At 42.2% G+C, this 143,598-nt stretch overlaps 2 protein-coding genes and 1 long non-coding RNA gene across 6 annotated transcripts; 2 read left to right on the top strand and 1 right to left on the bottom strand.

Annotated features, from left to right (window-relative positions):
* Positions 1-32,535: 32,535 nt before the first annotated feature.
* Positions 32,536-83,712, top strand: TAF1B (TATA-box binding protein associated factor, RNA polymerase I subunit B). The gene is made up of 15 exons (XM_061351747.1): positions 32,536-32,709; positions 33,528-33,626; positions 34,107-34,194; positions 36,038-36,135; positions 36,428-36,523; positions 37,149-37,281; positions 41,469-41,625; positions 48,682-48,781; positions 70,378-70,525; positions 72,652-72,829; positions 73,093-73,139; positions 75,899-75,989; positions 76,407-76,477; positions 78,614-78,839; positions 83,050-83,712. Exons 1-15 carry the CDS (start codon positions 32,692-32,694, stop codon positions 83,243-83,245), a joined length of 1,746 nt encoding a protein of 581 aa, XP_061207731.1. The 5' UTR covers positions 32,536-32,691; the 3' UTR covers positions 83,246-83,712.
* Positions 83,713-86,670: 2,958 nt separating this feature from the next.
* Positions 86,671-91,231, bottom strand: LOC133211383 (uncharacterized). 2 transcript variants are annotated; one of them, XR_009725194.1, is made up of 4 exons: positions 91,164-91,231; positions 90,268-90,575; positions 88,766-88,919; positions 86,671-87,335 (listed from the first exon to the last, which is right to left on the bottom strand). It is a non-coding gene; the product is annotated as an uncharacterized LOC133211383 (long non-coding RNA). The 2 variants fall into 2 exon arrangements; XR_009725195.1 differs by lacking the exon at positions 90,268-90,575.
* Positions 91,232-91,481: 250 nt separating this feature from the next.
* Positions 91,482-132,399, top strand: GRHL1 (grainyhead like transcription factor 1). Of its 3 annotated transcripts, XR_009725199.1 has the most exons (17): positions 92,074-92,247; positions 95,350-95,536; positions 98,370-98,440; positions 99,977-100,367; positions 101,157-101,233; positions 102,039-102,195; positions 102,703-102,814; positions 103,782-103,876; positions 116,898-117,056; positions 122,014-122,101; positions 124,286-124,425; positions 125,825-125,862; positions 125,963-126,051; positions 127,871-127,956; positions 129,680-129,744; positions 130,618-130,838; positions 131,535-132,399. XR_009725199.1 is itself a non-coding variant. In XM_061351746.1 (16 exons), the coding sequence occupies exons 1-16, from the start codon at positions 91,613-91,615 to the stop codon at positions 130,730-130,732; spliced, it is 1,890 nt and encodes a 629-aa protein (XP_061207730.1). In that variant the 5' UTR covers positions 91,482-91,612; the 3' UTR covers positions 130,733-132,399. The 3 variants fall into 3 exon arrangements, 2 of the variants coding, with proteins under 2 accessions (XP_061207730.1, XP_061207729.1); XM_061351746.1 differs by lacking the exon at positions 92,074-92,247 and adding an exon at positions 91,482-91,632 and having other exon boundaries at positions 130,618-132,399; XM_061351745.1 differs by having other exon boundaries at positions 130,618-132,399.
* Positions 132,400-143,598: the final 11,199 nt, after the last annotated feature.

Raw genomic sequence — 143,598 nt, 5'->3', positions numbered from 1 at the left:
GTTAAACTGTGAATGCACTGAAGAGATGCAGTAAGAGAAAAATTTATTTGAGTTGTGTCTTGAGAACTAACATACTCTTGTATGCCCCTTCTCCTAGGACATGGACTACTGGCTGGAGATCATGGGCATCTTCCTGCGTGAGATCTGTGGCTCACAGTGCATCAGCAAACTGGAATATTTCAGCTTCATTAACCCGTTTTACTGTGAATAGTAATTTCCTTGTTGGAAAGGCAGCCTGTCTCAACCATCCAGTCTTCTCAAGTTTGGGCACCACCTGGTGCAGAAATACAAGAAGGAAAAAAAGTCTGAATGAATGGGAAAAGCTTATGGGTATGTGGAGTTTTGGCACAGAAAATCATCTTCATTCAAGCAGAACACTTTTCCCTTCTTTAACAGTGTGTGAACTTCCACAGCCTCATTTCTAATGAGGTAGTGGTTTTTGCTTTTTAGCTCGCATAGGGGAGCAGGTCCCCAGAGTGGACATAGACACCTGGCAAGGCCCAGCTTCTGACCTATTGTTTTGTTGAAATATGATTCTGTCAGATGTACCAGGGATAGGAAGGTGACATGGGGGGGGACAGTGTTATCTGCAAGCGCTGCCCATTTGGGAGCATCCTTCTGGCAAGGGGAAACTGCCCGGAGGGAAAATCAGCCACCATCCTGCCAGATCAGGCATCTCAGGTTTAGTTTTTTAACTGCTAAAAATGTTCTTGATGCAGCAGGAGACACAAACTGAGTTCTTCTTCAAGCCAAGGAGAGGAAATGGAGAAGATATGGCCAAATTCCTGCAGGAGGGATTATGACAAATTAAAACGTGTAATTTATCCAAGTGGTGCACATGAAGACCGTACAGTAGGAATGGCTCTCAGCAAGAGGTGAGTGAAGGTAGAGGTGCCTCAAAGCTCTCTAAAGAATGTGGGAGGTATTGCCCTTCATCTGCAGCAGGACAGGAATAATGTGGAGGATGTTGTTACGATTTCAGTAAGAGCAGCCTGACATCAGATTGGACACCTTGCAACCAAGGTCAAAGACATCACAACATAGGGGATAGAAAATCTTCATGTTTTGCCTGTGCTACAGTGTCATCAGATACCGGTTTTATAATAGCTTGAGACAATTTGCATTTACTCTGTTTATAACAGTCATAAATAGATTGCTAACAAATATTTATAATACTACACTATTACACTATTTTATTATGCATTATCATAAATAATAATTCATAAATACTGCAATTAATATTTCAAAATGTTTACCAATGAGTTAACCTTTTTTACGGAATGAATGGAAGAAGGTTGAGCTATTACATGGAAAATGGTGCATGTTTTGGGGTGGGAACACTTTTTGGTTTGTTTTGCTTCATCTCTAAACAGTGTAAGAAAAATGTGAAAGGTGAAATTGTTCAGTGGGAAGGGAATCTCTGCATTCAGAGAGACTGTAGTGCTTAGGCATGGTTTGCATAATAGCCAGAGGGAAGAGAGGGACAGTTATAGGGATTTCCAAATGGTGCTGGTCAGAGAGGAAGGAAATTGGACATCACCATCACTGCTGAAGGAGACAGGTGACTTTCAAACAGGCTGAGGACACCAAACCCAATTTCTACAACTTTTATCTGTAGTGGTGGTATTTTGCAAGCAAACCCATTTATTTGATTAATGATAACGGCACTTTCTTTTATCCCCAGGATGCTGTGAGGATAAGTATATTCCAATTCAAAGCTCTACACTGAACCCTGAGCCCCACTGGGATATATTCCTGTTTCACCCTGGGACTAGCACCTGTGTGGCCACACTGACAGCTGGATTAAGAAACCAATACAGCTGAAAGTGAAAACTGAGTTTGACTAGACTATGGCTTTAGCAGCTGTGGCCAGGAACAAAAGGCCAAGGAACTAATGGAAATTTTAAATTACAAATTATAGTTTTTCTTGTCAATTTGCATAGGATTATCTGATAACTTCACAGCAAATCATTAGGGCCCTGAGAAAGGTATTTAAATGGAATATAACATTGAGATGAGGAGAAAAGTGCACTTAGAAATACACACTGGTCAGGCTCCCTAAGAATATTCTTTGTTTCTTTTTCCTCTCTGATTGTACATTATCAAATACTCCATAATCCCACTGTTCTTACAGTGCACAACAATATACATTCATAACAAGCAGCACTTACAGTTCTTGATATCTTCAAAAGTCTCTACAAACCTTAGCTAATTAATCTGTTTCAACACCCCTGTGGGCTAAGCATAATTATTTTGAAGAAGCTGAAACAGAGGTTAAATGAGTTACTGCAGGCCACAGAAAGCAGGGGACAATGAAGGGTTGAGAGCGCTACCTGTGGCACACTCTGACCCCATGCCTTTCCTCTTCATGCCCTTACATGCCATGGATTCTCAAATACATGTAAAAGTACAAAAAATTGAGCAAAATTCATAGCATCATTAAGGTTTTTATATAGCACTTACTTGAAACGACCTGCTGTTACGCATAGTTTTGCCTTCTGGGAGTAAGGTGACCTTAGAGTCACATAAAAAAACCTAATGTGACAATAAAACCATTCCACTGCTTGACAGCACCAGCAATATTGCACATGGGAATCAGGATGTTAAGCCTCAGAGTTCAAATCAAACCCAAAATCTGGCACCCTGGTTTGGATTTGGTGTTTGGGTTTACAGCACTAGGTAAGGTTGGGGCCTATTTCCAAAGCTTGCCACAGGGGAGTTTTTCACTGTGCCTCTTTCTGGAAGCCTCTTCATTGCCTTTACAGATATGTATCTGTTGTTTTTGATGAAAAGTTGGGGTTTAATGCTTTTTAGCCCAAACTTCTTGATTAATGTAGGTACACAAGTTCAATATCATAGCCTATACCACAGGCATTTTTGTTTTGGTGAATTGCTGGTTTTAAAAGAAAATGATATAAAATTTATTATCCATATCTTTTGAACAGAATGTTTGGAATTTCCAATCTGAATGATTTTGTCCCTTCATACTTACGTTTAAATAAACATGTCAAAGGACTGCTCTGCATCAACATTTGTCACAACCATGGATGTATTTTAGAGGAATATTTCTGAACTGCCAGAAGCAAACCTCCCTTTGTATGAGGCAGGTCTGTCTTGGTGACCTCAGCAATCCAGGAGAGATCAACAGGGCATGGCTCCAGTATATTTTCATGCCCATGCTTACATGTCATCCACTAATCTGATATTCCAGGGTGCTTCATGCCTTGCCATCAGTAACAGTCAAGGGTGCTCAGTTTCTGCAGAAATTATTTTTGCAGAAACATATACGACCAAAGCATAATTAGCAGATGAGTCATTAATTCTCCTTATTCTGTGGCAGAACCAGAGCTGTTCCATTGGAGGTAGCAGGTAGCTCCTACTGGCTGCTAGCAATTTAAAACATATTCATCACACTCACTTCTCTCCCTCATGGAAGCATGAAGGAAAGCAGGACAAGGATGCTGGATGCAGTGGTAAGCACTGGAAGACTTTCATTGCACAAAACACCGAAATACAGACATTTCAGTTATGCTGACTTCAGCAGGCGGTGAAAAAAAGCATGGCCCTATATATTCAACATCAGCAAAATGCCAATTAATTAAGATAACCAGGCCTAAGGGAAAAAATAAACAGGTTTCTTCAACTTATTACATGTATAAACCCCTAATGCCTTTTCATTGTAACTGTGGTCTCACACCAGGCTTACAGTGTTGTAATCCTGTGGGTTTTAATGGAGCTGGTCCTCATTCACCATGGGTGAGATCAGGGTTAGAACCACGAACTGAGTTCTGTGCCACCACCAGAGCTTTTGCATAAAGTTTCATAATCAGCTTTTTATTAATTTCTGCTTCAAGTTGCCTAGTTTAACACAAATTTTTTTCATTTTCAGGCCCAGCATATTGAATGTCAGAAGGACAAGAGCTGGTTTTCTGCTTAATGCCTGGAACCAAGAGCTGGTCCAGGCCACAGACCAAGTCTGGGCATCTTCAAAGGTTTCTGAAATGTTTAGAAAATATTGTATCAAAACCATTCCTCTTGGTTAGGATACACATTGACTGCGGGAGATCAAATTAATCCCTGGTGTTGCTTGGGCCCTGTCAGTGAATTAATTCCAGGAACTACTTTTATCTACTGCCTTTGCTCTCATTTTCTATTAAACGTTTGTAGAAAAAGATCAATAGGGGAAAAGTGATGCACAGATAAAGCAAACACACATGCAGAGCTAAGAATAACCTGGAGAGCTGCACTCACTGGACAATATAAATATCCCTTTCAGCTTAAAAATACTTCTTTGAGGATACGGAACCCTTAAAAACTAGAATAGATCTTGGACAATAACACTTCCTCACAACCAAGGGAGTAACATATTTTTGCCGGTAAAGGATGTGCTCTGCTTTGCAGAGGAAACTCCCGTTGGCTAACTTCACCATGTAAACTCCAGGTCTGACTATAAAAAGACCAACTAATCTCCTGACAAATATCCTTATGCTGGGAATAACAAAAACTAAGAGCATATGGTGTGAACCCTAATTATGGGGGTAGCTGCTGGCATGGAGCAACCATGGGGGGAGCCTGGTATGGGCCAGTCTGCACAAAAACCAGCACTGAGCACCCAGACATCTCAATAATAAAGTCAGTAATAAAACTCAGGCTAAAACCAGCCTTAGCATCCCTCTGCCCAAATCCCCCATCCCAAAAGCAACCTATGCACTTCCTTTCCTCTTATAGGACAAACATTGTCCTATATTGGCCAGACGTAAGAATAAGACACAGAGTTTTCATCTTCAAAGGTATTTCTGTCCCAGAGCTTTCTCACATTGCTCCCTTGGTCAGTGGGTGCTTTGCCTGAGGTGGTGGCAAAGCACTTGTGCAAGAGGACAAGCTGTGCACTGGAGGTGTTTTGATTTCCTTGGACTGGTCAGTAGAGACCGAGTTGCTGTTTGATCCTGGCAGAGCTGCCTGCTTTGATGCATCTTTAACACAGACCTTTTCAATTCCTCCAAAGGGGCAAATATAGAGATACATAACATAAAAAACAAAACCAGCAATATTGATAATATAATCCTAATACAGATATATATATAACATAAATAATCAAATACTCCTGCTGCTGATGGATTAAGAGGACTAGTGTGGTCACTAAAATGATTATTATGAGTCCTTTTACAGATGTAATGCTTTCCAAGTTTAATTACAAGCTCTGTCCTGCTGCCTCTGTCAGACAGAGCAGTATTGAGATACTGTAGGTGACAGACTGATGGCTACACACAGCTAGAAAAGAGCACAGATAAGGGAAAGGCCAGTCCCAATAGCCAGAAAGCAGACAAATGTGTGATAAAATAGCCAAAAATACTGTGCTGGCTTTTCTATATAACCCCAACCACCATAGTGATTTAGAGCAAACCAAAGGCAGTTTTACACAGGTTTTATCTTTCTTCTCTAGCGCTAGAAAATTTACATTGGAAATAGCTATGATTTTACTTTCCTATTCTGCTAGATGTTGCCACAGCATCTCTAGATGATGTGAAGAGTGACACTGAATAGGCTAGTTGGTCTTCATCACCCCCACAGTGAAAGAACAGGCAGCACTTAGGAAGAAGGAGAACTGTAATCCATGATGTCATGCACTACTAAGCAGTTTGTTTTTATGTTGTAGCTCCTGGTTTTATGTTTCATAAAATCCAGAAAACAGGATCTATTTTTTTTTCTCTAAATTAAAAAACCCAAACAAACCCTAACCAAATGTAACAAACAACTTGCAAGTGTTTGGGAGTGTTGGAAATTATTTTGGAAAGTCCTTTAGGCTAATTTTGTATACCACAACAGAGCTGCAGTGGGCAGAAACATGCTTTCATCTTATTTATTTCTCCCTGTCTTTAAATGCTGGGTTTGTTAGGATAAGTTTCTCTTTCAAATCTGCTCGGCATGACATATACTTTCTTGGTTATGAAGTGTCTGGCCACACAAGTACAGACAAAGACATTCCCTATGCACTTATGATCTTTTTGTCCTGTATTAACATAGGGCCAAATTTGGCTTGGCTTTTCACCCAAGCATTTCCACTTCCAGTAGCATAAAAATCAATGGGGCTAGTTTTCCATACACCTGGGACTGTGCTTTTCTGTGCACCTGTAGCAAGATGGGTTAGTCCATGCCAAAACTGGGAGAAACGTGCTGCAATTTGCTGTATCCAGCACGAAGACTGCTGGGCAGACGGCATGATCTACAGGGCGCAGCACCTGCAGTATGCCTGGCTGAAGCACACACAGGTTGGTATTGTGTTCAAAAGATGCTCACTGAGCAAACGGCACAGGTGAAACCCTGCTCCCCGCAGCTCTGGGTCTCTAATCTCTGTAACCCCCAATCACAACCACCTCCCACAACTTCTGTGAGTCCTCCCACACCAAAGAACTACAAACAGGGACTTGTAGTAGAGACTTGCATATGTTTGAGGTCTCTGCCAGTGTACTATTGTGTGACCAAAACTGGCTGGTGGGTTTAGAAACCCCAGTTTTTCCCTTCCTTTCCTGGTCATTCTCCCTGCTTAGAAGATTTCTGGGAATTCCTGGTGACTTTGGCACAGCATGCATGCTCCACGCTGCCTCTGTGCACGCTGCAGAGACAAACACCTCCAGAGGGAGCATTTGCCCCATCTTAAAACACCATCTGAGCAAGGGGAGGAAACTTCTGCAATTTTAGCTGGTTAAAAACGACTGAAATGCAACCTACCCTGGCTTATAAGTGCCGATGTTTCTACTGGTGTTTGCATGCCAAAGCATCTACAATTGGGGGTGTGCAATAGCTCTTTACATATTGTCGGAAGTAGAGCAGTCTAGGAGGGACTGTAGGTACCTGGATGCACTAACAAGCAAGAGACAAGAGCGCTGTTCCTGCTTCCCAGCGACAGATTTCCTAGCAGTAACCGAGTCCTGGGCTGGAGGGTGAAACACTTGATATTTGGGTGTGTTGTGTAGCCGCTGAGGCACAAACAGACTTGTGAACGTTTGCAGGTCCAAGAGGCAGGGAAGTTCCCCACGGGGGGTTGAGGAGCTGCTCTGCACCACTTCTTGGTGTTTTGGGGTGACCTGCAGCTGGGCTGCAGACAGCAGAGACCTGGGAGGTTACCAGCAGGAGGGGCAGAGCAGCTCTGCAATGTGTAAAAGTAATTCCTCTGTAACTGGAGGAATTATTGTCTACACATGGTGCTCACCTAGTCCCTCATACCAGTCACCCACTGTTAAATTTATGTCTTCCAGTGCTGTAAAACATGACCCCCAGCTTCTCAGTTTAGACTGATTGTGTTCCAGGCATTTTGTACTTTATAGGAAAAGGAGATTTTTTTTACGTATTATTTAACAGTTTGGTCTCCAGTAAGAAATATTGTTGGGTTTGTTTCTTTAGTTTTAGTATGTTTATTTATGGGGAAAAAAGGGAAGACAAGACCCCAGTCTGAGTTCTTCTGCAGTGTGAAATATTATTTAATAAGTAGCACAAACCAGGTGAGCTGGGATTCTGTAATTGTCTCTTCAGCAAATTAACTTTAACTACTGTAATGGCAAGAGCATTCACTTCCAAAAGAGGAGAAAGTTCAGTGCTATTCAGTAAATCATTCTTTGCTTTTCAATAATTGGGTTCACATGTCCAGCAGAACAAAAAATAACAAGCTTTTATAGATTTTTTCCAAAGTCATAAGGAAATTGTGCTATGCTGTTAAATGTAATAGGGAAAATTTAAGTATTTTGGACTGTTTTGTTATAAAAAACAGACGAGACTTAAAAACTTGAAGACCCACAAATTTTGTGGTACATAACTAGTTCTACATCCTTGAACACATTGATTAAACAAGGAAGACAGAAAATCCAAAGGAAGTTTTTTCCTATGTAGCTTCAAATCACTTCTTTGGGTACGTCTGTCTGCATAGTGTGAGTCCATTGTAACTGTCAAACAGGTATGAAACGAATGTGTATAACCATCTGGAAATACATAGCCTAAAACTGAGTAATTGTGAGACTTTCTGATCTTCCCTGATTTCGTCTCTTCCTGCCACCTCTTTGGCTCAGAGAAGAAGTTACCTGGTACTCCATAGTACATGGAGTGGCTTCTCTAACTGCTGTAGAAGCATCTTGCCAAAATTCAGGCCTGGGGACATCAGATCTATGGGCATTTATTTGCAAAGTAGCTAAATGCAATGAACAAAGAAGCTCAAATTCTGAAGGAATTCCTTGCAGGAAGAGACAGGGAGGAGCATGATGGGGGTATAAAGTGAAGAGTAAGCCCAGGTTCCCTGGGTCAGGAGTGGGAGAAGTGAATGACCTAACCCAGCAATGTCTCAGGCTACAGAGTGAGGAGGAATAGCTGTGGCGCTGGATTTAGCACAAAGAGCTCTAGTTTCCATAAGGGCAAACGAGGGGTGGGATGGCACAGGGGGTCTCCATCACTTGTAGCTTCTACAGAAAAGGAGAATAGCAGTGGGGAGAATCTCTCTTTTTCCAGGGGGATGTTGTGAGCCCCAGCTCTCCTCCTCTAAGAAGGACAGAGCCACTAGATGCCTTGCTTGGCTCAGGGATACTGCAGCATGCTCAGAAGGACTCAGCACAGGAATGCCTTCTTTGCCAGACTGCATCCTTTACTAGGAGACTTTCACGGAGAGATGGAGACCTGCACAGGGCAGCATCACATCTCTTGTAAGAGCTTCATGAGGCTCTTCAGGGAAAATGCATTAAAACATCCCTGGGGTGCTGCCACAGAAATAATAGCACTCCCTCCCTTCCATTTCCCTTAATCTGCCCATTCACAAACCTTCCTTGATATAACAAAAAAAGATAGGTCCTCCTTATGGTTTCTAATCATGTTTTATAATGTAATAGGAAGCAATATCCTTCCCCTAACACAGCCTGTTACAACAGGCTTGTTCAAAAATACCAACTCCAGAAATGTCCTACAGAAATTCTGTGGCTTCAATTAGCTTTTAGAGAAATCCTGAAGTTCCCATGGAGTGGGCACTTTCAGAGAATTATGGAAGAAGAATCACGATCTTGCAATTGAAAGTCAACATGCTCACAGATGCTCCTGAAAGCCTCAGTTCTGCCTCCATAAACAATGTGATTTCTCTGAGCTTGGGTGGAAGCAGGCATGACAGTTCTTAAAGCAGGGCTGGGCCAGGAAACATGCAACTTCGGAAATGTAGTTAATTAAGTTGTTTTTATAGAAACTGGTTCTGACCATGTTGTCTTTCTTTTTAAACCCCATTCTAATGCATTAGAAAATACTGATTTCCCTGCAGATTTGACCGCTTGTCCACTGCACGGACAACGTGTGAGTAAATTACAACCTACTTTCCCATCAACTTCGTTTCTACCTAGATGACTTCTTTCTCGCCCATGCTGCACGCACCAATTTTCAAAACAAAGTGAATAAACTAGCATAAGCATTTAAGTGTGTTTCCACTGATTCCCATACTCAAATTAAACATGCAAATTAAAACATTAAAAGGAATGACTTATTCATGTTCTTAGGCAAAGCACACATATTAAATTAATGTACGTGTATCAAAGAAGGCACTAAGTGCTGACTCTTGGAAAGCCTTGTGTAGGAAACTGTACTACAAACTGTTCATTTAATATTTTTTATTACTTAATGTGAAACTTAGGAAGGCTGACTATTGATTCTATCTTAAATATTTGACAATATATACTCATTCAGATCAACCTTCTCATTTCCAAATGTATATTTAATGAAGCATATGCCATTTTAGGCAGACATTTAAAGTATAAGTTTCACCTCTTTAACATTTTAAGAGAGTACGTCACATTAACAACTGTACAAGGGAACAACCCCTTTGATGTAGCATGTCAAATGGGAAGTTATCGGTAACATAAAGCAGCTACATCAGATTGCATGTGTAGAGCTTCAGAAACACAGGAAAAATAGTTTAAGAATGACACAGATTTGCTTTAATTTGCACCTTTTCTCTGAATCCTGTTTTTATTTGTGCGCTGCTCTGGTGAAAACAACGTGTAGGTACATTTTTAGATCTCTTCATGCTACAAGAGAAGACATCAGCCAGTGATGTTTTTTGTGAAGTGTCTTCTGTTTTCTTAAGTGATCTGTAGTTCAAGTCTCAGAATTCCTAGCAAGAAAAGACAAAAGCATGTCAGGCTAACAAAACCAACAAACAGCTCAAGGATAGAGCTAGAAAGGATAGTTTCAGCACATTCAATTACTGGAAAGTTTCCACAGAGGGAAAATTGTCTTTAGTGGTTGAACTGCATTTGTATACAGAGTATCAAAGTGCTGGGGTTAAGGTTGGAACAGACTCAAATTATCTCACCCTAGGTTAATATGTAGGAAACTTAAAATGGAATAAGTGAGGAAGAAGGAAAAAACCCAAACCCATATATATCCAAGATAGGAATCTGCAAAGCAAGGAGAAAGTGTGAAGTTATATTCACAAGATGGGTGGCCAGGTAAGCAAAAGGTAGTGGAACAATTTTGCTTGCTAGAAAATTGAGAGGGGTTGAGGCACAAGAGCTGACTGCTTGGACAATGCACAACAAGCCGATGCAGTGAGGTGTAGGAGCCAAATCTTCTGGTGTAGGACCTACAGCCAGGCATTTACAGGGCTGAAAGAAACATGATGAGATGTCCATTCTGGCTGGAGTATAGGCATAGAGATCAAGGTAGTATTCAGGACATGAAGGTAGGGGCAGTAGAAAAGCATCATACCCCTCTGATATGGTAGTGTGTAAAGAAGGAAAAGCGTGACAGTAAAATTAATCAAGGTCCACTCTCTTCTTGAAAAGCACTGTAAAACTACATTACTACAATAGTAGCATAGATCCACTATAGATCTTCTAGACAAAATCTGGCTGTGGCTATGGAATAATGGAATAGTAGTAGACAGTGAACAGGACCTGTGGGAGACCTCCTGTTCCTAGAGATAGATGAGAGCAGCAGGAGACTGGTAATAAACTGAGGCTGTGGGTGATGACAGAGCTCAGATGTTTCTGGAGCTGGACTGCTGACAGACTTCCACCAGATACTTATTGAGCCTGCAGGAGATAGTGGTAATTTAGACATACATAGTGAGGATGTTTCAGAAGAGGTTGCTGTAGAAAATAGCCCTGATCAAGGGGATCATAGAGGATTTTGATTAAACTGAATGGAAAGATAAACAAATCTGTGTTTTTCTGGGTTCTCATGTTTGGCTTTTTTAAGTTTCAAAGCAGTGTAGTCAACTGAACTGAGGAACTTGGAGACCTGAATGTGAAGGAGATTCTTGTAGTTAAAGACATATAAATGAGCCTGCATTTTGGGAAGGAGAAAAAACTCACAGAGAAGAACTCCAGACCCAACTGATGACAATCTACCTTGTAAAAGATATGAGAGGTAGGAAAAGGGCCTGCAAGAAATGGAAGAAAAAGAGCTGACTAACATGGAAAATTGCATCTTGCAGGTCAGAAAGTGTGGGGAGAAAGTGAGATCTGCCAAAAGCTGGTCTGTATTAGACCTTGAAAAGGAAATTAAAAACATGTCGTAAAATGTTCTTTAGTCATATAAACAGAGAGCAAAAAAGAGGACTTTGAGGCTGCTATGCAGTAAATAGTGGGGGTAGACGTTAAAGATAACCTCAGCATCTGCCAAAACCAAAATGAAAACTTTGCTTCAGTTTTTAGTAAGCAGGGTGACATGTGGGGCAAAGCCAGCATGACTCATGGGAATGGGAGAGCATCTGGAGCCGAAACAAAGACCTAAGGGCTTGATATTTTCAGACAAGGGTGGCAGCTCCTTCTCTATGCAAAACCCTGACAGAATCAATGCAGGAACCTGATTAAAGTAGTAAATTGATATGTTAAGTCAGGAATGGATGCTGGGAGAAGAACAAGAATAGCTTCTATATTTTAGAAAGCATGACAATTTTAATTTAGCTCAACACCAAATGTTAGTTTGATTTCAACAGTCAGCAGAGGTAGACAAAAGAGAGTATAGTTTAGCACAGCTTAATCAAAGGTAGGTCATACAATACTACTCTGCTATCTTTCTCTGACAAGCTTAATTGATTCTTAACAGGGTAAGTCCCCAATTTTTTTCTCATCTTGTTTTCAGTGAAGTATTTCATACAATGTCACTTCAGAAACAGCTATACGAGGAACAGATCCAAAGCAGGTGAAAAAATTACTGAAATGGAAATGGTAGCTAAATAAATTATTGGGGTAGCAGACAACTATTTAGAGAGCTACTAAAAAAATGACCTTGGAATCAACTTAACTATTTTTGTCAGTAAGCTTGACCTAAAAAGCATTCCTGTGCTAATGACATTTGTCACTGATAAAGGCAGAAGAATCAGAATACAGTTCAGAAAAACCTGAAGGGCTTTGATGATTACAAGAATAAGAAAAGGGTCATGCATTAATTTGTTTGTTTGTTTTGCTATAAGCTTGTAATTAATCTGCTGACAGGCAACAGACGGGAGAGGATCAGCTGATCCATGGTACCTTTAAACCAGGTAACTATGGTGAAGAAAAGGTAAATGTGGTGTTTACAACCTTAGGTTTCCTTTATAGTCAGTGGAAAGATACAGGATGCTGTGACTTCCTATTTTAAAATTAGATTAATGACCTGTGCATGGGACTTACCTTAAATTTAGACAGCAAAGTTTGAATGCCTGAAGCTGGGTTAGATGAAACTGCCTGATAAATATTTTGCATGAAGTCCTTGCTTTACATTGTATTTCATCCTGTGTGGTGCTGCTGACTTTCTCTTGAAGCAGTTCGTGTGAGGTAAGCAAGGCTATAGAAGTCAGACACCTAAAGTTTCAATTATTTTTGAAAGGACTGAGTGTCTCAACTCTGGCTTTGAAATGCTTTTGCAGTCTGCCGTTTGAAACTGCCAGTGGTGGTGAGCTCAGCCCCAGCAAAGAGCTGCTGTGGGTGGAGGCCTTCCTACAGTAACGCTTACTAGGCAAGTATGATTGCACTGATTCATGCCATGAATAGCTGCCGAATGTTCCACAAACACTGAGAGTTACATCACCAGAAGTCCCAGCGTTTGGGGTCATATTTTTATGCAATCACTGACCCCTATTGATTGCTGGACTGCAAAGATGAAGGTGCTGGACTTGGCTGGAAGTCCAAGGAGGTGGATCAGACACACAATACAGATGCTCTCAAACACGTTCCAGGCATCTTTCTCTGGAGGGATTATTCTGCCTCTGAGCTGACATGCAGAAATGCAACACAAGACTGTGACTTACCAATAATAATCAACAAGGTGCTTGGTGACAGCCACCATGGCTTCACTAAGGGGAAATGCTGCCTGATCAGTTTGGTGGCTTTTTATGATGAGGCTACAGGACTGATGGACAGCGGTAAAGCAGTTGATGTCATCTACCTGGATTTGTGTAAAGCGTTCGACACTGTCCCACACGACATTCTTGTCTCTAAATTGGAGACATCAATTTGATGGATAAAGAACTGGCTGGATGGCCGCACACAAAAAGTTGTGGTCAATGGCTCAATGTCCAGCTGGATACCAGTAACGAGTGGTGTCCTTCAGGGATCGGTGTTGGGACTGGTCTTGTTCAACATCTTCATCACTGACATGGACAGTGGGATTGAGTGCGCCCTCAGCAAATTTGCCGATGACACCAAGCTGTGTGGTTCGGTTGATATGCTGGAGGGAAGGAATGCCATCCAGAGGGACCTTGACACGCTTGTGAGGTGGGCTGATGCCAACCTCATGAAGTTTAACCATGCCAAGTGCAAGGTCCTACACCTGGGTTGGGGCAATCCCAGGCACAGCTACAGACTGGGCAGAGAAGAGATTCAGAGCAGCCCTGCGGAGAAGGACTTGGGGGTGCTGGTCGATGAGAAAAGGAACATGAGCCGGCTTTAGTGTGCGCTTGCAGCCCAGAAAGCCAATCGTATCCTGGGCTGCATCAAAAGGAGTGTGACCAGCAGGTCGAAGGAGGTGATCCTGCTCCTTTATTCTGCTCTCGTGAGACCTCACCTGGAGTATTATGTGCTGTTCTGGTGTCCTCAACAATAAAAAGGACATGGAACTGTTGGAACAAGTGCAGAGGAGGGCCATGAGGATGATCAGGGGACTGGAGCACCTCCTATATGAAGATTGGCTGAGAAAGTTAGGTCTGTTCAGCCTGGAGAAGAGAAAGCTGTGTGGAAACCTCATAGCAGCCTTCCAGTATCTGAAGGGGGCCTATAGGGATGATGGGGAGGGAGTCTTCATTAGGGACTGTAGTGATAGGACAAGGGGTAATGGGTTAAAACTTAAACAGGGAAGTTTAGATTGGATATAAGAAAGAAGGTCTTTTTACTGTGAGAGTGGTGAGGCACTGGAATAGGTTGCCCAGGGAGGTTGTGAAGGCTCCATCCCTGGCAGTGTTCAAGGCCAGGTTGGACGAGGCCTTGGGTGATATAGTTCAGAGCAACGTGTCCCTGCCCATGGCAGGGGGGTTGGAACTACATGATTTTAAGGTCCTTTCCAACCCTAACTATTCTATGATTCTATGATAATAACTGCTGGACATTACTGATGGGTAGAGTTAAGCCAAATTTTGCTATTTGCTCTTTTGTTGATGTTTGAATTTTCCCCTCAGATGTGTCTATAACACTGACAAGAAATTTCAGCAAAACTCTGCTCTCAGTTTCAGTTTATTTTTCTACTCTGTGCATTTGTCACCCAAGCCCAAGCTGCTGCTAGGAGACAAGGTGTGTTTGGTTGCATCACCCAGCTGCTGGACTGCGTGGCTGTAGTTCCCATATTAAGTTAGAAAGCTTACATGAAATATTATTTTCTTGTGCCTGCCGTGATTAGGAGGAGTTTATCTGCCTGACAGAAGTGAGTGGAAACACACACGTATGCACACTGCAGATCTTCACACTGTACAGGTCTTCACAGTTCACACTGAGGTATGGAAGCAGCGACTCCTCTTGCCATTAGGGTTGTATTTGTTGATAGAAAAGGATGAAAATAACTCCAGAGCATGGAAAGAAGGGGGGGGGGGGAGAGAAAAAAAAAAAAGTCCGTTATTTTGCATCCTCTTCTCCTTGGTTTATTGCTTTTTCCTAAGAGAACCAGGATCTAAAATGGGGGTACCAGCAGCATTCCTCATCCCCATGAAATAGGGTCCACTGGGTGCTGGGAGATCAGTTTGGGTTGCATGAAAATGCAGGGTGCATCACCCTGCTCTGCCATCACCAACGACTTTGGAGCTAATACCCAGCAGAAGTAGGCTTATGTATGAGGAGCAAACCCCCAGGACCCTCCAATGGGAAGCAGTAATTTGCTGACTGAAAGTCAGCCCCAACTATTAGACTGAGAAGATGGAAACACTGTTTGGTATATATCACAGAGTCTATGGAAATAAAGTTATCTTGGACCAAAATACAGTGAGAAGAGTTTGGATATCCATTGCAATGATACGGTTTTCTCTCCAAGCACCTGCCTGTGTGATTAGGTGATAAATTCTGCCTTGCCATCACTCATCAGGCCAAGTAAGACCAGCAGGGGCAATTAAATGGTGGAGGAAAATATAAGGATCACTAATCAACTTGCAAATCATCTAATCAAACTGTGCTGTTCACATCCCACTGTTCCACTGGATTTATAACTATAATTATCTTATTTAAATTTTTCCCCAATCAATTTTACATATTTATTTTTGTGCACTAAACATATTGTCCTCTGTAGACTCGAGGAGTTTTTTTATAGTTATGCTTCATAAACAGCCACCTTGCATGGCAACTCTTAACCTTGAGACGCATATACAGATGGAGACAAGAAACATTCTAGGGTATTGTTCTTGGCTAAAGTGCAGCATTTTATGTATATGTATGTTTTGATTATAGGTATTCTACTTTTCATTAGGGCTTCTGTAAAAATTCTGAATGTTAGTAGATGATTTAGTTGTACTATAAAAGATTACAGATTAAAACATATAAAGGATTGAATAATTTGTTTTAGAATGGTTTGATTTGAAGAACAACTAAAATCCTAACCTCTTCAGCAGTTTAATTAGACCCTGTGTGGGCCTTCCCTTTTCACATCAGCTAAACTTAATATATTACATACTGCAAGAAGAGTGTTAATGGACGAGTGTATCAGAAATACATTGCAGCAAAAGCCAGGCAGCAATAGGGTGTATATATCTGCTAACTGGCTTTAATAGCATCATGCCTTAACAACTTTGATTGATAGGATCTTGCAGATTACATGCGTTGTTGAGTCCTGGCATGAGTTTTGCTAGGTAAGCACTGAAGTTCCTGGCAAGACATTCAGAAGTTTCACAGCCAAAAAAGGGGACAGAATCCACTGAGTTCATGAATTAGACATGCAGGAAAATGTAGTCCTGTCCATCGTACTAAGCCAAAGTGCTAAAGACAAAAATAAAATGAAGCAATTATTTCTATACATAAACCTTGTCCAAAATAACATTAATGACAAAACAGCTAGCAGGATTACACAGTGTGTAAAGCCAGGGAAAATTTTAGTAATTCTAAATGTACAGCTTTGGAGAGAAGAAAGGAATCTATTTTCCACAGCTATAAATGAATCTTCACCTTTATGCTGCACTATTCAACCTGCTACCACAAATCTCACCATTAAACCCCTTTCATTGACCTATGAATTTCAATCCCCCAGCCATGGCTTTCTCTATTGCAGTAAGAAGCAAAACAGGGCTCATCACAGCAAATATATGACACTCAGGAAATTAGAGAGCTTAAGTAAAAACAAAATAAATCCCACCTTTTAAATCAAGAAGCTTTTGTGACCATTTATGCTTTCCATATGTGGCTATACTTTATCTTGAGCCAAAGAACATCTTTACATCCCCAGTCTTAAAGCTTAGAGGTAGCTGCAACACATCAAGCACAGCTCCGTTATGTTGCTACTGGAATAAAAGACTTTACCAAGCTGCCAAAAATAAAAATAAAAAAGCCCCTCTCTAAAATGTATTTCTATATTTCAAATGCTAGTAAGAGATGACAAATACCTGGCAAAGGCTGCAATTCATCAGATCAGGAGATAAACTACCCAAATTCCAGATGAAGCCTTGAGAATGGCATTATTGAAAAATAAAGTACAGCCACTGAGGAAGCTCCTGCAGTCAATCATACCACACATTTAATGCAATTCTGCTCCTCCTGGGTTCAGGGAAAGTTGACCAGAAAGAAAAAATGCCTGAAAGGCAGATAAAAGAGCAGCCTTTGCAAGCCTGGCTTTAGGGCTTGTTTCGGGGTTAATCCCTATTGGTGCGAGTGGACCAGAGTTTTCTGACTGGTGTCCTCCACTGCAGTTTTACAAATAGGAAATTAAGAAATATGACACGAATGTGGAGGCTGTGTAGCCCATAGCTCCCTATCTGAATCACATCCAGTGCAGTTCCCTGCTCCATGGGATTTATCGTGTCTGGACCCAGCTGTCAGCAGAGGCTGAATATGTAAGGCAGACAGGCGTAGGCTGGGAGAAGAGCATGTTTAGGACTCTGCTAGGAAAACCTGGCCCAGGGATCCCGGGGTAGGCTGTTGGGATGCTGGGCACACTTGTTCCAGTGCCACTGGCAGCTAAACCTCACCGAGCTCCCAGACTGACAACAGTATCATTGAATCTGCTCAAAGAGTAACAGTTTGTAATCCTGGCTGAACATGAGAGTAATGCCTTTTGTTCCTTGCTCTTGAGCCCTGCTTGGAAAGAAGTCTTCCAAATCTACCTAGTTTGGCAAAGTTTTTTTCCTTAAAGCAGTGACCATGAATTCACCTTGATGATTGCCTCAGTAAAACTGTGTAAACTGGAAGCTGACAAAAATCCTAGCACTTCCACACTTGCAAAGCAAATCAATAAAACTAAAAGGAGTGGAAATCCCAGACTCTGGGAAAGAAAATTCAGGGAAGCCAAATACATTCAAGAAGTGTCTGCTTGTAGCTCAGCATTGAGCAGAAGATACAAGCCCACAGAATTTAAAATGTGTAATGAATTTCCACTGTCAGTCTCTGTGGTACAATCCAGATAAATCTATGATACTTTTAATGGAACACTGGCACAAAAGCAATACTGGGATTCAAATAAAGAAAAAAAATATTAAGATGACAGTAGAGGATTACATTTCCATTCATACTTCATCCATCAATGACTGGGATAGCTACCTGCACTCCAGTAGGCCCCTGAGCTATTTATACGCCAGAAAGCTGAAATAAGTGAACCCTTAGAAACACCTAATTTGAAATCCTTACTCCTATAGAAAGGTCTTTGTTAAGACAAACAGTGCAGTTTTCCAGAACTGGGATGTAAAGCTGCACATAACACCTCTAGAGAATTGTAAAATGTGTTGTCAACTGCAGGTAACAAATTATCTAAGGATAATAAACTAAACAAGGTGTTCTGAAGATGGTGGCATTGCATCAGTTAGGAATTCAGCCCAATTCTGTTATCTGGACACATGGCAAATGATTCATTACTGTAGCCATTTGCTTAGGGGCTCAATTAAAAAATATTTATGCAGCTGCTTCTGCTATACATGGTTTATCAGCAGAACTTCACTGGGTATGAATGTTGTCATTTAAAACCAACATATATTTAATGGTCTATTCAAGGATAAATTAACCTGTGTAATGCAATGTATGATATTAATGTGTTTCCATGATTTTGTTTACTGGGAGGCATCCAGACACATACATTTACCCTAAGTACAAGAATTTGTTTATTAGATGGTTTAACTGCCTCAGATTGAAAAGCAGAATTATTATGCAAAAGTTATGCAGAATGCATTTGGACTTTGTCATCTCTTAGATACACAATCTGAGATGGAAAAAGAATTTTTCTAAAAACAATATGCCATAAGGATCTTTATTTGTATTGCTTAGAAGTAGCACAGTGTCTTTTTATATTGAGAAGTGTGTTAGGAGACATCTTAGCTGCATCCTTCTTGCAGATGCAGCTCCCATCTCCAGGAGGGGTACTCTTTTGAGAATAACCCCCATGTTATAACCCTCAGAGGCTCCAGAGTCTCTGAGGCAGTGACTCTCTAGCAGAAAGGACATGGCCTTTTCCATTCCAGTCAGCTAAGATGCTGGAAAGGACTTTGGCAAGAGTTGGAAAGGAACTGCACCCTGTCCCAGGCAGCCTGGTTGGTTTGCCATCCTTATCATCTAAACCACCCAAAGGAAGCTGTGAAGAGAAGAGCTGAAGCTCTCCTCCTGAGGCACATCTTACGCCTCTTCTCCAAATGCTTCTTCTGCCCACCATCCAATATTATCCAGCTGAAATGCTGGAATCTTGCCTTAACAAGACAGCACAATTGTCTATCTAACCCACTGTCTCACCACAACACAAAGGTGCCTGTCTACAGGCTGTGAGATGACGCAGCTCCATGAGCACAGTAACTGTAGGAGCTGTTGCATGCACATGGCTTAGTCACTCCCATCAATATTTCAGCAGGATGCATGTTTCTACATAGTGGTAAAATGCTGAAGTCACAGGTTCTACCCTTGCTATTAGTCCTGGGGCTGCACCTTTTTTCCAGCACGAAGAGAATGATTTACGCGTCTTGTTTTACTCGTAGGAGTGAAACTCGCAGGAGGTGCGCACATACTGACTCTACTGCTTCCCATTCTCTGAACTACTTATTTTTCTCTCTTTTTTTTTCTTTTTTTTTTTTTTTTTAAGGCAAGCCCTCTGATCTCTGTTAAGCTTTTGCTTCAAGAATGTCATCACCAAACTCCCCATAGCTGTTATTTATAAACGACACAGAAAACACTGGTCATATTGATGGCTCTGCAGCAGCTGATGGCCAACAGCCAGCCTTGAAGCTCCACTCCAGGGCTGCACACAGCTGCAAGACTTGTGCAAACCAGGGCAACATTTAAAAGCTTGAGAACTCCTTTGTGCTGTTTGTATTTGTTTCACCATATTTACTTGTTTCTAGTTTGGCAATCAAGCAAACAAATGCGTAGAAGCATAAAATGTACTGGAAGGCAATCTGTGTTATACAAGGCAATATAATGACACCAGCCTCAGTGCCATACAGCAGCCAAACCAAACTTCTGTCACAGCATAGAGAGCTTCATAGTTATTTCCCTTGAAAGCATCGAAAAGTGATTTAAAAGTATATAGTGTGTATCCATATTGATGCTTTACAAACAATATGCAAAGAAAAACTACTAGTGTAGGGGGTGGGAAGGGGGAAACAGGGTTTCCTCAGGGCAGGTTTAACAGCAGTCACTGCAGCAAGGCAGATGAGGAGCTACAACAGCAACACCATGTGCTACAGGAAACCTCCACAAAAAACAAGTTTCCTTCCTGGCATTAAGGGTGCTTAGAAAAGGAAATGGGAACAGATATGATTTTTTAATGTACTTTCTCAGATAGGCATCATATACCTTTCTGTATATGTATATACATGTATATCAGGCGATTACAGAAACAAGGGTACACTGTTCCAGCAGTTCCTATTACTTTGGGAGCAGGGCATGTTTATCACACTGCCTGCTTTAGGCATCTAACCCAAATATGATCTAAATGATTGAAATTAGGAGCTTGACTTTATTATAAATGTTCCTGATAAGCTGAAATGAGAGTACTGGGTGCACTTTCTAAGTGAGGGTGCTGATGGCAACACCAAAAACGTACACTGCAGAAACCCAAATATGAGTGAGTTTGGATAGAGCCATATCAGTGAGATCCTAAATACACCTGACCCCTGAATGCAGGTGGACAGACAGTTTTGGGCCTCAGCAGCCTCCTGCCATCCACACGGAAGCACTCCACCAGGTCTTCCCCAGCACTGAGATGCTGGTGGCTGTCACCACTGTTTCTTAGCCACAGATGGCTTTTCCATGCAGCAATACCCAGGAAAAGAAGGCAAGAGATGGGAGTAAATAGGAAACTTTGCAAGGGGTTGTCAGCTGTTCCCAAAGGGTCTTTATAGTGAAAATCCTGAGAGTTGAGAAATTCCCTCCCTCAGGTGCTTCACGTTGCCTTTGGGGTTGAAAGGCTGAAAGGTTGAAAGGTTGATAAGAGTGACCAGGAGAGAAAAGGAGTGAACACCCTTCTCTGAGAACAGGGAAGGTGAACAGTAAAGAGGACCCAGTCTGCATATGCATGCCACAGACAACAGGTTCCTGCCCAATCACTGTGTACTGACCACAGTGACCACATCTCTAATGGAACCTCACACTCTCCTGATAATAAGCAACCCAGCCAGAAAGAACTGACAGACTCTGGGGTTCAGTGACAATCAATTCATGATTCATGAATAGACAGTTGCAAAACTAAGTAGCACACATGAATTTCTCTGTATCTTTCTGACTCAGACAAAGACTTATAAAAATATTCTGTGTTTTCTGGCTCTAGTGGGAATGTTCTTCTGAGTTAGCCCCAGAGTATTTAAACTGTGTGTTAATCCATCCTCAAGCCCTGCTTCTTAATACAAGACATTCCCAGAAAGTGATGGTTGAGTAGAGATCTATAAGAACTGCAGCTATATCTTAAATATACATACATATATATAAATAGTTGATTTTGCTTCTCCTCAGTCTCCTCACGTATTACTTCAGCTTCCTTAATGCTGAAGTCTTTGGAGCAAGGAGTGCATAACCATATTTGTCTGGGAAGTGCCTGGCAAAGCCAGGGAGCAGGTACATTGCAGCTCTGCCAGCCCAGCACAGCCCAGCAGCATCTCCCCAGATGCTGGTGTGTGCTCTGCAGCAGCTAATCAGCATCTGCATGGGACACACAGACTGTTAACATCAGGGGAAGCTGTAAAAACCTGGATCATATTTTCCATCATTTTTATAGCCAGATTGTGTGCATGTTCAACCCATTTTTATCCTTGATGGTTACACCCTACCCAAAGAGTGATGGAGATGCATTGATGGGGCATTCAGACCTGACTGCAGGTCTCTGATCTGTTTGCCAGGTCGGAAACTCTCTGCTACTACCAGAGTGTACTTTTTCCTTCACAGGGATAATTCTGGGCTAGACTGTTTTGTTTCCCTATGTGCTGCTACAGAGCTACTCAGCCATGTATGCTTTCCTGCGTGGGTGGAGATAATCTCTGTGCCTTTGCCAACACCTTAACTCTTTTGAAGCTAAGGGTCACACACAAGTACTTTCTGCTGTCAGCCTGTTCTTCAAAGTTATTTCAGACTTGCTTTGAGAATGTATTATTTTAACATACTTTATTATATAATCTTGTTGAAAGAACCTTCCTGCAAGTTTATAAGTACAAAGTCAGCTAATAAACTATGTGCTGTTTTTTCTCATGAGTTTGTGAATGAGTAAGGGTGGAAGGTGGACAGATTTTCATGTCAGATGCTAATTCTGCACCAATTTCATGTATTTCCCTTGTATGTGCAAACCTTTTGTTTGCCAGGTTAAAGAATGCACTGGCTTACAGTAGAGAGGCAAATATAGACAATTTCTCACTACCTTGCATAAGCTTGAGATATCTCAAGGACCATCACCCCAAAAGTTGAAAGCTCATGCACCAGGTCCTAAGTGTCAGGCAACTAGCCCATATTTCTTTGAAGTTGTGGATTTTGATCTGTCTCTTGATATTTCCAATACTTTCTTGTCCTTCAACATAAATAGGGGAGAGCTGTGATACCCCGCATGTTTCTGGAATGCAGTCCCTGATGCATTCTCATCCTACATCTGTTTCCCTTTTCCATGTCCAGCCTCTACACCAGCCCTTCTCTGCACACTCATCCAGCTCCAGGTGTGCTCCTCTACCTACTCAGGGAGACCATGAAACTTCAGACAGAGGGGAAAACACTGAGGGCTCCATTATTCCATCTTCCCAGGTCTGGTGTTGCACAGAAAGACAAGAAGGAAGACAGATGACAGCAACCTGGAATGAATGAGCTTTCTCTACTGTATTCTCATACCCAAGAGGTTAACAAAGTTACGACAAAGTAAGGACTGACAGTAAGTGTGGCCTCCAACATCCAGGCCAGCAGCATCACACGAGATGTGCTATTGCCTAAGCATACTGCATGTTTTCACAGGAAAGTGGAAAAGACTGAGATGTGTATGAGCTATAGAAAAACACTTTGACAACTGGAAGTGTCTGTAATTTTCAACTTTTTTTAGCCTAGCAATTATTTCATTGTGGATTTAAAAAACTATTTCACACAAAAGCTTTTATTAATTTTTCCCTCAACATTTCAATTTTTCAGCAGCAGCAATTTTATAAAAAAGGGGGAAAAATTTCCCTGCCACCGTCCCTCAATTTATTTTTTCAAACCTTTTTACTTCTTACTTACGCCTTATCTCTCCTTCCTCATTCCCTGCCTCTTGAGACAGAAATGCTGATCAGATGGTGTTTCCCTTTCAGACTGGGGAAGCTTTGTAGGGCTTCTCTCGTTTCAGAGATCAGCTCACGTCCCAGCAAAATGCTATGAGCTACAGGAAAAAAAACCCAACCAATGAACAAATGTTGGCAAGACTGCAAAATAGAGTGTGTCTGTAGGAGGAATATATTCTCAGGCTGGGGAAATACTGAATTTTCACAACATTGTAGCAGATAATCTGGAGGAGGATGGAATTTTTTCCCTAGCACTCCCTAGTACAAATAAACACTGCTGAGAAAACAAACTTGTTGAGAGCGGGTTGAATTAAACAGCGGTATCCATTTGTGGTCACCTAAAGCTGCTTCTATGCAGATCGCTTATCTTTGTTTACTGCTCTGAATTGCCTAAATGGTGTGAGCAATTCTGGGGATGGGTGTATGCTGTTTATGCCTTTGTTTGGGTTTGCTTGCCCTTGTCATATGGCCAGGGATAGATGAAAATAAGATTCCTGGCCTGACTTTCAGATCTCCTTTTTTCTTTCTTTCCAACAATTGTGAAGGATACTTAGAGTACATTAGAATTTTTAAATCAGTAAATTACCCCTTCCCTATCTTGGGTATACTCTTGAATTAGCGCATAGTGTCTATGTGCATGGCTAAAAAGAAGAAAGAAAAAAAGGATTGTGAAGGCAGCAGTAATATGTGCACGTGGCCTTTTCACCACACGTAATAGTCATGTGAGAAAGTAAACATCTATTTGGCTACCAACAAAAATGGTAAAATCAAGCCCCGAGTAAAATCAAGCCCCAAATCCCTGGTCCATGAGGCCACACGATTTCACACACTACCTTCAGAGCACGATCAGACCACTAAGCAAAGGTGACTTTATTTCACATGTATGTGATGGATTTTCCTTGGGGCAAGGATGGGATTCCCAGAGCATTCCATGTGTCGGGGATTTGCATCCCACCTTCCCAGTTTCAAAGCTTCTTCTGAGGAAAGCTCATTTGACAAGGTGCTCTAGGTAGGCTGCAGGGATAGGGAAAAAAAATTACTATCTTTTTAAACCTCTATAGCAAATGTAAAATATTTTCCGTGTGCAGACTGGCCCAAGAAGTAGGGGCTGTAAGAAAATTACTTACTTATAAGTTCTTCACATGCCAGGAAGAGAAAAGAAGGTATAAATAAATAAATAAACAACACCACAACAGGGAAAAAAATCTCTGATGCAATACTAAGCTATCGCTCCAAAATTATGTGCTGCAGGATTGTGTGCTGATCTAAGAGAACTTGTTCTGTGCAGATCTACAGATCCATCTGCAAGTGGTGACAGCGATACTTCTGTTTCCCAAGGGTGAGCTAAGGCTAAATACATTCTTCCATGATAATTGCTACAGTGTGAATACATACACCGAGCCTGAGTCAATGTCAAAGAAGGCATGATCAAAATCCACTGAAATGAGTGGAAGACTTTCCACTGTCTTAAATGGGCTTTGGATGGGATCTTGAATCTTATAATTTAACAAACATCCAAACAGATTTATATTTAAAATCATGAAAACAAGAAGTATTTTTAACGGCACTAAAAGGCCACCAGATGGACAATTTCCAATCATAATCACTGTCCTCAAGTAAAAATGCCACTGTTTAAAAACTAAAGTCTTAAGATGAAACGTATCAATAAGCTGAAGAAAATGTGACCCATCCCTAGCTTTCCTCTTTTCATACTCATTTAACAAAAGTTCTTAAAAATTGGTTTCAGTGTTTTTCTCCAGATTATAATCACTTTAGCACCACTATAAATGCATCCTCAAGCCAAAAATTTGGTAAAACTGCACTGATAAAACAGGGCTGCAATTCAATTTGCTATACTCAAAAAGGTCCTCACAGAATCTCAGTCCTGGCCAGATGTACTTTTGGTGTTCCCATCATAAAATCAATACCTGGAATGAAGACTTGTGCAGTCCTCAGGATTGCAGAAGAAAAGCTTTCCTCTGTGACCTTTTTGTGTATCTACAGAAATAAGTTATTTTAAGGATGTTATGTAGGGCTGAGATAAAAAGGAACCATCGTAGCTCTGTCCCTTGTTATTATGGTCTGTTTAGTAGCACCATCACCACAAATGCCCCAGTGCACAGGTGAGCTCAAAACAGCACTGGACCTTGCTGAGGCACAATATATTGACGCTAGGGTGAAGCTCTCTAGGTCCCATACCATGCTGTAACTTACAGGCTTAATCAGGTTTTGAATAGGGTTAGTGACCCTTTCTTTCTTCAAAAAGACAAGACAGAAAAAGAGATGGTGAGAAAAGGAGGGCAAAAGCCACTGAGGAAATGAGATTGTAAGTCAAAGCAAACCTATGTCTCTACTGCACTACATTTTAATTTTTATTATTATAATAGCAATCACAACTACTTTTTATAGCTTTCCCTTTTAAAAACTAGTTCATAAACTGCAGGGGGTCCTAGAAATTTAACTGTAATTTTTAAAAATGTTGTCGCTAGAAAATGTATGTTTCTAAACTCTCCTTTTAAACTCTACAATCCTGCTTAAGTATTTACAATAAAACTATCATAAAAGCTGTGTATTGTGGGTGGGGAATAGAAATTAAGAAATAGATGTTTTTCTTTATTGTAATGGTGTATTAAATACTATTTGCAGTTTAATTTTCTTTGCAGAACATTCAATTTCCCAGGACCATGTCTACTTTAGAATGGCATTTTTCAACCAAGTTTTTCAACCTTGAACACACATGTTGGTTTCAAAGAGCACAGCACCCTGGCTAGGGTGATCCTACTGGTTCTTCCTGATTCTCCTGAACGTTTCTGTGTCCTTCTGACACAGACAACTTGGAAGCACAGACTTGAGTCCAAAACTTGGAAACATTCTGAAGATGGGGGTTTGCATTCTGTTCATTTCTATTTCTTCTAGATTTAGCTGTCCTTCACCTCTAGGTATTCTAATGTGGAATCATCTATCATGGGTTTTTTGGAGCAAACATTGGAAACCGCCTCCCAGTGCTCTATGGATCCATGTACCATGGCCTCTTGGAACCATGATGAAATAAAGTATGATAGAAAAGATGCAGGGTTTTTCTGAGATTTCCATTTTTTAAAAACCAGAGTATGACTCTTTGCTATAGCCTTGTTGTGTCTTTTTATGAATTTTCTCCTACTACCACACGTCACCATATATATATAATATATATATAATGGCTTTAAGCTGAAAGATGGTAGTTCTATATTAGATATATCTTCACTATGAGGGTGGTGAGGCACTGGCACAGGTTGCCCAGAGAAGTTGTGGCTGCCCCATTGCTGGAGGTGTTCAACACCAGTTGGACGGGGCTTTGAGCAACCTGGTCTAGTGGAAAGTCCCTTCCAACCCAAACCATTCTATGATTCTATGAGACGGTTACATTTAAATTACTGGGGAAAAAAATAAACTTGTCTGAAGCAACCATTAAGGATACCAACAGATATATCCTGTTTACCAAAACAAAGTTTGCACAAAACTAAACTCTCAAACTCTAAAACTCTATGAAGCATAAAGGATATGCTAGGCTTATCTGTTAAGACTTGGCCTAAAAAGAATGACTTTGGCTTTCACATGCTACTTGCTTCATAGCGTGCTTTGGGATATTAATGGCTGTTTGGCTAACAATAATTTCAAAAGTAGTATCTTTTTTGAAATTTAATTTAAGAGCTCTGCTAGTGTATAACCTATTACAAAGCTCACTAGAAGATGGGTAAAAGAAGTAAAACTGCTCAGTGTTCAGTTCCTTCTCTGGACTTGGTTGTGTCATGACTCGATAGCCAGACTGACTACCAGCAGATTATCAACCATTTACCTCAGAAAAGCCTCTCTAGCATCTGGAGAGTTACTCCAGAATCAGAGTCCCTTCTTTTTTTGTGCGAGTTTCTTTAGATATTTAATGTCTACCACTTAAGGACACTTTAAAAAAATTGTGTTTATGTAAAATACATTTTAAAGACATCATCTAATGAAAGTATATGCTGAAGACAAAGTTGCTGCTGCATATAGGTACTAAACAATCAAACACCTTTTTTTTGTTAAGACCATGTGCTGGATCCACATATTGGTACTGACAAGCAGCTCAGACTTCATAGCAAGAAATGATGGGAGAGAAATGCAGAGGGAATCATTATATAGCCCTTATTGCAATCCCAAACCCCCAGACTACTCTTTACACAGGAACAAGAAGTGGTGAATATTTCCAGTTATGGATTAAGTCCATCATTGATCCCATCTTTGGTATTTCTCTGATTACATGGCATGGGGCTGTATTTGGGCTCTGGCAATCCTAATTCTTGATGTTAATGAATAGCTGCAGAAGAAAATAAACGTGTGACAGAAATCTACACGCAATGATTCCAAAACTTATCAGCACTTTTGAGGACTTAATTAATTATATGGTGAAAAATGCCCCATGAGCACCATCACCTTTCCACCAAGGCTGTGTAGGACGTAATGAGTACATTTCTTTGCTTCCCTGATTCTGCTGCTTTCTGCATTTTTCTGACAGTTTTACATTCCTGCCTGCCACTGCCCACAAGTGTATTTATTTCTTTGCTGCCCAGTTTTAGTCAGCAGAGGAACTGTGCGATGTACTGTGCACTTACTGAATATGTGCAGACATGTACATGTTTATGAGATTAACAGCCTCCAGGATCCCATTGGATCTGAATTCCTAGCAGTGAGTAGCTATTCCCATCAGTACTATTTGGAGCCCCTTCTTGAATCCCAGCTCCACAAGGTGGCTCTCGATTCCTTTAAACATACCACTGCGCTTCTGGATTAAACACATCCAAGAGCGATCTCAAGAACAATCTTCAGGGCTCTACAGACGCACAACACTATAGTGGAACCCAAGATCCCCTTTAATATGGTCTGTATTTTTCTTTCAGTAAAGCTAGAAACTAGACAAAGTTTGACACTATTAAAGTATAACATGAAGGAATGCTTCATGTTAGCTGTTCAGTAAAGCAAAAAGAAGAAAAAAAAAAAGCATTATACATGCCTGGAATGTGAAATGGGACATTAAAACACCCACTTCCTGCTCTGTTCCTTTTTGGCTGCTAAGATAGAATCACAGAATCACAGAATAGTTATGGTTGGAAAGGACCTTAAAATCATGTAGTTCCAACCCCCTGCCATGGGCAGGGACACCTCACACTAAACCATATCACCCAAGGCTCTATCCAACCTGGCCTTGAACACTGCCAGGGATGGAGCATTCACAGCTTCCCTGGGCAACCCATTCCAGTGCCTCACCACCCTAACAGGAAAGAACTTCTTCCTTATATCCAATCTAAACTTCCCCTGTTTAAGTTTTAACCTGTTACCCCTTGTCCTATCACTACAGTCCCTAATGAAGAGTCCCTCCCCAGCATCTTTATAGGCCCCCTTCAGATACTGGAAGGCTGCTAGGAGGTCTCCACGCAGCCTTCTCTTCTCCAGGCTGAACAGCCCCAACTTTCCCAGCCTAAAGATCACTTTCTTTCCTAGAATTTTCCTTCACCTACTCCGTATCTCTGTATGATCAGATTAACATAGTACTGAAGGGTGCAACCTCTGCTAGTATGGACAATGAGATAGTAGCTTGGTGCTCCTCAGGAAAGAGATCCTGCCTTTGAAGGCCAGGATCCACAATGAGGTCTTCACTTGATTCCAGATTTCAGCATCCTCAGGCAGAACTCTCAAATAACTTTATTATTGACCACATTAGCATAGCTTCAGATCAGATAATGATGTTGAAGCCAAAGAGTTTTACCTCCTGGAGCAGCTCATCTAAATGTGAGGTCCTCCCCTGTGGTCTGTTGTCTCCAGACACCCCTGGATGGGTGATTATCACAATTACCAGCTCTCTGTGGCATGGAGAATCAACAGGCGAAACTGGAATGAGACTGCGGCACTGCAATGTGCCTGTGTGAGACAAGCTGAGCTGCAGCCCATGTGCAAAGTAAAAGCTGATGGCGTAAACCCCACCTCAGTGTGTAAGACTGGATGAGCCTTCACCCCCTTCCTGGGTGCAGTATTGCTGTTTTGGTAGTCAACATTTCAAATTCATGCTGCTCACATGCTAAGAACAGCTTAAGAAAACCCAAGTAAACTTTGGGAAAAGAAGTTTGCTGCTTTCTGTTATTTTGGATATTTGAGGTAATATTTTCAGGTTTTCCACAGCAGGGGTAGATATGGATTAAAAAAAAAAAAGAAAACTTGAGAGTTGAATCCGTATAATAAACAGTATCACAAGGCAATGCTGGGTGTGTTGAAGCTGTAACGATAAATTCATTCTTCTTGTCGCTTCCTTCAAAGCTCCACTGAGCTCAGCCGCTCCCTGGTTATCCTCCCCTGCCAATCTTGCTGCAACCCCTGTGCTTCACTGCTGTTCCCACCTCCTCCTGTTCCTTCTACTTCTGGCTCCTTACACAATTCTCTGCACCTCTGCCTCCACCACATGTCTGCTTGGCATAGGTTTCCCCTGTGACCCTTTCTTAGTATGGTCTGTTCTCAAGATCGGTTAGAGCAAAGCCATCTGCTTCTTGGTTTTCTAATGTGCCTTTTGTTTTCTGTCTGTCTCTAAACATGATTTCTTCCACGGAGAGATAGTGCAAACATGAAATTGTGGGTGCTAATAATTGTATATAGTTTCTATCAACTCGAATCTAGTAGATCTGCCCTGTGTTCATCTGCACAATCTCTGGAGGAGCTGAGGTTTGTTTTCTGCTCTCATTGTAGTAGGTGTCTGACAATGGGTAAGGACTCTGGGGAGAATCTGTGCTATGGAAGTTCATATCCTGGAGCCAGCACAATTTCATGAACAATATCCCAAAGGATAAGCCAAGGGACATGTCTTTCAGTCCAATATGTCGTTTTTACATTTTCACATGTAGAAAGGCTTCAGTCAAGAGCCAGAACTGTGGTATCAGCAATGGAACTCAGTTCATTAAAAATTCAAATCAATGGAAACAACAGGACGTATTATTTATCTAAGCATTGAATCAATCTGACTACTATGCATAATGATCTTAATTAGAAAAGTGAGCCCAAGCAGGAAGACAGTCTGTCTCCTGGCTTTGAAATTATCATACCCCTATCAGTATGCTTGGGTAACTTGTAATTAGGGACAAAGGTTACCCATAATTTTATATGCTGAAAAACCGGTTTTACACATGTCATTTCAAAAAGTATTTAAGAAATAGATACAAGACTTGCTACCCATATTATGCTTTGATTTTTTGCTACTATATTACTACACTGCACTAATTAGTTGATGGTCTTAGAAATACTGATAGAAGCTTTGCATTTATATACAGCCTGGATAATAGTAAGTAACTAGTAAAATCAGTATTGGTCTTTGTACAACTTCCCTTCCAAAGTTCAGTAACTTTTCCTATCGTTGTTCCACCTGCATGGAAAACAGAGCTCAGAGAAGTGGCATGGGTTGTCTAAAACCAGACAGTAAGTTCTTGCCTGTTCTAAAACTTCACTGGCATGTTACGCCAGTATGCCCAGAATCATACCAATATAGTTACCTCTGCAGTCACCTGCACTTTTCTTCTTTTCTTGCTTATCTTCAACTGCTCCTATCAAATATGATGTGTTCTGGTTTTGACAAATTGGCAGAATCTTGTGATTACACTTTCGTTCATATTTTTTGACCAGCTGTAATTAGAAAACAGACGACCTAACTCTGAGGTCCATCCTCATCAAAACAGTCTCTTCCATGTTTAATTTAAACAAGTTATACAATATAGTTAAAACCACTGAGCAGAGCCCTTGCCTGCTCACAACGTTGAGCCACACAATAAACCCTACTCTCAGTAGGAGCAACGCCTTATCTTCTGAATTGGAACTCAACTCTTTCTGTTTCATCACAGATACAGCTACCCTGATTTTCTTCAAGGTAGTATTTAATCTCAGAAATTCATTAGGAGAAGATCAAACTCTTTCTGTCACAAGAAATGGTCTTGCTTTCCCAGAACAATATTTCCACAAACAAAAAATATGGAAATTAGAATCAAAAGTAGGATCTGTTTCATCAAAGTATTAGCTAAATTTCTGTGAGGTTGACAATCACCTTTTTAACATGTCAGGAATTATATGCGTAATTCTCTTTAATGGGTGTTACAAATGTTCATCCCACACTGAAAAAAGATCACAGTTGGTATGAGTAATAATTTTTGTCTTGAACATAAACAGTTCCCCTCTAGCTCTGTACATATCCTCCAACATCAATGTAACCACAGCTGTCAAGGCAGCCTCACCTCTTTCTATGCATATTTTAGCTTTAATTTTTTCCCATGCTTTCACTTAGTGGACTTTTTTTTTTTTAAGGGGCCTAAACCTGTTCTCCAATTTTGTGGGCAAATTCACTGCAATAACAGATCTCCATGTTTAGACATCTTTAAACATTACTATTAGTGTGCAAGAAATTAGAGACCTACATCAAGATCTGGAGGTTTGGGTTTTTTAATTGAAAGTGAATTTTGGATGATAGTTTTTCTCATTTAAGGATCTCGAAGCGCTTTTCGTAGTTAAAGCTTCCCTTCCACCAGCTTCGGCACAGACTCAACAGTCGCCTGCTATGTGTACCTGTCCAGAACAACGGAGGGTAAAGATGCAGGAGCTCAGTGCAGAGGCATGGCAGTGGGCTGGGGCTGGAGGGGCATGTGGCCCTTCTCGTCCAGAGGATACTGCAGTGGGGAAGTGTCCCATGTCCCCACAGAGGCGAAGCACACGTCTCCTCTGTGACCACTCCACGTCCCTCTGAAGCACCCGTGCCACCTCCCACCCCCCAGTGACGTCTGCAATGTCTCCACTGAGGTGAAGAACCCATGTCCCCTCACAGATGAAGTTCCTGCGTCCCCTGAGTAAAGCATCCAATGTTCCTTGTGAGGTGAAGCATTCATGTCTCCTCAGTGAAGTACCTCTCATCCCCATGAAACACCCATGTCCGCTCAGTTACATCTGCAATGTCCTCTGAGGTGAACCACCTATGTCCCCTCACAGATGAAGGGCTTCTGTCCCCTCAGAGGCGAAGCACTCCAATGTTCCCTCAGCGACAAGCACCCATGTTCCCCGGAGCCACTGCGACGGGCGAAGGCACGCAGCCTCCCCGCCGCGCCATCTCAGGCAGAGACCCCTCAGCGCATTTCAGCCGCCCCGCTGAGAGCTCTGGGGACGGGGAGAGGGGATGGGGTCTCCCACCCGGCAGCAGGCATGACTAACCGAGAGGCCAGGGATGCCCGGCCCCACGGCGAGCCCGGAACTCAAGTGCCAGGGCTGCTGTTTCCAGGCCGGGCCGCGGTGTCGGCGCTCTGTGCGGTTGCCATGGTGTGGGCCCCGGGGCGGCTGCCGGCATGGATGAGGAAGCCACGGTGGGGGTCGGGCGGCTCCGCGGCGCAGGGAACGGTGGGGGCGGTTGGTTTCGCTGGGCCGGAGGGGGTTGGCGGAGCGCGGCGGCTGCAGCTGTGTGGGAGGCGCTTCTCCGGCGGGCGCTCAGCGGCTGCGGCCTGGGAGGGGTGCAGGTCCGGAGGAGCTTGGCGGCTCCAGCGGCAGAGCGGAGGCGCCGCTGGGCGCTGCCTGCCCCAGCTAGGCCAGGCCATGCCCTGCCCTGCCCCGCCGCGCCCCGCCTCGTCCCGCCGCCGGGCACGGCCGGGGCCTGGAGCGGCGGGCAGGTCCCTAGCCGGACCTCTCGGTACGGCAGCCGCATCGCTGGTGCTTAACAGCCGGCTGTGGCGGGTGCTTTGCGCCGCTGGGGCTCGGTGCGGGGCTGGAAGAGAGCTGCCCATCTCGTTCATGTGGGTGCTTCTGAAGTCTCTTCTGGCATATCTCCTCACCCACTTGTGCAGGCTTTCTTCACTGCTTATGTTCCTTCACAGTTCTAATTATTTTCTCTTTCATGTCCTGCTCTCTACTTTTTTGTTTCTGCTTCCGTTTCAGATGGGTGGCTTTTATCAACCCATGGCATGTGTTATTCCCCTTGTTCTAATGATCACGTACACGAGCTGATGCTCGCTAGCTGAAGTTACTTGTTCACAATTATCAGTGACTGGTAGCAAATGCTATGATTACTTTTTATCAACCAGAGCTAACATAAAGGGCATAAATATTCTGTATGAATAATCTCCAAAGCCTAGTAATAACACTATTTATTTTACTTGAACACATGTGAAACTGTGTTTTTCCCTCTTAGAGAGATTTTAATGAACGCTGTGCCCAATGTTCGGAAGTGAACTGGGGTCTCACTGATGGAGGTGGATTTTATTGCAGATCTTGCCACAATGTTACTGAGGTAAACTAAACTACTGGTCTTGAAAAAGGTTCATTTTGATTGCTTCTTGGTTTTATGTTAAGAAAATCTTAAGATTTTTCTCCTTGGCATTAGAAGTTGAAGGCAGTACTGCAGTTCCTCCTTTTCATGCTTTACTTGTCACTGTTTAAAACTAATGTTCCTCAAAATCACAAGATTTAAAATTTTCAATTGCTGTTGCTATAGCCATAGTACCAGTAAGCTGTCTAGATGCCTTGGAAGTACTGCCTGGGTACTGCTGCATTTCAGTACTGTACTAGGGTAGGCAAACCCTGATGTATGCCCCTATATGTCCAGGATAGTAATTCTCTATTTTTGCAGTTTCTGAATGAGAAGTTCAGAATGTTCTGTCTCCCTTTAGGAAATTTGAACAAGTTCCTTGATTACGTTTTATGAAGGGGCAATCTACGCAAGTTAGGCCTGGGGTTTTTTTTCTTGCTAAGGTATATTCCTGTTTTGCAGAGAACTAGAGAAGTTGTAAACACTGATTTTCTTACTAACACAAGAGTCCATACAATCTCCAGAGGTTCAAAAAAGCAGGAAAAAAATGGTATGTATTAATGTATCTCTATTTTACGTAAGAGTCGCTGCTCAGCCAGGGTTCACCTAGCCCATTATGTCTTTGATTGTGACCCAAAGCAGATAGCTAGGAAAGACTGTAAGAACAGAAACAAAATGCAAACCCCAGATGCTGTCACAACCTTCAGTAGTCACATTTTAGTGACTTCATGAGCCACAGGTGACCTTTGTGAGCCTGATGGTGGATTTTGGGGTTGTTTTTTTTGATATAACAGAGCTCTATGTCTCTTATTGCCGCTTTGATGTGTGGAAGACAATACTCAGCAAAGATAATGGTGGTATTCATTCAGATGTGGTCATCCCTTTGTTCCTTCCTTGTGATGGCAATCACAAAACCAGAAGAGTTGTCTGTCATCATAAGGGAGATATGATGGTGGTCTAGCTCAGAGAATGTCTTGTCAGTCTGGCTTGCGGTACAGGTACTTGGCCCTGTAACCCATACACAAACCTACATGGAAGAGGTTTCATGCAGTAACAATAGCTAAACCAATTTTACATCTTTTATCCAGAGTAATTTCTATACTTTTAATGATTGAGAAGAATAGTAGTCATTATGTATGATTATATATGCCATAAGGATAAGTTATGGTGAGGCTGCTGCTGGAGCTAGGTATGTGTCCTGTTGTGGCTGGGTAGATGTTTTACTGTTGTGGCCACTTTCAAAAAGCAGAAATGCATTACAATGCTAAATGAAGAACTGGGTTGTCTTTGTCTCTGATATGCTGATCTATCTTCCCTCTGCTGTGGTGACAGTGGGTTACTACATTCATTCAAAGAGAACAACTGTGTGGAAGGGAAGAGTAAAAAGCAGAACAACTGTAACACCTCCTCTTGTCTTTATCCTGTATTACTCCTGAAGTCTGAGCTGTGCACTGTTTCATTAGCCATCCCCCAAGCTTCTTAAGAAAGAAATCCTTAGCTTCACACAGTCCTATCTGTGGGTGCAATTAAATTATGCTGTGGCACCTTATTTTCATGCATTTGTAGGAGTCAGCTGTATCTGTGGTTAACAGTTAAAGCCAACATCATTAAAGCAGAGCAGAAGATTTGGATAGTTAACTTCTAAGGTGGTGAGATGCAAGGCATGATTGGAAGAAAAAATAATGAAAAAGAGGCATGGAGGGAATGAAAAGGAAGTTGGGAAATGGAGAGAAATTTCTAAAAACAAAAGCCTGTAGAAAAGGATTTGTAAATATAGAGAGGTAAAGGTGAAAACTAAATGTAATACAGTCCAAGAGAATAGTGAATAGGTTGGAGCAGGCCTGCCCCTTATGAAATTCATGTTGTGCTAGAAGCTTGCAATATCTGAAAAGGTTTCTTTCATTTAAATGTGTATGATTGGATGGGAAAGAATGGTGAAGACTGTGATGATATTGGTTGTATCTTTGACTGACTCACCACCATAATGTGTTCCAGCTTTCTGCGATGGGAAAGGAGTTGTATTTCACTTTAATGACAGGTTCTCAGTTACTTTAAAACTGGTCACTTAACCACGCTCCACTTGACTACAAATGCCACACTAGAAGTTATAGTGAAATATGTTGTTCTTGGGAAATGTGTGGAGAACTGTGCTTGTTCAGTAGCTTTTCTTCTTGATTAAGACTGTGAATAAATGGGAGTTAATGGAGTATATTCAGTGTGGCTGGTCTCTGCTCTAGGATATGAAATAAATTATTAGATAGAGAGACATCTCTCTGTCCTGATACCAAGAGATCCGAATATTAAGTGGAATTAAGTGTATGTAAAGTTAAAAAAACCCACAGAACAGTACAAACAATAAAAATAAAACACTTTTCTTTTTTTTTTTAATTTAGATGAAGGCTGTGAATGGTATGTTTGTGAAGGCTTTCAGCTCATACTCAAGAAACAGGCTGAAGCTTTAGAAGCATTAGGAGTATGTCCACAAATGAAGGTATGAAGGTGTTGGTGTGAGTTGTACACACTGGGTGTGTGTTACAGGAGGAGTCATTTTAAAAGATTGTAATTTTTAAAGTAAATGGAACAACTCCCCATTTAAAAACATTGAGCATATGAAAACAAACTTTGCTTCTCTGATAATTTTAAAATGTAGTTTATAAATCACGGTTAATAAAATTAAAGCTGGACCATTATCCAGATCCCTGAGTTAGAATTAAGCTCTGTTCTCTCAGCAGTCAAGGATCTTGTAAAAATTGTACTAATCACTGTCCATTTATTTTTATCAGGATGAAGTTCTATGTAATTTTTGGAGGTGTTACCTTCAGAAGAGCAAACAGGCATATTGCATCCAACCATCTGGGGAAACTGTCAAAGCATTACCGGTAAGGGAAAAGCTCAAATCCCATGAGATATTTGATATCTTTTCAAAAGGCAACAGCAGAATCCTTGTTTGTTCAAGCTACATATCTGGCTGGCATTCATGTCACTTCAGTATGAAGGATGTCTTCTAAACAGGGTTCCACATGTCCATTTTGTTGTTAGGTTTGGTTTGGGGTTTTTTTTCCTATTTTGAGAGACAGATACTTGTCTGAGTATGGAAAACTGCTTATTTAAAAATACTGCTTTGTCTTGGCATAGAGAGTCAGTAGGTACAGCAGAAATTAAAATACAAAATGTATCATGAGCTACCATCCTTACCTGCCTGCTCTCTTGATATCACTTGTTTCATGAAGCTTTGATTCTATGTACTGCCAACTTTTTGGTCATTGTAACAGATGGAAACATAATGTCATCACTGGAAATCTTTTTATCTTGAGAAATCCTTTAAAAATAAGGGGTTTTGCAGGGTTTCTTTATATACTGCTGATTCACAGAAAAAGAAAAAATGTGAGCTGTTGGAGTTTAAACTCCATTTACTGTTGAACTTGCATCTCTCATGTTTTATTTGGTTTCTTCAGATTGAAACAGTAACTGACAATAATACAATGACTTATTTACAAATCCTAGGTATGTGATAGCAGTACTGATGTGGACAGTGACCCAGAAAGATCTAGCCTTCTTCACTTGCTGTCACACTCTGAAAGTGAGGGGGAGCTACAGAGTGATAACAGCTTTGCCTCATCAACTAGCAAAGTCTCAGGTAGGAGCAAGGAACTCAACTATTTGGAAACAATTTTTGTATATTTTTTTAATAGAAATAAATATATATAAAGTATATTCATGTAGAATGTATTGGAGGAACTCGTTGCAAATTGCAGAGTTTTCAGTACTGTTTGCCACTAGGGTACTTTATATTCTACCAGAAATAGAAGACTTTGCCTCCTCCCAAAGCCCACCCAAGGAGATGAAAGTTGAACATGACCTAGAAATACAATGGGAAATGCAGGAGGAAGTTTTATTTTATAACAAGTTTGTGCCATACCTCCTGTTTGCAGTGGGAAAAAAAATGCTATTGTATTTGCAAACCTGTATGTTCACAAACAGCAGCTTTAAAGAACAGGCGGTTGTTTAACTAATAGCAGAGCTGTCAGTCATGACTTTGATGTTAAAAAAACATGATTTGGTTCTTGGGGGGGGGGAGGGTTGTTGTTTGGGGGTTTTTGTTTATTTGTTGTTTGGTTGGGGTTCTTTTTTTCTATCCCATAGATACAGTTAGCTTTCTAATTTTATGCCAGTATATTTTGGTACTTCTGTATCTTATGTCTCTGCATTCATAGAATCATAGAATAGTTAGGGTTGAAAAGGACCTTAAGATCATGTAGTTCCAACCCCCATGCCATGGGCAGGGACACCTTCCACTAGACCATGTCACCCAAGGCTCTGTCCAGCCTGGCCTTGAACACTGCCAGGGATGGAGCATTTACCACTTTGCTGGGCAACCTGTTCCAGTGCCTCACTACCCTCACAGTAAAGAACTTCGTTATATCTAATCTGAACTTCCCCTAGTTTAGTTTGAATCCATTATCCCTTGTCCTATAGCTACAGTCCCTAATGAATAAGTCCCTCACCAGCATCTTTATAGGCCCCTTTCAGATACTGGAAGGCTGCTATGAGGTCTCCATGCAGCCTTCTCTTCTCCAGGCAGGACAGCCCAAATTTTCTCATCCTGCCTTCATCCAGGAGGTGCTCCAGCCCCATGATCATCCTCATGGCTCTTCTCTGGACTTGCTCCAACAGCTCCATATCCTTTGTATGTTGAGGACACAAGAACTGCACACAGTACTCCAAGGGGGGGGTCTCACAAGAGCAGAGGGGCAGGATCACTTGCTTCTGGGCTGCTAGCACACACTGCCAGTTCATGTTAAGTTTCTCATCAACCAACAACCCTAAGTCCTTCTCCACAGGACAGCCCTGAATCTCTTCTCTGCCCAACCTGTAGCTGCGCCTGGTATTGCCCCAACCAGGCACAGGACCTTGCACTTCACATTGTTTAACTTCATGAGGTTGGCACTGGCCCACCTCACAAGCGTGTCAAGGTCTCTGTGGATCAGACCTTCATTTTTTACTGCTTTCTTTTTACTGCTTTCCTTATAACGCCGTCTATTTCATCAGTTTTCTCCCTTCTGTTCACAATATCAACTTGAAAATATTTATTGAATGCTAAACATTGTAAGTATTCTAGAAAATTGGGGTGTTTTAGTACTACTTGGCAAGTGTAATGCCAGACAAAGCTGCAATGTCTGATATTGGAAATACATTTCAAGGCACATTTGAAAGCTTTTGTTTGCTTTTTAAACTAATATTTTTTCTTTTTTTTGCTTTATTCTTTGCTTGCCTTTTCCCTCTTTGTTTCAGTGTTTGTTTTTCCCCTGTTATGTACTATCTATCCTCTTTATGTCCCATTTCTGTTCTTCTATGATACTGCCTGTCTACCCTCAGAAGACTACAATCTTTTTGTTTCATGTTCGCTTCATTTGTAAAGGCCAGGAATGGTAACAGAATAAGAAACTTGATCTGCAGCAAATAAAATTAATAAACTTTTAAAAATCCAAACAGGTGGAGAAAGTGGGAAAATGGGGGCACAAATATTTGTGAATTTAATGCAAGCACCTCTCAGCCTTATGTATTAAAACAACACAATTTTCAGATAAAGAGTCACTGTTTGTACGTGTAGCAGATCTTGGGTTTTACAGGAAAATTACATGAAGAGGAAAGAACTGAATGGAAAAATTTCTAGTGAAAATCTTCTATGGAGTTTTCTTACCTTTTAGGTGCCTGGAGGGACTCCTTTCTTCCTTGGTGCTTGTGCCTTTTATAGTTACACTGTTTAGCTTTTCAGAATTGCTGGACAGTGTTAAGAAAGGCCATAATTTAATGTGTTCTTGGTCTGTTGTTTCAGAGATTGGATTCAGCTGTTAAGTAGTCATACCAATAAAAGCACTTGAAATGAATTAAGAGTTCAGCACATTCAGTGACACTAGAAGTATATTTTGGTAAATCAAACAAACATAGAAGTTATTTTGTGTATTCAAATTTAACACAAGTAATGCTAAATGTGTTCTAGTTAATTAGAAATTCTTGTGAAGATTCGTAAGTTTCCTTTTCTATGCTGTTTCTACTGAGCTGTTATTGCTACGGACTGGAAACCTCAACACCCTTTTTTTCCTTAAGAGGCTTGTCCAACTAGCAAGGTTTTTGTTATTTTTGTGTAGGGATAATAGCAAATTGTAGCACTGAGATGTTGCTAGAGAAGCCTATTAAACTCTTAAATTATTAGATGTGTGTAACTGTGTGTTGTCATGCCTTGCATAAGCTGGAAGAAATAAAAGGAAATTGTGTTCCATTATTAAGGCCACAAATATAATGAGGATTATTTTAAATTGAGTTGAATGTGAAATTAATAATGAAGCTTCAGCCGTGAAGCTGCCTTTAAGCACAAAGTATCCATGTAAAAGGTGAAACTGTTGACTAAAAGGATTAACTGATGTTCTTGCTTTTGTTCTCTGACGCACCTACGTGATAGACCTCATAGGATGCTCTCATCTAGACCTTGTCCTGGTCTGTACAAGTTGTACGTTTGCACTGGTTCTTTTAACCTGTTGCTGTGTCCATAGTGCTACTGGCTGCTGTTTTAGGAGCCGGTAGGTGGCATCAAAGACCAGTTCTGGCTCAGGATCACAGTGTTTGGCGTGACTTCATGCTGCATGTCAGTGGGCACTGGACCTCTATCACTGACCACTGGCACCTTACGGGCTTGGCTGTCACCTGCCAGCGTGACCACGGAGCTGCCAGCCTCTCCGAAGTCTTAAGCAGTTTTTTGCAGGCTGCTTGCCATGGCCCTGCAGCTCCCAGCCGGGGAGCTGTAGATCCAGCCCTGGGTGTTCCTGTCTAAACAGGTGAACAGTCTGTGGGGAAACACAGTGAGGAAATCTCTACAGAATCAATGGTGATGTTTTGTGCTGGTGTGCTTTAAATTCATTTTCCTTCATCCTGTCTGGGTAGTGCTGTAGGAAAGAGAGGCTTTTCTTTTTCATACTTCCTCCTTCTCTGAATTCCCAAGTTTCACTGCTGAAAGGGTTTCCAACCCATAAATCACTCTATTAAATTAAATTTCTTATTGCTCCTTCTCTTAATTTTTAGTGATTCACATCAGTAATGAAACAGGAAGGTTTTGCTGGTTGTTGGTTGGTTGGGGTTTTTTTCCACCCTCTTCACCACGTGCTACATTTTTGTTCTGATGGTGTTTCTTTTTCACTGAATTTAGATATGTTTGGTTTTTTTAAAATAATATCTACATTTCCACAGTTAGAGATTATATGGCAGATGAATACATACCTTAACCGCAGTAAAATTCCTGCAGTGTAAATAATTATCTTGTGAAAGTCCTGACTGTGCTGAAATAAACTCTGTGCTTTAATCCCTAACTCCGAGGTATTCATTTAAGTACATAAAATTTTCCCTTGTTTCCCCACTGTTCCTTATCACTCAAATAGAAAATAGTATTTTCAGCTCATAAGTAGTGTTAGTTATATGTTGTGGAGGAGTTAATGTCTTTCTAGTACTCCAGCTTCAGGTGTGGCTCCTGACAAAAGGTCTGTTTTGATGGGTACTAGAGGGAGTTTTGTCCAGTGCCTTCGTGAGGTGAATAGCAGTTTATGAAATGGGTTGTCATCTCATATTGTGATAGGCAAATAAATTAAGAGTTAAGCTGTTTAGTAGAAAAGTACACAAACTACCCAACTACTCAAAATAATGATTTCAAAATGTTAATAACTGCTGAACAGGGGTACTTTTATGTGCCTTGTATCTTGTTTTCTGTATACCATGAATCATGTTTACATCATATAAATTACTTTTTTTTTTTTTCCTTTTTAACATAAACCCAAGAAAGCACCTCTCTGTGCTCTGGATCGGTAGATGGTAGCTTGTATTTAAAGAAGAACCAAAAGGAGAAACTGAGGATGACAATGCCAATGACCCTTTCATTCTGTTACATGGCATTACTCTGGCTGAGAGAACCAATGACGTTATCTGATCTCTTAAGGTATGAAAAGTCTCTAGTGAAATATTTGTTGCTTTTCTAAATATATATATATTTTATAAATGTGATTTTTTTACGTTAAGTCTGTACTATCTCCCTTTTATTAACTCGATCAGTAATAGCGAGAAGTTTTCTATATTTAGGTGTCTTTTCGTTGATGTAGCAATTCACACAGCTGCTCTTGAAGAATGTTCTGTTGACTGCAGTGAATCTCAAGGACCTGTAAAGGAGAAAGTTTTGGAGCTAAGTTTTTCTCCTCCTTGAAAATTCCTTAAGATTCAACAGAGCTGTATTTGCTGTTGTCAGCATGCCAGAATTAAATGAGTAAACATTCTCTAGGGCTTACATCAGTGGCATCATACAAACAATACCACTAGTATATAGTGATCTGAAAGGTAGCTAAGTAACTTCATGCAATGGAGTTGAGCACAGAAATTAATACAGGAAGTCTTTTTTTGTCTTCGTAGAGTTCAGAATAACACACCTTTTAATGTAATAGAAATAAAATGTTCTAATAATAGGATTTGATGCGAAATGGAGACCACCGAACTGTTGCTGACAATGCAGTCCCCTTCTCCCCCCACAACAAGTCTGTGAACATACTTGGTTCACATATTTTAAGAAAAGCATATTTACTTAAAGAAAAACTTTTCTTGTTAGCTGTAAATATTTGCAATTAAGCCCAAATAGGTTAAATTCAGGAATTAGATTTTCCTTGCCAGATCTTTTGTATACTGATACTTCTTTTTAACAAGTGCTGAAATAGTGTGCATTTCTAAAAAGATGGTGAAAAAAATGCTACTTTGGCAAAATTTAAGGAACAGAAACACTCAAGTGACTATGTTGGCGAATCAAATTGAAAACTCAGACAAAATAAAGGAAAACCCAATTAAAAATTCAGTTGATGGGGTAGATTTCAGTTCTTTTATTTTTATTTTTGAAATATATAACCTGTGATCTAAAAGGCAAAGTTATGAGTACATCATCCCTCACCTCTGGTGCATATAAATCATATTGCTACTGAAAGTGTGATGAATACAAGGAAGGTATACACTGGAGCCTGATACTCCACTGTAGCCTCTCTCTCCTTGGAGTGCCAACTTCCACCAGCACTTTCCTAGCTTTGTACAAGCTTTCCAACAAGGATGGGTATTGAAGAATGCTATTGTGCAAGTACGTGTAAAAGGGGGAGGTTGTATGTGCGGAAATACAGCAGTTAATACTAGCTACTTTATTTCTGTGCAAAACAATGTTTAACCCTTGGACTTAACTTTAGGGACTGGCTGTTGCTTTCATTTATCAGAATTGCACAAATCCATATCTGCATAACTTGATACGCTGTTCCATAAAAGAGACTTGTTAAATTTTCAGCAAAATGCCACAGTATTCAGAATTCAAACTAGCACCCTGCCATACAGAAGTCTTTATTGAGTAGATTAAAAACTAGTCAAACTCAGAAGTAGTTTTCAATAACAAGATGTATTATTGACTACTGTTGACATGGATCTGTTGGAACAAGTCCAGAGGAGGGCCATGAGAATGAACAGGGGACTGGAGCACCTCCCATATGAAGATAGGCTGAGAAAGTTGGGGCTGTTCAGCCTGGAGAAGAGAAGGCTGTGTGGAGACCTCATAGCAGCCTTCCAGTATCTGAAGGGGGCCTATAAAGATGCTGGGGAGGGACTCTTCATTAGGGACTGTAGTGATAGGACAAGGGGTAACAGGTTAAAACTTAAACAGGGGAAGTTTAGATTGGATATAAGGAAGAAGTTCTTTCCTGTTAGGGTGGTGAGGCACTGGAATGGGTTGCCCTGTGAGGTTGTGAATGCTCCATCCCTGGCAGTGTTCAAGGCCAGGTTGGACAAGGCCTTGGGTGATACGGTTTAGAGCGGGGTGTCCCTGCCCATGGCAGGCGGGTTGGAACTTGATGATCTTAAGGTCCTTTCCAACCCTAACTATTCTATGATTCTACGATTCTTAGGGAAATTCCGTAGGAATCAGAACAGCCATAGTATACTCTGTATTTTTGTCAGTGATTGAAAAACTAAATATATAAATCCTATCTGATACGATGTTTGTAATATGGCAAAAAATCCAAGTAGTCAATTACAATTACTGGGATAGATAAAATGGTTCATAGTAAAGAGTTATTGCTTAGCTTATCCCATTTGGGGAGTAAAATGAATAATTACATATCTATTCTTTGGTTATAGTATCTTGGAAACTGTCTCTCTAAAGCATGTGGAGTCATATGAGGCAAATATATCCTCACAAGTTTCTGTCTTAGGATGATAGTCTGGTTTGAGAAAAAAACAACTGAATACAAAAATCAGCTAACAAAGTCAACTATTTAGAGGAAAGGTGGGTTGTGTTGTTTGTATATTAATGGTATAGTATGGTATTTGGCACTTCAAAAAATCGGCAACTGTAGAAAAGGTCTATGAAAGTAATTCAGAACCTGAAGAACATCCTTTGTACTGAGATCCTTAGGAGATGAGCACACTTGCTTGAAAGGATTTAGCGGAAAAATGGAAACAGTAAAAAAAAGCTGGACAAGAAGAGAAAAAATATTCAAGTACCAAAAATAGCACAGAAAGGCATAATCAGAAGCTAGTAATTTGAAACTGAAATAAGATTATTTGAATGAACAGGTATCATTTCATTAGATAAAATTTATGGGTGTAATACTTTTAAAAGTGGGTAAATCAAAATGATTTGGTGACATTAAATGCATTGAACATAGGAACGGGATTAAATACAGAAAATGATGTTTAAAGTAATGTAATTTGTATTGCAAAGTTTTACCAGGATACGATAGTTATATAAGACCGTAATTACATTATCATGCTTCCCTCCCTACCCTTAAGGTCTCTGCCTTTCACAAGCCTCATGAAGAAGGAAAGAATTTTATATTGCATGAACTATGTTAAAATACTTCTTTGCTAACTTACGAATATTGAAGTTTAAAAAAATCAGACAAGTTCCCATTTTTTTCATGCATTAAGATAAACAGATGAAAATAGTTACAGACCAAAGATGAAAACTGTGTGGAGAAAACATTAAGTATTCAGCATTACCTTTTAAATTTATAAAGGCAAAATTATTTATTTATTTATTTATTAAACCAGCTGAATTGTAGTTGGGCTTAAAGTTCTGCCTTGTTTTTTCCTCAGTTTGGTTTTCTCCCTACCCTGAAGTCAGCTGACTACTGCTCCTCCCTTGTGATACATGCTTAGGCACTATGGTAGGGCAATCTGCCAGCTTTTAAAGGATTTACAACACCAAAAATATACTCCTCCTTGCTTCTTGACACACTTAGCAGAAAAACACTACAATTACCTCCTCTGACAGGGACATTTTGGTTTAAAAATAACATTTTTAACAACCTGCTACTCAAGTCTATGCAACGCATCAAATCCCTTTCCATTGTGATTAGTCTCACAATACTCCATACAGTGTACATTATTTATGTAATTAATAAAATTGTTGGCTTGTGGAAGAAGTTTCAAGATGCTAGACTTTGAGATTCTGAGAACTAATGCTTTTCAAATGAGCTTATACCTGCCTGTGCTGGCAAGACTAAACTTGTAATCGGTTTGTGGCATTATTCTGTGGCTTTAACAGATGCATCATTTCCTTGTAGCATGCAGAGGACCTGGGCTTTTTTTCATACCTGGCCCTTACTAATGCATACTGCTGCTGTAATTAGAGGAACATGGACTGTGTATTTTATCTGCCAGTCAGGTTTCGAAGCACTTCACTGATAGAGCATAGTCTTGCAAGTGTTTTGATTGTCTGTTAAATGAAAGGTTTGGAAGAACAGCAGACAGAAGAAAATGTTCTGAAGTGCTATTCCAAATCTGGGCTTTTGGAGTGAGTGTTAAAAACCTGAATCATCAGCACAGTGTATTCATAACAGGGTATTTACACTGTTTCATGTATTTTTAGAACATAAAAACAACTCTTAACCTGCAAAAGAAGAGCATCCTTTTGTATGGAGACAGTAATTTCACGCTGGGAAAGATGTCATTATTTTTTAAACAGCTGCAATGCTTTGAATTAGTACAGCCAAGTTAGTGAAAACCTGTTTTTAAAACCAAAACAACCCATAGCATTTAGATGGACACTGCTTGTCTCTTGCAGTGTAAGGCTGGGGTTCCAGGATCAGTTTAAGATGGTCAAAGTTTCTGTTGCTGTGGTCCTACATAAACATCCCTGCTCTTTCTCTTGCCATTCATCCTGTTTATGGTATATTAGTTGAAAGAAGTAGATCTGCAGAAAATTTATTGTGCAAAATAAAGTTTCACCAGACACTTTCGTGCAGGTGAATTTGCTTCATTGCAGTCCCTTTCTGCTTTCTGCTGGCAGTAATGATCCTGCAGTCAGCTGAGTCTGGAAATCTGTTTGTTGGAATCAAACCCTGGAAAACAAAAGATTAGTTCTCAATCTAATCCTCTGTCTGAGAAGTCACACAAGTGCTTTTGTCAGCAGGGAGGAGTGTGAGGCAGAAGACTGGAGGGTGGGATTTCCCATCTCAGAGGCAGCAAGCTGTTAGGGTGGTTTGCTGCAATCACCACTACACCACACCCGAAGGAAGGTCCTAATTGTTTGTCCTCTTCCAGCTGCTACTGTGCTGGCTCAGGAGGTTGCAGCTTGCTGTGTCTTAGTAGCAGCTCTTCAGATCTGAGAGCTAATTGTGTGATTGCACCTTAACACGTGTCAGCCAAAGCTTATCATCAACTGAGCCTGTAATGGGTCACTGTTGCTGAAAGAGAAAGCTTTCTTTTACCTTTCTTCTTTCCTTCTCCTGTGTGATGCACCCCCTTCCCTCTGCCAACTCTTGCACGTGTTGGAGCCATCTGTGAGCCTCCTCAGTTGGTCAGGTGATGTGAAAAAAACTTATTTCTGGCAATAGGGTAATGGGTGGTCCTTTGCTGCTCTTCTGAGTTACATTTGTGGAAGAGGATGATGAGCCACAGGAGCATACAGCCAGATGAGAAGGAGGGAAGTACTACTAGTTATGTTGAGCTTTTAGGGCGGCTCAGGGCATTTTGTGAAACCATACCTCAAGTTGAAGTTCTTCAATTCAGTGCAGATGACCTTGACTAAAACAGGTTAAGAAACTGACATGCAAGCTGCTTGGCAGATTGGGTGGGATGGCAAGGACAAGCAACTAGTGCTGGGTTTGCACCATAGCCTCATTGAGTGTGTGGCCCAGTGCACATCTCTACTCGGGGTCAGGAAATGCTATTTACCCTGGTTGAGAAAAGCTATTGAAATTTTGTTACACCACATGATTAGAAAGGATTGTGCAATAACTTTTACCACTCCATTTAAGAAACCAACATGCAGAGCTTCAGAATAAATTTATCAGTCAACGTGATTTTTCAGACTGCTGTTGTTTTTCAGAAATCATACATGATGTGTTAATTCTAACCAAGAGAGTTTTGGTTAAGAAATGTGCTTTTCATTTTAATCTGTTTTCAATTCAGTTTTCTAATTAAACTGAAAATTCAGTTAATGTTTGAAAAAATAGGATGTAATTGTAAACTTTTCAGCCTTTCAATAAAATTTTAGTCAACTTCAATAGACATACACAACATAACATGCAACAAGTGATGGTGAGGGCACTACGTTGGAAGAGGGAAGGTGAGCCTATGAATTGCTGTTGGCTTGGGAGGGAGGTGAATCCTCCTCAAGAGTGGCTGCTCTGTCTGTGAAGATACTGTTCTGCCTTGCTTATGTTCTTTGTTTGGGGGGGGTTTGGTTGGTTGTTTTTTTTCCCCTCCAGATTAATTTTGAATGGAAGTGGCAGATCGCTGTGCTTTATGAAACCTGGGAGTTTCAGTGTGTGGGATTGGATCTAGCTAGCAACTGAAGTGGCTAGGTACTGCCCTGCTTTGGGATCAGTTGCAGAACCTAGCCTTACAACCACTGTAGAGACCCAGAAGAGACTCGCAGATTTTATAGACCCAAGAAGTTAATAGTCTCCGTAGCAAGATCAGAGAGATAATGCACAGGTAACACAGCTAGCAGGAGAGAAAATAGTTTTCAAATCTCTAATACCATTTAAAGCACAGGTTCTTCTCTGTTTGAAATGTTAACTTACTGAGGTTTAATATCCTGTTTTAACAAAATTGACTTGGAGAAGAGACAGGAGGCAGTTCTGGTTTAGTTCTGTGGGAGACCATTAGTCTGCCTTAGTCGGGAATGAGGGTAGCATTGATTCCCTTATGAGAATTTATGGATGTTCAGTGCTTGCTTTGCCTGGTGTGAATGTTAGCTAAGATTCTAGATAAGCTAGATAAGTTAGATAAGTTAGCTAAGATCAGGGGTTTGGTGTGGTGGCGGCTTTTTGCTGGTACCTATTGTTAAATCTTCATATATATAGATATATATGAAAAAGTCAAGAAAAATCCCAAAAACCACTTTACTAAAGCCTGTTTTTAACAGAAAATTGCATTATATAGATGCAAATATAATATAATTATTTTGTATTTATTAGTATACAAAATACTTTCTATTCATTGCAAAATAATACTTAAAAAAATTAGAATACAGATGTAAGTAATGGGGTTTCATTTCTGCATATCTGCTCATCATTCTGTGACTTTCCTCCCTACAACATTACCCAACTGGAGCTGCTCCAGCAGGAAGTATGTCTCTGAAAAGTAAAATTTACTTAAAGCTTTAGAATTTTGAAAAAAAAAATAAAAAGAAAATCTATGCCATTCAAGGCTTGAGGCAGTTTCAGAAATGCAGTAGCTGAAGAATGTGCAGAACAAACTCCATGTAAGCATGTTGATTGTAAGCTTTCTGCCATAACATTACCATTTATCGATTATATCCAAGCTTGAACTTAAAGGCCTGTTAAATGATTGAACTGTTTTTTGTCTGACAGAACATTTAGGGGTGTGTTGCTTCAGATCGCGTTGCTTAGGCAGTATAATACCCATGTTACTTCAAATCAGAAGTTGATTTGTATATTAATTTTAGAATAAATGTATGCATTTATCATACTAAATGCTGTTTTGTTTTGATTTTTTTTTTTTAATGCAGGTTTGTTGTTGAAGGTCATATTCCATATTTGAATGTTTTCCAGCATTTTCCGGAGAAAATGAAGTTGCGTGGACTTGATCTTAAGATCTTTTATGTAGAGGTAATTTTTTTTCTTTAAGGGAATGATTAAAAAAAAAAAAAAGACTAAAACTTAGTTATCTTATGGTATGCTAGGTTTTTTTTGGTCGCTGTACTAATAAATTGATTAAATCTGTTCTTCTGTGGTACAGTTGATATTTCACATTATTGGAGCCTGTGCAGAAACCAGTGCCCTCGGTGACTTGGAATGCTTTAATCTTTAACCAGTCTTATTAAGCTGATTACCTAAGTCAAAATAAAATCAATAAATACTTTTGGAGGAAAAGGTATTCAGAACTTGTCTTGGAACACTCAGAAATGACTTGGCTTTGCATATAGGGGCAATATATTATCCTTTTTGGTGCTTCTTTAAAATACCTCTTGAATTTGTTTGTAATTCCATATTCTTTTCCTAAAATATGGTCTAGATGCTATCTAAATTGTTTTGTTTCTTCCTGTACTGGTTGAAATATCAAACCTAAAATCTACTTAAGGGGTTATGGCCCTTCTAGAAGCTGAATAGCGATGGACAGTCTTGAGTAAAATGTAAATTTCCCTTATTTAAGGTTATTATGTATCGTGGTAATGATTGCCCAATGGTGTTTGTGTTGCAAAGAAGTTTGTTATGGATTTTTGAAGTGTTCAAATAAAATCTTAGCTTTTAAGAGAAGAGAGCAGCAAATCTGCTAACAGGAAAACCAAGTTTTAGTCTGCTATAAGGTGTTTGTAGCCTAAGCCCTCAATGATTGTTTTGCAAGTAATGTTACCATTCTCCAATAAGTGGTATTTTTAATACCACTGCTTTCCTGTCTGGGTAAATAATAATTATGACCTCAACTGTTAAAAATAAGGGCATAATTTTAATATAAAATCTCTTGATTTCTTTTTCTGTCTTGTGTTTTTTCTGTTAGGGAAAGATCTATTGAAATGTAGGCGTAAACTTTAAAACCAAGACATAACTGTTAATTTGCAGTATCTCTGCCCTTCTTCACCTCCATCCTGTGGAGGAGTTTTTGTCTCTCAAAAATGGCTACATAGAACTTGTATTCTGCACGGATCAAATAAAATACCCCACCCCCCCCATCTTACAAATCACACAATTCACAGGTATTGCAGCTGTAAAAGTTACACCACACCTCAAAGTGAGAGATCTGGTTTGCAGAGAGGAGATGACAATTGGAGGATCCTCGTGCTTTCTTTTAGGATAGTTTTTTCTGGCATGCAGGATGATCTGATGCCAATACTGAAGGTGATGTCATAGAATCATAGAATGTTTAGAGTTGAAATGACCTTAAGATCATCTAGCTCCAACTCCCCTGCCCATGGGCAGGGACACCTCACACAAAGCTGTGTCACCCAAGGTTCTGTCCAGCCTGGTCTTGAACACTGCCAGGGATGGAGCATTCACAGCTTCCCTGGGCAGCCCATTCCAGTGCCTCACCACCCTTACAGTAAAGAACTTCTTCCTTACATCTAACCTGAACTTCCCCGGTTTAAGTTTAAACCTATTACACCTTGTCCTATCACTGGAGTCCCGGATGAAGAGTCCCTCTGGCATCCTTGTGTCATCAATCCTTGTGAGCTTACTTTCTCCCAGAGCTGTCGGTTCAGATGATTCTAGTGTCCCTCCACAAGCACATTTCCACTGTGGATTGTAGCATGTCCTGATGTGGGAGCGGGACTTCACAATTTTGAGAACCAGAAGCTGGTCAATTTAATCTTTTTCCACCTTTATATAAAGAGGAAGTTTTTCCACTTCACCCTCTGTCTTAAACACTTATATAGCATATATGCACTTTCCAATTTTCACAAACTGGTATAAAACCCGCCAAATCATATTGCTTATGATGAATCTTTATCTAGTGTGGTCTGTTGCTTAGTTTACAGGAAATTGCTGATCTAAAAACTGTGTAACTTTTTACTTCCATCTTGTTTGTGATTCTAACACCTGCACCCTTCACTTCCAAAGTATAAAGTAGATAGACATACTAATCAAGTCATCATCTCTTAAACTTTGTTTTCATTGAGATTGTATAGTTTTCCAGCCACTCCAGTATTATTGTGGCTTCTTTGTAGGAATATCTGCTCCTTGCTTTACCTTCAATGTTCCTTTAGTAATGCATCCTCGGGTTTATTTCGTTTTAACATTTATTACTACATCATTGGGCTGAAAATTGTAAAAAACTTACTAGCTGTTTCCTACATCTTATATTTCAGGACTGATCTTGCTGCTCGTTGCGGCTCTGAGATTGCCAGTAGTTCACTGTATCTAGTTTTGACATCTGAGTTTTGAGAAATTCAAGAGATGAGGTTATTGTCCTGGAGCAGGAAGTCAGATTGTGTAATACTTCATCCTGAAAATGCAGCCTGCATTCTTTTCTCCTAGGTGTTCTGTATATAATATTCTATAGACAATTATCTTCAAAACCTGTATGGGATTATGACTGTTAAGAACCAGGCAGGTAAGATGCCCTAATGCCATGTTGTGCTTCAAGTCTGGTGAATATGAGCTACAAAAATGTTCAAAAATCTTGATAATTGATAGGACATGTCTCTTATTTTATTTTGAACAGATTTTTAGTGCATTTAGCTGTGTCCTGTGCTAATTCCCTGCTGCCCAAATTTGAGTTGAGAACTAGTTATTTCCTAGTAGCTTGAAGGATTTAAAGTCATACTAAGTATCATTCTAAGTATCCATTAAGTACAGGTGAAGCTTAACTTGGTCAAGCTCAGCTTGTATAAAAACAATCTCAATGGCTTAAAGTTGATTTTTTTTTTCTTAAGTGACAGTTTCCCAGATAGCGAAAATATACTGAATTTGTACAAGATTGAGTGTGATGGCTTTAAAAAAATAAGGGCAATAATTATTACAAGGTGAGTCACATCTACTTTCTTTCTGTGTAGTGACATGTGTATGTGTACATGCACAAGGGGTTTTTTATGCCTCATCATCTATATGTGACTAGTCTCAGTCTTTCCAACTGATGAACTTCTGTGCTGTGTAATGCAAGAACGGAGTCCATATCACTGACAGTTTTTCCCTGCCCTGTGTACAGTTTGGCAGTTAGAGGTGATTGCGGCATCAGTCATATAAGGAGAAGCGCTGAGAGCTGGGATTTTTAGCACTGAGAAGGCTGGGGGAGATTTCAGTAATGAGTATAAATATCTGGGCAGAAAGGAGTGGGGATGGATTCAGGCTTTCTTCTCAGTGGTTCACAATGAAAGGACAAAAAAAGGGCAATTCCATTTAAACATAACACTTTTTAACTGTAAGGGTGATTGAATGGTGGAACGGGCAGCCCTAAGCCACTGTGCATCTCCATATCTTTGGAGGTGCACAGAACCTGACCGGACACAATCCTGAGCAACTTGCTGTAGTTGACTCTGCTTTGAGCAGAGGCGTTGGACGCTCCAGAGGTCCCTTCCAACCTCAAGTATGCTATGAGTCAAGTGGTATATAGTATGCCTTGTATTCTATTTCACATTTTCAATGTAGGTGGCAGATTAGCACTTCATATTTTAGTAATTGAACAGCTAACAAGAAGGGCATAATTCTTCACTCTGCCAAACTGAATTTGGAATACTTGCCACAAGTATTATGATGCCTGGACACCTCTGTCCAGCAGCCTGGGAGCTCTGGGTGTGACTGCCTCATAAATAAAAAGGAGCCTCCACCTCTTCATATCACCTTTATCATGATGCATAACTGTTAGACATGTTTCAGGTCCTAGTTGGAGGTAAGTTCTACCTCACAAGTATCTTATGACAGATAAAAGTACTTTGCAAAGAAGATCTTTGTGTAAAGGGAATAGTTTGTCTGCCATGTGTGTTTTATCATTCCATTGCTCCAAGTGTCTTTTCTAAGCCTTCACTTGATAAGTCATCCTGTTTATCCCTTCCTCTATTAAAATGTGTATGTTAGAAGCTAGCCTTTGGTAAATGAGTTTTAACTAAATGCACCATCAGAGGATTCATAAGTGCAAATAGCGTTAGTAGCAGGATGCTCCTGCTTAGTTCTTAGTTCAGAAGTTCTAAGTTCCCAATACAGAAGAAGAAAAGCAAGTTTTCATCTTACTCTGCAAAATTTCCTTTTCCTAAAGCAAGTATTTGTATTCCATTTCATTAAAACCTTCTTTTATACCTCAAGAAAGACTAAAATATTTAAGTTTTGGTGTTTGCTCTATGCAGGATATTGAGGTTTGTTTGGTTTTGTGGTGGTGTTGTTTTTTTTTTTGCTATTTGCAATTTGTTTAACTACAGTAAATCCCTGCTGACCTTGAGGCTTGTGCCAGTAGCCAGTGGTCTTTGATGAGCACAGTCATCTTTTCTCTTTGGGTGGAAGCCATCTTTCTTTTCCTTTTATTGCACGGGATACATACTTCTTTTAGAGCCTGCTGGTGTAGGAGTTAAAATGAATTTGTAAATTAGTAGTGGTATACATAAAGTTTCACGGCTAATTTGATTTCAGCTTGTTTTATTGATAGTATCTGTCATCCAGTGGAGCTACACACGAATTCCTTCTTCCATTTCTGCTTGAAGTAGGGAGGCATACTTAACATACACATCCTCTAGTTTGCTTTTAGGGATTTATCTTTATCCTCATACAAAATTAATTCAAACATCCCTTTTCTCTGGGGCTAGCAACAGCTTGTCCTTGCCATAGATCTGTTTCTGTGTACATTTTTGTCTCAGGACTGTATACCCAATTATCTTTTATGTAATTACTTTGTTTGTTTAAAGTTGGTTCTGCTTTGCTATCTCAAGCTTACCTTTAGCTTTCATTATTTGTTATAAAACTCATTACTTTTTGGCATATTTTACCCTTGATGCATTGCAGACTGATTTTATTTTTTTCGTGTCCAAAAATACTTTTTGTTTTTTATTCTTACATTCTGAACATGCACACGTGAACTTGAATTTATATGTATATATAGGTAAGCAGGTCACTCCCATGGCTGTTGGGCAACATGATTTACTGAAGTATCGAAGATAACAAACACGTCACTTTGGAGTATGTGCGGTGTGCAACAGGATAGGTGTAGTCTCAGAAATATCCTTCAGATCCTGTTGTTCTGAAGAGCTTTGGGAATGGTCATCTTTTTTGGTGCATAGGTATCTGGACTTGGTAAGGAGCCCCATGTGTGACCTCAGTGATGTTCCCTTCTCTCGATCTCTCCTCCAACTTTAAAATAACTCCTTTTTCATAAAGTTATTAATAATCTCTATTTTTTTAATTATTTTTTTTATCCTCAGGAATGGGGGGCTAAGGGAAAGTTAACCTTGGTAGTGTGTTAGAACAGTTAGAACAGTTCTGTTCAGAATTGTCCATCAATCTGCCCTCAGAAACAAAAGAAACAGTTACTTACCAAATTGTCATTGCTGTTACCTGCTCTGGAGTGTGGTCATGGAAAGGCTTCTCCATATTGTCCTTTCTCTTTTTTTTCTTGGATTTTTTTAATCTTAGAAGTAACTGCACAGTTCTGTCTGAAACCTTCTGTCTTCTGCAAGGCCACTGATTGCTTCAGTGTTGACAGTGTTGTTGATGGGCCTTGCTCTCTAGGAACCTTTATCTTAAAGGTGCTTCCTTTTTTGTTTTACAATTTAATTCCATTCTTCTCTCTCTTCCTCTGTGGGCCTTTCATTTTAGTTTTGGGTTTTGTTTGGTATTTTTAATAATCCATTGAGTTTTGCTTCCTATAACAAGAAACGTACTTTAGACAGCATTAACCTTGCAATGTAAGAAAAATAATACCCAGGTTACTTTTTGTTTGTCTAAGTATACGTTGTGATATTTTTGTTTCCTCTTTACATATCCTGCCTCCAACTTAGCTGTATTAACAGAAGCTCTGTTTAGTTTGAATGCTGCTCTAAGTAATTCACCTATTTCCATCCCTAGACGTCTTGATTCTTAAATAACTCCTAAAGTTACTCTAAAGATTTTTCTGTGATACAGAAATGCTTTCTAAACTTCCAGCTGAGAGGGATGTTAGCATCCTCCTTACCTCTGCATGTGGAAAATTCTTGAATGCTTTCTGGTAAAGTGAGTAATATGCAGTGCTTGTCAGAAATCAGTGTTGTCATAAAACTAAAAAGCACATGTCAGGATTTTCTCCTACCTCTTCTTCTTTCACCTAATTGAAAGGCTTCTTGTTTCTTTCTTCTCCCTGATATACGTATTCAGGCTTAATAGCCTATTAGTCTACATTAAAATTATGTCTATTTTTGTCTGTGTTGGATTAGGACAGTAGCTCTGGCCAGCTCTGCATTGTTTTCAGTTTAATAAGAATTTTAATTCATAGTCCAGTATGAATTGATGATGGGAGGAATTTGGAAAGAAATATTTGCTGCACTAAGAAAAGGTCTACTTCATCCAGAGCCTTCCTTTTCCTTAAAATAAGCTGGGATAGGTGTTGAAATCAGTATAATGTTTTTATAAAGTAGACTGGAAAACTAGCATTTTTGAGAATGTGCTACTTCAGTGCAGTCTTTTATTCTATTTGGTGCTTTGGATTTATTTTATTTTATTTTAGCTGAGGAGTATATACTTTGCAGTCCTGCATTCACACACACACATACCCCTAGCCTAGATTATTAAATTTCTTTCCTCTTTTATTTGGGAATGAAAGGCTTGCTTTAAACATTGAGAGATGATCATCTCTATGCTGTCTGGAAACTTGCCAATTCTTTGGTTTCTTCTTTTTCAGTATTCCATAGCTTGTATTTTCTTTTGTTCTTTTCTTCCGTTTCTTTCTTTACAATTTTGATGTGTTGGTTGTTTTTTTTTTAATTTTGCTTGGTTTTATTCCTGGCAGCACTTTTGTATCCGTATTTCCCTGCCACTAATCCTTCTGCCACCCATCTCTCTATGTCAGCTTCAATCAAATCTCACTTCTGCTGAGGATTTGAGAGATCCGATTTCTGAGGTGAATTTGCCAAGCTACTCCTCTGCTATGAAGGATGCTTCTGTTTTTGCTCCTTTGTTCTGCATGCTTTGCTTTCCAACAGAGCAGCTCTTGAGTTTTGAGTACAATTATGCGTTACACTCTTCTCTCTCGACTGAGACTTTGTGTTAATTTGATTTGGGTTCCCTTTAGCTATCCCATAAAGAAGGAAAAAGGTTTTTCAGAGCAACTCCTTTTGGGAGCTGGAGCTTCAGTGAGCTCTCTCCTCTCCTGACCTTTGCTTGACTGACAGGATATTTTTAGCTTCCCTTTTTTCCCATTACCATTGTATTATTTTGTTCAGGATCCATGCCAAGCTAATAATTCTAGAGTTCCTGAATTCCCCCCCCCTTTTTACATTTTTTAAAATATTGCATATTAATTTGGATTGTCCTTTGATGTTTATAATTTCTTACAATTATTTAAAAACCAACATTTGTGTTTCTGAGAGCTCCTCAGTTACTTCCTTGAAGCTTCTTGTGTATAAATAATCTGGGCCTCTCCTTTGTAAAGCACTCAGTTTTATCAGATACTGCTTTGTTTTTTTCAGGCATAATTTTTCTTTTCCTTGCATATAATTTTAATGAGATGGGTTCATGTGCATTTTCTAGTTACCGAACAATCTTGCCGTATCTTCACATTTGTTTCATGACTTACCCATTTACCTGTGACATTGAAATTCAAGGGTTTGGGTGACTTTTCTTTTTTAGTTTCTCTGCTGCTCAGTCTTGTTTCATTTCAAGATATCTATAGTGTTCTTTCTTGGCTGCTTTTTATCCAGGAGCACTGTGTAGTCAAAACCCCCGTCTGCTTCAGAAGAGGCTTCTTTTATTTGTGGTTTTTCCTTTATTCCATTATCCCACAATATAAAGTGTAGTGACCTACCAGAACTGTATTTGGAGAGGTCTAGATTGTGTGCTTTCATATCTATGAGCAACACATTTTTATATCATTTACTATCCTACTTCAGAACAAGGTTTAAACTCAGAACTTGTGTCCTCGTGCAGGGTTACTGAATGCAGGACTTATCTTCCAGGTTCAAAATGTTGATGTAGTGTTAATCATTTATGTTACAATCTGGCTGAATGTGGCTGAGTTAGTACTATGGCAGAAGGGTTAAATATACCAAACCCCAGATTTAAGTGTCTGATTCTCTTCGTTACAGGCAACATTACAATTGGAATATGATTATTAATACTTGAGCTGTATAAACATTTTGTGCCTTGTGACCGTCTAACAACTCAGTTCCTCTGTAAAAACTGGTTTGAATTAATTGGGGATGTGCCACAAAAATGTACTTGAATCAATTCAGCATTGTTCAAGCATAGTAAAAGCCATTTTGTTTTGTAAATTTAGCTGTCAAGTTTAAGTAGTTAAAGACACCTCCTGGTTTGATTTCCCTGTGAATGTTGGGGGCAGAAGAACTGTCAGGTAGCCTGGAGGAAAACATCAAACTGGAGGGTTTCTCATGGACTAAGAAAGGTGATTGCTCAGTATTTTGATGGTTACCTGCTGTATACAACCAAAACTAGGATTTGGTTGTAGTCTTCAGCTTTTGAGGCTAATGGCTTTATGTTAGAAGTAATTTGGCATTCAATCCTCATTAATTTCTAATAATTTCTGGCAGTTGGTTGTAAAGTGTGAGAGGGTTCATGTAATTCATGCTGGTAGGATTGATTGAAGAGTTTGGCTATGTTCTGACCATAAGTAGCATCAGTATTACAGGTTTCTTGAAAACTAGTTCTTTGAATTGACAGTACTGAATAACACATAGAAACTGTCTATCACGTCTCTGTCTAGGCGTATTGCTCAGCTTATTCATGTTGGAAACACCTGTTTGCATTTTATTGTTAGATACTTTAAGCTGCTTCTGTTTGGTTTCCTGCAGTCAGGACATATCACAAATTCATTAAAATATTTTACTGTGTTTGAAGTGCCTAAACTTAGACAGATAGGAAGCTTTGAAAAGTAGCTTCCAAGGCTTCCTTGGGAGGCTTTGAAGAGTAACTCTCTCTCACACTGAGAACATTTTCATTAACTTACATGTAGATAGTAAGAAGGATAGATGGAGATTAGCAGAGGAACTGTTATTAGAGTATTGATGCTTCTCCCTTCTTGCCTACGCTCAATCCTTTTCCTGTAGGGCTGGGCAAGCTTGTAGAGTTTGCATGTTGCTTTCACTCACAGTGGTAATTCTTCCCACCTTGCACCAACAACAAAGCCTAAGTACTTCATCATTCTTTCAAATACAGAAAACATGAGTAGCTTCTCACACAGTAAAATAGATGAGCAGTGAACTTTACTGCAGCAGAGGAAACAGTGAGGTCTGTACTCAAACCAGGGAAGAGCTTTGGAATGGCAATAGGGCAACCTGCTCATACCTCCCTTTCTCCAAATGGTAGAGCTAGGGGCTGGATAGTCTGGGTAAACTCTAAGCTTACATAGCATAAGCTTGTATGAAGCTCTAATTTTGATTACTGAAAATCCTTAGAAATCTCATTATGACTGTTTTTAGCATCATTAAAAATGTAGGTATTTGTCCTGCTCTTCAGGCTAATTCCTCCCTTAGGTTTGCTAGTATCATTCTTTGCTTGTGCCCTAAATCGGATGCAACGTGGCTGAGTGCTTTTATACAGCAAATGGTATTCCATTCTTTATGATTGTTTTATATCAGATATGCTATTTATAGTACTATAATTTCATCAACTTAAAAGCAGAAGGATTAGCATTTGTTTCATTACAAAGTTTGAGTATGTGAATAGAAGTTTATAAACTTGACAGTATTTCTTAAGTGCTGGTATTTCTTTAGTTAAGGGTGTGGATTTAGTCTCCTAATTATAGTACTCTTCTAGGAGGGGCAGGTGAAGTGAATCACTGTTCTAGGGCTTTATGTTTTTTGTCCCACTGTCTAAGGAGGAGTGAAATTCCTCTGTACACCTTTGTATTCTGAATATTGCATGAGGGAGGTCACTGTCCTGACATTCTTACGGTGGAAATGATTTATTTATTCCATTTGGTGACTCTTTGGTATTGCTAGCTTGATAGATGACAACGATGCATTCCCTAAAGTGACACCATTGTTTTGACTGCTGGTATGTTAAATCATTTTCTAGTCTGAAAATGTTTTTTAAAATAAAATGGTCTGCTGACCATTTTTGATAAGTAAACCTTGTAAGAAGAGGTTAGATGCATATCACTGATGTAAGCTAAAACTACCTATCCTTGCAAACTGCAAGGGAGGAAGAACCAAAAAAAAAAAAAAGAAAAAGGGCACACTTTCCCCATTCTGCATCTACTGAAATACATAATCTATGAGCTTCCCTGAGCTTCACTGCTTTATGAGAATACAGATGGAGCAAATACAGCTTGAAATTAATCAAATTTTCTCCCTGTTCAACAGTTCACATAAAAGAAAAATATCTTAAGTCTATTTGGAGAAAATAATAGTAATTAAAGAAAAATTCAATGGAAAGAAGACAACCTTAAAAGTCAGATACAATGCAAGTCTGGGGTTTTTTTTGTATGACATTGTTACAATGGGTAGGCATTACATGTTCATTTTTTGTTTTCTTTCTTTAAAGATTATAATTCATTGACCCATGAGCTGCTATTAAAGCACAGAGATAGACCTTTTTTTTCTCCACTCATGTCTGGTTTGTGCCCAAGCACACCCATGAAGTACATGTCAATCAACAGATTTATCCATGGTATTACGTTTGTGAAATAGGAAGTGAATTTATTTTTTAAAGAATACCATTTGTGTCATTTTCTGAAAGCTGGTATTATCAATGCTGTTATGTTCATGTACCAGCCTTCATTTAAATATCTGTATGATCTTAATTATACAGGTTTCTGCAATCCCCTCATGATGCTGTTTTCAAATATGCAGTTGTTGCAGCCCAGCTACACTGGAATTATTTTCTAGTAACTCCTGACTTCTAATAAAGGAATGGAGATCAAACCTACTTTACGTCATATATAAATCTATCCATATCTTAAACGCTATATGGAATTCTAGTCGAGTTTTTTGCTTTTCTTACTTTCCCTCTTCTCAAAGTTGCAGAAGAATTAAGAGGCTCAGAGTCACAAGAAGGATCATCAGATGTAGGGACAATTTTCCTACAAGGAACAATTAATACTATCTACTTACCTTTCAACCTCTGAAGATGTGACTAAGATGAAGATGTAGTGATAGTTTGTAGAATGTGTATAGGTGGCAACTGTTCAATGTCTCTTCCAATGGAATGACTGGGAGGTGTCAGAAAAGGTCAGAACTGGTCTGCAGGTTCAGAGTCAAGCAGCAGGGAATGTGGCTTTGTATGTTTTGTGGGTGACTGGTGAAACTCCTTGCGTTAGAATGTTCTGGACGTTAAAAGGGCCAGATAATGACTGCACAAATGACATACAGGAAAAGGGATATGGAACTGAAAAATGCAGAGATCTCACTGCTGACTCAGCCATAAATGGTGTTAAGCTGGACAGATGTTTGGTAGTGTCATTGTGGCTTACTTGGTTCATAATGAATTCCTCCCTACGCATCTCTCCTGCTTGCTGCTGGATGCAAGGCTAAAGAGATCTTTTGGGATTGATGTGGTACAACCACTTTTTTTTTGCTCTGGGATTTCAGTTAGGGTTTCAGTTTGTGGTTTTGTGTTCTGGGGATACTTTTTTTTTTAAGGTCGTAAAATTTCATTTTTCATTAACTCGTTATCTCACAACAACTCTTTTTTTTAAAGTCCTTCTTCAAGCTTTTAAGTTAGGTGAACTAAATTACATCCTTTAAAGTTTCAGATTTAGAGATGTGGGGATGTTTCTCATTGAACTTGAAAAATGCTGAGGAATGATTAAATGGTAGAAGTATACAGAATTGATGATTAGAAAGGGTAACTCTAGCCTATGGCAAAGAATCCTAAGCAATGAAACCTACACAATTTTCTTAAGCAAAAACTGTGCTTTTGAAAAGAGATTTTTCACAACTGTAATTTTTCTAGTGATTCTTTAGGTTTTTTTGGTGGAGGAACTAAACTAATTCCTTGTTTTAAAAACTCACAATGCAAAATTTCTCACTGTTGGATAGTAGTGATGATCCCAACACCAGGAGGAAGAAGGAGCATTTGCAAGAAGTCTGGCCTAGAAATGTGGCAAGAGGAGAAATGTGAAAAGCCATGTAAGACTAAAGAACTTCTAGGTCATGGGGGAGCCATCCTGGAATGGCAGAGATGGCAGCTTAAGGGGTTTTGCACTTTACCCGTAGTATTTCTAGACCGCCTTCAGTTCTATGCAATTCCCTTTTGGCCCTAAAAGCAAGGTCTTGGATTTGTGTACAGATTAAGCTAATGCTATCTTCTTTTCATGTCTTTGAATAGCGATTAAGGTTTTAAAGTTAAGCATATGGAATGTCTGAATTACGGGAATAAATTTGCTTTTAGCTGAGACTGGTGTATAAGGTGCTAGGGTGTAATCATTAATTATTTCATCTCATGTTGTTTCTAAACCAGGAGAGCGTTTAGGTTAGCATGCTGAAAGCAATGAGCTGCTCCGTGTAACTTTTCCTTCATATCATGTGGGAGTTTAAGCCTGCATTAGTGCACCCCACATGAAGCCAGTACAGTTGCAAGATATGGGTTCTTTCTTTTGATGCTGGTCATTTCCCATCGTCATGCAACTGAAGGTACCTGGTGGCTGCTCCTCCAGGGCTGAGCTTTCGGAGGTGGTGGTATGCTGCTCTATCACAAGGTGGAAAACTGGGACAAAGAGACCTGCCTGAGGCAAGGGGTGGGTTTGTGGCACCATCGTGAGGAAACCTGAAGATTTCCTAAATCCTGTCACGTTGTCCCTGTGTTTTTTCTCACACTGGCTTTTCAAAAGACTTTCATATCACTTTATAATCTACTGGCTGATACCTATGTCTTCAAGTCATCATGCAGCTCAAAGGAAACTGTTGCCGTTCAGATTGTCTCACACTCTTAAGTTTGGTGGATTGCACATTTATATTTTAGTCTGGGTTTGATCCAAGGAAAGTAATTCCTGACTAAATCTATTCATAAACTCATGAATGCAGGTCAGTATGTTTGCTTTGTTTTCTCCCAGAGTGTTCAGACTGAAACAACAATGGCTTTCTGCTTCCCTGGAAAGTGCATCCACCAGGCTGGCTTTTACACACGTTCCTCTGTTTGCAGAGATCCTTTTCTCAAAACATTCAAGGTCTCATGTGTAAGAGCCTCTTTTCCTGATGGAAATTTGGATGAGCTTAATTGCCATGTGATTTACTTGGTTTTGAGTGGTAACTATTTAAAGAGTTCAAATTAAGACAGAAGCTGGTCATTCTTGTTTCATTTGAGAAAGAGAAGTCTCCTAAAAGGTATAAAATTCTAGCCATACAAATTCTGCTAATCAGCTATGCTGCTTTTACTTTCTAAAAGCAGCAATGATGCTTGCTCTGGGTGCTGGTGTTTTGAGATACCCTGTAATCTTAGTTTTGTGGGGTGGCTGCCTTTCTATCTGTGGGGCTTTTTTTCCTGTCTAAGTCTGTAATTTTTAGTGCATTTTAACAGGTGCACACAATGCATGTTGAGGATAGAAAGTAGCACAGAGTGAAAAGAAGCATGGGTGAGGCTTTTATTTGAAAGAAAAAAAAAATAGCTGAGGAGGAAGTTCACTGCTGAAAGGGTTATTGTAATCAAGTTTATCATGGGAGCTTGCTGTTGTGTAACAGAAACTCTAGCTTGTCCATACCTGCCTTTAAGCATTACTTAATGAAGAAAGAAAACAAACCTACCAAAATATTTATGAAATTCAATAAAATTTGTTCCCAAACTCTTACATCCGGGTGCTTCCTGACAGTTCAGCAACCTGGTGGTTTTGGAAAGACTACATTTTTCAGAAAAGTGATATTTCTCAGAGAGCATGAGCAGTCTTAATGTTCAAGCACGTGTCTCCTGGTTTAAGAATATTGAAACTCATTTATTCAGAAAACACTTTAGCCAGGAATCATGTAATGAAAAAGATGTCTTCCTCTGAAAATAGCCTTCTAAAAGGTCTGCTGAAAATGTTGTACCTTTTGTTTCTTTTGTCTTTTTTTCTTTTCCTTCCTGCTAAATAGGTACATCTGGACTGGATGTTCAGTTATACTTTTCTCTTGTGTTTAGGTTGCTGGCTGATCTACATGCCATCTTCAATTCTTCAGTAAAGACCCGCCTGTGACAATTTAATGCAATCTAATATCCCAGCACACCTGGATTTTTTTCTCTCAAAAATGCATATACATTGTTTATTGAGTCATCTTCTCAAATTAATCTTTTTTTCTATACAAAGGTCCTTTTTACTCCCTTGCAGCAATGATCAGGAGTAATTTGGGGATTGAAGATGTAGTAGCTGTTTCAACTGAAACAGTTATCAAAGGAGAGAGGAAGACAGGCTGCCAGTGTAAATTCTTCTGATTTTCTGATTGTATCTTGACTTTTTTTTTTCCTCATTTTCCTCTGCTCATTTGCTGCAAGCAGGTAACTCGGACACAACCTCTTTACCTGTCTTTAAGGTGTACAGATTGATTTCATTCTTCTGTCTTAACCTTTCAGTTATCCTTTCTGCTCGATGGCAGGCCTGTAAAGCAGCAACTTTAATTGTGTGCTTGGCCTCTTTACGTCTTTTCTAGTGGAAGAATTCTCACAAGCTGTGTATTTCTTAGCAATTATCTACATGGAATTGAAGCAGTTTCACCCGTCTTTGTTCTTTTTGTCATTTGGTTACATTTAATAATTCCAGGCACACCCTCTCACAGTTACATCAGCATCTGTATGTGATTCATGGATATCAGGGTTTGAAGAAATGTATCCACTTGTTTAGTCCACGTAAAAATGGCTGCACCGGGTCAGACTTGGGGCTCGTTCAATCTGGTCTCCTATTTCTGATGGTGACCTAGGATAGGATGAGGAGCAGGGTGCTGTGGTTCTCCCCAGTATACTTTCACTCATTAGCAATCCACAGGTCTAGTAAAGCAGTGCTAACAGTGCTTATGATATCATAGAATCATGGAATGGTTTGGGTTGGAAGTGACTTCTGAAGATTCCCTTTAAACATTTGTATGTCTTTTCTGTGTAACCTATGCTCTGGCAAAGAAGGTATTCATGAAGAGACTACACAAACTGTGCAAGAGTTGACTACATTGGGGTTTTTCCAGCTAGGTTTAGTGAGTGTTGCTTATCTTTTAAAGTTTGTATTCATAGTAATATACAGTGTTAAAGCACATTTAATTTATGTGTGATGACTGTTGCATTAATTTGCTGCTATTCCAGCAGGTGATGGTCCCTGAGAGGTAGATGGCAGTTAATCAAGGGAAGGGAAAAAATGTGTAAAAAATACCCATCAGCAAGGTTTATTGGTGTGTTTATTTGTTTAGGAGGTAGCAAGTTTGGGAGTACCATGAGACTACACAGAAAGCCTGGAAAAAAAGAAAACCGTATCTTTAGTAATGTAGCTGCTTAGGCTTGCTGACCACATTAAGGCTCTAGTTCGTAACAATCAACTCACGAGGTCATTTCATTAAGATTTAAATACTAACTTGGGTGTAAATTTCACAGCTGATACAGTTATTGTCTTTACTGTCAATTCTTTTGTGTAATCTGCATGCACTGTGGCTGGCATCATCCTAGCCACTGTTATGCTGCAGACAACCTAGTATATCTGAACCAGTTGAGCAGCAGAAGCAAATGAGGTGAACCAGGCTCAACAGAGCACTTGACTGCTGTGCTCATTGTTGGTACTTAATTTTACCTTAAGTGAATTTAAAGCTAGCTTGGGCTCCTGGGAATGTGTGTTCCAATGCAAGCTGCATTCACAGATGTTTATACACATTAGGGCAGCTATTTGGTTCATTACTTTTACAATAAATATCTTTTGGTTTATGGATATGCCTTGCTTTACAGAAGGATTGAACCAGAATTCTGGATTATGATGCAAAAAAAACCTCTCCAACCCTCATAACTTGATGTTTTCCAAACCTTCAAGTTAAATTGCTTTTTCAGTCCATTTCCTGAGAAGTTTGGTAGACTCTTTTTCAAACTTAGCCTAGGTTGATTTTGTTATCTTAAAAACGGTGAAACCTCACTTGGGTTTTGGATAATTGCAAGCATATACAAACTCTAAATGTCAGAAATTCCCAGAGACCTATGAAAAGCCAAAAATGAAAAAAAACCCAATAAGTTGGACCTTATTAGATTCCAGTATTAAATGGCCATTAGAAGAATCTCTTGGGAAAGATGTCTGTGCACTGCTGAACACGAGCAGCACAGGTGAAGGCAGAGCCTTAGAGAATGTGCAGACGTGGGAAGAAAGGGTTCCTACGGTCAAAATTCACAGGGAGAAGGATTAAGAGGAAGGGAACTGTGTTGCAAAGAGTACTGAACAGGAGAGGAGGATGGAGGTAGGGGAAATATGAAAGGGAGAATTTAAAACTACTCAATTATTTTCAGAAAGGATAGAACAGTATCATCATAAAATCAACTGAACTGTGAATATTTAAGTAGTGCTTGCTGAGATATTATCCTGATACAGGAAAAGGAAATGGCCTTATGCAGTCATCTAAGAAGAGAGTCAGTCAGACCACATGTAAAACAAGAAGCTATGAAGCCTCCAAATTAATTTAGACAGCCAGCCAATGCATAGTGTTTTCTACTTGTTGACCAGCAACATTCTCATATTGTCCAAACAAGTCAGAGAGGCTGCAGTCGTGGCTTACCTAGAACAATTACCTGTTACTGTGATCTGATTATCATGCTAATAGTCTGGCTCATCTGCTTCTGAAAACCAGCTTGTTCTTTTCTAATACAGGTGAAAAATGCTGTGTAGCTTTGAAAGATAAAGGCAACCGATTTAAATAGTCTAATGAATATTTATCATAATGAAAATCTTGTTCTAGACGCTTCTTCACCAACTCAACAGTGTGTATTTCATTCTGTGTTCAGCTGAAGTTGGCAGGGGTGAGGAGGGGAGGAAAAGAAAAATGTGTTCTCAAGTAGTACAGACCTTCTGTACAGCTTTCTGGAGAAGACCTGCAGCGACTTTATTTGTCACATGTGGGAATAAGAGACAAAGATTTTAAAGACACAGCTGTTAGGAAAAGTTCTCAGTAACCTCTGTACCCAATCTAGAGGAGTTACAGACTCTGTCAGCACTGTTGATCAGGCTTGAAGAAATCCCAGCTTGCGAAACATCTGAAAAGACTAGCAGGTGGCAGAACTTTAAAAGGATTTTCTGTCAGTCTTCCTGAGATTATTAAGTGCCCTCAAGGGTTTGTAACTGAATTTTATATGTGGAGTGTTTCCCAGGTTCTCGAAACAAGGTGAGAGCTCAGTAACACTATGTGCTGATGGACAGGGGAGTTGTCCTAATATTTAGTACAGAAATGCACCCTGAATTTTTTAATTTATGATTGGATAAGTGAAAGTTATACTTGGAGAGCAAGTGGCATATGATCTAACACTGTCCTCTCTTGTCCAAGTACTCCTCCCCTGGGGTTTAATCATGGGGTGCTCCAGGCAGAGTTTTTCACCTGAAGGAGGGAGGCCGCAGCTGTGGATCTTGCTTTCCTAGTTGATTTGCTGGTTGACTTTCAATGCAACTTGTTTTATTAGGTTCTTGTCTTTTGGCAGAGATACAGAGCTGGGTGGAAGGTGATAATTTTTATTATTTTTGAGGTTGCTTGTTTGCCTGTATCTTGCTTTTTCTTAATATTGTGCTAACATGTGCTGTGCTGGTTGTGTGGAATTTGGGTGCTCTTCTGTTTTAACCCTCCCAGTATCTGGGACACTCTGTAGAGTAAGAGATCTGCTCTGTGAACTCACAGTTCCTTCAGATTTAAAGGAGTATGAGCAGGCTGTAGTGACTGGGGAAAATTACCAGTGCTTGATTACTGAAGTAAGTCTCCTCAGTCCTCAACCTTTCTGCCTTCAGCCCTTTGCTATGGTGTATCTGACCGAGATGTGATCTTGTGCTGGATCCAGCTTATGCTTGCAGTTTACAGTTCAAGAGATTACTGCATACTCCTGGAAGCGTGGTGTTCGGTTCAACTTGCATTGTCATGACTCAGTGCTATGTTGTAGAAACATGAGTACTATAGAGAGTGTTTTTGAGCTTAGGGAGGCAAGTCCTGGAAAGTAGCAATTGGTTTGGTGGATCTTTATAGTGGATTAGTATCCCCTGCCTAGATCTGCACATCCCAGTTGCATTTACATCGTTGTGTAAACACAGATCAATGAAGAACAGATTTTGTCTGTTAACACTTTTTTTAAAATAAGCCAAGTGATAGCTTTTGCTATTTTATTTGTAGTTTTTACACCATGTGTGTTTGTTCTTCAGAAAGAGAGGTTGTGGCTGCCCCATCCCTGGCAGTGTTCAAGGCCAGGTTGGACAGGGCTTTGAGCAACCTGGTCTAGTGGAGGGTATCCCTGCCTATGGCAGGGGGGTTGCAACTGGCTTTAGGGTCCCTTCCAGCCCAAAACATTCTATGATTATATATTAAAAAAAAATAAAAATACATCAGTTGTCATTTTAAAGCAGAAGCATTTTCTAGCCAGTTAGAAAAAGAACTGTATTTGCCTTATCTAAATTCCAAACCAAAGCTTTGAAACAACAGTCAGTGCTGGGCATGAGGAGGAAAGGGTGATTCACTAGTGCCTATGATGGGAAAGCTGTCTACTTACCCTGACACGGTGAGAGAAACTCAGGTAGAATTTGATGTGTCTACCTTGAGTTCCCCAATTAAGTGCTATATTCCTTGAAGTAACTTTGTGCTAAATTAGACTGTCCAGATAACTCCACTGGTGATAGTTTAACATTTGAGAATGGGAATGCTTCAAATGACTGAATTCCCAGTGTCTTAATTTATTTTCATCTGTGATATATTATTGAGAAGCTACTAATTCAACCGCTTTTCATTAAAGGGAAAAACATATTTCCTTTATATCTAATTAGGAATAGTATTTATGTAATGCTTTTGTTTGAATCATCTGGGACTTTAATTTTTCTCCAGATATGCTCAAGAGAAGTTACATATGATTCAGGTTTTGTTCCAGGGTTGTTTTGTTATTCAATTTAGCACTGCTTTTTTAGAGGAATGGAAAGTACTGTGAGCCTCGTCCTCTGTAGAAGTCTGGTAATGCGTGTTTTTCTTGTTTCTCAAGATAGTCCTGCAGCAGTCTGAGCCAATTTTAAACACTGTTTAGAACAACATATAATGAACATGATACAACTTCCTAACTGTTACAAGCAGTTGCATGTGTAATAGTAAGTAAGTGACAGCAGAATTATTCATTTGCTTAAGCATGTGTTCACATAGTTAAGCAAGTCTGAACTGCAGTCTGAGGGGAGATAATTTAAAAAAAGAAAAGGAAATGCTGGGAATCATTCAAACCAATAAAACTTGAGCACTGGCTACAGAGCTCATATTAAAATAGATGAAACCAAATGCATGAATAAAAACACATTATTTCAGTCTTCTTGTTGTTGTGAACATGATTGTTCTGGTTTTAATCAGGTCCAAAAAAAAAAAACCAACCAAACAGAAGCCTGAATTCACTCTTGTTCAGGAAAGTATTGAACTTGTGTACAAAGTGTAAACCCCTGCTAAAATTCTATGAAAGCAAAATTCCTTATGCACAAACTGACTTGATAAAACATAAATACACGATAATGTGCTCTGCTGAATTAGAACCACCAACTACAGCAGAAAAAGTATTACTTTGCATACACTGAAAATGGTGAAGTAGTCTGAACAACTGAAAGTTACTGCTGTAAGAGGCAAATTAAGTAATAATTTAAAATATCGAGAATTAAGAATGTTTAATTAAACAGTTTAAGTATTAAGAAATGAGGGTCAGATCTTACAGCCCATACTTACGAAAACTGCAGGTCCTGCTGAGTTCATTATGAGTAAGTGTGTCAAAATCTGTCTGTAAATGATATTCTCTAGCAGGAAAACCTCAGTAGAAATTTGGAGAACTTTCTTCATGCAGTCAGTAGTTTTGAAAAGAAAATCACAGATTTATTGTCATGAATAAATGTTCAACCATGAAAGGTTATAGAGAATGTGAGCCTGCTGCTGAATGGGAATGGGGACATGGTCACAATGACCAAGGAGAAGGCTAAGGTGATGAATGGGTTTTTGTCGTAGTCTTTGATAAGAGCAGCCTTCAACAATCCCAGGTCCTTAAAACTGATGGGAAAGTCTAGAGGAAGGCAGAGTTACCCTTTGTGGAGAAGGAGCAGGTTAGAGAATATATAAACTAACTAGACATCTGGAGGTTCATGGGCCATGGTGGGATGCTGCCACAGGTGCTGAGGGAACTGGCTGGTGTTATCACAAGGCTGCTGTCAATCATTTTTGAAAAGTCATGATGAGTGGGGGAGTGTCTTGAGGACTGGAAGAAAGCAAATACCACTCCTGTCTTCAAGAAGGGCAAGAAGGAGGATCTGGGGTGCTACAGGCCCATCAGCCTCATATTGATCACATTCTTGTTGATAAATATGATAAATGAATATATAAAGATGCATTGCAGAATAATCACAGACACCAGCACATGCTGGGGGTCTGACTGGCTGAAAAGCAGCTTTTCAGAGAAGGCCCTGGGAGTTCTGGTGAACCAGACACTGTGAAGATGAACTGTGGGCCAGCAGTGTGCTCTTGTGACAAAGACCACCAGCATCATCCTGGGCTGCATTATGCAAGTGATTAGTGGCCTAAGGGAGCTGATCCTCTCTACGTAGCGCGGGTGAGGCACATCTGGAGTGCTGGACCCCTTTCTGGGCTCCCCAGTACAATGGAGATATGGACATAATGGAGTGAGTCCAGTAAAAGGCCATAAAGATTATTAAGGGAGTAGAGCATCTGACAAATGAGGGGAGGCTGAGAGAGCTGGGACTGTTCTGCCTGAAGATGGAGAAGATTCACATGGGGTACTATGTGATATGTACAGGAGAATGCAAAGGAGGAAAACCAGATCCCCCTTAGCGGTATCCAGTGACAAGATGATAGGAAGTGGGCACAAACTGAAATACAAGAATCCATTTAAACATAAAGACAAAACCTTTTTCTTTTGTACAGTGAGGGTGGTGAAACACTGGAGCAGATTTTCCATTGACCTTGTGGAGCTGCCATCCACAGAGATATACAGAATCCAACTGGACATGGTCCTGGGCAGCCTGCTCTGGCTGACCCAAGCAGGGGCTTGCATTTGATGAGCTCAAGCAGTCCCTGCCAACTTCCACCCTTTTGTGGTTCTGTGATCGTTGAGCTCTTCAGAGAGTTTACCCCCAATTACACTTGAGTGTTATCTTTGTTTTTTGTTTTTCCAATGCTTTTCAATTTTGGAGCATCTGGAGACATACCGATCTCATCACAAAAAAACCCCAGGGGATTGGTTGCTGGTCTGAGGCACCTTCCTGTTTGCTCCTTATTATTTCCTGTGTTTTAAAGCTAGCACACATTTTGCTTTTGCAGTACTGCAGTCTTGCTCTGTTCCTGCATGAGTGCTTAGTCATAGAGAGTGCTAAAAGAGTCTGTATAAATAATTCTGTATTAAATAATACAGGATTTATCATCAATAAGTTAATCATAATTTAAAACCATTAACAAATATGGTAATAGAGCAAATATATAACACCCTCTAACCCTTTCTTTCAGTCATGGCCTTCGTACGAAGAAGTATACAACAAAATGTTTGAGCTTGCAGCGTTTTTAGAACTGCCTCGTTTTCCAGATATAACAGACAGCTGCTTTCTTCATCCAGACATGTTGTGCATGAAGTACTTGATGGAAGCTAATTTACCTGGTAAATATTTTCCCAAACCTGAACTGATAAAATTTTTCTTTGGTTTATTAAACTCCAGCAAAAAGACTTGAATTACTACTTTAAAAGTGCCTGCTCTTTTCCTTCTAATTTATACCCCTATAAGCTTGAATTGAAAGATAATTTGTATAGAAAACACCTTCATCAAACATTTAGAGTATGTATTACAGACCCAGATATGTAGGGGCACTCTGGTCGTGGCTCTCCAAGGCTGTGGAGTGGATGCTTCATTTCAAATCTTTTAGTATCCATTTGAACTAAGAGGCACTAGTTGAATTCACATGATTTATTAACTGTAGCTAAATGATTCATGAACTTGGGACCTGATTGCTTAGTACTGGAATTGTCCGATATATAATATTGACTGTATATTCTACAATAATGCATATTTGCATTCATTTAAACATTAACAAGCTATGCTATGTGACAGATCAACTGAGCTCTCATTTGATTTCCGATTTAGTTTTGAAATCATATACTGAATAAATATTGAATGGTTTTGTTTATCCTGAAATTGTCCTGAATGTTGAATTGCCAAAGGAAGAGCAGTCAGTCCTAGCACGTGAACTGTCTGTTGAGCTACCATACTTCAAATACCACTGTCACTGAAGATGAGTTATACAGCAAAATAGTTTGTAAATTGACATTACTTTTTTTCCCCCTCAAAGAATTCAAAAAATTAATAGTCAGCGGGGAGGTATTGTCTTATTTTGCAGTTAGTTATCTTGAGTAAAGCTACTTGGCTTTTCTGTTTATTTACAGTTGAATGAAGAGAAGATAACCAACAGATTTAGGGCTAAAATTCCATAGTAGAAATTCTGATTCTGAAGTTTTACACCAGTGGTCTGATCACATAGAAGATCACATTATTTTCCAGAGTTTGAAGTATCAGTTGAATCAAAGAAGAAGCTAGGAAATTTGCATTTTCAGATTTATTACAGAAAAATCCAAATCTTAGTACTATTGGAAAATTACTGGAGAAGAATATATTGTCCTTTACTTTTTCCTTGCACCTAAGCTTTTTATCATATAGAAGCATTTTTTTTACAAATTGAAACAGGTCTATTGTTGGTGTGTAGCAACTCCTAAAAAAACAAAGCAAGCCATAAATTGGCAGTGTTTCTTAGGACAGTAAATACTAATGAAAAGGCCATTTTAAGTGTCTGAAATGAAAGAAAACATACTGACAGTGTTTATAAGAAAAATTGGTTTCCAGATTTTGTTTAACTTTTACTGTTATGTACAAAAGGATTAAAAATGAGTGCCTACTGAACTCTCTGTAAGCAGCAAGAGAGTATAAAGTATAGCTGGATTAAGGTTGTACTTAGTCATACATTGCTAACCTTTGTGGAATCTGATGGTGATGTAATCAACTCCTGTATTTCTTGCTGAACAGGAAAGGTGAGAAATTTGGGGGATTTGTATCTGTGAAAAATAAGCATAGAGTAATAAGAGACTGTATAGACACCTTACTGCTGCTTTTGGAGCTGTATTTGTATCTTCTTAGCATAACCCACACTAGTGGGTGTGATTAGGCTCTACAGTGTAAAGCCAGCTTTAACCTAGTTTTGGGACTGTTTGTAACTCAGCCAGGTTTTGTTGGGGTAACAGCAAGTACTACCCTGCCATGATGAGGCTACTGTTCATATTCAACTAGCTTCCTTCCAACTAGCCCCTCTTCCTCTTTGCAGTACTGAATCCGTCTTCATGTGTTTAGTCAACATGCAGGAAAAAGTTTTTTTGCTTTTGTGGTGTTCTGAAACTGTGTTTATGCAGACTTAAGATACGCTTCCCCCCAAGACTGTTCATGATGGTCTAACAACATCATTTGAGTAACATCAAAACACTATCAAAAAATTGATATTCCCCCCCTCTCCATGTGACTGTATAATAAATTGCAACTGGTTTCCATGTAAACACAGTGAAGGTTGCCCAGTATTTTTAAAAATACCCTAAATGCTTCTCAGCCTAAAAAAGTGTTGTCTAATGGTCCTAAAAGACCATTAAAAAAGACATTCCTTCCTCATGTGACCAAAATATTTGGACTGTAAAAGTATTTCTAGCTTGTCTCAACGTACTAATTTTATGATTTTCTTTACTTGAATCAGATGAATTGCATAATTGGACTTGTCGAATGGTGAAAAAGATTGGTATTGGAGATACGGATTTCCTGACTCTTGTGCCTGGAAATAAGTCAACAAGAAAAGTGAAATACGATGTTCTTGCTGCAGCAGTTATTGTAGTTGTGCTGAAAGCATTGTTTTTATTAAATGATAACTACGAATGGTAAGTGTGCAGGCAAAACCATAGCAAAGCCCAGATTTCAAATAGTGCGGATAATTGTCTTGGATCATTCTTTAGTAATATTACTTAGTAATATTAATTTATTTAGTAATATGAAGTTTATAATATTTGAATTTCCATTAAGTTCAGTAGCATAAAACATACACCTGAAGGCGTTTTAGACATTAAATATTCCTTATTTTTAAAAATCATCAGTTTGAAACTTGGAATAAAATTGGGATGTGATTATTTTATTTTTTTTCCAGGGTACTTTCAGACTTTGCTGAAGAGAGAAATAAAAAGAGCAAAGAAGGTACATAAATATTCTAGTAGAATCAGTCTTATGATTTTGTAAATGAAATAAATTTGTAATCAGACTTAGACTTGTCTTCTTGATCATTAAAACGGGTTTTTGTCATTTATTCTTTTAGGGCAAATCTTTATTTAAAGAAAACAGTAGATCCTATTCATGTAAAATCACCCCAGTTTACCTTCGTAATTCTTCTTGTACTGATAGGGGCATTTGGTACACACTTTGCCCGGTACCTTTCTGCTTCTCCTTGTGCATGTTTGACTCTTGTTTTAGAATTTTATGCATGCTAGGTGAAGATGAATGGATATGCAGTAAAGAGGGAGCACACTTTGATCGCAAATAGCAGATACTTATTAGGGGCATCAAACCATGTTTATGATAAAATCCAAACTTGTTTAGTCTTGTTAAATAAAATGTCTTAGTGTGTAACATATTTCAGATGTAATCTATTTTCTTAGTCCAAATAATCCTGAGAGAGTGTGGAAAAGCTAGCAGCAATTAAGATAGAGAAGATAATGGTGTGAACATAGTTCTTGGAGGGCAGAAAGACCAAATCAAAGATTAGAAATCCTCGGGAAGATGTTCCGTGGCCTGATCCAGATCACAGTTGACGATAAGGTCAAAGATGTGTTACGGTGGTTTATCTTTTAAGCCTTTTATCTAGGTTTGGGTCCGCTTTTACCCTTCTGTCACTTTTAAAAATCTAAGTCAATAATAAAAGTGGTGTTAGCCATGCTTGAGCACAGTTACTGCTGTATCTGGAGGTAGGCATCACTGTTAACTAAAACTGGTAATTCTCATTTTCTAGTGGATACACAAACTTATTTTGGTTTTGTTCCCTCCCCCCCCTTTCATTTCCCTTGAAAACTTGAAGTACGTAATAGTGACACGAGTAAAAGTTGTGCAACTGCTTACAAGCTGAGGCTCAGAGCCATTAATGTCTTAATGGGGTTTCTCCTTTAATAACAAGTCTCGTTGCCTTTGGAAATTAACAGCTCATTCTTTGCCCACTTTTTTAAAGTCTGCTGGTGCAGAATGATCCATATGCTGTGTTATGTTGTCCTTATCCTTAAAATGTTGGGGTGATAGTGAGCAGCTGCACAGAGGAGCTGAGGTGAGAATTTCTGTTAGAGTTGTTAGTGCCAGAGCTCAAAACTGCCTCTGGCATTTTCCTGAAGTTAGCGTGCTGAAACGAATAATGGTTAATACTGAGTTTTAAAGATCCAATTTATGTTGGCTCCATTCTCAATTTAACTGTACTTTCTTTAGTCTTTTGTTTTGGTCTGGGTTTTTTAATTAAAAAATAGTATTTCAGCTCCTATGGTTTTTCAAGACAGGCTGGAAGCTGTGCAGTAGATAGTTGTAGTTCCCTAGTGTGTTTGTATACATCCTGTAACTCCACACATACACAGTACAGTTTATGTTCAAATAAAACGTGACTGAGATCTATATAAGTATGTGTGTATCACAGAGCTGTGCGATTTCCACTCAGCTCAGCTCTATGAACATCAGACTAGCAGTACTGGCCAGGCAAACAGTTGTTATAGTGCAGCATCATGTCTCTGATAATAGTTTTTTTTTGAGACAGATGCTTAATAATTCATATGAAGTTTAATAAAAACTGCACTTGCAGCACTTGAAGAGTACTTACTGTAACTTCTGGTTTTAAGGAGTTCATAAAAGAAGTTATATCCACACCTTTGAATTTTAACAGCCACTGAAGGGTCTTTCCTCCCTTCATTTGTCTTTTATTTTTTGAGTCCGTCTACACTTCTAGCATCTTAGACATCCTTTGGCAGGATAATCCAAATAGCAAAAATGCAGATAATACAAAACATCTATAAGCTTGATTATAAGAACAGTATAGTCACCTTTAAAACAGTTTAAACAGCTCGCTGGCAAAACTAAGTATGATGCAAGCATCACATGCAGTGCAGCTGGGGTGATGGGGAAATGCAAAACCCGGTTAATTCACAATGCAGATAATCCACCCACAGGTAATAAGAGTTGATTATATTTTAAATATGAATCTAACTATAGTTCTACTTGGAATTCTTTTACTGTACCCAGTTGGTCTACTTCAGTCCTGTGTCTCTTTGGAGCATCGATGATAAATGTGCTGCTAGAATGCCATATGCCTTAATGGTTTTGCATGTGCTGGTGACTGTTCACCTAACAGTTGGTGACTTCCCTGTACTCAAAAACATGGGAGGCTGACACAAAGTGAATACAGTTGTCCAGTTTTATCTTTCCAGCCCTGTACAGTGTCATGGATAGTAGAAGAGACAGTGGAGAGATGGTGTTGGAAATTTTACATCTGAGCTTGTTTAGATGTTATTTCTTTAAACCTAAGCTTGATGTATAGTTTCATTAATCTCTTGAAGTCAGCCTTCAAACAGGTGAAGGCAACTTCGCGCTCTGGAGGTTTAGTTCATTTGGTGGAAATGTTCATTTGGTAGAAATGAGTTTCTAGGTTTAATTTTCAGAAAGGAGGGAAAAGGCTTGAATTATACTAAATCTGTGATATCTATTCTAAGCTAAGGTGCTTCTTTGCACTTCTTATGACAGGTTGTTCTTTCACTGCATTTCTGCTTCTTACAGAATTGTTAGATCAAGAATGTTTTCTTTAAGCACATCGAATTCAGGGTAGGTTTGTTAACACATGGAAAACCCACAGTCTAACTGCATGGAGACCACCATCTGCGAACTACACATTTCTTTCACTTCTTCTCAACATAAAATGTGTATGTTTTATTCAGGTGTCCCGTATTTTGAGTTCAAAAAGTGGTACAAGGTGATGAAATGTTCCTTGGATGAGAAGGAAAAGAAATTAGATGAAGAAAGAGCCAAGTAAGCGGTTTTTAAGTACTTTTTCCTTTTTAAGATAAAGTTCTACATTAAATCCTGACCCCCCACATAAATTTAAAAGGTAAGGAATTTGCCCCGCATTCCCATCTGCTAAGCTTGGGTGAATAGCATGATAAATCCCTATCTTAAATTTCTATTTACACTCATAGTGTTTATCCAGCGTATTAATTAAATGCTCACTTTCTGTGACAAGTAGCTTATGTAGCTGAGCAATCAACATACCTCAGTTTGTCTACTCTGAAGAAAAGACTGCTGGGGGTGGCAGCTTTTAATGGCACTAACCATTAGATTATTTTGATTTAAATTTAATAGCTCTAGCAGTATTTGTAAGAAATTGCTATTCTTTTAATTATTTGATCCACTTGCATTCTTAATAGTTCTTATGTCTCTTACTGGTAGGTATTTGTGGAGATGTGAAAAGCCACTGTTTTATTCAGAGGAGATGAAATCTAGAGTTCTGAAGAGAAGACGTGAGTAAATTTTGCTTCTTCCCAGCAATGCAGAAATCTGCTCTAACTTTTCCCACCATAGAGAACCTGGAGCCCTGACTGATAACATTTACATCTTAAAATACTTTCTCTTCTCTCTTTCATCTCTGGGTACAATTACTGTACTTCTGTTTTACAACCTGTGACTGGAATTCTTCAAACAGACTTTTTCCTCATGCTTAACTGAAACTGCCTTTGCCGGTCTTCCTTATGACCTACTGAACCACATCTCAAAATGAGTAGCCTGTCCCTATTTTCACTGGTTTGTCAGCTGCCCTTTTATAGCTGTGAGCTTTGTGAATTGTTATTGCTATTCTGTAACTTTCCCATCCCTTTTCTTCTTTAGTTTCTCATATCCTTTAGTATGGATATCCCAGGATGTCCTTTGGTCGATCTTGCATGTCCGTCTTCTCTCCCTCTCCTTCTTGCAGTCTTCTATAGGAAGTGAGGAAGACTCGTCTGAACATGGCTTTACTTTAATAGCTAGCGATATGTGGTGAGGATGCAAGTGCATCTACTTTATTTTAGTAGCTCTAGAAGTACTTAAAAGAAATTACTGGGGTTTACACTGACATGAAAGCAAGCAGAAAAAAATGACAAAACCCCTGCTTACCTGTGGAAATATGGAAGACCAGAATTTTACTCAACCAAATCAGTTCCGAAATGCTTCATTCTATATTTAACAACATCTAGTAAGCAGCAGCTATCTAGGGAGAGTTATGTTAAGTGTGGCGAATGGTATTTTTCCCTTTATCCCTCTATATGGTTCCATTTTCTGGAAGTCACTTGTTAAGGGACTTCAAAATAAGTTGTGTAATTCTGTTTAGTTTGAATAACTCATGTTGGATTTTTTCTTTTAAGAATGCAGTTGGGGTTTTTTTGAATGTTCTTGTTCTTCAAAATTCAGTGAGTTTCAACTTCAAGTCATGTTTCATGGAAAAACATGTTTAGATTTGTTTATTTCAAGCTGATCATTTGCCCAGATGCCCTTTAATTCCTACATTTATAAGAAAAAGTGAATGATTCCTTGTTCATAATTTCTGTGGCGCTCTGGATTCCTCTCCTGGCTCTGCTTCTTCAAGCTAAAAGAGGACCACTTAGATTATGGAGTTTTACCACTGGCTGTTGAGAGCAGGACTATCACGTAATGCCATTGTAAATGGGCAAGATTCATCTTAAAACAAATTTCAGATAATAGAAACAAAAAGTGCTCTAGAAAGAACACTTATGTGCCAGATACAGGATTTCAGAAACATTCCTCAGCCTTTGATGGTAGATTTTAGTATCCTCTTGAAAGGTAAGCTTACCAGTCTTGGATTACTTTAGGATGTCTTTTCTGCCATTTTATTTTTCCAGTTTATCAATGAGTTTATTTAGATACAAGTCATAAAAAGAAGTTGAAGTTCCAGTAACAGTGGTTTTTAACCTGCTTTTTATCCTAGCAAAACAAGGCTTAGGCAGGCATACTGTGTGTGCTGATCTGCCATACTAACTTCTTTCCCTTCTTAGCCTCAGTGACTTAGGAAAGTTTGTCACTCTTTCACAAGCAGCGGGGAAAGGTGAAGTGGGGTGTGTTGGTTTTTTGGTTGATTGGGGTTTCTTTTGTTTTTTGTTTGGTTTGGTTTTTTGCATTTTGTTTGTTTGTTTGTTTGGGTTTTTTCGCAGTTAAAAATTGCACTATGAAAAGCTTAACCTTAAATCTGTATGTATATGAAACTAGGCTTCCTTAATTCTGATACACAGAAAACTACTCAAACAACCTTAGCCAGTCTGAGAGATAGCATACAACCAACTAAATATAGCAAAAGGCATCCTGGTGCCTATCAGTATAAAAATACCAACAATATCAGTTAGATTTTACAGGTTTTAATTGGGGGAATGCTTTTGGAGTGCCCCAGTCTTATTATGTGTGAAAGACATGTCATTTTGAATTATCTTTCAAAATCTTTAGCTAAAACATGTGACAAAGTTGAATTTTAAATGGAACGGGGAGACAACATACAGGTTTTTCAAGGTTTAAAGAAAAAAAGAATCACCTCTAAACAGTATTCTAATACTTAACACTTTTGCCTTGGTGGTGTGTTTTTTTTGTTTGTTTGTTTGTTTGTATTTGTACAGAAATGGTTGTGAACTTACAAAATCAGTTTGGCAAGCTGTCTGGTTCTGTGCGATCTCCTGAAAAGCCAAATCCTTCAAGTTTTCAGTTAAGTTGGTCAGAAGAAAACAGAGATGGGAGTTGTTTTCACGGGCATAGCCTGAGGGGAATTTTGCAAGAAAAACGTGGTGCACTTAAACCCATGAACCCTGACTATTGGCTGTGTACAGTTAAACTATGCACTCAGAAGTAAGTATTCAGATTTCTGTTAAATACACTTTGGAAAGTTCTCCTGAAAATAAAGTGGCATGTATGCAGTTTTTACAAATGACAAATATGCCATGTGTACACAGCTATGTATGTATTCACATCTAGTTAAAATCACTTGTAAAAGGGTTGTGTGTGGAATGGTTAGTCTTGGATTGAAAGTAGACAAATTGTAATAAGAAGATTGATCAAAGTGAACTTTTGATAAGAGAGATGAGACAAAACCAGCAACAAGAGTCACATGGCAAGAGTGGTAGCTAGATACAAATACTCACTTTGCTTCTTTCTTCATAGTATTTTAGACAAAACTTGTGCCACAGCCCTCCAGAGAATGGGAAAATGGCTCAATTCCTCTCCTCCCTGGTCCCCAAAAAGGCATAGGAAATTAACTTTCTAAATCACTATGCTGCTGTTGTGGTGGCATTAATAAAAAAAATAAAAGTTCAAATAAGCAATTAATGCTTTTAGAATATATTTTTAAAAAGTAACTGTGAGTGAAAAGGATTTTGCCACTATTTCATCTAAGCATAGCAGCAATCAGCAGTTGTATTTTTTGGAAACACAAAAGATGAAATTTCTTTCACTGGAAAAGTAAAAGAAGAAACATGGGAAAAGAAACCATTTTGTGATATTAAGGAAGTTTAGTGTCTGTCTTTAGTAGAGAACTGTTCCCAAATCCTGCCTTCTTGAGTGAAAGGGATCATTTTTTTTCTATTAGGTTATATAAAACAGTCATTCTATTTGTTACTAAAATTGTTGTCTTCAAAGGAGAATGATATCCCTGCTAATCCAGCCTTGTATGGATATTTAAGTATCTATCTGGTTTGTGTTGAACTTCTCTTCCTTTAATACCTTCTCATCTTGTGATAAGTTCTGTGAAAACTGGTGAGTTTTCTACTTGATGGGTGCTGGCAAAGAACCATCCCTGGCAGTGTTCACGGCCCGGGTGGCTGAGGCTTTGAGCTGCCTCGTCTAGTGGTAGGTCTCCCTGCCCATGGCAGAGGGGTTGGAAGTGGATGAGCTTTAAGGTCCTTTCCAACCCAGACCATTCTGTGATTCTATGACCATGGCCAGAGACAGAGGGCAAAAGCCCTGCTGAGTGAGTGTAGGAGTTCAGCAGCATTTACTCCAGGGAACAGGAACTATCTGAACTCCCTGGGTAATGGAGATAACGGCTTCTGGATCATGCACCAGATTTCAGTTTGCCATTTGTTGTATCATGAAACTTTAATCCAGAAGACGAATGTACTGGTGAGTACTGGTGAGAGATGAACTTGGCTTGGATTCTCCTGAATTTCTCATGTATGCATTTTGAAGGTGTTTTCTGGAAAGAAGGTCAAATTACATTAATGTGAAATGAGATTTTAGTAGTGCATTGAATAACATCTTAAATCTTTATCTGTTTATACTTCTAAATGACGTGCCCAGGAGAGCAAGAGCCCCTACAGTCTTAGCAGTGCATTCCTGATTTTTAAAACATTAAATATTCCCCCTGAAAATAACTGGGTTTACATTTATGCAGTCTTTTCTGTCTGTCAGTGGATTTATTTGCTTATCTTTATTTTCCTTTTCATATTACCTTTCACATATCCACCGTGACAGAAAAGGGTTGGAATAATGTAAGCACAGTGTTATATTACAAGAGCTTTGGTTGTATGGATTCATTCTTTTGTATGAATAAGAACTTTTTTTTTGAAGGGAGGAGAGGTAATAATCCTTTTACCACAAATTTGCGTAAATCTTATGCACACAGTGAATGAGTGGATATTTCAGTGTATGTTTGTGTGAATAATCTTGCATGCAAAGTCTGTTTTTAAGCCTACATTTTCATATGTAAGATATTAAAATGTTAATGGCAAACTGTCATAGCCTTCATGAAACAAGATTTGAATTAAAATTCTTACCAGTTAAATTTCCCATTATATCATTTGCAATGCAAGTAGTTAATTATACATCTGACACTTACTTAACTTTGGAAAACAACATCTACTCCCTTAAATATGAGGGTTTATCCTATGCAAGTGTGTGTATGTATAAGAGAACTAAAACCAAACTTACAAATTCTCTTTCTCTAAAAATCAGCATGGTCTAACTGGGACTACTGCAATGCTTTAATCCTAGGGCTAAAGCATGATTTTAGTGTGGGCAAACCTGAGATCAATCAAATGGTTGGTGAAATGCTTTTACATTTGCTTGTATTTTAAAACTTTCAGCTTTAAACTGGATTCTAAATTGTTTTGGTATAGAAGCCTTTAGGTGATACAAGGCTTTATGGTTGGACTCAATCTTAAAGTTCTCTTCCAACCTAAATAAGTCAGTAAGCCTACATATGATTAGGTATTACAATGTGTGAAAATGTTGAGAAAAATGGATTTCCCTTATTACATCTAAATTTAAAATCACCTGGTGGTTTGGGGTTTTTTAGCTCTTCAGAGATGCTCTTAGTGTAAACAGCACAAAAATAGCACAAAATGGGGCAGAAATGTTTAGGTACGCTTGTGAAAAGTATAACTCCAGTTTATAAGTGCTTTACAATATCAATGTAATTATGCATTTGCCTCAGAATACACAGTATCACTGATCTGCCCCTCAGTGAAAACTGAGTTTTGACACCTGAATTGCCGTAAGAGCTGTAATTGCTGAATCTCAGGGGTGTAGCAAAATGTCTTAATTCATATTAGCCAAAAAAGCAGATTTGGTTCAACCCAACATTTCTCAATGAAGTTTGAATTTAAAGAACACACTGAGTTGTGGGGACAGCTGTTTTGTTCTGATGCTGCTGAAACGTCTCATTTAATTTAGTTTCTGTTAGAAGTCGCTGGCAGCTTTCAGGGATTGTGAGGTAAGGCAGAGGATGGGACATGCAGCGTGAGAGACCTAGTTTCACATTTCCAATCTGCCAGACTTCAGGAGGCTTCAAACAAAGACTCCGTTCCCAAAGTGCAGCTTGCGTGGCACTGCAGGATGGGTCCGTCTGTTCCTCCAGTTTGAGGTAAAATGTAAATGCATGTTGGGCCAGAGGGAGCAAGCAAATGACTCTATAGTCTGGTAATTAGCACACTTGCTTGTAAATTGGGACAGACAGATTCCAGTCCTTGTTCTGGTGAATATTTAAGACCGCTGCTCTGAATCAGACAGAGGGGAAATTTTAAACCCTGCTTCTCCACATCCCAGGGCAATACAGTACCTAGTAAGCTAGAAGATGCATAGGACTTACGGGAAAATCAACTGAATCCCCATATCGATGTAAAAAACTGTTTAAAAAATGGAAACAAATGAATTTCATACTGTTTTAAACTTACCACTTTTACTAAAAACATATTTGAGGCTAACCCAGAACAGGATATTTTTCCAGCCTAAGTTGCTGAACCTAACACAGAACTCTCCCTGCAGTCTGTCTTCTGTGTCATCTATTCAGTCTGACACTTCTTACCAGCAAGTTCAGTCTGCTATCACCATTATATGCTTCATCAATAAAATCACCTCACCATTTTCATTAATATTTTCACCATGAAAGCTACAATATAATTAAGCAGAAGGCTGCTATAGCACTTACTACTTTCTGTTGACCTGGTCAATGTTTGCCCCAGTGTTTCCTATGTTACTCCATTGACTTGAACATAGTTTCTTATCCTAGCCAGGTAATTTACATTTAGGACACAAAGGAAATGGACAAGAAATGGTGGGTTATAAACCATATAGTGTCAGCAAGAGGCATAGTGTCAGCAAGAGGAGAGGGGACCCTACAGAGGGTGTGGTCAAGGACTAGAGGACAGAGCCTGGGGTGCCTGCATTGGATAGTCTTACAGATTTAAAAAATAGGGTAATCATTTTTTCAAACTTTGCTACATTTGCTAAAAGCTGGTAGGATGAACAGTGGTTCGACTTAGTCCTGAAAGACAAAGAAGGTATTGGTTATGATAGTGATTCACAGCGCAAGAAGCTATACAGGCTTTTCCATCTTACTGCGCCTGCACCATCTCTGAACATGTCTTGGTCTGGTCCTGGCCTTCAGGGTTTTGCAGAGTGGGTCCCATCACAGAACTGATGTTGAAAACCGAATTATGATTTATGCTGTTGGTAAAATGTAGAGTTTTCCTCTTAACTAAAATGGAATATATAAATGCTAGCTAAATGCTAACTAAATATACTTGTAATTTAAGGAACTCTATTTTTTTCCCTTTCTTTTCAGATCATGTGGTCGTCTGGCTCATTATTCCAGAGAAGGGGACTTTCCCCAGAGTTACCATTTCTTACTAGGGTTATTCTCCTTTCTTCTGAGGGTACAGCCCTCTTATATCCATGATGAGGTCGCTGTTATAGAACATAAACTTTTCAATAGAAGACTCTATAAAAAGTCAAAATACGTAAGAGGCCAAAGGAGGTAAAAAGGCCTAAAAATAACATTATTAAAACCATGTAAATTAGTTGGTTCAACTCCAAAACATGATATAACAACTAAGGTGGAACTGATCCTTTTGCCTGCCTTCAGATTTTTTTGTTAAGATTGTACTGCTGAAACTTACTACTGTACTTTAGTTGTAGTGTCGTTTTATCTGTAACTGAAGTCATTGGTTTCCAGCTGGGAAAGTTACCAAGGAAACTGTTTATTGCTCTTTATTTCCTCACTTTGCATCAAAGCCAACAGGAAGCTATGAACCATGTTTTTTGTCATAGTTATACATGCTTCAAGTGTACTGGACAGCACATTGGCATCTAATTACATTGTGAGACTTTGCAATTAAGATATCTATTTTTTTACCTACTGTTATATGACAGCAAATATATTTCTAGAAAGTAATGTTTGCTTTGTTTTGAAATAGTGTGTTAACAAATAAAAGGAGCAGTTGGTTGATGTTTTCACTGCAGTGATTTTTTTTAGTCAAAGTTTCTAAACATGCTGTTCTGGAACAACTCTGGCACTGCTTTCTACATTTCCTTGCATCCTGTATGTCTCCCAGTCTCTTGATGTGCCTGAGCCTCTCGTTCACGTTCATGTTTTACTCCAGGCTTCACAGATTTTGCAGCTGCTTTCATATCTTTTATATCTTTTATACCCCTACATACTGTCCATCCTGTTTCTTGTGCAGCGGTATCTGCCAGGTCCTCCTATCATTCTTCTTTTGCAAAGCTACTGTCATTTAAATTTCTTCTGACCACTTTGTAATTCAGCATCTTCAGCGGCTTGCACCTCAGACATTATACCAGTTTCTCATGCTCAGTATTATTTATGCACTGTGGTTTTAAATTGTCCCAGACAATGTGTAAATGAAGTTGGGTGCTGCCACTAAATTAAAGACACCGTAACATACGTATATGTTGAACAGAGATGTTGAGTAGATACTCAGATGGGTAATGCTGCTTTCAGTTGAATGAAATAAAATTCAGCAACTCCAGCCATCAGTATGGGCAGAGTACAGAAGTTGCCAAATCCATTTGATCAAAACCAAAATCAGTAGCTAAGTGTTATTATAGACAAGAAAAATGGTGCCTGCAGACTTTACAAAGAGTACTGTCTTCCTTCCTGAGCAAGGACTTCAGTAAGATGCAGTGTGGGAAGATAAACAGTTCAGTGAGTAGACTCTGAGTATAATGGAAGTGTTTAAAATCTACTGCAGTTCAATCCATGAAGCCATTGTCTAAATAACTGGAATAGGTGAATGATAGGAGAGGTGTGCTGCTCTACCTGTCTGGAGCTAAGTAATAAAGTAGTATGCCAAGCACAGGCAGAGCAGACAAGACTTAAAGATAAGTTGTCCTGGTTACTTCAAAATGTTGGCAAACCAGGAGGCTTTGCCTGCTGAGTGGAGGCAGGAGGTAAAGAAGTGTGGGGTTCTGATTTAAGAGTACAGAAAAGACAGTTTGGGTGAAAGTGTTTACTTTTTCGATATTTTCTATAATTATTGTAGAATAGGGATTTAGAGCAACAGTCCTAAAAAGTGGTTGTGACATGCAGATGAGAAGTTATAGTTTTAACCATACAGAGCTAAACTGTACTTGATGGTGGAAAAAGAAAGAGCAGACTGGGTTGTTGCTTGTTGTATGTGTTAGGGATTTCGTAAGTGGGTATAGTTTAGTAAAATCTATTACCACATTGTGCAGTTGTGCATACATACCTCAGACTTCTGATGAGATGTGTCTTGAACTGATGTTTACATTAATGGACTCAGAATATACCAGTTTGAAGCTCATGTTGTGTCTGGTGTTTGGGTTTTAAAATTAGCCATTATCTATTATGTTTGACCTCACCTGAGTGAATTGCTAAACTTTGTAAATATTTGGCAAAATTACTGTGTTCTTTTTCTAGATGGGTGTTTGACTTAAAAATACACAGAAGGGTAATACACGTTGTCACAGTGCTTCCTCAAGCGACTGAAAGTGTCTCATTCTTTTACTGTAATATCTGTTAAAGGTTTGAATTAACTATCTAAAAGACACCTTGTTATACTTAAAGGATTCATTTAATTCAAAAGTCTTTATTTGAAAGACTTATGCACTTAATTATAGGTATACCTTTCTTTTAAAACTACTGTAGTAGTAAAATCTGAGCTTCATAAATTAAAAATACTGTGCTCATTGTTACATTGTTACAAAACTAAAAAAGCTGCCTTAGATGTTAGAATAAATTAAGGCTGTACTTTAATAAACTGGAATAAAGCTTGCAGTTAATCATCAAGAGCCGTGTGCCTTCTGGACACATAGGTTAAGAGTCAGATTTTAAAGTAAAGGGTGTGCCCCTAAAATACTTAATGTTAGTTCTATCCAGTTTAATCAATCAACACTTATGTTGGACTAATGATGTTGAAGAAGCTGATGAGCCACAAGAGTGCCTTATCTTCAGTAAAGTGTAGTTGAGCATTCTTGGGACAACTACTTTGAGTCCAGTTAATATAACCCTGAGGTGGAGCTGTGCTGGTTGAACAGACAGCTACCAGTGGATAGCTGAAGGGTAGGGTGTCTGCCACAGCCCAGCCCTTCTAACCACCTCCTCTATCTACTTCTAAGGTACAGCTCCTTTCTGTAACTATTTGCTGAAAATGTCCAGATAAAACCCAGCTTTCTCATAGCTACTTTTTTGTACTTCTTCCCTTGGAAATTTTAAGTAAAGACTCAAGTTTGTTTTGTTTCCTACTCTAAAAGTTGAATGAGTTCTTAAGTATATAGATAAAGGCAAGTGGGTTATTTTAGATTAAACTTTTAAAGCAATGTATGTTGAGAAGACTTAGAATAGTTAAATAATTATTAACTTGGACAATAGCAAATCAGTTATTCTGAGACCTGGATGTGCCTTCTGAAGGGAATTTAGGCTTTTTTCTAGATTGTGTGTAACATTTTAACACACTGCTTTTTTCTATCTTTAAGAGTGCAAAAGTAGCCTTGCTTTATGAATTCTCCCAAATAATGCAACCTTTCTATTGTTTCAGTGGAGATACAGAATCACAGAAATAGTTTGGGTATAAGGGACCTTAAACTCATCTAGTTCCAACCCCCTGCCATGGGCAAGAAACCTTCCACTAAACTAGGTTGCTCAAAGCCACATTCAACCTGGCTACGAATATATATTTATGAATATATATACACATATATCTGAAAATGACAGATACCTCCTTTTCTTTTGAAACATACAGCATTCAGCAGAATAGATACTTTACCTTACTAGGTTTTCACTACCTCAGTGTGTCTGCATTCTCAATAGCAACTCAGTCTCAGTAACATGTATTTTTCTTTTTAAAGCTTTTACGATTTTCCAGACATGAAGGAGGGGTGTTTGACTTTCTCCTTAACTTCTTACACAGAGTGAAGGCCCTGAACCTGATTTAACCAGAGAATGAGAATCCAAAGCCCAATGCCTGCAAGCAATGCTGGTTTAATTTATTGGGCATACTGTGTTGCATGGGCTTCACTGCAATTATATATTCCCTAACCCATTTTTAGCATGACCCCTGAAATAACCGTGCTGGGAAGATTTGAGAAAGCTCTGTGCAATATTACAGGCAATGCAATGAGTAACTCACTCTCTAACGACTTCTTGGAAGGGTCAAAAACCCTTCCTCAGAATTACTTTTCTCCCTTTATGGACAAACAAGACTTTTGCTGATGGTCCTGAGGAATTATTTTGGGGTATTTATGGTAATTTTTCAAGAGGATGCTTTTACAGGGCCAGGAGCAAAAGAACCACAACCCCTAGGGCTTTTGGGAGAGGTGAGGTCTGAAAATGTTAAGTCCTCAAGGAAGATGTGTGCTCCATGGTTCATTTGCACTTTCCCCATGTCCTTTCCCCACATCACTGCATTTGTCGTTGTACTCAATGCAGAATGCTTGCTTTCCGGTATTTCCTCTGCAGTTACTGGTCTTGTTGCTCCTCACCTGTGAAGCTCCTTTGTTCCTGGGTCAATTAGATGAGGGAGAGAGAGCATAAAGGGGATGCCAAGATGTCGAAACAGGTGCATAAAAGAGCTTTCCTCAGTGCTGCTTGTGCTAGAAACAGTGAACAAGAGGGTGAGTAAGGATTGGCAGAACGGGAGATGATGAATGCTTGTGTCCTCATGTGAGGTTATAGCTGCCCTTGTACAACTGCTAATGGCAGCATTTCCAGAGCCAGAACACTCCTTGCCAATCCTCAGCACCTACACTCTGCCTCTGGCAGTACATCAGGGAGTTCTAAAAGAAAATATAAGCACATTCCTCTTGATAATCTGACATGGCTGCTCTGTATTGTAAAGTATTCTGTGCTCATAGACCACCCTGTTGTCCTAGCAGTGGCTTTGCTCATTGGTTGCAGACCCCACCATTGCCTCCTGAGAATGCCACCATGTGTGTTGTTAGTGTCTGTGTTGTGATCTAATATCTTGCTCTGGATCCTGGGGTACTTCTGTGCCACCTTTACGTGGAGGACACTTGCAATAGCTGGCTGATGGAGCATTGCATACCTCTGACAGGGCTGCTCTAGTGGTGTCGCATAGAGTGCAAGGGTGAAGATGCTGCCACTTGACAGGCCCAGGGAAGAGCATCCTAAAACGATATCCAGGTGCCCCACCTCTCAAGGTGAAGGCATTGGACTGCAGAGCTAGTGAGTTCCTGGTGACCCATCAGCTCCTCACCAGCTAGGCAGGCTTCAGTTCCACAGGCAGGCTGGTTCCTCTGCTCCTGTGCAGGACCTTGGCTATGGCCTTGTGACCACCACTTTCAGTTTGCTCTGATGCTAGGATGTGAAGCCATCCACCTGGATCTCATCTGCACAGTAAGTCATGCTGTGTTGATAGAAATTGTGGCAGAAAGTTTTTGTGTACTTGAACTGAGCTCCGTGGTGCTTCTAACTCCTAACTGGGCGGTGGGGTGATTTCCATGCTGTGGACCAGAGCGCATTAGGCAGAGAACAGCATGCAGTGAAAAAGCTGCATACACTGTCCTCTTGCTATACCGCTGTCAGCCTGCGAGGCAGGACCTGCGTGCACGCAAGTCAAACCAGGGGAAACATAATATTAAGTAGAGACAATAAATGTTCAGTGAGACTGGATAACCTGCTGAAGATCTTGTAGATAAAATTCTAGGGTTCAGGATAACTTTGCTTTAATATATAGGTTGCTGTAAAATTGATTAATTTACATTGTAGTGATTTTGGAGGGTACTCAGGCTGATGGAGCTGCATCTCCTGCCCCTGAATAGTCTGTATGCTCTCAACAGTGTCTACATTATCTTTAGGGTTCAATACAGAACCAAAAGGGAATTTTAAAGAATGCCTGCAAGATTACATATGACTGAAGTGAAAAGCAAACTGTTTCTTTAACTTTTCCGTATTTCACATGTGCTTTCGTTTTTTTACCCTTCCCCCTCCCCCCCCCCAGCTTTTTCCAGCTTCTCTTTCCAGCTTCCTTTCCTACTGTCACTTGTCTGTCTTTCCACTGTACCTGCTTTCACCTTGCTTCCTCTAGTGAGTTCATGAACATCTTCATGGGTGTTTCTCTGGTTTTCTACCCCTTTGATGCCTTCGGGCTTATTCTCGGAGAGTCAGTGATCAGCTTCACGCTTGCTCTTCCAGCTCTGTCGTTAGTAACCACAGGCCTGTTGGAGAAAAGCAAAGCTTGCCTGGTGTATTGTGTAGTGGAGAGTACAGAAAATTCACTGCTCCTTACAGCAAGCTCTGCAGCAGGGCCCTCACATCTTAGGGGTTCGGATTAGGTAGTCTTGTTTTGACTCCCTTCTGCGTTTGGTGAAATCAAAACTGCTGCTACAAACTTGATGCAACTTGTTTATTGCACAGGCGTGAATGGCCAGTGAGTGTAGATGTTAACAAGGATGAGATTTTAAAGCCTTATTTATTAGGTAAGTCATCACAGTAGCTAATCCTTGTCCAGAATAAATCTCAGTTTCTCTAGGTAGCGATGACAAAAGATAAAGACTAGGAAGAGGTGCAAGCAAGTTGAGACAGCACTTGGCCACATGGTTGCAAGTGGCATGTAACTTCTGTGCGGTTCCTAATGTGTTTTGAGAGGGAGACGAGTGAAGAAGGTAAGAATACTGACAGGAGGACCAAGGCAGAGGCAAAAGTAAATGGAAGGACATGAGAGGTGGAGGAGAGCAATGAGATTGGGGTGAAAGGGTCGAGCGAGGGAAGAAGTTGGATGGAACAGTGCAGGGCAAGGGGAGTCCTGCCAGGGCGCTGCCGCACTAGGCTGGCATGGCTTTATACCAAAGCAAAAGCTCTGCTAAATCCTTTTGTGCTTCTTCCCTGATTTTATTCAGCAATGATGCAACCCAGTTGGTGACATCACAGAAATACACCTACCAGTGGTGTTACAGAGCCTAGATTGTGACCGGCAGGTTAGTCAGTGGTGTCACAATCCAGTGTTTATATCATTGTCTCCTGAATGTGGAAGTGATTCCTATGTCGGTAATTACATTTTCATCAACAGATCAGGCTGTTAGGAAAAGCCATTCCTTTTGCAGAGACAACAGCCTTGATTTACTTGGAATAAAATCATGGCAAATTCTAGTTAAGTACCAAGTGTGGCACATCATTAAGATTGTAGCAGTTTGGGTGCAATGTAAACATGTGACTGAGCTGCTGTATCTGGGTCACTTACAGGGGAGTATTATATTTTATTGCTAGTGAAAAGTATGCGCGTATGCCAAAAAGCAGCGATTGTGTCTGTGCATCCCAGGATTCTACAAACAGCAGGAGGGAGCATGAAGCACAGTGAATAACACCCAAGAACGTTACCAGTCCTTCCCAGTAGTTGGGATTTTGAGCTGGTTTTATAATTTGTATTGGAAACATAGCAAGTTATACTCGTTTGGAAAAATGACATCTTAATCAAATGACAGTATTTTTTCATATGTGAGAGCAGATAAGAAATCATCTATGTAGTACCAAATTAGATTTTTAAAAAGGATTAAAAATATAGAACACCTTTTATTGCATGTCCTAAAGAACAGTTTACATCAGTTTGTTTCACAGCATGAGAGCAGGATCCTACTTCAGTAATGATATTAATCTTTTGCCATCCTAGTGGCAGTGTCTGCAGATCGCAACAAACATTTTGTTTCTAGAATGCTAGCTGTAATCCAGTCAGAGCATATGAAACAATTTTCGGGATTAGACCCTTAGTGAAAGTTTGTTCCATTCAGTTTCGTATTTCCTTCAGTTGGCTGCTTGAATTGTGCTTCTATAATTTTGCATTGGAGTATATCCTGTACAAATAGGGAAGAGATTTCGACCTAGAAGAAGAGACCTCTTATTAGTGTGCATACTTCTAAATTACAGTAGCTATCTGCAGCATCTTGACATATGATAGATAGCATTGTTGCTATATGGGTTGGATTCAACTTGTTACTTAAACAACCAACCTCCCACCCTTATTTCTCAAGGAGAAACTTAAGGGCTTTCCGATTCAAATTCACCCATGCCACTTTGGATCTATCTGATGTATTTGTAATGTTGCTGCTGTTAAACCAGAGGATTTAAATGCATTTCCAGCAGTAGCTCCATTGTAAACCTTTCTTTCTCTGCAAACCCGGGTTCACCTGTGAGGCATGTAACGATGCTAGTCCTATACCAGTCAATGCAGCATAAATTCAACGTGCCTTGTTTCGTTTTCCTAAAAGCAGGGTTAGTGCAGGAGCTATAATGGTGTACGGGATGGGAGAGGGAGAAGGGAAACCCTTTCTTAGTGCGAAAAAGCTGCCCGGGTGCTTCCCTCATACCCCGCTTCTGGCGTTAGCCTTACCCCCGTGAACGCGTGCCGGGGGGTAGTGAAACCGGACAGAAAACGTGTTTTGTGTTGGGTTTTATGTTGTTTTTTTTACCTCAGGAAAGCGGCCTCTGACAGTGGAGCGCACTGCTCCCCCAGAGAGCCCCCAACCGCGGAGCAGCACCTTCCCCGCCAAGTTTTACTCGTTCTTGCCCCGTGGCCAGTACCCCGCAGTACTGCCCGGGCCACCCTTGGCTCGGCTCTGTTCGCCCCGGTCCCTTCGGGCCGCCTCCGCGGGCCTCCGTCCCTCACGGAGCGTCGGCCCCGCCCCGCCCCGCCCGGCTGTCCAATGGGGGCGCGGCTGACCCGCCCCGCGGTCCGCGGCAGCCAATGGGAGGCGTAGCGCGGCGCCCGTCCACCTGCGGCTGCGGAAGCCACCTGAGCGGGCGAGAAAAGCCGACAAAACCCGTCGGTGCGGCGGGCTGCGCGCTGCTTTCTACGCTCCCCCCGCCTTGCCCTCCCGACCAGCTGGGCCAGTTCTGCCGCCCGCTGCCTCCGCCAGACATGACACAAGACTACGACAAGTGAGTGAGCCGGGCGGGGAAGGGGACAGCCGGGTCCGGTCCGACCGGTACTGTCGCCCGTCAGGGGGGCTGCGGCGAGGGGCTCGCCGCCTGGGGGCCGGGCCGGGGAGACCCACTCTCCCTGGGGGCCCGCCCCCCTCCATCTTCTCGGGGGAGTGACCGGAGGCTGCGGCGGAGCAGTGCGAAATGGCGGGGGGGGGGGGAGGAGGAGGGGGAGTTGAGGTGGGGTGACGGCGGATGAGCCCCGAGGGGGTCCCGGCGGCGCAGCGGAACGACCCCGGCGGCCTCCCCACCCCACCCTGCGCAGCGCAGAGAGTAGTGAGGTAGGGCCGGCTTTGAAACCCGACACCGGCAACGAGGCGTGGGTCAGCGCCGCCGCCGTCCGCCCCCCGCCGCGCCTTAAAAGCGGGCGGCGGCGGTGAGCGGGCCGCGCCGTCGGGAGGAGCGGGCGCCGCCGTAGCGCCGGGTTGCCCCACTCCCGGGGCTGAGGGAGGCGGGCGGAGCCGCAGCCGCAGCGGCGGGCTGTGTCCCCTGCCCCGCCAGAGCGCAGCGCCACGCCGCTGCCCCCATGGACTTCTACGAGGCGCACCCCTCCGGCAAGGTGGATTTCGGCAGGTAAGGCGTCGGCCGCCGGCCCGCAGGCGAGCCCCGAGAGGGGTTCTCGGTGTGGTCGGTTGCAGCCGTCTCGTACTGCGCGAAACTAGGAGTTAGAAGAGTTAAAACAGAGCTCGGGGTGTGTTTTCTGTAACTTCACGGTGTTGCATGCCGAGACGTCTTCTTCAAACGGATCCTTTGCCGTTTTAAACGACTAAGGTTTGTTACTGCACTTGTCACTGTGTCCCTCTGGTGACGGTGGCCGTGGACGCTGTAAGTGAATGGAAAATGGGAAAGCTCTGAAGTGACTTGAAGAACTGATTCCGAAGTTACTGTGTTTTGAACGATCGGCGATTCAAATGAACTTTTTCTTTTTTTTTTTTTTTCTTTTTAGGGAAAGTGTAGTATTTTTTACTGAAGGTTTCTGTTTGGTTTTAATACATTGCTGTCTGGAAGGAGGACTCTTAACGCAGCAGCTCAGTAATTGCACCCTGTGATTAGGATTTTTCATATGTATTTCTACCTCTGATGACACTTAATAGATGAGGCCATAGCAATTTAGGTGCGTGCGCTTCACTTTTCTGGCACGTAGAAGCCGGCGGAAGAAATCCTGTCTGCTGCCTCAGCATTAAAGGTGTGCTCTGTGCAAGATCAGGTATAAAAGCACTGTGCGGCAGATGATCTTGCTGACTGGAGTTAAACTGCACGGCGAGGGAGAGAAACAGTGGGGTTTGGGTCGGTGAAGTAAGTAGGAGTAGTTTCTGTGATCTGAACACACAACACTTGTGGGCTGTGGGATCCTAGCAGGAAAGGAGAGAGTCTGCTTTATGTAATATTGTTCTGCTTCCACTTTGGTCACGTAGAAAATAAAATTCAGAAGTTACTGAAGCTGCAGTAGGAAATGTATTTCCAGCCCTAGCTGGACTTGTCTGTTTGCGAGCAGATCCATGTACCAATAATCTCGAAACATAACACTTAAGGTGCTTGTTTTCCTCTTATTAATAATGTTCCAATTTTCCTGAAAGAAGCTGTGGTTCTGTTAAGGAATTGAGTTACTGCCAAACCCTACGCTTCTGATAATTCTTTCTACGCTGCTTTTAAGGGGGTAAGGTTACCTGTAGGGCAATACGTGTTATATTTAAGTGTTGCAATGGCAAATCACACAAAAAATACATAGGTTTTGCATTTTGCACATTTGTGGTTAGTGGCTGCTTTATTTCTTGGGGGTTTGGGTGTCTCTTTCCGTGGGAGCCTTGCACTGGCTGGCGGGAATCAGTTTAGTGCTCTTGGGAGTTCCAGCAAGGCAGACTTAGCCCTTCAGCTTGGGAGGGATGGATCAGGTGAACTGCACTCACGTTACTTTGCCGTTCTCTTTATGAGTGACTTTAATTGGATGGTTTACCCGTTTGCTAGATGCTTGAGGTTTCTTTTATCACATTGTATAAGAACAGGAGCTTTTTCCATGTCCCTACAGAAAATTTGTTTTCTGCTTTGCTAGAGGGTGGATGTCCTCAATACCACAGTTGTCTAATTCGGTACGCTTCATTTTGGTATCTGTGTCAATGTGTACATGTGTAGACCTAACCAAAGGGCTTGGTGCAAGAGCTTGTCGTCTTTTTGTTGTCCTTATTTGCTTTTTTTTTTCCCAACTATATAATACTGATTGATAGCCACAAAGTACTCATACAAGTCCTGGAAACTCCCATGTTTTAAGTGTCTTCAACTCAGCCAAGCTGTCCTGTTGAAGCTACTTGTGTAACTAATAAAGGATCGAATGTGTGATTTGTAAAGTACTTTGCAATCATTTTGGTAGAAGGTGGTGATAAATGTAGGATACTGTTAAGCTGATTATAGTGACTAGAGTATTTCATAACTTCTGTATTTCATAACTTTTTGTATTTGTAGTGTATTTCTGTCTGAATGCATGTGGATAAAGAAATTTTAAAAGTACTTATGTACTGGGGAAGGGGTGTGATGGTGGGGAACTGCTTTTTGTAGGTCTTTTCTTAAAAATAGAATTATTCATTTATTTTAAATTATTCCCAATTCATTGCCAAGTGAGTCTGGAATTACCTAAGAAAGCAAAAGCCTTTCTTCTCTCTCCACCAGTCTGCAGTAAAGGAGTGTTGGGCTCGCACTGGAAAGAAGACTGTTTGAGCTGCTTTACAAAGCAGATTTAAGCAGCATTAGCTTGAACTGGCTTGAAAGATGAAGCGTATATTTTACCAGTACAACCGAAACATATTCAGTTGTCTCAGATGGGAGGACAGCATTTTCTACAGGTATCCTACTTTTGCCTGTGGGCAGAAGTCCAGGTCATCTTGCAGCTTTCTTGTTCCCAGCAATCTCAAAATGCTCAGAGTAAATATTAACTCTTTTTTTTTTTTCTTTCTTGTACACTACGACATAAAGGGAAACTGATTTTCCCCCATCCCTCCTTTTTTTTTTTCCTCCCCAGTCATCTGCTGAGTGTGTTTCAAATCAGTGTCACAGGTTATTTCAGCAGTAATCAGGCTTTGGGCTTCCCTTCTCAGAAAGAAATTCACTGCCAAACTGATTGGAGGACCCTTTGACCATTTTCCTTGTATAGTATATAACAAACTAGCAGCTTTTAGGTGGTGTTTTCATGTATACTCTGAGAACAAAGGCACCTTCTGAAAGCTCTGGGGGAAAGAGGTGTTTCCTTAATTCACATTTTGTAGTTCGACTTGGGGACTGGAACTAGAAACAGCAACTGGAGCAGATTGTGGCTTGGTAGTATTATATAGGATGTGCTAGAGGTTTTGTAGGTGGCAGCCTAGTAAGTGCATGTAACTCTGGGTTGGATTCAAAGCATGAGCGGGTCAGTTGCGCTCTTAAACGGCTTTGCCTTTTCATATAGGCTGGTGTAATCCAGCTGAGTTCAGTCAGATTAATCCTGATGTACAGTGAGCGTGAATGAGATCAGAATTAGGTTTCTGGGCTTTTTGTACTGGCTAATCATTGCAGTGCACTGAATCGGAATATGAACCCTGTGAAACTGAAGCAGCTAATTTTGAAGAACTTTAGGAATGTTTTTTGTGTGTTCTAACAGGTGGCTTACTTTTTCCTTTTTTTTTTTTTTTTTTTCCCTTATGATCCAAGTAAAAGACCCGTGTTGGTTCTTCAGAATGACTCTCTCTACTCTCAGAGGCGTCCTTACACCAGTGAAGATGAGGCCTGGAAAACCTTTCTTGAAAATCCCCTTACAGCAGCTACCAAAGCTATGATGAGCATCAATGGTGATGAAGACAGCGCAGCTGCCCTGGGACTGCTCTATGATTACTACAAGGTAGATTGGCGTGGGTACACTCTGGTAGCCAGAGGAGCTCTTGTTCCGTCTCTCATTTGCTAGAGGATTTTATGGAAGCTATGAATAGATCATGAGGACTTTAAATTATGTGGGCTTTAAAAGGGAAAAAAAAAAATCCATGTCCCTTTTTCTGAAAATTAGTTTATTTTTAGCTCAGGAAAATAACATCTTCTGGATCTTAATGTAGTGTGTCAAAAGCTTCGGTAGAGCTTTGCCTGTCAAGTCCAGGTTTTGCAGATGGCAGTATATTAATAGAAATAGTGATGAAGAATGAGACTTGGGGAGCATGTCTGTCTGAATGTAAATACACATCGAGAAGAAAACTCTTCTCCTTTTTCTCATGTGATCCCTGTTCTGGTGGGACTGTTTGCTTTGCTGGAGCTTTGGTGTGCTAGCTTAGTCTCAGCTGATACTAAGCTATAACTACAGAGCTTTGGTGGAGTGTGGGGCAGAAGTGTCTGCTTGAAGGAGTTGCTGTCTGCATTCTTCTAACCTTCAGCTGCTGTAATCTGTTAATCCTTTGACAGTTGTGGTTGTCTTCCCCAGCATTCACAGTCTTCTCAGAGACGTGTGCCTTAGTAGATGCTCAGCGGTGAATTGTGCACAGTGGCACAGATAACCTTCGGGTTTGCATGGAATACATTTTGCTGAGCTTTCTTTCCAGAATGTCAGGAGTCTAAGCCAGGGTAGTTATCTCCAGTCCATGTCCGAGTCAGTGGAGACAAGCGGACATTTCTAGGCAGGCAGGCGTCCTGCTCAGGTTAGATGCCGGTGTTAACGGTGGCCAGGCTCACTGGGTGGAGATACCTGTTTTTCCTTTGCTGAGCGAGCAGGGAGTTCACAAGGCTGACTTGGCTTGTGTGCCTGAACTTTTAGTTGGTGTCTTCTAACAGTAGTGAGTGCAGTTGCCAACCGCGGTATGTTCTTTACGCGCTAGGAGAGGTTTCCTTGTGCATCTAAAATCCTTGCCTTGCCCTTTTAGGAGATGGACGTGTCTTAAGTATTGAAATATTCTTGTAATGCTTAATATGGAGATTAGCACTACGCACCCACGACAGAATGCCACAGGCTCACTGACGTGGATGTTATTCAGCTGCTTTTGTGGGAAAACTGGCTTTCTGCTTTGTGCCTGTGCTTGCTATGATCTGGGGGGGAAGGGAAGGAATGCAGGAACCAACAACAAACCCCAAACACTTTCACCAAAATTATTTTAATCCACAAAATCAGTTTTGATTTCTAAGCATGTAGATTACAAAGAGAGGGTTAATGTTGATCCTTCATGCTCAACAAAGCGGAAGGGATTTGATGTACGTTATTGTCTGTTTGGGGGTTTCCTCTTCTGTTTGGGTGTCAGTGGTTGTACAGAAAAATTGGTGTAAGAACAGGTATGCTGCATGCTTTGGTGAAGTAAAATGGTTTGAGCTTGAAAGATTTATTGGGGCTGTTATGAAGTAATGCTATAGGGATGATGTCTAGGCATTTCTAATACGCCCCCTCTGCAATGCTAAAGGCACCTGATGAGATCACCTTTGTATTAAATAAAACGGACAACAAAAAACACCAAACAAACAACCCAAACCAAACAAGTTTTTTTCTCTGTATGCCTAATGGGCTGCTCAGCTCATCATCAGTCACAGCTCAGCTGTGATTAACCAGGCCTTGCAGAAACCCATTTTTGATTAAATTCTGTATTTTTAGCAGTGTTGGCCAAATGCAGTTGGGAAGACCTTTATTTTTCAGTGACTGGTTAGTGTTGGCCTTCTAACAGTCTCCAGCTATGGTAGGCAGTTAAATTTTGCTGCTTACCATAGAAAACCCAACAATTCCAATATTATTGGAGATTCCAGGTTATGTGGAAGAGCCAGGATTTGGGTTTCATTCGGGGTCTGTTAGAGAAATATGCTGTTCACACAGGTATGCCATCAGCATTTGAGTTAGCAGTAAAGTGGTGGCTCCCTGCATTGCACCCAGGTTACCTAACCCAGGCAGTATCTAAGCAGGCTCCAGCGAAAGAAGGTGGTTGGAGTTTACTCCTCCTTACACCAGAAGGTGTTTGCTTTGCTCATTCAGGATGTGTGTTAAGGGTGACAGAAGTTTTGGGCACTATGTGTGGGTTTGCGGAGGAGCTTGCATGGACTTGCTGTAGAGTCAAGGTGGACATGAGCACCATTCACTTGTGCCAGTGGTGGCAAGAGCTGTTTGGGTTGCTGGAGTACTGGCTGAGTGCTCCAGTGAAGCAAGCTGCCACAGGTCAAAGAGCTCACCATCTTCTGTATGGCTTCTGAATGCAGTGTGCACTGTCTGTGTGTGTATGAGGTGGCTTGTGTTGTGGTATGTGGTGGTTTCAGGGCAAATCCTGTTCATGGTGTAAAATTCAAGGAGCAGTACTGAGCTATCTGAAATCCAGAGCACTGGTAGTTACTTTTTGTTCATAAAAGTTCTAATACAGTTTAGGCTAGTGTATTGTATGTAGCCATGCACAAAAATGAGCTGTAGCATCTCAATATGCTTAATGAACCTGGTCTTCAAGGAGAAAGAAGAGTCTTGAGTGGTCTTTGAGGAAGTAGCCTAGAGAGCACATGTTCCTGGGGAATGGGCCATGGAGCAGCCTAGAGCTACACAGGAATTCATGGAGTATTGCCTGGCATCCCAAAGCTGTGTAAGCATCTGTAATGCAAATAATGATGGGTATCAGGCAGCAATGCTTAATTTGACCAAATGGCTCTGTTTTGAGGAGGTAGTTTTGTTGTTTGTTTGGGGGTTTTTTGTATGGGAGGAGGAATGTAATTATAGTATGTCTTGTATTTCCCAGGTCCCAAGGGAGAGGAGATCTTCAACAGCTAAACCAGAGGTAGAACATCCTGACCAAGACCATAGCAAAAGGTATCAGTTTTCATTATTGTGTGTCTGCTTATCTCCCTTCCCTCGTAAACCACCAAAGCTGCTGAAAGAAAGTAACTTGCTGCACTGTGGTGTTGTGCTGGAAGAGTGAAGTTATTTGCTTTTACTCTGTGCCTTTTACTGGGCCCTTTGCTTTTACTCTTGTGCTGCCCCAGGAACAGGATGGGGATTGGACCATAAAGTGGAGAGCTGAGGCCAAAACTGCTTCTCATTGCCACCTGCCTGCTTTCTGTGTAGAGGTGGTGTACAGTCAGTGTAGCAAAATCTGCTCTCTTTAACACCAGGCTCAGCCTGGTAGTACGGGCACCCCTTCTGAAGGTTGCAGAGATGACTAGCAACCCTTTTTGCATGTGGTTGCCTCAGCTGCTCTCTGCTGCTTTTGTTCTTGGGTACCAGCAGCATTGCTTCTTCATGCATGGACTGATAAGGAAGGAGTTCAAAGTGCTTATGGTTTAGTTTTGGTTTTGTATTGTTTGGGGACTTCTTTCGTATCCTCTAGAACTCCTTTCTTTCTTCCTCTTCCTGCCTTCTCTCTTTTGTGCCTCCTCAGCAGAAGATGATACTGCTTAGGTAAATATTACAAACGTGAGGTTCATTCAAGCCAGGCTTCCAGTCCTACCATCCTCTTCCTTTGGATAGACTAGAATCCTTTAAGGACTCAAAGTGAGGTTTTGTGGTCTGGCTGAGCCGATTAAACAGCTTGTTTTGAAGAGCAGTCTGGTTCTCATCATGTGTTCCCACTGCTCCCCTTGCACCAGCTGTGGTGTTGCACTGACCCATCACCTAGCAGGTAAAAAAAAAAGTGGCTAGTTTTCTGTCAGTGGAACAAGCCAAACTGGCTCACCAAGGAGACTGGGGGAGCGTCAGAATTGGTGCAGAGGAGAGGGCAGGACCACACTGTGGGGAGAGAGAAAGGGAGGGCAGGCTTAGTGGCTACTGGCTGTGAGGTCAGCTTAGCCACAGATCTCAGTGTTGTCCTGGCAGAAATGAGTTAATGGGCTGGCGAATGGCAAGTTATGCAAAGCACTCCCAGGAGTCTCGGTGTGGATTTTCTTGGGGGCTTGTGCATGAAAGAGGGGTGTAATTTCCCTATTAGTGGCTCCTGGGTGGCACACAGTCCAAGGGCAGAGCAGCAGCAGCAGCCTTGCTCTCAGTCCTTCTCTATCCATCAAAGAGCAGTTTCATGGAGCCGGTGTATTTCAGTACATGGTAGGAAGGACCTTGAAGCACTTAGCTGTGGACCACTGTTTTCCAGGCAGTGAGGATCTGGGCTATGAGCTCTCACCCTTTGCTCTAGGGTAATTCATGTCCAAGGTGGTGGTGTTAGCAGTGGGTGAGGTGAGTGGTTTTTTTTTTAATGAGTTTCTCAGCTTTTCAGGTTAGGATTGAACTGCTCTGCAAAAGCAGGAGAGTTGGTGTTGGCTGTCCATATCCAGAAGGCCGAGAAGTATTTCTAGGTCTTAATGAGAAAGTGAGCTGTATAATTTATGCACTGCTGTTTTTCTTTGCTCTTTAAAGGAACAGCATCCCCAGTGTGACAGAACAGTCACTCATTTCTGCTGGAGAAAACAGAGTCCAGGTTCTGAAAAATGTGCCTTTCAATATTGTTCTTCCACACACGCCCCAGATGGGCATGGATAAGAGAGGCCACCTTACAACACCGGACACGACAGTCACCGTTTCAATTGCCACCATGCCCACCCATTCCATCAAGACGGAGACACAGCCCCATGGCTTTGCAGTGGGCATCCCACCAAGTGTCTACCATCCCGAGCCCCCTGAGCGGGTGGTGGTCTTTGACAGGAACCTCAACCCTGACCAGTTCAGTTCCAACACCCAGCCTCAAAACTCCCAGAGGCGAACACCAGATTCCACCTTCTCAGAGACCTTCAAGGAGGGCGTGCAAGAGGTACCAAGAGAGGCAGTCACTATGTGTGTGTGCTTCTTGATCTGGATGGAGAGATCCAGTTCCATCTTTAATTGTTCTTGCTGTGTGAGCCAGAAATGTGTCCAGTGACTGAGGAATAGAGGACTTTCTCAGATGCATGACTGAGTAAATAAAACCTTCACAATATGAAATACTTATCAAAAGCAAATTACTAATGTCACTAGTGACAGAGCCTTAGGTATGCAGAGTGTGGAAATAGTTACCTTGATCCACAGGGCTGTGCTAGGTTTTGCTGGAGTTCAGCACTCCATGGTGCCTTTGCAGGTACTGAAATGAAGTGACTATGTCTGTAAGCTTCCTTACTGCCAGTTTCTAGGTGTGGTGTGTGTCAGTGAGAAATAGTTGGTTTATTTAGGGGCCTTGAGTGAGAATTAAACCTGGATGAAAATCTGTAGGTTTTGTGTTACGGTACCAACTGGAAACAACAACGTAAGAATGTTTTGATTTTTAAAAAGCCAGACCTGGAGGTGCTGTGTTGCTATGTATTTTCTTTGAGATTTGGGAGAACCTTAAAATGTTGCCCCAAGCTGATTCAGAAGGTTTTTGAGATGATGTGCTTAGTTGACACCCAAAAGTTTTGGAGTAAAACCCTGCTCAAGAGTCCTGTTTGTACAGACCAAAATATCAGTTGGTATTGGATGATCAGTTTGCCTGCCAGAAGTTCTGTGGTAGCGAATATCTGTTTAATCTTAACTTCTCTTGTTGCTGTTGTGTTAATTGATGCATTGATTTGTTTTGTGTCTGCCCCAGGTGTTCTTTCCTACTGAACTGAATCTCCGGATGGCCAACATGAATTCGGAAGATTATGTTTTTGACAGCATTTCTGGGTAATGCTTTAAAGCCCCTATTCACCCATACCCCCCTGTTTTACAGTTTTACAGTTGTCCATGAGCAAGCAGTACAGATCGTGCCTTTCTGTGCTAAGTCTGTATCGGGCACTGGAGAGGCTGTGGATCTCAAAACCACGACAGTATTTACTTATTTGAATTCTACAGTTGAAAATCCTATGTGTATCTCTAAGGAAAACTACTTTCAGGAAATCTACCTGCAGGGTTGGAAATGCCACCCAGTTTCAGCTGTGGTGCTGTACCAACTCCCTGTCCCAATAGAAGACGCAGTGAAGCGTCTTGGAGCTGGCTTCCAGGTGTGCCCCTCTCCCTGGCCTGCTTTTCTTGCTTTCTTCCTGCTGGAAATCCACAGCAGAAATAGGAAGCAGGAAACTCATCTGAACTCCTAAGAGACGGGAATAAACTAGTTGTTTGGTTAGTTGCAGCTGACCAAGAGGGAAGAAAAGACCTTGGTTACTGAATGGTTTATTAGCTTGTGAATTTAATTTAATTGCTAATAGATACTTTTCTATGAGAGCAGCTTGCTGCTCTAAGCCTGAATAGGGAGCCTACAGTCTTGCCTCCTGATACATCTTGGGATTTAGCTTGCCAAGAACTTATCTTAAATGTTCATTCATGAAGGAAATGGTTGAAAAAGGGGCTCATCCTGTTTTCCAACTTCCTTGCCTGTTAATGGCTTAGTGAGTCAGCTAACGACTTTGGAATTTCTCCAAATTAAATGTGGAACATTTAATCAGCTTTCCAGGAAAATGCCTTAGAAATCGTTGCTCTCTTTGCTTTGTAGGAATAACTTTGAATACACTCTGGAAGCCTCCAAGTCCCTCCGACAGAAGCCTGGGGACAGCACGATGACTTACCTGAATAAAGGTCAATTTTACCCCATCACACTGAAAGAAGTCAGCAGCAGTGAAGGAATCCATCACCCCATCAGTAAAGTCCGAGTGAGTGGCAGCTCTTGTGGTTTCTTAGGAAAGAGGGTGTGTACAAGGGTAGCCTTAAACTCTCCCAGAGTGCAGTAATCTAAACCAGAGCATCAGCACTAAGGCCAGCTTACCCACTCTCTTACGTCAGTGTTCATTCCTTTGCTGTCCACCTACTTCCAGACCAACCCATCCTGGCTCAGTCTGTTAAGAAGTGGTGTCAGCACTTGTGTAAAGATGATGCAACACCTGGAATGAGATCCTTGAACTGCAGTTAGGAGAGCAGTTCTGCTCATCCCTGTTTATGACCCAGAAAGCTCTGCTGTCTGCCTTCCTGTTTGGCAGCAGCGTGCCAAGTTGAACCTGCCTAAAGCAGAAAACAACACCACCAAGAACTTCCAACACAAATGTACTCTCTGGCCTTTTGTTTCAAATGTTTGCAGGTTTGGTTTGGGTTTCTTGTTTGATTGGTGTTTGTAGTTTGTTTGGTTACTTTTTTATATCTTACTCTTCCCCCTTTCCTTTCAGAGTGTCATCATGGTTGTGTTTGCTGAAGACAAAACAAGGGAAGATCAGCTCCGGCACTGGAAGTACTGGCACTCAAGACAGCACACAGCCAAACAAAGATGCATTGACATAGGTGAGGAACACTGTCATTGGTGATGTCAAACTTCAAACCTAATTCTTTGGCAAGGTTTGGTTTTTGGCAAATTCTTTGTTATTTTAAGGAATCTCTGGATCACACTCTCTGTTGTCCATAGCTTTAATGAAATCCCAGAGAGCGCTTTTGATTGCTTAGAACGAATGCTGTAGTTCTCAGAACTCCTTAGAGAGGCCAATTTTGGGGAGGATTTTGGTTGGTGAGCACTCTGAGTTTAGGGTTTTGCACTGGGAGGTCTAACACTCCCCTCCAGACCACATTGCTTTGGCATATCCTGGTGCTTGTAGCAAAATCACAGCTTATAGACTCTGTGGCTGTCCTGAATACTGCATTTATTCAAGGGACGAGATCCTTGTAGAAATACCTGGACACTACTGATCCTCCTCAGCACAGCTTCACTCGCAACTGGCGTTTGCTACACATAAAAAACAAAACACTGCAAATCTCCACTTGCCTCCAGACAAGGCTGGGGCTGGCTGGCTTCCAGCCTTCTGGGGCTGAAGGCTGGGTTGTACTCCCTGTCCCTTCCTTCTGTGAATAAGAGCAGGAATTAATCACTCGGCACTTAAAGCAGACGCGCATGCAAATCTTTGTTATTGAAGGAGTTTTATGGAGAGCTTATGCCTCTGCCATACAGGTAGTTTCCCCAACATAGCTGGGTTATGGCACAGGGCATGCGATATTTGGTATATCTGCTTTTCTCACTGGAGTTTCTAATTTGGAATTTCTGCTGAGTCCCATTTTTGTCCTTCCTCCTGTTTGTTGCTGTGGGTTTTGTTTTTGTACAAGAATAATTTCCAACCTTTTTAATGATCCTTTTTAAAGTATTGTTCAGCTTCCTTTGCCCCCAAGGAGTTGCTGAGGAGTAGCAGTTTCTGGCTGCCTTGTGTGATTTAAGAATTCCAGATGGTATCGTCTCTGCCTCATACATATTTCTTTCTATCAGCTGATTACAAGGAGAGTTTCAACACCATCAGTAACATTGAGGAGATCGCGTACAACGCTATATCCTTCACTTGGGACATCAATGAGGAAGCCAAGGTATGTGACCATGATTCTATTTCCTGTCCTTTCAGCAGATTCGGGGGCTGGGGGAGGGGAAGGGTGTGTGGCCTACCTGGTGATTAGCATGTAACAAGTTTGTTTATGCTCTGACATTAGGCAAAACCTTCTGGCTATTTCTTAAGAGGGTTTGCATGTGCAACTGCGGAGAGCTCAGCAACTGCTGTAAGGTTCTTGGCAGAGCTGCCTACCTGACAGACAAGTACTGACAAAAGGAAGCGCGGAGTGTTTCCAGAGCAGGTGAAGTGGCGCAGGAGGTGTGATGGAGCGGAGCTGGGCTTGGCAGTGAGCAGTCTGCTGGAGGATCCCTGTGGGAGACTGGGGGCAGCTTCTGAGGGAGTTAGGGCTGTGGCAATGAGCTCACCTTTAGCAGAAGAGGGAGTAGCTGCTGCTGTTGAGCTTCCAAAGCATGTGTTGCTGAAACTGCGGATCTCAACACCCAGTGACCTATTTCAAGCTGGCGCAGCCTCCTGGTGAACTCTGATGTGTTTTTCAGAGCTGTGGGCACTGTGGTAGGTGTGTAAGTATGGACAGCTTCCCTAACTAGCAGCTAACTGCAGCTGTTTAAAGCTGCTCCAGCTTCTGAAAAAGGCCCATGCATCTTCTGGGTACAAGGCCAGAGTGCAGTCACCTCAGTTCCAAAGCTTTCCCCACCAGTTTGTTGCTGGAGTCAAAGTGCAGGAATTTTCTTCAGAGAGTTTCATTACTGCCTGGATTTTTATTAAAAGTTGGGAATGGTTTTCTTCAAGTTTGGGAGACTGGCCTTACTAGTTGTCAGCATCGTGGGCGAAAACTACCAATGGCTGCCTACCTTGGGGGACTTTCGAGCTCTGAGCAGAAAACACATGTTCTTCTCTGGAGCTGTGTGTGCCACTGTATGTTGCAGGAGGCACAAGGGATCATGTCACTGCACAGAGCTCACTGTCACCACGAGCTTTGCCCTGTGCTGCACAGGGGGGCTATGGAGAAAAGAGACAGGGAGAGGTTGTATGGGGACTGCTGCCAGGTTTCAGCTCTGTGGGAGAAGTTCAGGATGCTTGGCAGGTAGCAGCAGGGAGCTGTGTGTGCTGCTGATGAAAGTGCCGCCTTGCAGTATGTGTGACACTACTTGTGAAGCTGGTATTGGGTGCCAGGCTTCCCTGTTCACCAGATTTGGGTTCAGTCGGGTTGAGAGGGATGGCAGGAAGGCCCTGCCTGCTAGAGGATGCTAAAAGGCTGAAGATCTTTGAAGCATGGAAGCGTTTCACTATGTGAACAAATAGATGAAGCTTCAGAAGGGCTATCAGAAGGAGGTGCTAACCCAGGATCAGGGCTTAGAGATGGTGTGAGAACCCTGTGGCTGTCCCAAGGAAAAGCATCCCTTCCCACCAGGTGACAGAGCCCAGGCCTGTGAGGCAGGTGGTTGTTGCCCAGGTACTCTACAGACCCCTGAGCAGGTAGTTTCAGTCTGTAGTGAAACTGCAACTTGAAAAGGTCTATGGACCCTTATGGTGACATTTCAGCTCAGGACTGAACTTAGTGGGATGAGGTGGTGTGTGGAGGTGTGAGCCAGACTGGTTTTGTAACTGCAGAGACAAATTTGCTTCCAGATTCTCAGTCTTAGTATGTGAGATACATATACTTCAGGTACTGGTTTGTATGAACCTGCAGAGTGGACTGTTGATGCCAAGAATGCAAGACTTAGCTCCTGGGATCAGAATCATGTTAAGACAAAAATACTCTAGACTTCAGTGTTCAAATAATTGGCATTTTTAACAAGTGCTCTGTGTATTTAAGTGTCTGTTTAACTTCGTTTTTTTACCCTGAGTGGATGTGTTTTGTCAATGGTTGGATTTCTCACCAGTAGAGCTGCAGTTCTTTCTCAACTCCTGTGATCTTATCAGGAGATGCCTGAGCCAATTTCAACAATTTTTATTGCATGGTTCATTTACCTTGCATGCTCTCTCTCTTTTATTTTCCTTTTCTTTTTTTTTCCTTTGTGATATTTCCCCCTCCCCCCAACCAAAATAACCCAAACCCAATAGTCTTGAAGTATATGAGGAGAGCAGGGAATCAAGAGAGCTGAGTTTCTGATGCACAGAAAGTCCTTCACAGTGATAAATAGTGTGTTACATTTAATAACAGCAGCGGTGCTGCATACATGGTGTATTTAGCCAGCCAACAATCCTCGATTATTAGGAGTTTGCTTCCTGAGCCCTGGAGTTTACCTGGTCCAGAGCCAGGTGATTCTTCTGGGGGTGCTGCTCTTTCCCTCTTGCTTCCAGTTTGCTGCTGGAGTGGTTTGATCCTGTGCAGCAGTGTCATGTGGAAGGGGACTGGGGCTCTGCGTTTGGGGGTTTTGATGTAATTATTCATTTTGGCACCCAGGGCTCTGTGTGTGTGTTGTATTTGACGTAGCAGAAGCTGCCCCTAGCAGCTCTGGGACCAGGTACTTGCCCTTTTTGTGCTGGTCCTCACTGTGGGGATGTGCAGGAATATCATACATCTGCTGCTTTGTCTGTGCAGGAGGGTGTCACCTGCCTGAGAGAGTGCTTTGCCCGTCCCCTTGAGCCATTTGGGGATTTTGTAAAATACGTGTCTTGGGTGAAGAAACTCGGTTTTCAGGCAGTACAAGTCATGTGCTCCCTCTGTAGCAAGGGAAATGTGCAAGGGAATTTTGTAGCTGCAGAGCTGGGGGATGGAAAGGATGTTCAGGTGTACTCAGCAACGGGTGTGTCCCCGTTGTGTTGTGCTGGGAGAGCTGAAGGCAGCGCTGGAGCTTTGGGCTCTGGAGGCACCAGGCAGGCCTGGCTCTGCATGGGTGGAATTGGCTTTGTTGCTGTGCTGTTTGTGAGCACGTGCGTGAAGAAACCAGAGTATTTCGTGCATGACAGACACTTCCCACTCCGGGATCAGGCAGTGTCCGTGGGCTTCAGAGCAAATGCTGTGTGCTTCTTTTTGGCAGCTCCTTTCTGCCCTCTTCTGTTGCTTTGGAACATCACAGGAGCTTCTAGAAGCAGCTGCTTTATAGGGGAGCGGTGGGTTAAGTATTCCGTGACCTTTGCAAGAGTGTGTTCAAGCTAGAAAAGAGCCTAGGATTCAAAGCGTCTCTGCTCTGAGACAGTGAAGGGAGCTGAGGATGGGGAGGAAGGCGAGTGATTCAGGTGGGCTTCCAGGTACCTGTGTTAGAGATGAGGTCTGACCCCATCACCTGACAGACCAGGGGAATGGAATAGGTGGATGAGGAGACCACCATCCTTTGGAGAAGAAAAGGGGAGATGGTGAACTGGGAAATTGGTTGATGAACCGGTGAGTTGTGAATGGGATATTTAGGAAAGCCAACACAGCTACTCATTCAGGAGCCAGTTGTAGTTGGGTGGAAGCTTGATCTGATGAGTGTGACAAAGATGTGTAACTGATACTCACTTGCATGCAACAGGTAATGCTGGAGTTACCCTGAGGCTTGTGGAGACTTCAAACACTTTTCCACCCAGTCCTGAGTGTCTGCTGTGTTGGGCAGACAGTTGAGGTGGGGTTCCTCTGCAAAGCAGCTTTTAGATGTCTGAACACAAGCTTGTCATCCTTTGCTTCTATGACTTCATTAGGGATGGGGTGTTTAGAGCTGGGATGGAGCTTTCTCTGGAGGTGCACGCTCCTTGTTGACTGAGCAGGCTTGGCCGTCTTTAAAATCAGGGGGTTTTAAAGCTAGGGAAGAGGAGTCCTGCCCTTGCAGCCCTTCTTGTGTCTTGGACCTCCATATGTCAATCAGGAGAAGCATTTGTAGGTTCAGGTCATGAGTTTTTGAGGTTTGTACACCATGCCCAGTTTTCCTTCTCTTGGCTGGTATCCATTAAAAGTCTTCTAACAAAAGTTGCCAGTATATGCATGGTTAAATGTACATTTCTTCTGAGTGTTTTCTGCTGCTCTTCATGGTGTTGGCTGTGTCCTGTTTCCTCCACTGCATTACCCGTTAGGCTGTGAAGCAAGCTCTCTATCCCTTAACTCTGGCCCGAGGACATGGCCTGCTCTCAGGTCAGTGGCAGTTGAACAATCTGGACAGATTGGTTTCCCCAGGGTTAACTGGCTTTGCTGGATCTCGCTTTGCTCAAATCCTGTCTTGGGCTCCTGCCCTGTGGAGCAGGAGGGTTGGGGCCTTAAGTCTACACAGGGGAAGTTGTCTGCACCGTGATTGCAAGAGCCTCCTTGCCCTGTTTCTGTAGTCTTTACAGTTGCAGGACCCTGCTGTTGTGCTGGGGCACCCCTTCCACGTTTCCCAACGTGTCCCTTCTGAAACATAGCGTTGCTTCCAGCAGCAGCCAGAGAGGGGCCCCGGTGGAGGTCTTCTGCCTGGCTTGCTTTAGGCTGCATGGTGGGACTGTGGCCAAAGGTGATGTCACTGCACATTAAGGGCTCTATTGTCCTCCCACTCCTTCCCTCCAAAAAACCGCATTGTAACCAGATGCTCTGTGAAAAACCCTTTCTGCTGAAAAAGCATGCATGATGCCGGTGTAAGGGGTGCTTCAAGCTGGAGAATGTTTTTTGCTGCCTTTTGACCAAAGGGAAGGTGCTGTGGTGTCTCTTTAAGGGACAACCTGAATGACAGAGTAATTAGAGTGCCTCTTTATCTTTTCCTTCTTTTTGTTTTTTTCTTTTATCTTGGTCTCTTTTGTCCAAGAAAGGTGCAACAGTCCTGTGTTAGGATAATTTGCAGCTGATTTGGGTTGCCTTTTGAAATAGCAGATTGGGCAACAAGGGTGGTCTTTTGGCAGATCCTTGTGTGCTGACTGAACTTCTGGGGCAGGATTTTTTTTGTTCATGTTTTGTTCAGATGAGCTCAGTTTTTGGAGAGGGTGGATCCCTTGCTACAGCGTGGAGCAAGGCTGGGTGTACACCACTGATTTGTTTTAGGAGTTTATTCTAGCATAATCCTCAGTTGGTGTACACTGTAGAAAGAATTTCATCTTTTTTGATTGATGAATATTGCATGCATTTATATGGATGCCATTGTAATGAAGCAGCAGTCATATGCCTCATTAAAGAAGGTGTTGCCATCTTCAGCAGCATTGACTAGGTACAGGTTTGGCTAGTTGGAAATGAAACTATGAAATGTGATGAGTCAAACATACTTAAAGGAAAGAGATTGGTTTGAAGCCAAGGCTGCAGACCACAAGAACTTTGAGGCACAAGTACACACAGCCTTTGGAGCAGTGGCATAGGAAAGTCATAGCAAGTACTGCTTACCTGCCTCTTAATGTAGACCTCTCCCTACTCCGTCCTGGGTTTTCTTAAAAACAAGCATGTGTTGCCCTTGATATTAAACATTGCAAATTGGAAGCAAGTTTTCAACTTGGTTCTTCTTCAGAACTTGGTGTCCTAAATGCCACATTCCCATCTGGTCCCCCAGCCAACTATGGTGATCACAGTCTGCTTCTTAAAGAAGCTAGAAGTCTTCCTAATGTTAATTTTTCTATAGAGAAAACTGGGAGATGATTCCCCCCCGCCCTTAAACCCAATGGCAGTGTTTCCTTCTCAGCTACTTTTATGGTTTTGTAGACACAATTCTTTCAGGTTTGTGTGGGGGTTTTGTTGGTTTGTTTGAGGGGTTTGGTTTATTTGTTTGGTGGTGGGGGGAGGTTGGGTTTTTAGGTGGGTGGTTTTTTTCTTGTTTGTTTGTTTTTATACATGTTGCCATTTCTTGCCAAAATGCTGCTTTTACTTTCTCTTCAACCAGGGTAACAAAAGCTGACACCTGGCCCTGAGCATTTATCTTATCAGTGTGGGGGGTTGGAGGAAGGAAGCATCTGTAGGACTGGGAACCTCTATCCCCAGGTTTCCCACGTGTTGTAAGCGGAGACATTCCTGTATTTCCTTGCCTCAGAACAGGTTGGAATAACAAGGAGTGTTGCTCTTTGAGCAGGAATATGCATTTTCCTTTCATTACCATTCATTTTTGTTTTGTTGATGGAGTAAACTTGCTAGGAGGATGTTCTCTTATCCGGGGCTGGGTCCTGTTTCCCACCCGGCATTCTTTGGCGTGGCTTGGGGCCCACGATGTGCTTTGTGTCAGTCACCCAAATTTGGTTTGGTTTGAATGCAAATTGACTCCCCTGGGCTGGAGCAGGACGACGCTGGGGCTGGAACGGATGCGGCCCTATCACACATCTGCCAGACGAGCCTTATTTGGAGCGTCCGATCCCGAAGGCAGGAGGAGGCTTGGGAGCCCACAGGTGCATGAGTTGCCCAATTTTTATCATCTCTGTTTCCTGGCTCGCCTCCTGCTGATGCAAAACCTGTGGTGCATGTGGGAGGTGAAGAAACGAATGTGAGAGCAGTAAGATCAGCCACCTCTCAGGTGATCTGTACTGAAGTGTGGGGTTTTTCTTCCTCCTCCTTTTCAAGACAGCTGTCTTCCCAGCACTGCTTTCTTAGGACGTGCCTTTGCGGATGTGCGCGGGCAGACCTGTGCTTGCCCTGCCTGCACTCCAAGCTGCCTGGCCCTTTCCCAAGGCTGATCCTGGAAGCCATGTAGCTGCATTAGCACAGCACGGTGCCCAGCCTGACAGCTCTGTCTCTCGGAAGGGCTTGGAGCTGTGCTGGTGTGATTTATAAGGCTTTTGGGCTGGAGGTGGTTTGCATCCAAGCAGCTCACAGCACGGAGGAAGCACATGTGGACACATCTTTAGAATAAAGACCCTTAGTTTTTATCTTTATATGACTGTATTTGCTCAAGTCTTTAGAGAAACTGTATGCTTTCAGCCACTGACATTGAAATAACAACCTTTGAGCTTCTGGGTATTTTTTCTTTAGTGGAGGGCTGATAGATGAATTGTTTGTGGAATCTGGGCCTAGGGCTGTTTCTTCAGCTACCCAGCAAGGAGTGCTATGACCACATGGCTACATACCCCTGAACTGCACAGGCACCTGCAGGAGACCAAGCAACCTGGTGGCTGCTGGGCTTTGCATTGACGTTCACGGAATTCCTGCTGGGAGCCAGGTTGGGCTGCTCTGTAGAGTTGGTGCATGCCTTAGTTCTCTGAGGAGCACTATGCAGGCAGAGGAGGAGGGAGCTGGTTTGTGTCTTTAGGTCTATACCCAAGTCCTTTTATTCAGGTCTGATGGGTCCTTTACTCATTCCTCTGGTTTTTAATCTGCTCTTGTAGCCTCAGAGGCTCCTCTTCACATCAGGTTGGTTGATGGTTTCTATGATCCCTTGTCCTGCAAAAAGTGAAAATAACTTGTAGATCAAGTCAGCTGTGCAGTGTCTTCTGCAGAGACCACAGGAATGTTTCCTTGCTGCTCCAAAGAAAAGCAAAATACAAGAGGCAGCTTAGGTCCAGTGGGTCCAGTTGCACAAGGGATGCCCATAGCCTCAGGCTGATCATTGAGTAGGATGTCTGATGAGCCATCTTTTGTGTGGGGAAAATGGTCCCAGGACCCACTGGAATCCCTTTGCCTACTGTGTCCTGGGTGGAATATTGAAATCATTTGGCCAAGGTCAAGAAAAAAACATATTCAACTGTATTCACTGGGAAAAACTACATTCAACTGCATTCCCTTTTCCCTGGTTGTTGTATTGTAGGCTCCAAACTGTGTATTCTATGCAAACACAGTAATCCAAAATCACAAACATCATATATTGAACTTGAAAGACAGTTTTAAGCTGAATGTAACATTGAAATGAGAGGCTTTTGCCTACTAGTGCTAGAAGAGAGCTGAAGTTCTTTATCTGAATTCTCAATAGAGAAAGAAATACCCAGTAGACTTGGATTACTGAGTGGTGTCATCCTCTGGGTACAAAAATATAATGTAGCATAAATAGGAGGTGAATTCAATTTAACTGTCTTCTGTTGAGATTAAAACCATGTGGAGCAAGGTGATCAGACTGGAATAGTTCCAAGTCCATCCATACAGGGTCTTATCCAGGAGGATGTACAAGACTTCATGATGGGGAGATCTGTTACATGGCCATTGTGGTCTTACCCATACCTGTAGTTGCTGAGGACTGGCCAGAGCTTATGGTGTGCTAATAGCCACCTGAGTTGCTTGCCATTAGCTATGGCAACCCCAGACATTGCTGATGTGTACCTACCTATCGTTCCTCTTCAGCTTCGCTTTGCAGTGAGTCAGAAGAGGCTGTACAAGGTGACATTTCATATGCTGCTGCATATGTAGCCTTTGGCCTAGTCAAAATTGCTGGTGCTTTTTGTGTGACAGAGCACAGCGTCCAAGATAAACTGAGGAGAAGAGATCTGGGTATGCAAGCCTTCATTTAGAAAAGGCATCTTTCATCTCGCTGACAGCGAGGTTCCTGCAGCACTTTGATTGCCCTTTAATTATGTCTGTTTTGCCTGGTTTGTTTGAAAGGCAGATCTTGTTAGAAAAAGGTGCTGTGTGGAAAGAGCTTGGCTGTCTCTGCTGCCCTTCCTTGAGGGCATGCAGGGGAGCTGCTGGATTAATTCTTTTTTCCTGCATTATTAAAATGGAAGGTGGCTTCCTGTAGATGTGGACAATGTGTTCCTCCCCAGTTAAGCAAGGAGAAGCACAAGTGATCGGGTGGTTAAAGCAGACCAAGAAGTCATGAGGTCTCGCTTCTTCCCACGCTGACTTCCAGTGTGATCCCAAAGGACGTGCTTTAATCCTTCTGCCTTTGGTCTTCCGTTGTGTGCTGCTGGGCTGCTGCTTGTCTGCACCAAAGGCTGCAGGAAACCCAACCTGGTGTGGGATGAAGGAAGCTCTGTAGCCTGCTGGGGTTAATGTCATTTGGGGGGGGGGGGCAGTTAGCAGCTCGCACCAGCTCACAGGTTTCATGCTGTTTGGTGTTTTATGTGAAACCCCGCCACTGTGGAGCCACTTGTCTCAATGAGAATCTCAGCTTTCAGTAATAATAATAATTAAAAAGGCGTGAAAAAAGAAAAGGAAAATAAAGCCTGGAAATAGGATTCAAATACAGACTAGAGGCTTAACTGCTAAACAAGCAAAGAAACTCGAGAACGGGTTTCTAATCCTTTTAGAGATCTCAGTTTTAAAGAAAACCTGTGTAGCTGTTGAGGGTTTGACTCAGGGTTTGTTGGTGCTCAGGCTCTATTTTAAGTGCTGTCTTCATGTCGAATCTTGGGAGGTGAGATGAAGGTTTTTTTTTAAAGTAACAACAAATCTTAATATAGCTGAGAATGCGGAACTGCCCTCAGAAAAATAGGTTGGACACATGAAAAGGAATCTTGCTCAGCAGGCTGAAGACGCAGAGCAACTTCTGCGGTTACGTTTTTCTTTCTTCTGGCAATTTTGGGGTGGGGATGGAGCTGGTGCAGTCACTGGGCCTTACGCTTCTTTTCAAGCACAAGTCAAATCTTCCTGAACACAAACCACACTTGGCTGAAACTGTTGTAGCCCCGGCTGGAGAAGCTGTTCACTAAAACTCTGGTTTTGCAGCACTTGAGGAAATCTGAAGCTGCTCAAAAGTAGGAGTTACAGGATGGGTAGGGAGAAGTAGGTGATGCTTTTGAACTGAAATGGCTTTGTATGGACAGGAGAAGACAAGCTGGCTCTCTGTTGCTTCAGAGAGGTGATTAGGTTTTAGTTGTCATCTCCTGCCTGGAGTCCTGAAGACTTAAATGGCATGAAAATGAAGTCAGCTGTGTAAAGCCAAAGCTAATCAAATGAGAAGACTCTAAAGTAGGAGGATAATCTTTGTTATCTGACAGGCAATCCCAGATTCCCATGGGATGCCCGAGCGGCTCCGCTGTAGTAGCATGTGTCTTGTCATGCTGAGACCAGCCCTTCTACCTTCAGCCCAGTGTGCTGCATGGGCTTTACAGGGAGCCCACTTAAGCCATGAAAACTGAAAACCTGCATTCCCAGAAGAGAAGTGGCACTGCCTGTGAGGGAACTGAGAGGTGGTTGATGCTGCACATTGTGTCCAGTGGTGTGAAACTCAGATGGGGGATTTCACAGAAGTTGGGAGGCTGTGGTGGACCTGCTGGCATGGCTGCTTGGGCACATTTTCTCAAAGAACAAGGTCATTTCTTCATGCAGAAGTGAGGGCTGGGTGTGAATATTCAGGATGGGCAAATAAATTTAAAATGTAATATGTAAAAATATGCAAACACCAGAGCTGATGCTCTTTTAAAAAACAACCCCCTGCTCAGGGAACACAATTATTCAGGCTGTGCATACATCTGATTACCTAGCTCCTCAGTGCCTGGAAGCAGCTCGTCAAAATCCGTGAAGCTTTCCCCCTGGTGTGTTACAGCGCTGCAAGCAAAATGCCCTTGTAAAGCTGAAGGCAGCAGAAAGTGAAGGTGGATAAAAGCTAGCAAAGCCATCATTGGGGTTAGTCTGGGCAAGGTTCAGAAGAGCTTATTTGAACATCATTTTCCTGGTTATGACTTGTGAGGTACTTAAAGTTTTCAAAAATGTCATCTTGGCACAGCATGGGTTTGGGATGCTGGGATACAGCACTGAGCGAGGGCTTGCCTTTGGCACTGATGTCATAGAATCATAGAATAATTACGGTTGGAGAGGCCCTTAAGATCATCTAGTTCCAATCCCCTTGCCATGGACAGGGACACCTCACACTAAAGCAGGTCACCCAAGGCTCTGCCCAGCCTGGCCTTGGACACCACCAGCAATGGAGCATTCACAGCTTCCCTGGGCAACCCACCCCAGTGCCTCACCACCCTCACAGTAAAGAATTTCTTCCTTATATCCAATCTAAACTTCCCCTGTTTAAGTTTTAACCCATTACCCCTTGTCCTGTCACTACAGTCCCTAATGAAGAGTCCCTCACAAGCATCCCTATAGTTCCCCTGCGGATACTGGGAAGGCTGCTATGAAGTCTCCACGCAGCCTTCTCTTCTCCAGGCTGAACAGCCCCAACTTTCTCAGCCTGTCTTCATATGGGAGGTGCTCCAGTCCCCTGATCATCCTCGTGGCCCTCCTCTGGACTTGTTCCAACAGTTCCATGTCCTTTTTATGTTGAGGACACCAGAACTGCACACAATACTCCAGGTGAGGTCTCACGAGAGCAGAGTAGAGGGGCAGGATCGCCTCCTTCGACCTGCTGGTCACACTCCTTTTGATGCAGCCCAGGATACGGTTGGCCTTCTGGGCTGTGATTGCACACTGAAGCTGGCTTGTTTTCATTTTCTCATCAACCAATATTCCCAAGTCCTTCTTCACAGAGCAGCTCTGAATCTCTTCTTTGCCCCACCTGTAGCTGTGCCTGGGGTTGCTCTGACCCAGCAAGGTGTCCTGGCTTGGGCCACTGCAGGATGAGCAGCACAGGTCAGGGTGGCTGGGGATGGGGCTCTGCCCAAATGCCATGCTGCCACGAGTTAACTGTTTCTTCACACATCTCCACGTCCCTTTGCACAAGCAGTACTTGGCAGGGGCATTGTCAGGAGTGTGAGACCGCTGAGCTGGTGTGAGGGGAGCTGGTGCTCACAGGGGCTGCCAGAAATTGCGTGTGAATCTCGGACATTTAGACAAGTTATTACAAGAGAAGGCACTTATACTGTTCTTCACCATCCCCACCAAGCGTTTCATGCTACTGTGTACGGGGGAAGTTATTACACTTCGGTTTCCCCTCTTTTGTTAAAACTAATACAGGATGTTGCAGAACCCCTGTGAAGAAGCCCATGATAAGCACTTTGCAAAACCGCAAACCCATAAGCTTTTCAAAACCTACCTTGGGTCTTTGCAACACCGAGGTGGCGCCGGGAGGTGGCACCAAGTCACTATGGAGACTCAAATGGGTGCTGCATGGTAGTAGCACAGTAAGGGATAAGGTAGTGAGCCTGCGAGATCTCTGGCAAGGTGCTTCCGGCTCCCAAGGCTTTTCATTATTCTTTGAAGGCTGGGTTCCTAGCCTTTATTCACGAGGCGGAGAGGAGAGGAGCCGTTGCAGGTCTTGGTAGGTCATAAATTCCTGGTAATTAATCATTGTAGTTGCCTCTGAGAAGTGCCAGTAAGGGAGCACTGTGCCTGGGGAAAGAAGCCTGGCACTCAGCAAGCTCATGTGGATGCAAAGTACACTGGTCTGTTCGTATCTGCACAGGGATGTTTTCTCCTTCTTCTAAGCAGCATTGGCCTTGTTCTCTGGTTGTGTTATGAAAATGAAAACAGCTATGTTCAAAATCACTTAATTTTTCCCCACAATTCAGTTTTTATAAGAATAATGAAATTTTTTTTCTTTTCCTTTTGATACAAGCATTAACGGGATATTGTAAATCATACTGGGGAATACTTGAAATAGTGTTCATCTTTGTAGGCATAAAGCTCTGAAACTCTCTCACTGAAATAATGGTGTTATTCTTGTGTTTAAAGGTAACATGTTGCCTAAGACATTTTTAAAGGTTTTAATATTACTTACAAGCAACACCCAACAAAAACCACCCAAGTAGTTTCACACGTAAGCTGTGCTCACAGCAGCTTATGTAAAACCCTTGGAAAGCTTTGCTATAACTTGCCCAAAGTAACATAATTCTTTTGAAGCATGGTTGTGTTCTTATGGTAGGACACTGGGCAGTGGGAATTAGGTGTAAGAGGATTCCTGTTGCTAAAAGTTTTGATTGGAGATCTCATGGGCAGAATATTCTGGGAAATATGCGTGGACTCTGCATGAAGTTTGAAGAGTTCATTAAAATTCCTTCTGGAAAAAGTGGCTTTGTCCCCTGCAGTGGCTTTATGTAAAGAATTAAGGGTATTGTACTGCTGCTCAGGGATTTTACCTGATCTCTCAGAAGAAAGATGCTCCATCCCTGGTGGTGTTCAAGGCCAGGTTGGACAGAGCCTTGGGTGACATGGTTTAGTGGGAGGTGTCCCTGCCCATGGCAGGGGGGTTGGAACTAGATGTTCTTAAGGTCCTTTCCAACCCTCACTATTCTGTGACTCTAAAGAAGGTCCTGCTTGCAGTGCAAGGACGAACAGTTAGATCTTGGCACTCGCTGAGTAGTCTCTTGCTCAGCAGCCAGCCAGGACTCTGTGTGTCACTACTGATGGGTGCTGCTCTCCTCTTCTGCAGGTTTTCATTTCTGTGAACTGCCTCAGCACGGATTTCTCCTCTCAGAAGGGAGTTAAAGGCCTGCCTCTGAATCTTCAGATCGATACCTATAGCTACAATAACAGGAGTAACAAACCTGTCCATAGAGCTTACTGCCAGATTAAAGTCTTCTGTGACAAGGTAAGATTGGGTCTGTGTGCCAGTGATCCTTTGGGAGAGGTTGGTCAACAGCTTAGCAGCATTTTTTCCTTAATTTTACTTTTCTTCCCCTAATTCTACCACTTGCTCTTCTGGCTTCCTGAAAACTCTCATCTGTGTTCAGCCTTGGCAAGGAAAAAAGTTCAGCCTCTTCTACTTAATTCAGATTATGTTATGGTGTTTGGTGACCTCAGATAAATTTGCTATTTTCAAAATGCTGGAGTGCTGAGAAGTGTCCTTGAGCAGTGACTTTGGAGAAAGGTCAGTCAGTGGCAGAAGACTGTGTGTCAGTAGACCTGGGAAGTCCTGCGGAGTGTTCTCAGTAGGAGAAATAATTGCAATTGATTAGAGCAAGTGGAGGCTTGTCTTTTTTGCTGAAGCTATCTAATGTTGGTCCTTTTACATGTCTTTGTGCATTCTTAGTACACTTGTTATAAGAAAAGCCCACTAACTTGCACATTATCCCTCTGGGATACAGCAGTATAATGAACCCCATTTATAAGTTGGGTGGGTGCTGTAGTTTGATTGCTCTGTCAAATGGATTTAGCATGCAGAGAATTAATAACCTTTCCCAAAGCCACTGTTCACTAGAAGCTGTGAAAGATATGTAGCAGGAGCTGAGCTGAAAGCAGCTGTAAAAGCTTAAGTGAGTTTGCAAAAGAAAGGATATTTCCCAGTCTTTGTAACCTGTTCCTGCCTGAAGAGTGACCGAGATCTTTCTAGGCTGGGATAAATGCTGCCTTGACTTCCCTAGTCCTTCTGATTGCTGTGAATCACACCAGTTTCCTATTTTGCTGTCATCCTACTTGATTAGGGCCTTTGGTTCTTTACATCCAGACTGTCTTCACAGCACAGACTCCTAGTGAGTGACATCTCAGATCTCTTCTTGTGCAGCTGCAGGTCTGAGATGGGTTCCTAATCCCTACTCTTAAGTCTTGTGCTAGTCGTGCTCAGGTCCCATACTGTGCAATCTTGCCTTGTCATTCCCCAGGCCACTGCCACAAAGACTCGTCTCACATGCTGTTACTACTTCCCTCCCAAAATAGATAGGACTCTCTACAATCTACCTCTACTGAAGCATCCTGTTGACTCATCCTCCCACGTCTTACTGTCCATCTATATGCTTTTAAATAGGTCTGTCCTGGGTTCAGCAGTAGCAGTCATTTTTCTCCTTCTTAGTAGCTGGCACAGTGCTGTGTTTTTGACTTTCAGCATGGGAACAGCGCTGATAACACCGATGGTTTTAGTTGTTGCTAAGTCATGCTTAGTCTGACCAGGGACTTTGTGAGTCTCATGCTCTGCCAAGGAGGAGGGGAAGCCGGGAGGAAGCAGAGACAGGACACCTGACCCAAACTGACCAAAGAGGTATTCCATACCACAGCACGGCATGCCCAGGATGTAACTGGGGGCAGTTACCCGGAAGGGCTAGATCACTGCTCGGGTCAGGCTGGGTATCGGTTAGCAGGTGGTGAGTGGTTGTATTCTCTTCCCTTGTTATTTCCCTTATCATTGTTATTATTGGTGGCAGCAGCAGTGGTTTGTGTTAGTTACTGGACTGCTCTTATCTCAACCTGTGGGAGTTACGTTCTTTCCATTCTCCTCCCCATCCCTCCAGGAGCAGGGGGAGGAAGGAGGGGAGTGAGCGAGCCTTTCTGCCTGCCCCTTCTATTTTTCTTTCCTTTTTCCTCCTCTAAAATGAAACTGAGGCAAGAGTGTCATCTAAAGCTCTTTCGTTATCTGGGAGTCTGGTGTGTTATCAGCCTGGGTTCTGACAGTGCCAGCAAGTATAGGCTTGCTGCAGGGAAGGGGAGGATCTTTTAACCGTAAGTTGTCTGATCAATTACTGACGCTGTGCTAAAATTGCTGACAAGCTTGTGCCACTGCTAGTGAGAGAGATTGGTTAATAAAAGAGCAGGTGTGTAGTCAGTACATAGCTTAAAGGAAACCATTTCAGTCTACCATAAATTTCAGCAAATCTACTAGTACAGAAATACTGTGTACAGTAATACCGTAATACAGTATTATTACTACAGTAATGCCAGTGTACCTTTGATTTTTGTCTGGGATTTTGACCTTTTCTCTTGCTTTATTTCTCCAGATACTTTGCAAGTTGAATTAAAAGAGGGAGGCAAGGAGAAAAGATTATTTTTCTGTACTTAATGTGACCACTGTTTGTTCTGTGAGCATGCAGCCGGTGTGAGGTTGGTGCCCGAAGATTCTGCAGTTTGCATTTGTAGAAATGGTCTCAAAGTTTGCTGCCTTTCAGATCCTCTTCAGGTCTGGCAGTGGGAGCGGGGGACACAGGCCAACAAGCAGAGTACTATTTATCATTACACTGAATCAAACTCTGTACTCAGATGCTTGTTTGAGGCACAGGGCGAGTGCTTCTGTGAGCAGACCTGGGTCCTTACAGCTGCAGGTACTGACTCATGGTGCTGGATTGACCCTGGCTGGACACCAGGTGCCCACCAGAGTTAGTGCTGTCCTCTGGGACCTGCTGTTTCTGTTGCAGTGATGGGCAGTGCTGTGGGAAGGTTTTTATGGGATGGTAGTTACAAGTGAGATGCTGTTGGAAGGACAGAGGGTGCAAGGCAGCTGGAGGCAGCATGGGTGTGGATGGACAGCAACACTAAGAGTGTTCCTTCTGTTGCATGATCATAGACTGGTTTGGGTTGGAAGGGACCTGAAAGATCATCCACTTCCAACCCTCTGCCATGGGCAGGGACACCTTCCAATAGACCAGGTTGCTCAAAGCCCCATCCAACCTGGCCTTGTGTCTGCCCCACCCCTGGCAGTGTTCAACTTCTCTGGGCAACCCATGCCAGTATCTCCCTACTCTCATAGTAAAATAAAAGGGATGTTGCATCTTCCCTCTGCACCTCTCTTGCGTATCAGATAGATCATGTCCCTCCAAGGGCAGGTCTCTCCAAAATGCCAATTCCCTTTCTCAGACCAGGAGTCCGTTACACAACTGGAGTCTTTGAGAAGAAGAAAACCACAAAAAAAAAAAAACCAACAAACCAAACCCCTGCAGCCTTTAACACCTAGACCAGAGTATGAAATCTGGTTTTTAGACTGTAGGCTGTTGCCTAGGTGAAGTTGGGAAAACCTCTTCCTTACTAGTTCATTTATTCCATAATTGTGGAATACAGGATTGCCACTGCCTTTTCCTCAGAAATATCTGATCCTGGCTGTTGCTGAGCTCCCTGGCAAGGCAGAAAAGCCTGTTATCAAGATATGGCTTTCTTTTTTGATGTGGATTTGAGATGTGTTTACCTGGGCCCCTGTAGCCTGGATCAAGTTGACTCTCAAGCAGAACTCTAGCTGTAGGTATGGGAGGGCAGATGTTTTCCCACAGTGTGTGGTCATGATGGATTAGCACATTCTCCGTGAGGAAGCAGGTGCTGTTCTGGAGCACAGTGTTTGAGCAGCAGCACTTTATTATTTCCTCATAAAGGCAAAAACCAGATCTGGAGCCAAATCTGGTCTTCCTGCTGTCAAGCTGAAATGTTGTGACTCTTCTGGTAAGGAAAGTTGCAGAGGGGTGTGGGTCCAGCTGTGCTGAGGTTCAAATGGGATGTCATCAACTGTAGTGGGCTGTATCAGCTCTATGGGGTCAATCAAAGCTAGTGATGCCTGTCTTCATTACTGATTTGTCTTTTTCACGGCAGCTGCCTGAAGCTGCTTGTGTCCCTTCTGCTGTGAGGGAGAAAAGGTGATATATGTTAATGCATATCACATATCTAGGCTAATTTTCCTTTTTGATGCTGGTGCACATGTGCCCTCTGCTACCTACTGGGCATAGACATTCTGTCACCTACAGGGTGTCGATTTACTGGGAGTTTAGGAGGGTTGCTGCCCTTCTCCAGTGCTGCACAGCATTAGGCACTGTTCCCCACCCCATGGCCGCATGCTTCTTTAACATCTTGTTCGCCATAGCTAACCTAGTCTTCCCCTGGCACCATGCAAGGATGTGGGTGTATTTTGGCAGCATTGCAGGGATGGGAATGAGAAATAATGGCTTCCTGTGGCCAGATAACTGTTACCTTTTACCCTGCTTTGCAGGAGGGTGTTGGGAGACAGGTAGAACTTGTGTACGCCAGTTTGGGCAGTAATCTGGTGGTGGCACCAGGATTGAATGCTAGGGATCTACTTGGGCTTATTGCCTCGTGCAACCGACAACATGACGTACCTGACTTGACCCACAGGCATGTGTGAGGTCTGGGCGGAGCTGAAGGAATGAACACGCCTCCAATATAAACCATCTTCCTTCTCTGTCACAGCTGTCTGTACCTTGCAGAAAATACGTGTCTCTCCCCACTGCTGCTTGGTTTGGAGAGCAGGGAACCATGCAGGCATGAACACAGTTAGGTATCTGGGCGTTCCACCTTAGTCTGGCCCTGATACAAAGAGAAGAAACAATGCCTGCTTCTTAAAATGATGCATGCCTGCAGCTTGAGAGCAGTGAAGGGTGGTACAACTGCTACGAGCTCCATGTGCGGCATGCAGGAAGGTATCTTGCACTTGGTGATCCAGGTGTGGCGTGACTTTTATGGATCGGGATTTAATGATGATCTAGTCAACTCTTAAACTGAGGAAACTTGTAATTTTTTGTTTTAAATACTTCAAACATACATATTTATGTAACACTTTATAAAGTTGTTATAGCCGAAGGTATCTTTTGTCATCCTTATCTGACGTGAAAGAAAAGCGTTTGCGTCTTGGATGTGGTATGGGATTTCATTCGATGACAGGACTCAAAAGTAAAAAGGTCCCCAAAGCTGGCACTCTCTGGCAGACCTGCAGCTTGGGTACCATGGAGCTGACCCTGCAAGCACAGCTCTGACGAATCGGTGTTCCTGCCTCCGCAGCTGAAAAAGACTAAAAAGCCTAAAAAGACCTTCTCTCTCTCTCTCCTTCCCTTAATCTCATTCGACAGGGAGCAGAGAGGAAGATCAGGGATGAAGAGCGAAAGCAAAGCAAAAGAAAAGGCAAGTGCACTGACCCCAGCTCTCAGTTGAATGCCTGTAAGTAGAAATTATTCCGTCGGTGTTTTGAATATTAGATGTCATTTTGGCTACAAATAACTTCCGTGGTAGAGCTCATCTTAATTGAATTTATATTGTGTATGGAATAGGGTTTGTTTTAAGCAGTGTGTTATGGAGTCATTTATTGTGTTTTGCAACATACTGAGTCAGTTAGGACTTCACTTCTACAGAGCCTTCTTGTCCAAGGCAGGGTCCTTCTGCATATTCAATCAGGTATGGGTTCTAGCAGTTGAAGTGACAGGGTGAGAGTGGGATTTTTGGGCACTTGCGGACCCCCTGCAGCTCTAAGCGGCAGAGAGAACTGGAGCTGTTACAAATGTTTCCAGCTTAATCCTAAACTCAGGTTTAACTGAAGGTAAAGATGTGTTTACAACCCTATACCCAGGCAGCGGCAGCCTTGGGGCTGAGCTTTCAGCCTCCCGGCCCTGCACGCACACTTGTAGAAAGCAAAGTGGTCCTTAGTAAATAATTCCAGCAGAAGTTGTTTCTGCACATGTGAAAGCCTCAGCACCGTAGTGTGTAAAGGCTGTGGAGCCTCTTCCTGCTGAGCATCCTTCCTTTAAATGCTGAAGGTGACTGCAACAGATCCCGTGTTTGGATCACTTAGTTATTCACCAGCAGAGCTGTGTAGAGGATAATGTATCTCCCTGTTCCTGCTGTGCACGGGGCAGGTGCGTGCTCTCACTTGCTCTGCTCAGTGCTCTTGTCAGAGCTGTGCTATTAACAGTCCCAACTGGTTCAACAAGCATGCACCTTACAGCTTGCTGGGCAGGATTTTCCTGACGCAGCAGGTACAGGCTGCTGGAGCAGCTTCAGAAGAAGGTAAGTGCTCTAAGGGAACCCATTTGCTTAAGGGCAGTTGCAGCAAGGGCTGGGTTTTGGGTTTGTTTTTCCCCAAAGAAAGGTAGGTTTAGCACACTGTTAGCATTTCACACATGGAGCAGCCCCAGCGGCTCTCAGCAGATTACAGCATGCAGCCCTTGCGTCATGGCAGGAAAAGTGCAAACAGCTTCAGTGCAGACTTCCAGGACTGTCTGACTTCACAAAAGCTGCTTTCCAAACTGAATTCCCTGGGGTTGGCCTTAGCCTGATATGACCTTTATTTTCCTGGAAAGTACAGTCCGTTGCTGTTCAGTTCTTGTGTGGGAAGTTTTTGTCTGCTTTAAGCCATAAGCTGTTATATCCAGCTCCAGGATCACAAAGGCCACGAAGCTGTTTTTACAGGGATTGAGTTAGAGTTAAGTTTTTCAGGGGAAAAAAAGAAGTGTATTTTGCACTGGGGACATAAGAAGTGGAGTGTTAGCAGGTAACTTGACCCAAAATTGAAATGTTTCCACTTGGTAAAACCAAGTCTTCACTTCCGGGTCAGTTTGACATGAGTGCATCTGAAGTGCAGTTTAAGGCACCTCCTGCCTCACTTTCACCCATCCTTTGTGGGTGAAGCCTGTCCACTTGGTGGCTTGTTCACATCAGTTGGTGCATCACGAGAGCCCAAGTGATCTGTGAGAGACAGAACTAGAGTGAGTCTGGGGGAGGATGAACCAGCTTGTGAGGCTGAACAGTAATGTAAAATTGGAAATGTGGAATCAAAATGTAGCTCTAAATGTATCATCTTGCAAGGAACAATACTTGTACTAACTCTGTGGTATCACAGTGGTTCTGTGATGCTGTTGTTTTGAGAGGCTCGCCACTGGAACCACATGTGTTGCAAGTTGTCTCTTTGTTGTCTTTCTGCCTTCCTGACAGAGGAAATCCAGCAGTCTTTTGAGGGAATCGATAGGGAGAAGGGAGAAGCAGGGGCTTGGACTAGCTTTTTTGTCCTCTGTTTGGGTGGTTTACTTAGTACCTAGAAACCTTAGGTTCCTCTCTTGGGGTGAGTGGTCAGACCTTTCTCCAGCCCAGTTTAATACAGAATGAAGTAAACTAGCTTACTGGAGAAAACTTGTCCTACTCTGTGAAACAAGCTCTTTCCACAGGATCCAGGCCCTCATCTGAGAGGTAGACAACTGAGATTCAGACTCCTCTACCACAGGAGCTTCTCCCTTTGACCCTGACTACAGAGTACCCTTGTCCAAGAGTATATGTGCCTTTTAAATGATGAAGGAAAGCCACAGCCCTGTCAGTGCCTTCACTATCCTCTGTTTCAATCTTTGGTCTCTGCAGTTTCTGATGTTAAAGTGCCCATGCTTCCCTCACACAAACGCACGGACATCACCATCTTCAAGCCCTTCATGGATCTAGACACTCAGCCTGTCCTTTTCATTCCTGACGTTCACTTTGCAAATCTTCAGCGTGGGGCTCATGTAAGTAAAGCTCATGAGTGTGGGGATGAGGAGGGTATGGGAAAAAATTGGGAAAAGCCTGGGATGCTGTGTGTACATACACCCGTGTGAAATGTCAAACTGTTTGCATCAATGCTGTAAAGACAGGGTGAGTCTCGTGAGCGAGAGATGTTGCTCCTAGACATGTTGGCTGGGGTTAACTGGGGATGTTTCCTGATTAGTCTTTCTATGAACTCCTGCTTCCATGAACCTGAAAGGGTTTTATCACAGCATCTCCAACTGAGAGTGCATTGAATGAGCTGCAGGCCGGTTTCCTCTTGCGGAGGCCATTCGGTTCCTGGTGCGCTGCTGCAGACCGTGGGCTCCTCCAGTCTGCTGCTGCAGGGTGAAAATCACTTCTGTGAAGCTGGCAAGGGTGTGTGTGGCTCTGTGATCCACTGCCAGAGCGCCCTGCCTCAGCGTTCCTGGAAAGTCCCAGCTGACAGGAAACTGGAAGGGAAAAAATGACACTGCAACCAAGTTTCAAAATCTTGGAGTTTGCTGTGCCAGGAGCTCTGGCACCCTCTAACATAATCCAGTCCTCACCTTTTAAGAGTGTTGCTTAAAGTCTTAGCAGGAATGGAGAATAAACTTGTGCCCATGAGGCTGACTTTCCTGCATGTGCTTTTACAAAGGCTCTAGCGCTGAGGTCTGTCAGAAGACTGCACCAGTCCAGATGGAAAGCTGGTTAGCTCTTGTATGTTCCTGTGTCTCTCATTTGAGATCCTTTAATATGCCTTTATCAAAAAAGGTAAAGAAGATGCTTACTGGCTTTTGGAAGGTTGAGCCAAAGTGTCATTGTTTACAGGGTTGAAAGGTAATAAGAAATGAAATCTAGTTCTGGATAAAATTTTTACTACCCTAACTGCAAGTATTATTCATGTATTAAAATGAAGGCCAATGTTTATTGCTTGGACCAGAGCATCTTACTTCTAGTAGTGTGGTTGTGACTGGTACCCTACTTGACAGCTTTGGTGTCTCCTGTGTCCTGTACTGATGTGCTTACAAGAGGATTGGGTGGCTGAGCCATCTGCCTATGCCTGCTGTGATATCAGGGGTTCCCTATCCTTTAACTCAGTGGTGAAAAACCTCTGCTCATGCTGGATGCAGCAGCGTGGTTTTATGCCAGTGACTTTTCAGTGCAAACAGAGCTAATGCTACGTTGCTATATTAACAGGTAGCACTTAGAGGGATGGGGAGAGCGTCGCTGACAAGACCGTGTTACACCAGCTAATGGGTCTGTCCTTAGGCAACTTCGTTTCGTAGCGTTCAGAGCCTGTTGTGTTTTCTGAGGACTGGGTACCACATCAGGTACTCACTAACTATTTCACCATGTGTTTCTCTGCATATGTCAATAAACATCTCCCCTTTGTTTTAAAAGGTCCTACCTGTTGCTTCAGAAGAACTGGAGGGTGAAAGGTAAGAGCTGTGCTACTTCAGCCTACTGATGTCTTGCCCTCAGACAGTGGGGTAAGTCCCTGTAATCGTACCACTAACTTTTTTTCCCTGTCAATGACAGCTCCAACCTGAAGAGAGGAGCCTATATTGGTGAAGAGGACTTTATCGCTACTCCAAATAAGATGGCCAGAATAGAAGAACCAAAAAGAGGTATTATTTTCTTCTTTCAGAGACTGAATTATTGGAGTATTTGTCCATCGTGATAGGGATGCATCTGAGGTTAAAGGATTTTTTTAGTTTATTTTGGAGTCTATTTCAGCCTGATTATTCTGGCTTTGACTGGGAATAGGGTTTGTGTATCAGGATGTAGCTCAGCTCCACAAATCTTCTACAGTGTCAGAATTTCTGGGGTTTTGTGCCAATTCAGACACTAATTGGCTCTGAACCTGTAACAAAGAGGCTTGGAGGAGAGTGAGCAGTTTACCAATATCCTTGGTGGATTGGGTGAGAGAATTCATCACATAATCCACTACAAAATGCTTTGGAAAACTTCCCTAGGACTTTAAGCAATGAACGCCAAGAATTGTTCTGGGTATAAAACCTGCAAAACCGGTACTGGGAAATGGGATGCTTACTGCTGAGAGCCAAACTGAGAGAACATTCTGCTTATTTTTAACCTGTTGTAGAGCTTTGCAGTGTGTTGTGGGATTGGATGTTGCTGTGGTGATGTGGAAGAAGGTGAGAGGTCCCTTTGGAGGTGGTGTAGAGGATTACCTGCCTGATGATGATTATGTGTAGGAGGACCAGTACAAAGCTTGAAGAACTAGGAGGATTAAACTTGTGATGTGGAAAAGGTTAAATCTTGTGAGCGACCTTAATGGGGCTGCAATTTTGTAGTCTGGATAAAGTAGTAAGGAAGGATTGATTTTTATAAAAGGAAATTCTGTTTTATAAAAGGAAATTACTTCCTCATTTTTCTTGTTGCTGTATGCCATAAAGTATGGCATATACTTGTTGCTGTATGCCATGGGATTCTCTCCCCTTTGGCTGGTGTGTCATCTGACCTGTGCTGTAACTGAGAGTGTGTGTGCTGCCTTCATTTTTTTACACCTACAGTCCTTTTTTTACACCTGCCTGTAGCAGAGGAAATCCATCAAGGTGCTGTGCTGCCCTTAGTTCACTTTGGTCAATTAGAAATGCCAGCAATTGTTCCATGTTACAGGTGTGTCAAAGCTGTGGCTGATGAACCTTGTAAACAATCCAGCCTGTAATACCTAGTCATTAGAAGATGGATTAAAGACAGCAAAGCTGTTTAAGTCGAGGCTTTCTTGCTCTCATGGCTTATTCCTCAGCCTTAATGCAGTTTTTAATGAGGCAGATGTTACATACAATGACTCTCTGCTAGCTTGAGAACGCTAGGGATGCTTACCTCATTGAGCTCTTGACTCTGTCATTCCCCTCCTAGCAGGAGGCTAAGTCTGCACTGTGTGTCAGCAGTGGTGGTATGAGTATTGCCGAAACATGGCAAAGGGGAGGAAGGGAGATGAGACAGCACAGGAGCAGCAGAGGGTTGTACAGATAAGTTATTTAAAAATGAGGAGGTGGCCTGGATGGCTTCCCCTGCTGTGGCAGCATCTGTCACATCATTTTATTGTGCAAAGCCTTATGGCAAGTGACCTGTAAGATACGGAGTGACAGGACACTCTCAAAGCTATGTTTTGTATTTCTCCTTTCCATGTTTCAAATATGACTTTTTTCCCGAAGGATAGAGAAAATATCAAATAGAGATTTAGTTATTTTGACAATAAAGATGCTTGAGCATGCAGTATTTCTGTGTGCAAAAGCATGTTTTGAGCTAACCTAGCTATGCATGTTTGTGATATGATCTTCAATGTATGCTGAATGTATGTATGTGTATCTCTTCATAAGACCCTCAGTGTATGTTACTGTGTGCTTAGCCACTATCATATACAGATTTTTTCTGAGGAGCAGTTATGCCATTAACTCCTCTCTCCAATTTGCTTTTTAGTGTTGCTCTATGTCCGAAAAGAGTCAGAGGAAGTTTTTGATGCACTAATGTTAAAGACACCATCTCTGAAAGGTCTAATGGAAGCGGTAAGTAAAAGCTGTTTACAGCCTTTGCCTTCAGTTTGAGAAAAACCAAGTATAGTCCCTTGCTATCTAGTCCCCATAGTCCTGGGCAGTCATAGGAGATAGACTTTCATTTGCAGCTTGTGTCCGTGTATTTCTGCTCTTCTGGTTAAGAAGCATAAGACTGATTTCCTTCCAATAACATGGACATTAATGTAAATAATGCTTTAATTCATTATTAAAGGACTTGAGGAAGCTCCCTTCTAAGCACTTCATTCTACTTCTGTGGTGTCTGGGTGTAAGAAGGTGTTTCGCAGCTTTCCTGGAAATCCAGGTGTGTCAAGCTTGTTGACTTGGTACATGAGATAGTCCCAAAATGACAGGAGCTGCTGGAGAGTCTTCCAGGCTTGCTTCTTATGCAGGCTCTGCTTTGGCCAAGCTGCAGAAGCAGCTGTGTAGGTTTTTTCCTAGCTGCATCTAACAACTGTCAACTGTGGATGTCCCTCATGTCAGAGGGTATTTTCATTAGAAGATGGAGTGATATCCAGAATTTGTTCAGTGGCTTGGGTTATCTGGGGGGGTTCCCCTCCCCTTTCATAACCTGCTTATAAAAAGCTGCTGTCTCAGCTTCTGAGAGTGCCTGAAGACTTTTATATATCTGTGCACATGTGTGAAATTGCTGTTACTTGGCTTCCAAAATAGCCTTCCACTGTCCCTGCTGCTGCAGTGCTGCAGAGGAAACAGAGCTTAATGCCGAGAAATGCTGTAGTGTTTGGCACAAGCTCAAGGCTGACGTGTCTGGCTGTCTCCTTCTGTGACTAATGTCTTGTTGATGCTCAGAGGATGGAGGCTTTGGGGCTGTATGGCCAGGTTTTGCCAGCATCTTTGGGACCCAGAGATGTGTCTGTAACCTGAGGCTGTCTCTTCCTGGCTATGGGAGCTTTGCCAGCACAGGCAGGCTGGAGGCAGGGGCTAATGGGTAGGGGGATTAAGGGCTATGAAGTCCCCATTTACCGCGTGGTCCTGAAGGGTAAATTGTTTCACTTGGGACTTCTTAAAGGAGGGAACCAAGAGCTCACAGCTGTAGCTTGGAGGAACCTCCCTCTGCTTTTGCATCCTGAAACAGTTTTTTGGTTTGGTTCTTGCTGTGTTGGTTTGACAGAGCCATTTGGCAAAGTAATACTGACCTCCTGAGTTCTGGAGGTTTGTACGGTGAAGCGCCATGGTGAGTGGCTCTGCTTTCTCATTCAGAGGTTATCCTGTTGGGTAAGGAGGATGCTTCTGACCAGGTTGTGTCCTTAGCCGCACAGGTCTTCACTCCGGTGCTGTTCTGTTTCTGTGCCCAGCCGCTGTGATGACTAGTTTTTGTTTGATCCCTCTGGCACTGAATTACAAATGGGTTTTGGTGTGCTAAGAGAACAGAATCAAGAGAGGAGGAGAACCAGCATGTGGGGTGTTTAGTGTGTGGGCTTTTTGGTGTGCGGCCAGGTTGCTGTATGAGGGGTTAGTGGCCAGGTTTAGAGCATGGTTAATATTTTTGCACAGAAGTTGGCAAATTGCAGAGGAGGGGTTCTCATCTATAAGCTTATTCTATAATTCAGCTTTTAGTATTGCCTTTATAAGGCAGAGCAGGTGCTTTCATCTGCAGACCTGTGGGGGTTGTTTTGTTCCTTTCTGTAAAATAGGAAGTGGAAGACAATGCCAGCAGCCTCCTTGCTTCACCAGTGCTTGCTTTCTTTTGTTCCAGATCTCTGACAAGTATGATGTGCCTTTTGATAAAATAGGGAAGATCTTCAAAAAATGTAAAAAAGGGTGAGTATGTTCCTACACAGCAGCTGTCTGAGAACATGAACTCCTCCCTTTCAAACCTGTAGGCAAAGCTGCTTCAGAATTCCTCCATGCACTTGCACGTATGCAAATGCTGTTTGTGGTATGTGTGTGTGCATGCCGTGTACCCACATTCCAGCCTCATTCATAGAGCTGAACACCAGAAGGGTCCCATAGGAACAAGCAGTTTGACTTCCTGGGTAAATACAAGTCACGGAATCTCTCTGAGTTTATTGCTATTTGAACCAGAGTGATCATGTCAGAGGAAGAAGAGTTCCATTTATTTAAAGACTCCCAGCGGTGAAGAACCCACTTGAACCCATGTTAATGTGTTCCAGTGGTTAACTGGACTTGCTATGCCTGCATTTGGCTACAATTGCTAAGCCTGGTTGTCTTTTTGTGGGCTAAATTGACAAGAACTTTATTGTGAAGTGCCCATTCCCCACAGAGGCCACACTCCACCGTCTTTATTTTTTAGTGTAAGTAGTTGATTTCCTCAAAATTGTCCACTTTTGGTTTTCCTTTCAATCTCCCAGTAAGTTTCTTGGTTTTGTTTTTCTCTAAAGTCAATTGGGTGTTTCAGCCTCTTCAGAAGGGTTTCTGCCAGCTCCATAATGTCTCTCCCTGGTCCGGGAGCCAGATTTAACGCTTTTGGATCCTAAAAGAGGGGCTGTAAGCATTGATGGCAGGTTTCGGAAAGGACAGCTAGATCTACTGTAGGAAGCAATGAGGCAGAGAGAGGTGAGCAGGGATCTTGTGTTACCCCAGCACAGTCCGGGCTCTCTGAGGTTTCAGGCACCTTTGCTGTCTTTCACATTTAGATCTGTAATATATCCCTGATCTACTTTGTTTTTCCAGGATCCTGGTCAACATGGATGATAACATTGTGAAACACTATTCTAATGAAGATACCTTCCAGTTGCAGATTGAAGAAGTTGGAGGATCTTACAAGCTCACTCTGACCGAGATCTAAGATCACAGGTCCTCTGTGGATTTTAAACAAAGGTCTCAAGTGAACATTTTCCCATAATTCAGTATGTTGGGCAAAACACTAATCACCTTCCCCAGAAGAAAGCCAGGTATTGACTTGTTCTGGGGAGCAGAGCAGTGGTTTTGCTTAATATAGTGCGTTTCTGTTCTTTCCAAAGAACACTGTAGTGCTCATGACCTTATTTGCACTTGAGTGAGCAGAGATCAGCAATTAAATAAGAGAACATGTATAAAACATTAGTAAATACAGGAGGGGAAAACTCCTGGAAGGTGGCCTTTTAGAGTGGTGATATCTTATTTATCTATTTGATAGCCATGTTTGAGCCCGTTATCAGCTAATACCATTTTATTGGACTGTTTTCTGCTAGGTAGAACTGCAAAACTACTCATTGATAGTAGCAGGAGTTGCGTGCAGGTTGGAGAAAAGACTTTCCAATGTTTACTCATGAACAGGGCAAACTGTTGAAATCACTTGTGTCACTGGGGGGGGGAATGTAAAACTGCCTTGCTTATGAAGAACTCGCCTTAGTAACTGTGTGAACTCTCATCAGATGAAGCTATATTGTATATAAGTGCAATATATTTTTGAAGGTCTGTAAATGTGTACATACAACTGATAATATAATATATATAAAATATGGTGTTCTGTATATACCGTGAATATATGCAATGAAGCCCATCTAAAAGGATGCCATATACAGAGAAAACAGATATTTAACGTCGCTATTTAAAAATGGACAAACCTTTAACATGCACCAAAGGTGAGCACGTTTGTATGTTCATAGAAGGCACAAGAGACCTGCTTATTCAACATGGATCTCCCTGTGTGGAAGGAAAAGGTACTGGTTCTCTCCCAAGCCCTCCTGCACAGCCAGGCGATGGCAGTCCTGGCTTCTCTTGGGACTTTTAGCCCTGGAACTGCTGTGTGCTGCTGCCCTGGGAGCTCATTTGGGCTGAGTCCGAGAGCTGGGTTCCAAGAAGAGCTGAGCAGATGCAGTTTCCTGGAAATCTCCCATCTTGGGGTCAGGAAGAAGGTCTCCTGGAGGGTGGATGCTTTTTTCAGCAGCAGTGTACTGCCCGCAGCAGCTTGGGCTGGATGAACCCATGGGTTGGAGCCAGCTTGCAAGGCCTAGGATGTCAACAGCTGGAAATTCTCAGGCAATGCTTTTGAGAGAGAAGGGTGGCATCCCAGCTCAGCAGGCCAAGCTTTAGGAGGGAATAGGGGCTTGTAACTGCTTCCTGATGTACCTACATTGCATTGACCCACTGCTGAGGTGGGGAGATCAAAAAGGCAGCTAGTAGCAGGCAATCTGAGCATAGCTCCAGATACTGCTTCAGCATTAGAGTATACAGTATTTACTCATCATGTGCATGTGCTTATGAAGAAAGGCACCCTCTGGTTAGCAGCAGCTTAAGGTTAGCTCAGTTTAAACAGCAGCACTCAGCTGTAAGGAAAAACCTGCATTACAAGGCAAGCAAGTGAGCATAAGTACCTGGTTCAGTGTCAGTGCTTTTGTTAGGGATCTGGATAATAAAAGAAGGGTTTATAACATCTTCAGGCAGCACAAAGCTGCATGTGCCTCACCTGAAGATCAACCTGGATAGGCTGGAGAAATAGTCCTGAAAAGTGGAATATGATTCTACTTAATGGTTAACAATTCTACTTAATGTATATTGTAACTGAATGTTGTTCGGCTGCGTCGTGTTGCTATTTGGAAGAGGGAGGCAAATGCCAGGTGGCGTTGATAAATGGGAGCATGGCCTGCAGGAAATTGGAGACCCACCTTTTGCTCTACTTGGCATTGCCGAGGCCGCCACTGGAGCGCTGTTCCCTTCCAGCAGAGCAGCCTCCTGTCGGGTGTCCTAGTGAGGCCAGAGCATGTGGTTCCAAGGAGGATGGGCTGGGTGAGTCACCTGCAGAGGGGTCATCTCCATAAGCCATAAGCAAGGATGCAGGTGAGAGGAGTGGCCTCCCAACATGTGGAACCATTCTCCTGGTTCCATCACAAGCACAATGAGAAGTATTGGGTGTAAACTGCAGCGGTTCAGGGTAGGTGTCAAGGCAGTTTTCTCTGGTGAGCAGTGCAGGGTGCCCCGGGAAGCATCAGAAATCTTCACAGCCAGGCTGGGCAAAGCTCTCTGCACGGTCGCAGTATATGTGATCCTCCCTTGGTGCCGAGACCAGGTGACCATTGAAGTCCCTCCCCACCATGGTTTTTTAACACTTTTTATGAAATACAGTATTTTGGGATTTGTGTTCAGACCATTCTATTCCCCCTCCTCCTCTGCTGACGGGCCCCATGGAGGCTTGCCAACGCTCTGGGCACTGTGTGCTCCCTTCTTTGCTCTGTGGCTGGAGTTGAGCAGGCTCCACATGGATGCATCCATGACTGTGGGCTTGAAACTGAAGCGGAGAAGCTGGCACTGAAGAGACTGACTGGCCAACAGATGCCACCCCATACAGGAATCCACCACCAGCCAAGCAGAGCAGCCACGGGACTCGCACCCAGCCAACACCAACTCTCCGCCTGGGCTCCCCTTCGTCAGCCACGGGAACACTGTTACTATGGCAAGGGAATTTTTTTAAACCTGATACATAGAATACATATATATATATTTACACATTTTTATTGAAAATGGAAGTTTTATTACAGCAACTCAGTCTAGGGTCAGGGAAGTAGATTTAGAGTCTATAGAGGTAAGATTGATATGAATGTTATTTCTTTTTACTGCTTAATGAAGTATGTGAACTAAATCTGACAATTGTTTTCCACTCTAAGGTACTCTGGGACACGGGTCTTGTAACAGTAGCAGCAATGTTATGTATGTGTTATGAAACTGATTTTTTTTTTTGTTTTGCCTGCTGTTTTTTAATTGAAAATGTATTTTAAACCAAGCTATTAAATTTTATATGTTCATTTCTAATGAGAAGTCGCTTATGTATCAAACCCATCTGCTCTTACCCCTTGGTTTTTCCTTAAACTCCGTATCTACAAAAACAAAACCCCAGTCAGTGATCATTTTCTGATTGCTCTTTTCTTTACAGAAGAAAACAATCCTAATGCCAGACCTGCTGTAATTCCCGTGTAAGGAACGGTTAGTCCCGTTCTCATGCTCTGCTTGTTTTCAGCTGACCTCATCCACTTCTAAGTGCAGGGAAGCTCTGAAGCATTTTGTTTCCGTAGGACCCTTTCCTTCAGCAATAAACCAGAAGAGAACAGCTGTGCATGAGCTCAAGTATAGTGGGCTGATGGTGATGCCTGATGCTCTCTGCTGGAGGGTCACCAGTATAAGGGCATTGCTGCCTCCACTGCCTGTGCAGCAGGGATGGGATCCCCATCACTGTGGGTGAGGAGGGGGAGTTGTGGGGTTGTGGTGCTGCCAGCGGCTGCCCTGGGTGCCAGGTCTGAGGTGCTTCATGCAATTGTCAGCCCACAATGGCTGCAGGGAGCATTGGGTCTTCCTCATCACTGCTGGTAACTGGCACTTGCCAGGCAGTTTGGGGGATCACCGGTAAAGCTGCAGGCACTGATGTCCCTGAGATGAAAATACTCAGTTAAACCCCATGCTAATTCCATGGGAATCTTTGTGGCTGGGTTATTACCAAGACCAGGTTGGACAGAGTTTTGAGCAAACCTGGTCTAGGGGCATAACCACCTCCCTCCATGCAGGGGGATGAAACTGGATGAGCTTTAAGGTCCCTTCCAACCAAAATGATTCTCCAGAGTAATCCTAATGCTGCTGTTGCTGTAGTGTCTGGAGCACTATTACTTGTCTATTAATTGCATGAGCTTTTTCTTGAGGCTTTGCAAGAGCATGGAGCTTACGTGCTACTCTCTTTGTTTTGTTTGGTACTTAGATCATTTGATTTCATAGAATCACAGAATTGGCTAGGTTGGAAAAGACAGTCCAACCAGTACCCCAGGACTACCAAAGCCACCACTAAACCATGTTACTGAGGGCCTGATGAGGTCTTTAAACAGTTCCATCCAGGGATGGTGATTCCACCCCTGCCCTTCGCAGCCTGTTCCCAATGCCTGAGCACCTTCTCTGTGAAGAAATTGCTCCTAATGTTCAATCTAAACCTCCCCTGGTGCTGCTTGAGGCTCTCTTGGCCTTTCACTTGTTACTTGGGAGGAGAGACCAGCACCCTCCTTTCAGGTAGCTGCAGAGAGCAATAGGGTCGTCCCCTGAGCCTTCTCTTCTCCAGACTAAACAAACCCAGTTCCCTCATTTATTATTAAATTATTAGATAATATTGAGATGACACCTCAACTAGATGAATTGGTCTAATGAAAAAAATAGGAGCTCGTACAACTTGTTTTGCTGTTTGTGCTTGGACTGTAATACCACACTGCTCTTTGGTGGATACCTCTGCATAGCTCCCAATACCATAGAAGGGATATTTTGGCTTTTCTCCTCTTGGCTGCTTTCAGTAGCTGCCATGGCTGGGGTGATTGTGGGGTTTTTCGTGCATCTTGCAGTTTCATGTTTGCACAGGGCAATGCTCCATTGCCCATCGTTGTGTTTGCCTGCACACGCAGCCTGTGGATGGGGATGCCTGCTGCCTGAAGCACTGTTTATTTGCCATCTCTCCTGCACAGCCACTCTGCGGGCTGTAGATGCATGAGCAAATACCAGCTGGTGACCAGTGTCAACACTGTTGAACTGAGGTGCTCCCACTGCAGTGCTGGCTGCCTTGCACCGCATCCCAGGCCTGGTGCTGAACTGCAGGTTGGTCACCTCCACTGCAGTGTGATGGGTGGGAAGCACACCCCAGGCAGAGGAAAGGTGCGTTCTTTACTTACAATGTTTGTCTTCTGGAGCAACCGCTATACATAGTGAAGCCCTGCTTCTTGGGAAGTGGCTGGGCATCTCCTGCTGATGGGAAGTAGAGAATGAAATCTTTTATTTTCCTCTGCTTCTGTGAGTGAACTTTGCTTTTGCTTTATTGAACTGTCTTTATCTTGATCCATGAAGTTTTTTCCAGTTTATTTTTTGCCCTGATCCTGATGTGTGATAGAGCAGCTTGGTGGGCACATGGCATCCAGCCAGGGTCAGCCCACCACAGGTGGGTGAACTGACGATGGAAAGGGCAGGTGAACCAAGTCTTGTGTTTCCCTGGCACCATGGAAATCAAATCCCATGGTTCCTCACTGCTCAGCAGGCACGGGGAGCTGGATGGAGCTCCGGCCAGGCAGCATTTGCACTGTCAGTTTCTGGGCTCAATGGCTTGGGCACAGTACTACTGCCACTGCCTGGCAGCATGGCTTGAACCAGTGCCTGTCCCAGCCATCAGCATGTGCTTGAGCAGAGCCTGGTCCCCTGCCAGGAGAGGCACATTGGCTGAAGCGGCTGCATCCACAGGGGTGCTCAGTCCTGCTCAGAGGGGTGATGTGTGCGTGCAGACAAGGGCTCAGGAGCACAGGGATCACCACCAGCTCTGCTGGCAGCTGTACCGTGGCACTGGGGCTGTTGCCAGCAGTTGGCTTGATACTGCTTTTAACTCTGGCATGATAAGGTTTGCTTGGGTTTGTTTGGGTGTTTTTAAAGTAAATAATGACCTGAGGTTTGCAAACATCAGTAAGTCAATAAGTGAAAAGGATAGCTCAGTGGTCAGCTCTGCAGGTCGTTTCTCCACAGTCTGCTGCTCTGTGACTTCTCTCTTGAAATACTTTGCTTTGAGCCTGTCAGCATTGGCCAACGGCTCTCAGAGGAAGCAGTCCCAGGTCACCCATCCTGTGGGTGTCAGGCCCTAAACCAGCCCTTGCTCTCCCACTTGCTTCTGCTCTATGTGCTTAAGAAACATCCCAGGCTGCAGGTTGAGACCTGCTGTGTGCAAAGCCCGAGGTCAGGATAATGGGTGAGACAGAAGGAAACAGTTATAAAGTCAGCAATGGCAAAAAGCATCTGTTGCTGCTTAAATCACCCCTGGCTGTCGCCAGATGAGCTGGCACCTCATGGCTTCACCTGTGAGTGACACCCTGCCTGGCCTGGGAAGGGGGCTGAGCCATGCCTGAGGGGATGCTGCATGACTCCGGGCTTCCCAAGCTCATCAGGGGTGATGGTTTCAGCGGTAGAGGCCCACATCTGCTGGGTCTCTGCAGTGGAACAGCTTGTCCCAGATCATCTGTACGTGGTGTGGGGCCTCAGGACCTCATGCTGACTTTCATTAATTTCTCGAAGGAAACTTCTGAGCCCTCCTCCAGGACTGCAGAGGGTGTTTGGAAGACGCCTCAAGAGGAAAATAAATGAAGATGATTGTGACCATACTTTTCTTTTTACTTCATGTCCATCTTCCAGTTCCTAAGTGCTTGGGGTGAATGATGCTCTTCAACAGCATCAAATTTTGCAATATTTACTTCCTTGGCAGAATTTCAGCCTGTTGCACTGCTTTGAAAACCCTCTCTCTGCTCCCCAAGGTTTTTTCACACTGCATTACATCTATCCATTACCCTGCGGTTATTTAGCTCCAAAGGTTCATCTTGAGGCTTCTACGAAGCATATTCGAGCTCCCTGACGACGGTACTCAGGCGGGTATAATTCAGTGTGACAGCCTGTGTGAATGCCACGAAGTGCAGAGATAGCAGGTGGAGATCTGCCCAGTAAGGGAGGACATGGCTGCTTGCAGTGGCTGTTTGCAGTGGCATGGAGTTTTCATACCCAGGTGAAGGGGAAAACAGGACCTGGCCTGAGACTGACAGAGCTGGGGAAAATACAATGTGGGCAAGTCTGCCTTTGGCACTGCAATGGAAGCACAAACTTTCAGGTGAAGAAGTTGTTCAGACAAGATATTCACAGCTCAGCTTTTGGTCACTTTGTATGGGAGAAAAGGAGGGGTAGTGTTTGTGGAAGGGAAGAGTTGTGGCCAGGGCTCAGTTTGACCACGAGGTTGGGAATTACACCCCAGGTGGATGGGGAAGGTTTCTCCCCAGCCTGTAGCATCCCATATCCAGGAGAACTGTGAATGTTCATCCTCAGGCAGCTCTTCACAGGGCCACTGTGGTTGAAAGGGACCTGTCACTGTTGAGGTTGGAAGGGACCTCTAGACATCATCTGGTCCAACCCCTGTGCTCAAGCAGGGCCACCAAGAGCAGGTTCCCCAGGACTGTGTGCAGATGGCTTTTGTGTATGTCCAAGGTGGAGACCACAGCCTCCCTGGGCAGCCTGTGCCAGTGCTGGGTCACCCTCACAGTGAAAAAGTGTTTCCTGACGTTCAGAAACTCCCCCTGTGTTTCAGTTTGTGAAAGTATGCGGTGGGTGTCCTGGAGGAAACAGTACCAAGAGATCAGAGAGATGAAGTGGTGACTGTGTTATAAATATGAAAATAAAATGGTACCTAGTGGTACTGGGTGCCTCAGCGAGGACAGTGGAGACTCAGAGAATGGGATGGTAAGAGCAGCTAAGACTGAGGCTTGAGCCATAGCAGGTAAGATGATGAAGGGGTACACCATTCCTCATGGGTTATAGGGGAGGCTTGAATGTGGGTTGCAAGGAGAGGATGAACAGCCTGATGGTGATGCTAGTTATTGATGTCCTTAAGTCCTGTGCAGCCCATTTGTACATCTTTACCAAGGTGCAGCAGAGTGCCAGGCATTCCCTTGCTGACAGCTTGGAGCTTAACTAGAGATGGGATCAATGTCACAGGCACCACAGAGATCACAAGGTCAAGCTCTCCTGGAGGTGAGAAGATCCTGAATCTTGAGGCTTTGCTGTGGACATGTCTTCTATGCTCTTCTCTTTCCAGCTCTGTTTCCTAGGCTAAAACACTGTGCGGGGAAGAGAGCTATCCTGTAGTTGAAACAGCCAAAGCAAGTGTTCTGAATGTTCAACATCAGATGTTAAACGGTTTGTTTCATTACAAGGAACTCAATCAAAGCCAGTGTGGTTCCCTCTGGGCAATGCTCCATCAGCACAGGATGCCCATGAGCAGAGAGGAGGTCTTGATGTGCCCAGGAGCAGTAGGTTATTTCTACTGGAAAGTGCAATCAGGTTTTACAGGGAAGGACTATGTGAAAATGCTGTCACAAGATACTATGTGAAAATCTGTCATGAGAAGAGGGTGGCTGAGCTCCTCAAGCTTGAGAGCCCTGGGAAAATGCTGACTGCCAAAACCCTGCAATAGTCCAGCAGAGTGCGGAAGCATCAAGTATTTCACCTGCTCATCAAGGAAGAAGCCTGATATCTGCAGCACGTACCTGGCTGCTGCCCTTCGCTCCCCACAGCAGCCCAATCAGGGCATGCAGAGGGGGCATCCCTGAACAACACCCACAGCCTGACAAAGTTCTGCAGTGTGCAGCACTGGCTCATTGCTCTGCTCTTCTGGCACCATGGGAGGAGGCCCAAGGGGAAAGAAATCCATTATAAACAGTGTGGTCTGTACTCAGGAAGGGGAAATAGCACAGCCTCGAACCAGAAGAGCCACAGCCTAGAATTAGAGCCCGGGTTTATTTCACATTAGTCGTTTTGTTGCATCTTCTTAACATCCTGAAGTACTGGAGCAGTGGAGGGAAGTGCACACCCAAGGCTGACGTAAGGATTTACCCATGCTGTGACAAAAATGGGGATTCCTTCTCCCTTTTATGTAGACAGCATAAAACTAAGTGGGAAGGGAGGCATTAGGATCTCCGCTGTGCAGAGAATTAACAGCAAAGAAATCCAAGCAAGCACCAGTTATGAGAAAAAGCATCAGGTCATCCTCAGCAGCCCAGCAGGCGGGATACTTTAACCAAGCAGCAAGCAAGGTATGTTCTGCTTCTGAGCAAGCAGGTAGAGGAGGCTGAGTCACCTGTGACCAGCAGAAGTAGCTGGGAAAGTAGCACAAAAGCAGGAATTTCAGTTTTCCAGCTCCTTAGCCAGGGAAGGGATGGGATGCAGACATTGCTGGGGGAGACACCCCCCTTAGATGTTAGAACAGGGATTTAAAGAGGCTCACCTGCTACTGTCCCTCCAAAACCCCAGAGTCTCAGAAGAACATAGGTGGCTTTTATTTATTCAGTTCTTACTGGAAAATGTGTGTCAGTAGTAAAATTCCTATACTTAAGAATCAAAGAATCACAGAATGGGTTGGATTAGAAGGGACCTTATAGATCATCCAGTTCCAATCCCCCGTGAGGGGCAGGGGCACCTTCCACTAGACCGACCAGGTTGCTCAAGGCCCTGTCCAGCCTGGCCTTGAATATACTTGATTGTACCCATTTAATATATACAGCTAATTGTAAAGCACAGTGTTAATTCAGCATTATATGAGGGCACTCAGGGCATATAACCATTAGTTGTACGAGTGCAAGTGTTGGGGGGTATATTACCCTTACAAGCAAGTTCATCCTCAGCTCCTGCCTTCTTTTGCTTTGGCAGCTGTTAGGGATGCGTCCTTGTCCCTGTGCTTGCTACCCATCCTGCTGCATGCATCTGTGCTCAGCTCCCCATAAGGAGAGTGGCACTGGAGAGGGACACAGAAACCCCCTCATGATGAGCATGGGCTGACTCAGCTGGAGACAACAGGGGTTAAATGTGTCAAGCGGCACTTGGATTGTCTGCCAGATAGCCTTTGGGGAGGTGAAGGAAGGTGTCAGGCAAGTTCAGATGGAGGCACCGTGACAAGGAGCAGAGTGTCCCCAAGAGTCCACAGCAGTTGTCAGAGGTGGGTGTCTTCGTGGAGGATGTCTCATGGAGGTGTCCTAATGGAGGTGTCCTGTGGAAGTGTCCCCATGAATGGCATCCTCACTGGCAATTACCTTTTCCCCGTTTTACTACGAGTTGGGGGAGTACCTCTGTTACTACATGTTCCTGGTGGATCAGTTTCACTATTCTTGCAGATAGCTCTTCAACTGCACATTTCCGCAGCAATTCTTGGGATAATGGCAGCAATTCATCACACCAGTCGTTGAGATAATGGATGGAAGAGTCCTATCTCAGCTCCTCCTACCCATCTCTCAGACAATAGACCGTGGCATCCCATTTCAGTTCCTCACACCCTTTTCTCAGGCGTTGGAGTTAGGGTCTTATCTCAACTCTTCCCACCCTTTTCTCAGGCATTGGAGTTGGGGTCTTAAGTCCTCCAACCCATCTCTGAGACAATGGTCCGTGGAATCTCATCTCAGCTTCTCATGTCAGTCTTCAAAATGATGGACAGTGTAGTCTGATATCAGTTCAGTCTCTCACAGTACCCGCACTGGTTGGTGAGGAGTTTATAAATACAATGGGTTAGCGATAGCATTTCGGTGTGGATGTTAGTGCAGTGTTACAGCTAGCTGTCATGGGAAGGATTTTATCCAGCAAAAAGTCCAGGGTGGCACTCACTCACACATTATTTCAGGTGCTCATGTTATTATAGGAAGCAGCAAGCGAAGTTGAGCATGCAGAGCAGGGTAACTCAGCTTTTGTCTCTTGCTCATCTCCTCCTGCAGATCCCGTCCATCCATGAGCAGTGAGGTGGGGAGGACCATGCTCCTGCCATGCTGGTGGCCCCACAACCACATTCTTACCCCCTCCTCCTGCCCTTCCTCAGTGCCCTCATCTGTCTTATTTTCAGTGATGGCCATTAACAGCAACCGAAGAATCTTTTTCTATTTTTTTTTTTTTATGTGGATATTCCTTATTCTTGGTATTTCTCCAGGAGATGGCCAAGAAGGTAGAGGTCAAAACAGACAACTCTTAGTGAGCTGCCACAGTAGCCACATAGGAAGACTGCATCAACCATCTCTTCTGACCACACATGGCCAGGAACCAGTGAAGAGGTAACTAAACATACATGACAAGCCAGCTGGACACCCAAAACAGGCAAATCCTCCCACCCGCAGATTTCCCTTGGGCTTGGCACTGCACTGTGCTGGGTGCTGCTCAAGTACTCGGGTGTGTGTGGACCACAACGTAGAGAATATGTCAGTGCTGGTACTGGAGGACCTTCTATCCAACTGTGAGGACACCATTGCTAACTCTGTGTGCAAGACCACCCCTGCCTGATGGAGGTCTGTGGTACCAGTCACACATAACTCTGAGTGTGGATGATACTGCTGGTCTGGCAGCTAGTCTCTGGTCACACAGGACATTTTCCCAGCATCCGAGTGCTGCATGAAAACCCTCTGGCATTAATAAAATGTCAAGGATGATTCAGGATGAAACAGAAGTTTGCACATAGGCTTGATACCTGCCCAAGCAAGTTGTGAAATGACCAAAAGAAGGGAACATCTGTCAGTATAGCTAATGCTTTAATATACTGTGTGTCAGAAAGCATGCGTGAGTTTAGCTAACAGTAATATTGAGGTCAAGAGAATGGTGGAAACGATGAAGACATCCAGTTAAGCAGAACAATAAATAAATAACATGCCATTTTTATTTTTGCTGGCATTTGAATCCATCTGCTGGTGCCACTAAAATAAGATCAGGGCACGAATAGCAGCAGTAGAAAAACCAGATGGTGCACTCAAGTGAGCAGATGGTACACTAGTGTGTCATGCTTATTACTGTCACTTACTTTATTATTGCTATTACGGTGGGTCTCTGGTTGGTCCTCACCTGTAATCAGTATTTGTGGATTGGATTTTCTTAATTCAGCAAACATCGTGTTTCACATACTCAGAAGAAATCTGGTTGAGCACTGATTTCTCCCCATAGTACTTCCAGGTCTCAGCAAGTGATTGATGCAGTTGGTATTTTTTCAGGTAGAAACATGTATTTAGGAGTGGAGAAAAAAAAAATAATAGCTGGTAGAGTGTGTTTATTCCATAAGCACCCCAGGTCTAAAATAAAGTGGGAAACAATCTCTATGGCTCTTCCCTTAAACCCATGCCTTTTGCTATAACCTGCCTATGTTTCCTTCTGCTGTGCTGGCTGCTTACCTGCTCCTTGGATGCTTATCCATGTACTGAAAGCTCAATCTATTTCAGAAAGTGAATACGAAAGATGCAGGCGAGGCAGAAGTTGCCTTTTGACTCACCCCACTTGATCATGGCATGCCAGGACTGTGTTTTTACATCCTCCCTTTGGGCAAAGGCTGCTGTGTCACAGCCTGTCCCTGCAGGCAGACACGTAGGCAGTTTGCTGGGGAGGGCTAGGGCTCCTTGCCCAGCGGCGGGGGGATTTGCTGTGCTATTTGATAGCCCACAGCCATAAATGAGATCTCCCCTTCAGCAGCTGGCCCACATGCGGCATGACAGCATGGAGGGACAGCACGTTTCCTCCCTTCCCTAGCAGTGCACTCACCTCTGTTGTCACAGTGGGGGCATGTCCTTTCAGCTGGGCACAGCGACAGGCATGTGAGTGGGGCAGCCAGAGGCTGAATGGTTTGTGTGGTGGCACTCACTAGCTAGGACAGAAATGAAAAGGAAAAGGAATTAGGAAAATTAGGAGTTTTACTAGGAAAGAGGCAATCCATTCAAACATCACTCACACGGACCCACACTACTAGCCAAAGTCTGTGTAAAAGCCCCTGGATTTATCATGGCTTTTGCATTTACAAATTATTCCAGCAAGAAATATTCCTTGCTGTTCTGTTTGCTTTTTTTTCTTTTCCTTTTCTTCCTTTCCCCCCCTCTATTCTTCATGGTTATCCCTTTCCCCCTGTTTTTCAGATACCCTGTACATAACTCTCTGATTATAAATCCTTTGTACAACTCTGCTATTCCCACTGAGGATGGTGAGTTCACCCCTGGGTGAATTTCCCCAGTTCTGGTCCTGCCGTTGGCCAGGGCTGCTGCAGCTATTTCCTGCTGCATGGTGGGGAGTTTCTCCTCCGGCTGCTGCTGTTAGCCTAGCAAGCCTGTTTTGGGGCAACATGTGGCTGTGGCAGCTCCAACTGCCCCATCCTTCAAATGCATGACAGAGAGGGGAAAAGGGAACAGAGAAACG

This window comes from Neopsephotus bourkii, unplaced genomic scaffold (genome assembly GCF_033783945.1).
Source record: "Neopsephotus bourkii isolate Nb327-2 ecotype Australia unplaced genomic scaffold, CSIRO-AGI_Nbou_v1 NB_595, whole genome shotgun sequence".
Taxonomy (NCBI): domain Eukaryota; kingdom Metazoa; phylum Chordata; class Aves; order Psittaciformes; family Psittacidae; genus Neopsephotus; species Neopsephotus bourkii.
Note: the sequence above shows the minus strand (reverse complement) of the source record. Positions and strands in the feature narration are given on the sequence as shown.

Excerpts from the sequence above, each read along its gene's own strand:
- TAF1B (XM_061351747.1), top strand. Across the intron at positions 70,526-72,651 it reads GATGGAAGCTAATTTACCTG|ATGAATTGCATAATTGGACT; the intron begins GTAAATATTTTC and ends TACTTGAATCAG. Across the intron at positions 73,140-75,898 it reads AAATAAAAAGAGCAAAGAAG|GTGTCCCGTATTTTGAGTTC; the intron begins GTACATAAATAT and ends TGTTTTATTCAG.
- GRHL1 (XM_061351745.1), top strand. The coding sequence starts at position 92,201 with ATGGACTTCTACGAGGCGCACCCCTCCGGCAAGGTGGATTTCGGCAG. Across the intron at positions 98,441-99,976 it reads GACCAAGACCATAGCAAAAG|GAACAGCATCCCCAGTGTGA; the intron begins GTATCAGTTTTC and ends TGCTCTTTAAAG. Across the intron at positions 100,368-101,156 it reads TCAAGGAGGGCGTGCAAGAG|GTGTTCTTTCCTACTGAACT; the intron begins GTACCAAGAGAG and ends TGTCTGCCCCAG.